The sequence below is a fragment of the Puma concolor genome, chromosome B3 (genome assembly GCF_028749965.1).
Source record: "Puma concolor isolate L17-30 chromosome B3, mPumCon1.1.hap2, whole genome shotgun sequence".
NCBI classification, from domain to species: domain Eukaryota; kingdom Metazoa; phylum Chordata; class Mammalia; order Carnivora; family Felidae; genus Puma; species Puma concolor.
In genome coordinates, this window is record NC_141672.1 from 113,301,908 (window position 1) to 113,443,778 (window position 141,871).

General features: G+C 51.9%; 3 long non-coding RNA genes across 9 annotated transcripts; 2 read left to right on the forward strand and 1 right to left on the reverse strand.

The window, feature by feature from the left end:
• Positions 1 to 4,023: 4,023 nt before the first annotated feature.
• LOC147580304 (uncharacterized) lies at positions 4,024 to 57,846 on the forward strand. Its single transcript, XR_015251915.1, has 4 exons — positions 4,024 to 4,115; positions 35,174 to 35,322; positions 50,391 to 50,535; positions 57,778 to 57,846. It is a non-coding gene; the product is annotated as an uncharacterized LOC147580304 (long non-coding RNA).
• Positions 57,847 to 59,628: 1,782 nt separating this feature from the next.
• LOC112856180 (uncharacterized) lies at positions 59,629 to 119,260 on the forward strand. Of its 7 annotated transcripts, none has more exons than XR_015252770.1 (5): positions 59,629 to 60,142; positions 61,146 to 61,291; positions 63,182 to 64,129; positions 108,785 to 108,972; positions 118,725 to 119,260. It is a non-coding gene; the product is annotated as an uncharacterized LOC112856180 (long non-coding RNA). The 7 variants fall into 7 exon arrangements; XR_015252773.1 differs by lacking the exons at positions 108,785 to 108,972; positions 118,725 to 119,260 and adding an exon at positions 86,164 to 86,498 and having other exon boundaries at positions 59,648 to 60,142; positions 63,182 to 63,345; positions 63,959 to 64,129; XR_015252772.1 differs by lacking the exon at positions 118,725 to 119,260 and having other exon boundaries at positions 59,630 to 60,142; positions 108,785 to 108,973.
• Positions 85,890 to 91,974, reverse strand: LOC147580305 (uncharacterized). Its single transcript, XR_015252775.1, has 2 exons — positions 91,358 to 91,974; positions 85,890 to 86,467 (listed from the first exon to the last, which is right to left on the reverse strand). It is a non-coding gene; the product is annotated as an uncharacterized LOC147580305 (long non-coding RNA).
• Positions 119,261 to 141,871: the final 22,611 nt, after the last annotated feature.

The window sequence follows — 141,871 nt, forward strand, 5'->3', positions numbered from 1 at the left end:
GCCACCCCACTACTCCAGGTAGCTACAGCTTCTAAATGTACCTTCTGCTCCCCAAGCCCCTCCCCCCCCGCCCCGCCTTTCTCTGATTCCTTCTGCTTTCCCTTTCCTCTTTTTAAGCACTCCCCAGTTTCCTTCCTCATTTCCTGCAGGGTGGGTCAGCCTTTGCCTTAGAGACCTTGGAATGGGCACACCCCCATGCCTTCAGACCTCCCCATCCGCTCCTTAAGGTGTCTCCCCAAACAGAGACCTTTTGCTCTGTAGAGGGGTTCCCGTATCAGCGGTAGGTAATAAAGCTTCATTCATTGCCTGTATGCGGAGTACAGAAGTTGGAAGGGATCCCGGAGATCATGAGTCAAACTCAAGTCAGACAGTCATTGGCCCAAGGTCCCTGGCAAGTGACAGGAAGGTCAGATGCTGGAACCCCGGCCCCTGGCTCTCCTTCTCCCATGGATTAATTGATTCCATGAGTCACTCAGGAACTCCTGCACAGTCTTGCAAGTGTTGTGATCAGGAACAGGTTTTGGGGCAAGCCCGCTTTGTCCAAGTAGACTTCCTGATGACCCCTACTGGTGCTTCTTCATCACTCCCTGAGTCGGAAGTTCAATTCCATGACCATGACCCCGTTGTCTCTGCACCGGTCTTGGGCTGGCAGACATAGCCAGGATTCTAGCCCTACATCTACCATTAAGATGCTGCTTGATTGACCCAGGGTTATCTTCCCTTTGGGCCTCAGTTTGCCCACCCTTAAAAAGAGAGTTGTGTCTGGCATGGTCCTAGCAATTTGTAGAAATGTGTCAAGTGCCTTAAAAGGATGGCACACTTCAAGTGTGTGTGTGTGTGTGTGTGTGTGTGCGCGCGCGCGCGTGTAGGAGCATTCAAGGCGTTTTACCCCAATCCAACTGAAGACAGTTCCACTTATATCTGTTCTGAAGACTGGGGTTTCATGAGGGTTTCTAATTAGAAAAAGATTTCCATTGCTTAAAAAGCGCTTGAAAACCTGTGGTGTAGCTGACATCTGGGATCCAAGTCTCTGTCGAAATATGAGCCTTTATGGCTGCAGTAAGAGGGGCTGTTCCACAGGGCTCCCCGTGGCTGTGCCTTCCATGTGGCCACCATTAGCAAACTGGGACGTCCATCACAAGGCAGCTGGGGAAGCTGGGGGGGGGGGTTGGGTAGATCCCCATCACGGGGGCTGTTTTGGGGACTTTCTGAGTATTGGTAAGTGTGAATCAGGCCCCAAGTTTTCCACTTCCTCTGCCCAATAGACTCTTTCATCAGAGTGTATAAATGTGCGCTTCAGCAAAATGCAGATGCAAAAGTTCCACTGTCCAAAGGGGGTGTGGGCGGGAGCGGAGGGCTGGGCCCAGGTAGGCACCCAACATTTCCACCGCAGGTAGTGCACAAGGGTGGAAGCCTTTCCTGCCTGCAGCCCTTCCCAGGAGCAAGTCTCTGGCCGGCCCACCACGCATTCCATGATCCTTGTCTCTCCTTGTTCTCAGCGTGTGTGGTTTGAGGGCAGCCAGGGAGGGATACAGGCAGCCTCAGTGTGGATATGGGCTCTGCTGGCCAGCAGCGTGGCCTTGGTCCCTGCTCACACATAGACAGAGCCTGATCCACCAGCAGCTTCTTTTGGCCTCCCGCCAAGGTTAAAAGGCAGAATAAGGTGTGCATACAGCACTTTACAGTTTGCTGGAAGACCTGAGAGCCAGGCCTCCCTGTGCCTGTGGGTCGTCCCCACACCCACAGTGAGGGATGGACTGAGTCCCTGGAGATCACGGCTCTTCTTCTGCTCTTACCAATGTTCCTGTGAATAATCCCTGGGAACGTTGCTACTGAGTATATTCTCCTCCCTGATACACAGGATAAATACACAAAACTCAATTCCTCACATACCCGCCATGACCAGGTTGAAGATAGAAGCAAACAAAACCATGATCTACCTCTGAATGACTCTCACCGAGAATTATGTGAAACTTTCACGAAGAAAGCCACAAAACTTTATTAGTTCGGCGTAAGAAAACTTTTGAGTAAGTGGAGAATGCACCCGGGTTTTGATTGGGAAAAAGGAACAACGAAAAGACATTCTTCTTCCCTGAATTAGTACGTGGATCTGGCAAAACCCCAATAAGAATCGCAATGGAAACTTTTGGTAATTTGAAAAGACAACTCTGAAATGAGTCTGAAAGAATGGCAACCTCAAAATAGCTGAAGTCTTCTTAAGAACCTGAGAAACGATTTGCTTTAACAATATTCAATCATATTTTAAAGGTACACCGGTTGTACAGCATGATGTTGGCTCCTGGACCAGCCGGCATCAATAGCACATAACTGATAACTGTAAAACCAACTTGACTATGGGTATAAAAGCAACATGAGATAGAAGGAAGCATTACAAATGAATAGGAAAGGGTCAGATCAACAACTGGTGTTGAGGAAATGGGCTACTTGGGAGATAATCATTGTAGATCTTAACCTTTTTCTAAAGGAAATTTCAGGTCATTCTAGCATTAGACAAAAGAAGCCCCATAACGATAGAGGAAAACATAAGTGGACATTTAACTTAGTATGGGGGCGGGGCGCCTGGGTGGCTCAGTCGGTTGAGCATCCGACTTCGGCTCAGGTCATGATCTCGAGGTCCGTGAGCTCGATCGAGTCCCGCATTGGGCTCTGCGTTGACAGCTCAGAGCCTGGAGTTTGCTTCGGATTCTGTGTCTCCTTCTCTCTCTGCCCCTCTCCTGCTCACACACTCTCTCTCTCTCTTTCAAAAATAAATAAACATTAAAAAAAACCCTTAAATTAGTGTGGGGGTGACACCTATTTAAGCTTAGAAACAATTGGAGAAATGACTCAAGCAATTGCCTACCCCAAACTCCACCTATATATTAAAAAAGAAAGTACAAAAATAAAAAAAGGAAATGACAAACTGAGAAAAATATTTGGAAAAACAGATATGGCAAAAGGTTAATGGCCTTAGTATACAAAGAGCTTTCAGAAAGCCTAAAAAAAAAAAAAAAAAAAAAAATAGGCCTAACATCCCAGTAGAAAAATTGGCGAAGAACATTCACAAAATAAGACATACAAAGGGCTAACGTATGAAAAAATGTTTAATTTTACTATTGGGCAAAGAAATGCATAATAAGACAAGATTCCATTTTTTTTTACCTGTCCAATTGTTAAGATTGCTGCTGCTGCTGAGGGCAGTTGCAGAAATGTTAGTGACCATGTGACGAAATGGGAACATAAATTGGCAGCAATCTGTGTGGAAGAATTTCAACAGTTTTCGTAGTTTTGACTCACCGGTGTTATTTCTCGCAATCTATTGGAAGGAAACCGTGGAGACAGTATCAGAATATTCATCACGATATTATTTATCAGATCTGAATATTAGAAATAATTACGACGCATGGCAACAAAGCCTTGATAAAATAGTGTGTATTTCTGTTGGAGAATACATTAAAAAAATTTTTTTTACATTTATTTATTTTTGAGAGACAGAGAGAGACAGAGCACAAGTGGGGGAGGGGCAGAGAGAGGGAGAGACACAGAACTCGAAGCAGGCTCCAGGCTCTGAGCTGTCAGCACAGAGCCCGATGCGGGGCTCGAACCCACAAACTGCGAGATCATGACGTGAGCCGAAGTGGGACGCTCAACCGACTGAGCCACCCGGGTGCCCCAGGAGAATACATTTTTAAAGGCATATATCAAAAAGTATTTAATAATACGGGAATATGCTTACCATGGAATGTTAAAGCTGTGTGTGTGTGTGTGTGTGTGTGCGCGCGCGCGCACGTGTGTGTGTGTGTGTGTGTGTGTGTAGCGAATCTCAGGTTTCTACTCCTCTGTATGCGGTGTGGGGAAGAGGCAGGAGTGACACGGTCTGTTACTGGATTTCCTGCCCTCAGTCCTCCCACCTATAAAATGGGATCACAATGCTTGCCTCTCGGGGCCCTGTGAGGATGAAGGAAGTACCCCATGCAAACGTGATGTAAGTTCTAATTCTTCATGCACCCGTATCTTCTCTCTCCAGGGAGGCTGAATTTTCCTAAGAGTACGAATCAAGCGGCTCCTCTACCTGTAAAACGGGGAATTCGCCTGGTGTGCATTGGGATCTAAAGGTAAGCTTTAAAATTCTTTTTTTTTTTTAAGCTTATTTATTTATTTTGAGAGAGAGAGAGAGCATGCAAGTGTGAGCAGGGTGGGTGGGGACGGAGAGACGAGGGAGAGAGAATCGCAAGCAGGCCCCACACTGCCAGTGCGGAGGCCGACTCGGGTCTCGAACCTGCAGACCGTGAGATCAAGAGCTGAGCTGAAATCAAGAGTCAGCTGCTTAACCGACCGAGCCGCCCAGGCGCCCCAAACTTGAAAGTTCTGAGATGGTTGAGTTCCAACCTTGATTCACCCTCATGCTCCTTGTGTGACCTTAGGTAACTCACCATCCACGTCTGGGCTTCAGCCACTTAGGACCCGCTGAGGGAATAGCTATGGTCCCCTCGAAAGCTGTCATGAGGGCACCATTCTCTTTGCACAGGTAAAAGTCACAGTCATCTAGTCTGTATGGGTCAAGGCCGGGCTCCCAGGGCCTTCCGGCAAGGCTACTGCCCCTACACAGACGGGTTACCTGATGGAAGGACTTGATGATACTGACACGTGATGGCAGGTGTTTTCATCTGTTTCATTCACTCTGTGTCCCCCGTGCCCAGAACAGGGTCTGGTGCCTAGTGCGTGCTCAACGCCTATTGACTGAATGGAGAATGAATGGGGAGAGGATGGGTGGGCAATCCTGAAACACGGGCTGGGTGGCTGACTTGAGCGGGGGTCCTCAGGACCTCCTCCATGGGCTGCGGAGCCATCAGGGAGGGAGGTGAAGGTAAAAGGTAAAAGGTGAAGGAAGAGAATATGTGGGAGGCTGCGGCTTGCGGCTCCTGCTGTGTGCCCACTGGACAGGTCCGGGTGGTGTTCCCGGGGCCCGGAACCTGGCTCTGTGCTGCGTGTTTTACCTGTATTATTTAATTTGAGCTTCCCTTAAATCCTGGGAGGATAGTATTATGACCTCCATGTTATACACAAGGCAATGACCTCAGGGAGGGAGGGAAACGGGCCCGAAGGTCCCACAGCTTTTCGGTGGAGGAGGCGGGATTTGAACCCGGGTCTGTCTGGTTCTCAAACCCTTGACCTTGGAGCTACACTCTACAAGTGTTTCTCTCCCTGACCTTCTCTCGGTACAAAGAAAAGAGTCCACTTTTGCTGTGTGTGCATCTTGGGAGGTATCCCAGCGCTGCCCCTAAATCACCTCTGGATATGAGTGTTGTTCTGGGAATGGCCGGCCGGCCGGTGATGGATCCCCACCGTCCATCACGCCCCCGCGGCGCTCTGACATGCGGTGCTGGAGTGCAATCAGAGCGATGGTGTCCTGATCTATGGGGGACGTACATCATCCCAGGGCTGCTACCTTGACATAGCACCTTAGCTTGCTGTCAGCGGGACGGCCCCTTAATGTATTTCTGTAATATATCACCCGCCGAAGGTGGCCAAGGAGGCCCGCGGACGCCAGTCAGGTAGGGCCCTTTCCATGAGTCTCCCTGAGTTAGTTCTTGGTCTCTTAAGATTCACGTGTGCTGGTTTGTGTGAGCACAGAGAGAGCAGAAGGGGAGGACGGGCAGGAGCAGAGAGCCGCTGAAAGGCGAGAACAGAGATGGGGGTGAGGCGGGAGGGTGCAGGCAGCAGAGAGGAGAGAGGACAACGGAGGAGGGGGAGAACCCAGGGAGGGAAAGGAGTGGGGAAGGGTGGCGGTGGACGGCTGGGGTATCCAGGTGCAGGAGAGTCAGGAAGCTTGGCAGTTGGGCACAGATGTCATCGTGAGGAACATTTGTATTTGGCCTCCTGGGTGCCTTGTTCCCCTGGGGAGAGGAGGGGCTGAAAGAGGGGGTATGAGTGTTAGAAGGACATGGGTCCAGGACTAGAAACTTCTCCTTCACAGAGAGCAAAGGGGGCTGTGTGGTTTACCAGCCCCTTTCTCATTCTGCTTCCATTGCTCCAGAGGTCACCTTGGTGGGAAGGATCCCCCCCCACCGTGCTGCATCTTGGACCCCAGAATGCCATGTTCACTACCCGCTGGACAGCTTTATTCGGACAGCTGAACAGCGCCACATGCTCAGAGGATCCCACCCTGTGGTCATCCGTCCACTCCTGGTCTCCCCCCTTATTGCTGTCCAAGGTCTCTCCGGTCTCCAGTGCCTGAGATCTCACGGTCATTGTCCCCTCCAAGGGCCCCACATTCGGTTCTGTCAATTCTTTTCCGTTTCTGTCGCCTTCATTCTAGCCCACGTTAGGTGACTCTTGGGCCAATCAAATATTTACTGAGAACATACTCTGTGCCAGGGTGACAGCTTGGACAGGCACTTGAGCTCTTCCCTCATCAACATATTCTGCACATCACTACCCAACTGGCCTGCCTAAAGCACTCTTTGGTCGCTTTTTAATCCCTAACATTTTTTAAAGTTTAAAAAATTTTTTAAATGCTTACTTACTTTTGAGAGAGAGAGAGAAAGAGAGAGTGAGAGTGGAGGAGATGCAGAGAGAGAAGAAGACACAGAATTGGAAGCAGACTCCCGGCTCTGTGCTGACAGCTCAGAGCCCGACATGGGGCTCGAACTCACAGACCGCATGATCATGACCTGAGCTGAAGTCGGATGCTTAACTGACTGAGCCACCCAGGCGCCCCTAAAATTTTTACATTTTGTTTATTTATTTTTGAGAGAGAGACAGAGAGAGTGAGAGGGGGAGGGACAGAGAGAGAGGGAGAGAGAGAATCCCAAGCAGGCTCTGAGCCGTCAGCACGGAGCCCCACGTGGGGCTTGAACTCACAAACTGTGAGATCATGACCTGAGCCGAAACAGAGTCAGACGCTTAACTGACTGAGCCACCCAGGGGCCCTATTTACTTATTTTTGAGGGAGAGAGAGAGAGAGAGAGAGAGCGAGAGCAAATGAGTAGGGGGAGGGGCAGAGAAAAAGGGAGAGAGTATCCCAAGCAGGCTCTGTCAGCACAGAGTCTGATACGGGGCTTGAATCCATGAACTGTGAGATCATGACCTGAGCCCAAACCAAATGTCGGATGCTTAACTGACTCAGCCACACCCAGGCACCCCTTTCCCTAATATTTCAAAGAAAGGGCTCCCCACTGCCGACTGGATGTCTATGTGCCGCCCTAATGGACCGTAAACAGGTGAATGGGAGCGTGATTTGCAGGTGGGTGGGTGTGAGGGTCTAGTCCAGCCTGGAGGGGTGTTGCCCATATTGTCCATGGCTCCTCGACTGAAGGAGAAAGAAACGTGAAGAGCGTGTAACTCTAGTAGAAGGTCGAGCCCCACAGGGTCCTGTCTCACCGTGCCGTCACATTACAAATACAGCCTAGAAAACAAAAATAAAACGGACTTCAATCTTTACCGGATCTCTTACAGGGCATTAAAGGAGAGCCACTTTATGAGTCTCCTTAAAATCCTGTTGTGTCTCCATCCATCCTCGTAGCCCTGTAGCGGCTCCATGGCCTCTCCCCATCTAAACACATTTCGCGGTGTTCCATCGACACTCTTCTTCAACACCAGGCTTTTCTGTGTCTCTCTCCTTCATCCCGCTCCTTCCTTCTGCCCCTTAATGTTGTAGGGCAACTTAATCCTCTTGGACTTCTTACATTCTTTTTGCTCCGTGCATTATCTAGATTCTGTAAATATCCCGGAGAATCTAGAGGCTACTCCAGCAAGCCTATGGGCGACCAGCTGCTCCAACACCAGCTCTCGAAAAGGCTACCGTTACTGCATCGAACTGCTTTTGCTTTCTTATCAAAATCGGTTGCGCATAGCCGTGTGGGTCTGTTTCTGGATTCTCTGATCTGTTCTATGGATCTGTGTGGCTCTCCCTCCACCATAACTATTCAGTGTTGATTACAGTGGCCATATACATCTGAAGTCTGATTCCTTCCACTTTATTCTTTTTAAAAAACTGCCTCAGCTACTCTTGTGGGGTTTTTTTGTTTTTTTTGGTCTTTCCCTATAAATTTTAGAATAATGTTGTCTACAAAAAATCTTGCCGTGATTTCGAATTAGGAATTATGTTAAATCTGTAATCAGTTTGGAAGAATTGGCGATATTTCTATGGTGAGCCTTCCTGTTCATGAATACCGTATGTTTCTCCATTTATTTAGATCTTTGATTGCTTTCACTCACAGTGTACAGCTTTTTCAGCACATAACTCCCGTGTATGTTTTATTATGTTTGCACTCCAAGTATCCCATTTTGGGAGAGCAACTGTAAGTGGTATTGTTTTTCTAATTCTGGTGTCTATGTGTTCATTGCCAGTACATAGACGTATAATAGTTTTTGTATATTTATCTTGTATCCTGTGACACTAGGGCACTGATTAGCTCTGGAAGGTTTTCTTGTGTGTTGGTTTTATAGAGTCCTCGAGACTTTCTATGTAAACAATCATGTTGTTTGCACAGAGAGGCAGTTTTTATTTGTCTGCTTTTTATTTCCTTTTTCTTGTGTTATTGCACTGGCTAAAACTTTCAGAGCTGTGTCGAATAAGAGTGGTGAGCACAGATAACCTTGCCTGTTCTCAGTCTTACAGGGAAAGGATTCAATCTTTCACCATTAGGTATGTTAACCAAAGGTGTTTTGTAAATGCTTTTCATCAAACTGAGGAAGTTACCGTTCTATTCTTATTTTTCACTGTTGTTGAATTTCATCAAATCCTTTTTCTGCATCAAATTATATGATCATGTAACTTTTCTTATTCATCTGTTAATAAGGTTGATTACATTGATTCACTTTCAAATACTGAACCAGTGTGCACTCTGGAATAAACCACATTTGATCATGGTGTATAATTCCTTTTACTTGTTGCTGAATTCTGTTTGACTAATATTTTGTTTGCGATGTTTACATCTGTATTCATAAGGGGTAATTGTATCTTTGTCTATTTTGGTATTTTGGAAGTGTTTCATAAAAGAATCGGGAAGTTCCCTCCTCTTTCTTTTTTTTTTTTTTTCTGGAAGAAATTGTGTAGAATTCGTGTCACTTCTTCTTTGAACATTTACTAAAATTCTCCTGTAAACCCATCTGGGTCTGGAGATTTCTTTTTTGGAATTTTTAAAATCATGAATTCAGTTTTCTCAAATAATTACAGATTGTAGGACTATTCAAATGATCTATTAAATATTGAGTGAATTATGGTAGTTTGTATTGTTAAAGGCATTAGCCCATTTCATCTAAGTTGTCAAATTTATGTGTGTAGACTTGTCGTGTTCCTTACTATGCTTTTGATGTCTGCAGGGTCTGTAGTGATATCCTTTTTTTCATTTCTGATATTGGTGATTTATGTTTTTTTCTCTCTTTTTCTTCTTTGTAAGCTTTTCTAGAAATTTGTCAATTCTATTGATCTTTTTAAAGAACCACCTCCGTGTTTCATCAATTTTCTCCATTTTTCTGTTTTCATTTTCATCAGGTTTACTCCTATCTTTCTTGTTTCCTTTGTTCTGCTTTGGGTTTATTTTGCTCTTCTTTCTTGAGGTTCTAAGGCGGGAGCTTAGATGAGTGATTTGAAATTTTTCCTCTTTTCTAATGTGTGCACTTAGTGCTATAAATTTCCCTTTTCAGCATGGCATTAGCTGTGTTCCACGAATCGTGATACATTCTATTTTCATTTTCATTCAGTTCACCGTGCTTTTAAATTTCCCTTGAGACTTCCTCTTTGACCCATGGGTTGGTTTAAAGTGTTTGGAGATCTTTCTGTTACTAATTTCTCATTTGATTCCATTGTGGTTGGAGAACACACTCTGTCCGATTTCAATTGTTTTTCGACTTGAGGATTGTTCTATACCCTGGGAAATCGTCTGTTTTAGTATTGGTGTATGTTCTGTGGGCACTTGAAAATAGTGTATAATTTACTATTGTTGGGTGGAATGTTCTATAAAAGTTGATGAGAACCTGATGGTTGATGTGGTGAGTTCTTTTATATCCTTGCTTATTTTCTGTCTAGTTGTGTAAAAATTGTTGAGAGGGATATTTAAACCTCTAATTATCATTGTGGAGATGACTATTTCTCCTTTTAGTTCTAGCAGCTTCTGCTTCCCATATTTTGCATCATTGTCGCTTGATGAAGTCACATTTAGGATTTCCAGGTCTTCTTGGTGGATTGATTCTTTTATCATTATACAATGTCCCTCTCTGTCTCTGGTAATTTTCTTTACTCTGAAGCCTGCTTTAACTGACTGCTCATATATCTATTCTTGCTTTCCTTTGATTAATGTTTGCATAATTATCTTTTTCCTTTCTGTTGCTTTCAACCTGCCTACACCACATTTGGAGTGAATGTGTTGTAGCCACGTTTGGTCGGGTGATAATTCTTAGTTCACTCTGCTAATCGTTGTCCTTTAACTGATGTACCCAGACCATTTGCATTTAATTGAATTATCGCTCTGTCAAAGTTTAAGTTTGTAATTTAGCCTTTTGTCTTCTGTTTCTGGTCTCTGTTTTTTGTTTCTCTGTTCACCTTTTATTGCCTTTCTGTGGGCTACTTTAACATTTTTTGCAAAGAAAAGGGAGCAGGCACCGGGGCTGAGGGACCCCTACCCTACCTGGCCCTGTCCCTAATGTTTGTCAAACCAAACCCTGCCGAGCTCTATTCCCAATATGTGCATAGTGAGTAGTGATTTGCTTCTGTGTCCCCTGGGTGAGTGGCAGACAGAACCCTGAGTCTTCTGAGTTTCATTTCAGCTCTTAATCTGTGACATCACTTCAGGCACCGGGCAAGCTGGCCTGCAGGAGGTGATCCAGAGGACCTTCAAATCCTGTCGATAAAGAGCAAGCGAAGACTTCAGTCAGGAGGGGCTTGACCTGAAGACACAGGGGACAAGAGAATGCTTTTCCCTGAGTCCAGCAGAAAGGCATTCGGGAAGGGTTGTGTTCTGGCTGAGGAGGCTTCAAATCCGGGGTGTGGGCAAACGAGAAGAACTCGAACTGTTTCGTTACTAAGCCCTGTGTTCCATTTGACCAGTCGGGACAAAACAGTACAGCTCATCACTTGGAAGACAAAGAGTGGGAAGTCGGAGGATCTGTGTCTGCTCTGTGGCCAGCTAACAAGGGGGCATAGTGAGTCTCGTCTAAGTCATATGGGGAAAGGATGCTGGGGAACTGCAATGGCCTTTTCTGGAACAAAAAGGAGGCGAAGGTGGGGTTTCCTTAACCCTCGCTGCTTTCCAGGATCACAGATGTAGGAAACATTCGACGTTGTCCGTCCCATCCTAGAAATTGAGTTGGATCCTTGGGAAACCTGGAACAATCCCAGTGTTTCTCCATGAGGACAATCGCGGCTCTCGGCAGAGCGGGGTCCCCACGTGAGCTGCTCTCAGCGGGGCGGAAGGTCCCCCCTGAGCTCGGTGGGCAGGGCCAGGGCTGGGCCAGGGGTTTTCCCAGCAGGCGGCAGGGTTCCTGGGTGGGTGGCTGCTCCTAGCTCTGGGCTTAGCTTCCCTCCTTCCCCCTCCCCTCCCCTCCCTACTCCTGGCCACCCCCTTCCCTGCCTGCCACACAGCTGTTTTGCCAACACTGCTGCCTGATTATCTTTCAAGTGGCTTCTTGGAGCAGATGTTCTGGCTCCTTCCTGCATCGAAAACAAACAGGCGCTGTGTTGTCATTTGCTCTCCTGGGGAAAATCCCTCTGCTGCTGTAGATTCTTCTTGAGAGGTTCAGGGACTTGTGTGAAGTCTCTCCCGGCTGCTCCTTGCCAAGAATTTGCCTCCAGATGGATGACGGGGGCTCCTCAGGTCTTCCGAGGTGTGTGTGGCCCCTCACGGGCGTGGGCTGGAAGAGTGCATTCATAACAGAATCAAATTCTGACCTGGGGGAAAGCGAGGGTGGGCCTCACTCGGTCACTGCCTTCCACTATCATTTAACCTTTTGAAAAACATAAACATCTCACCCACTTTGATTCTGAAAGACTCCCCCCCGCCCCCCCCCCGCCAGGGGTTTCTCCCCAGTTGGAACATCTCTGTTTTGTTTCCAGAAGCCTCACCAACAAGGAAATGTTGTTGGCTTGCTTTTTGAGGCTTGCGTTATGAAAGCACTGGGTTTTCAGTTTCTGTTGTATGAATATGAAAGTTGAATGTGTCTTTCCAAAGGTGCCCATGTCATCACCCTACCCTATTGAGAATCGGGGCTCTGGGTCCACCGGGCAGCTGCTGGGAGAGTGGCTGGGATGCCCTGTGGGAGGCCAGGAAGGTCCTCTGGCCACAAAGTGGCTGCCTTCCCAACCTGCCGTGTGCGGGGAAATTGTAGCCTTAGCAATTCGCTCCTGGAGGCGAGGCCTGGGGACACAGGTGGCTGTGCGTCCTTTAACACCTCTGTCAGTGGCTACAGCCTGGGAACTGCTCTGGGAGAAGAGGAGAGAGGTTGGGGGTGGGGGGCATGCCTAGGGAAGGAGATGGGGCATCAAGGTGGTTCCTCGGGGGTGGGAGAGGGATAACAGATCTTGCTGTCATCCATTCCGCTCCCCCACTTTGCTGTCAAAGTGTCCTCCTCTGGCCCGCTCAGTTCCTGCCCTGTTCCACCCTGGCTGGGCCCGGCATGGCCTGGAGGGGTGTGTGTGGCCCCATCTCACGTGCACGTCCTGTGCTCCCCCTGCGTGACCGAGTCGGGCTCCATGGACCCCCTGGGCCTGACACTGCCTCCTCTCTCGGCCTCCGAGACACCCATTCTCTCCCGATTTTCCTCCTGTTTCTCCGGCTGCTCCTTTTCTGTTGCCTTTGCTGGGCTTCTGCCTGACGTGCAAATGCCCGCGTTTCTCCGTGGCAGACGCTCCGCCCTCTGTTGTCTCCCTAGGCCAGTGTCTCGCATAAGCTAGCAGCATGCAAACACTCCGGGGTGGTTGCCAAACGTGAGGACTTCTGAGCCCCACCCCTAGAGATCCGTCTGTGTGGCCCGGGGGCCCGGAGATTTGTACGTTCAACAAGCGCCCTGAGGGATGCTGATGCCGGTAATCCACGGAGCGCACTTCGATGAAGTTCTGCGTCGCACTATTGCATGTATGATTTTATCTAATCCCAAGGCATTGCACGGCATTTATATGCTGACACCTCCTCAATTGATATCTCCAGCTCGGATCCTCCTCGGAGCTCCAGGCCTGTATTTCCACATCTACTTGTCATCTTTATTTGGACGCGACCCAAGCCTCTGAACCTTAGGATTCCCGCAAGGAAACGTGATTTTTCCTTCCCAGAACATCTCTCCTGCACTTCATCTCAGGAAGCAGAAGGACCAAACCGGGAGCCCCAGGGCTTCCTTGTGATTCCCCTTTCTGCCAGACCCATGTCCCAGACGTCAGCAACTCCTGCATCCGTGTTTGCCTTCAGAATATTTGGCCAGCCGGCCGCGTCTCTCCCGCTCTGGTGCCACTGTCCCTCTGTGCCAAGCCACCATCACCACTGCGTGGACGACCATGGTAGATGCCCTAATCCGTTCCTCTACACCAGCCAAGGAGGAAGTATGAAACATACCACAGATCCTGTGGCTCCCTTGCGAGGTTTCTTGTTATACTTAGGATGAAATCCAAACTGCCCTTCCCACTCTGGCCCTGTGCCATCGACCCCTGCCTGTCTCTCCCCTGCCTCTCCCATCACCCTATGCCTGTCACCCTGATCTCTGTTCACACCGAACGCTCAGTTCCCGGAACAGGCCAAACACTTTCCGGTCTCAGGGCCTCCGTACATACTGTTCCCTCTGCCCAGAATGCTTTTCCTTGGTTCTTCAAATGTCTCTGTCTCCTCCTCATTTTGAGGTCTCCGTTTTCCTGACCTCCTCCTTATTAATATTATTGCTTTCATATTAATGTTATTCTTCAGCATGGCCACCTGCCCTTTCTTTTCATGGTGTTTCGTGGAAGCTCGTGATTTGTAATTATGTATTTATTACTGCTTACTTATGTCTCTTTTTTTGGGTCCTTTTCTCCAGACAGTGTGTTCTGTGAGGGTAGGGACCACGTCTACTTGTTACCTAGCATAGATCAACCCTCGATAAATATGTGTTAAATGAACGGAATAAACTTTATTTCATCCAGTTAACATAACATTTGGCTATAGCCCTGTTACTGGCTACTGTGCTCTAGTCTGTCCAGACCTATTTGAGTCTGTTCCATTCCGTTTTAGGCTGGTGAACACTATTCTCTCCTGTCCTATTCTTTTCTACCTTGTTCCAATCTGTCCTGACCTAGTCTGTTCCATCCTGGCTGATTCTGTTCCAACCTGTCCTGGTCTAGTTCAATGTGTTTTGTCTGCTTCCTCTTTTTATTCTGTTCCATGCTCTTCTAGTCTATTCTGGTTTGTTTTTTTTTTTTCTTCCCCTTTCTACTTCTTTCTATCCATACCATAGTACTCTTCCTGGTTCTATTCTATTACATTCTGTTCCAGTTCATTCCATGTGCTCCATTCTGAGAGATTTATTCTCATTTTGCCCCAGTGCTTTCCTTAAGAGTTTGGAATATCTGCTCCGTGCTCTGTCTTTTGGTAAGGATCTGTGAGATTACAGGAGAAGGAAATGCCACCCTGGGCGTGAGGTATCCCCTCTGGAGGGTGAGTAAGTGGTGGTGACGAAAGAGATTGTCACATGGATCTAAGATGACCTATGACAGAGAGGGTTGAGAATAGAGGATGACAATATAACAGAAGGACAGTATGGGTCTAAGTGCTGATGACAAACTGAGGACACCAGCCTGAGAAATTTAAGAGGGAGCCTAGGGTTAGGGCAGGCAGGAGGTAGTGAGGAAGGTAAATTAGTCCCCTGCTGTCTGGCTTGTTGCTTTGAGGTGTTTAAACACGGGCACTCTGGGATTTGCAGGTGTCTGTTGGGACACCATCTGGCCTCGTGACATCAGGAGAGGCAATGTGGGCCAGTAGAATGAGAATCCTTGGGTGAGTTGCTTATCTCTCCTGAGCCTCAGTTTCCACATCTGTAAAATGGGGATAATAACGCCTACCTTGAGTTTTGTGAGGAGACAGAGCTTAGGCCCCTGCCTAAGAGGGTTGGACGGGCATTGTTGGATCCCAGTAAATGTTCACTTCTGTCTCTCATCCTGCCCCGTCTATTGACTAGTCTAGTCTGATTTTACTGGGTTAGCTGTGAGCCTCAGTTTTCCCGACAATGAAATGGAGATAGTATGAAACAAGCGTGAAGTATTGGAGAGGCATCGGAGAGTTCATGTTGTTGCTTTGAGCTTGAAGAGACTATCTGCGCCACGAATATTCGCTGACGGAACGGTTGATTGTAGCTTCCCTACAACCACCGCACTAACGCCACAGGGCTGGGAACACAGGAGGTGCTTAATAATATCCATTGACTTGAAGCAAATGTCAGAGAAGCTGAAAAAGTGGCAGGTGGGTTACAGCCTTTCCAGTGTGCACCAGACAGGTGGATGCTGGGGCTGAGCTGATGAAATTTACACCAGACTTCCAAATATATTCAGAATCAGGGAATTAGGAGACAACGGAGGAGGCTGCCAAAAAGAATTTATCTCGGAAGTGGAGCTTGGGGAATAGCACTAATATTTTCGGAAATTGAAACTCCAACCATGAAATTGCCTATCATTTATCATACATGGTCTCTCAAAGGGGAAACGGAAAAGCATTTAGTCTTATTGCTTTTTAAACACATGATTGCTGAGCACAGCCATCCAGGCTGCGGTTTTAAGAGATGATGTGTCTGAGAGGGCCCTGCCAGCGCGTCCCTCCAACCCGATGCAAGGCCGCTCTCTGCAGACCGTCCTCTGTCAAGCGCCCCAGGCCACACACAGTAAGGGTCCCACCCAGGCCTGGCCTGGGCAGCTGGGTGCAGTGCGAATTCTGGAACGTGTGGGAACCCCCAGATCTTCTCAGATCTTCCCTGGCCCCTTCTCAATGCCCAGCGGCCATCTCGCTGTGAAAGGCTCTAATCGTTTTAGTTTCAAGTTTCCCTTTGAAAGGGTTCCACCTACCTGCTGCCTATCGTCAAGCTTCTCTGTCTCCCTAACCTACTTTGTGGGGGGGGGGGGGGAGCGGAGCCTGTCTACATGCAACTGACTTCTGGTCCTCTTGGCGTGAGATGTTCACAGCATGTAGCAGCTTCCCATGCTCCTGCCCAACCTCCCGGCCTCCCCTGCTTGGTGTAGGGTCTCCCCGTTGCCTCGATAGCTACAATCGGCTTCAAGGCCCAGAAACGCCATCACCCACGTGTATCAGTGGTTTACCAGTGCCGTTCTGCTATCGTGTGGCTCATCATAGCGGATATCCTAGCCAGGGGCAGGTCCTGACTATCCAGGTAGGCGACCCGTGGCAGCAGGAAGCCACGAAGGAGACTTTCTGGAGCACCTTTGCCTAGGGGCTCCTCTGTTTCTATGTGGACTGGTATCTATGTGGGATGGTGGGGGGGGGGGAGAGAAAATGGGGTAGGCACAGGCAAAAGCCCTCTCCAGCCCCCCTTTTGCTCCCAATAACCTCGCGAGGGAGACGGGGCGGCCCTGAGAAATTTTTGTGACCATTTACAGCTGGGGGTCCTGAGGCTGCAAGAAGGTGTGTAAGTTGTCCACGACCGCAACGCCAGAAGTGCTGACGTGAGACTCTGACCCAAGGCTTCTGATGTCCAGCACTGTGTTCCTTCTCCTGAGCGGAGAAGTACCCTGGGGCAGTGGCGTAGGCTGACAGAAAGTCAGAGGGCATGAGTTCTTGCTCCCGCGCTGAGAACTCCAGACTTGGGTGGGCCCTGGGGAAATGGGGGTGATCACGAGGCAGCATTTCCTGCCCTCCATGACCCCCCTGACCATTGCACTCCTGCCCGTGGCTTTGGACACCCTCTCTGTGCTGGTGATGCTCGGACCCCCACCTGCACCGAGCGGACCTCTCCACCGAGCTGGGCAGCAAATTACCAGCTACCTCCTGAGGCCCCTCCCCCTGGAGATCCTATAGCCACTACTAAGTCCTGTCTTGGGAATCTTCACATCTAGACCTTATGAACTTCATTCCCACCGGAGAGGCTTTTCTCGAATGAAGTCTTATTGGTGTTCTTCTCACGTTTCTTCAAGACTCACCGCTGGAAATGGTCGGGTAACGAATATGTCTCCGGACATCGTCAGCATTCGTCATTGCCTTTTATGCTATCGATGGCTCTCGTAAGGCTCTCTGAGGCAGATGCCTGCTACGATCCAGTCCTGGCCAGGGATGGGGGCGGGCGGACTTGAAATCTCTTGTGGTAGTCATTTTTTCTGTGGACTAAACATCAAGACTCAAAAGTTTCCCTTTATGCCTTGGTTACCAGGAAGCTCAGAACATAATGAAATGCTCACTCCTAGTCATTTTATGAGCCCACACTGTCATATACGTTTTTCTCCTCCTTGTGCGTTTTTTTTTTTTTATTGTGGTAAAATATACACAACATAAAACTTGCCATTTTAACCATTTTTTTTAACTTTTATTTATTTTTGAGACAGAGAGAGACAGAGCATGAATGGGGGGAGGGTCAGAGACAGGGAGACACAGAATCTGAAACAGGCTCCAGGCTCTGAGCTGTCAGCACAGAGCCCGACACGGGGCTTGAACTCACGGACCGCGAGATCACGACCTGAGCCGAAGTCGGCCGCTCAACCGACTGAGCCACCCCGTTTTAACCATTTTTAAGCGTGCAGTTTAGTGGCGGAGTTTGGTACACTCATTGTGTGCAACCATCCGTCTCTAGAACTCTTTTCATCTTCCCCAGCCGAAACTCTGTCGCCATTAAACACCAGCTCCCCGCTCCCCCCACCCCTGGCTCCGGCCACCCTACTCTCTGTCTCTATGAATTTGACCAGTCGTGGTACCTCGTGTGAGTGGAATCAGACACCATTTGCTCTCTAGCGACTGACTTTGTTTCACTTAGCGTGATGCCTTCCAGATTCTTCTGCGTTGCAGCACGTGTCAGAATAGCCTTCCTTTTAAGGGCTGGATAAAATTCCACTGTAGGTGCGTACCGCATGTCGTTTCTCCCTTCATCTGTCGGCGGCCGCTTGTGTTGTTTCTGTTTTTCGGGGGCCGTTGTGAACAGTGCTGTATGGACTTGGATGTACAGATATCTATTCAAGTCCCAGCTTTCAATTATTGTTTTTTTTTTTTAGTTTTTTTTTAATGTTTATTTATTTTTGAGAGAGAGTGCGAGCAGGGGAGGAGCAGAGGGAGAAGGAGGCACAGAATGTGAAGCAGGCTCCGGCCTCCGAGCTGTCAGCACGGAGCCTGAAGCGGGGCTCGAACCCATGCACTGTGCGATCATGACCTGAGCCGGAGTCGGATGCTTAACGGACTGAGCCCCCCAGGCGCCCCAACCAGCTTTCGATTCTTTTGTGTATGTATCTGCACAGGAATTTTAGTTTCCTATTTTAACAGCTTGCTGGCTATACAAGAGGCAAGTATACCTAACTTGTTTTGACCAGCACAGGACATCTGCCCCAGTTCTAGGTCCTTTACGCTGTATCTTTTTTTTTTTTTTTTTCAACGTTTATTTATTTTTGGGACAGAGAGAGACAGAGCATGAACGGGGGAGGGGCAGAGAGAGAGGGAGACAGAGAATCGGAAACAGGCTCCAGGCTCTGAGCCATCAGCCCAGAGCCTGACGCAGGGCTCGAACCCACGGACTGCGAGATCGTGACCTGGCTGAAGTCGGACGCTTAACCGACTGTGCCACCCAGGCGCCCCTACGCTGTATCTTTTGATTTATTGTGTTCATTGTACTTTATAGTTGAGAAGTTTCTCCTTTCTGGAAGAAGGAGGTGTAACAATGATAACAAAACATGTAACTAACGAACTGAGCGGACTCCATATTCCTCAGGCCAGAGCATTGTGACTCCCTCCATGTCCCCAATTCGATGGGAATGCTTTGGGCGAAGGTCACCAGGCCCTCCCCACCCCCCCCCCCACCCCCAGACAGCCAAACCCATGAAGGCCAGACCTGTTGCTGCTACTGACCTCATGACCCCCAGTCCTTCCTGAACCTTCTTCCTTGGCGTCTGGGATACCACTCTCTCCTGGTTTTCCCTGATTCCTTTCCTCATCTGCCTCTTTGTAGGTCCTTTCCCTCTGCTGACCTTCAAAGGTCGGCAGTCTCCATGGCTCTGTCCTGGAGCCACTGTTCTTTTCCCTCAACGTGACCTTTCCAGGTGACTCCCCGACCTTCACGCCATTGTGGTCACTGCCTCTCCTGGCAGATGGTTCCCCAATTTCTACCTCTAGTCCCGGGCCCCATCCTGAGCATCACACTTGAGTATCCAGCTACCCATCTAGTGCATTTCTCCCCAGAATGCTCCACAGTGACCTTAAACTCAACATGTCCAATGTGGAGTTCATTACAGCCCACCCCACCCACGGCCCCATCTACCCAGCTACCTAAGTCACCACTTAGCTGTTCCACCTTATCCACCTGCCTCGCCACTCTTCCCTCCTTGGTATTTCTAAGGCTGGCCTTTCTTCTCTCTTCTTTCCAAGATCAGGCCTCACCCCTCTTGCCTGGAGTATCAGAGCTGGCCCGGGACAGGTCCTCTCCTCTAGTCTCGCCCTATTCAGATTCATCTCCCACAGCTGCCAGATGGGCTTATCTCACACACACAGCTGGCTGTGCCACTTCTGTACCCAGAACCCTCCGGGGTCTCCCTGGTACCGAGGGCGTAAGGTCTGAGCTTGGCACCTAAACCTCCGCAGTCTGACCCTTTGCTCCCCTCCAGCTGGCCTCACCTCTGTGTGGTCCACCCTTTCCTTGAACGTGCACTGAGCACCTACCTCATGCTGGCAGTGAGGCCCAGGTGATGGCGGGGCTGAGGGTAAGGTGCCCCCAGCCGGTGGAGGAGAGAGATGGTCACCAGTCCAGGGTCACCCGGTGCAGTCAGTTTCGTGATGGGAAAGCACTAGTGATAAGGAGCACGTGGCGGGTATTGGGGAGCATTCCAGACCGAGGGAAATCTGTACGTGACCCTGGACATGCTTTGCTGTTAGCCCTGACAATGATTCTCCACTCCTCCTCTGTCTCCCCAGTCTGGCTAACTCAGGCCTTCCTGATTTCTCACCCGGACCCTCCCGTGACCTCCTAACTGGTCTCCTCTCTTGGCCTCCAGCCCACCCCACCCAGTGCCACCAGAACATCCTTTCCAAGACACAAATCTGAAGACTGCTCCAGGAAATGGCCAACTTTGATTGAGCCCGAGGCCCATCACAGTTAGGGTCTTTTCTGTGCCCCCCGAGCTGTCCTTCCTCCTGCTCTAGGCCGCTAGCCACATTCCACTGCCCATCCCTTCCCAGCCGGGGGGGCACTCAGGCGGGGGTCTAGCTGTGGGCCCCGAATGCCCAGTGAGAAAAGGAGGCAGGAGCCGCAGACCATTCTTTAGCACGTTCTGCAGTGAAGGGGAGCCGGAAAACCAGAATGGGAGCCGGGGAGAGGCGTGGCGGTGAATGGAGCTTGGTGTTCATCATAGGAGATTCTAGGGCATGCGCATCCTGCTGGGGGTGACCCGGTGGACAGGGACAAGGTGGGGTGCGGAAAGAGGGGACACCCAGGTCTTGGAGCAGGCGAGGGAGGTGGGATCCTGGCCCCAGGTGGAACAGGTGGCCTTGGGCAGAGCAGTGGCCTTCGTCCGCTCATCGGGAGGGAGGAAGGAGAGAGCCGGTGTCAATTTCCCGATGGGACGATGAGGGAGTTCTCTCTGACTGCTGCTATCTTCAGAGCAAAGCATGAGGCCACCGAGGGTGGGAGTGGCGAGGGGCACGTGGAGAGGAGAAAGGATAAGACATTTGTTTGGGAGAACGGGGTCGTACTCGCCAAGGTGGTTGTGCCACGGTAGTGACTGAGACTTGAGGCCATGAGGAAAGGCCATTTGCTTTCTCTCCGGCCGTGTTCGGCGTGGGCACAGGCATCATGCAGGTGCATGGATGGACGGAGCTGAGGCTGGGCATGGCTTCGAAGTGTAAAGAAGGAAGAGAGGAGAAGGATTTGTGAAGGGTGGACAGGAGGGCAGCAGATGGGCATTGGTCCTGGGACGGCGGTGGTTGGTGGCCTGGGGGCCCCGTGAGGCTGGGGGGAGTGGGATCTGGAAGGTTAGCCAGTGGCAGGTGGTGACCAGGTGGGGTGCTTGAGGCGGAGATTGTGTAGATGGTAAGGTCAGGGTGTGATGCCCATGGCCGTGGGGTGGGTCAGATGGTTGGAGCCGGCCAGGTGGAGGAACAGAGAGGCCTCAGTGTTGGATGGATCCTCCAAGTGGACGTGAGGTCTCCCAGTGGGGCTGGAGAGGAAGCCAGTGGGCCAGGGTGGCGGGTAAGCCTGCAGTGAATGAGGGGAGCGACCCAGGGGGCAGCGGATGGCCCTGCCGCTAAGATAGTGGTGACAGGTAAAGTCACTTGGCATAGGATTCAGAGGAGCTGGGGCTTTTGGAGGGAGAGGGCGGATAAGAGGACACCCACCTCACCTCCGGGCCCCAGGCGGTGTGGCCCCAGGCGGGCCCCAGGCGGGCCCCAGGCGGTGTGGGACACGGAAGAGAAAACAGTCTCCCCTGGGGAGGCGCCGGGGCAGGGGTGTGTGTGGGGACAACCAGGTATCTGTCAGGGCAAGACGTTCAGAAGAGACGTCGAGGAAACGGAGTGTCAGCGATGACAGGCCCTGCCTCCCTGGCGCTAAGGGAGGGGGGCTGGAAACCCCTGTTTCTATGTGATGCTTAGAGCCCGCCCCGTGAAGGATACACCAGCCCCACGCCTCTCTTGCTTCTGGTTCCTCAGCAGCAAAGCGGCGTCACAGTTGCTTGCTAGTGGACGATAAGGATGCTTTGGGATGGGGGTGTGGGCCCAGCCCCAGGCCTGGTCCGGTGGCCCTCGGGTCTGGCGGGGGGCGGTTGGGGGGGGAGCATCCAGCCAGGCGAACCCACCAGGTGGTGGTGGGAGGCTGATGGCCCTGCTTCCCCGGGCAGGCCCCGCCCTCCGCTCTGTCCAAGTTTTCCTGGTAAGAGATGCGACGCATGTCGAGGGCGATTGAACATTGGCAGCGCCCCGTCTTGGCAGGCGCTAGCGGCACAGGTGCGTGGGTAATAGTGAGGTGCGGGGAGAGGGGTGGAGGTGCGGCCCAGTGCTGGCCTGTGGCGGGAGTAGGGGGCACCGGCCAGAGATGGGGGCGGGGGGCGTGGGCCCAGCAGCAGGTGATTCCTCTTGGCCCCGGGAAGGGACCTCAGTGCCCCAGCCTACGTGGGAGAGAATCTTGCATTTTTTTCCTCATCCTATCAAGAGGGGGTGGAATTCAACCCAGGGGAGCTGGTTTCCAGGGAGATGCCCACTGCCCCCTGGTCCTAGCCCTGTGGTGACTGGGGACACCAAGGGCACCCGAAGCCACCTTTGCCTGTCCATTTTGCAGATGAGCAGTGGAGACCCACAGAGGCTGCTTAGCCCACAGAGGCTGCTTAGCTCACCTCCCCACGACATCTTTCTTTTCTGGGGCCGGATCACCAAGGGACCTGCCGTCAGGAAGGGTGGGGCTGCGGGCAGGGGCAGCCATTCCTGACGCTCAGGAGGGACAAAGGGCTTTTTGGAGGAAGCAGGATGTGACTAGGACCTGGGAGGACGGGCTGGCCCTGCCGGTGTGAGAAGGAAGGGCCTTCCTGGGGGGAGGAAACAGCATGGCATGATTCCAGATCACAGACCGTTTATCCTGCGGCTTGGGGGTCACTGGACTTATGTGATCCCCTCTTTAGACCCTCCGCTTGTTGATCGGAGGGAAAAGGGTCCTCATCTGGCCCTCGCAGGTGCACACTTGGGCTCACTTAATCTCCTCGTCCGCCCTGAGGGGCAGAGGCTATTGGCTCCGTTGTGCAAATAAGGAAACTGGGATCAGCCAGAGGCCTTTGAGTTCAATCTTGTGCCTCCCACTGCTCACAGCCATGTGGGGAGCTCATGTTGTGCGCCCCTAACTAAGCACCACACAGAGGGGAGAGGATCCCCGTCATCCCACAGGCAGCCCCTGGGAGACGGACGGTCATTTGTCCTCAGAGGCAGCGGGCAGAGCTATAAAAGCACAAGGCCAACTGGGACCCCAGCTCACTGCCTGGACCCCCTTGGGCCTATCAGGTTCCATTCTGCCTTCCGTTCCCCATTGCTAGTAGGCGGGGTCTGGGTGGCCCATCTCATGTCCCGTCACCTCTATTTTCTGGGACTGCTTATGCTTCATTTGTTGCCTCCAGCCTGTGTTGCTCCACTCCTGCCCCCATGACCCTCCCCAGCCGTGGATCGAATCTTCTTCAGCTTCAACATTTCAGGATCTGGGAAGTGTCACAACCCAACCCCCTGCAAGTGGGGTCTGTCTCCAAATGGGCTTACCCATTGGTGCCAGCCCCGTCCTTTAGGAAACTTTTGGGTCTGGATTCCCCACTTGAAAGTGCACGTACATCCAACGACACATGTGACGGACCCACTAGGGCTCTGATAATGGGAGCTGTCGTTGGTCGAGCGCCTGCTATGTGTGGACACACCAGGAACCATATCCATATTATACTCTCCCTGCCGGGATTGGAGTTGCCTCTCCATCCGGCCCAGAGAGAGGTCACGTGACTTGACGAAGCTCTCACAGCTTGCAAGAGGCAGCGCTGGGAGATTCGAACCCAGAACTCTGTGACTTCAGTGCCTGGGCTCATGCTATGTGACCCCCCCCCCCTCCCTGGCTGGGCCCCAGGACACAGAGACATTCTACGTTCGTGCCCCTGTCCGCGGAGCACCCCCCCCCCCCCATAAACTTCTCCTCCGCGAGGCGAGGGGATCTATGATCTGGAAGCATCGACTGCTGGGGACCACTACCCAGAAAGGACAGTCAGACCCACCGTGTGGCCTCTCCGTGCTGTTCGTGGGTGGGGGCCTCCCTCCCTGGTGCAGGCGGGCAGGCGCGCACAGCGGCCGTCTCCAGGCAGCCGTAGGATGAATAACTGATGGTGATTAGCTAAATCATAACATCGCTCATGCCATGCATAAGTGATGAACCAACTGGTGCCAGGCGGCGCTGAGCAGCAGCGGGCACCCCCGCCCCACCCCCCAGCCCAGAGAAGCCACCACAGCGCTGCCTCCCTGTGTTATCTGGCACATCAAGTTCTGCGACAATGAATATAGATTGACCTTATTATAGCAGCCGGCTGCTGATGCCAGGCGCAGCCAGGCATACTTTGCACAAATTAAAGGTGTCAGCATGTAATTTACGGTTCATGGCGAAAAGGGGTGGTCGGGGGGGGGGGAGGCACCGAGGCAGGTAGAAGGGAAGGTGGGCTGGCTCCCGGGTTTGCACCAGGAGCCCACACGCTAATGACAGGAGGTGCAGCCGAGGCGTCAGTTTCGTCCCGGTTTGCACATTTGTAGCTCTTCCCTGCTCAAGGGGAGCAGCCCCCCTCCCCCCAGCTCCCCCCTCTCCCGCCCGCCCCCCTGTGCGTGCGTGTGTGTGTTTCAGCTAAATTACTGGTTTTACCTGAAGAGCGTAAAGTAGGTGTGCTAATTTACGGCTGGGCAGATAAAGCTGCAGTGTGGGGCGCTGTCTGGGAAGCCTGTAATACAACATCATTTTACTAACACACCCGAGAGCAGCTTGACATCTCGAGTTGGGCCTGTGATTAAAGTTGTAGTCTTCCTCCCCCTCCCTCTCCCCGCTCCAACAGATTCAACTCCAAGCAATAGATCTCGGTTTTCTTGCCATCCCACTGATATTCACAGTACACAGTTTGACACAAAGAGTAAGTTATACATCACAAACAACAGCCTCTGCTCTTTACCGCCCAGAATTAATTTTCCATTTGCTAAGCTCCCTGCTTCTCCAAGCCCGTTTTCCTGTCGAGCGGGCCTGTATTCTAGAAAAGGGCAGGGGAGGAAAACATCAGGTCAGGACTGGAAGGGGATGGCTCGTTTAGCCCCCCTGGGTTACAGATGAGGAGGCCGGGGCCTGACGCGGGGACCAACACATCCTCCTGTGTGTTGGTGGCAGAGAAGGGGCTGAAGCCCCGTCTTTGGATGGCTGTGTCAGCCACGTCCCCCCGGACCCTGCAGAGTGGAGAGGGTGGGTGGGGGTGTGGAGGAGCTGGGAGATCACCAGGCTGCCCGAGTTGTCTCCCACCCGCCCTGTGTAACCTGCAAGACTCTCTCTGCCCTTCTCTGAGCCCCAGGAGGGGGACCTCTAGGGGCTGCCTGTGCCTCTGGCTTGGCAATGGAAGGCACCAGAATGAGAAGGGAAAGTGGGAGGAGAAAGATTGATCTCTATGTCATTTGCTTCTCTCTGCTGTGATGCTGCGGCTCCGGGAATGACCACCTCCCTCTGTGACTGTGCTCTAGCGGGGTGGCCCCTCTTCCACATCTCCAACTTTCCCTCTGGGTTCTGGCAATGCCGTCTGCCCCAGCCTCTTTAGGTCTGGGGCACGAGCACCGCCTGCTATCACAGACGCTCATGACCCTTTCCGATCCCCTTAACCCTGGCCGCCTCTGTCAGCAGCCCCGCCGCTCCTGTCTCTTCTATTGAACTGTTTGCGGGGAATTCTGTCTTCTGCAGTACAGCTCCGAGGGTCATTTGAAAGGTTCTTTGAGGACTCTGAACCTCACCTGTTCTTTGTGGAGGACCCACGCTTGCCTGAGTCCTCTGTCTACAGGCACACGCTGGGTGGCAGGTGTCCAAATCTCCCATATGGCAACCCATCAAGTCAGGGGCCCTCTGGGGCCCTTCAGGGGCCTCTGACTGCCCCCTCCCACCAAGCCCTGTGCTAAGGGCTTACACGCTTCAGCTCAGGGGGGCCCATGGCGGCCCCCCGAGGTCACGTCTGTTTAGGCTCATCTAAGAGATGTGGAGCTGGAGGCTTGGAGAGGTTGAGGCGCTTCCCCCGGTCACCCAACCCAACCTCGGGCAGCCGAGCGCAGCTTCGAACTGGCTCCAGTGCTGAGCGCCTTCCTCTACGCCGCATGGGAGGTTCACCTCGCTGAATTCACAGAGGACACACACACGCACACACACGCACACACATGCACAAATGACTAAACGCCTTTTGCGAGCGGTAGATGAGCGTGGGCGAGGAGGCAGGGCCAAGAGTGATGAGCACTGGAGGTGGCAGATGGGGCGGGTAAATCTGGGAGGGCCTTCCGGAGGAGGTAAAGAAGTACTGAAGAAAATGATGTCTGACGGAAGCATGTCGCTGGGAGCTTTCTAAGCACCCCTCTGTGGACCCGTTGTGCCCGAACCACCAGGTTGGCCAGGGGTTAGCGAATAGGGATTATGGACTTACCTCTGACTTACTGAATTGGAATCTCTAGGGGTGCGGCCCAAGAATCGGTTTTGTTTTGTTTTGTTTTGAGGCAAATCCGATATGCAGCCGGTCTGGGTCTGGGGCAGCCCAGGCCTTCCACGTTTTGCATAAGGAAGGTATACAAAGGAAGTGGGACAGGCTGACTGTCCCACAGCTGCCGATTCCAGGGCCTGGTCTTGAACCCGGGCTCCCTGTGCAGCGCCCTCCCCTCCGCTCACCCAGGGGGCACGGTCTCACAGCACCCCCGCCTCCCCTGGCCGCTCTACAGCCCTTCTTCAAGATGGCAAGCGGGGGGTGGATGAAGGTGGTGGCAAAGTGAGAATGCTCCTAGAATAACATGACATTTCGAAATATGAATCAGCTGGCACTTTCTGTGTTCTCCTCTGCACCAATCCCCCTCCGTCCCCCACCCTCCCCTTCCCAGGCACTGGCTCCAAGCTGCAGGAACACCAGGACTGGACATCCAGTCCGGGAGTGGAACCAGGAGGGGGCCACCCACTTGGAGGAGTCCGTGAGGTCTGAGATGACTGTGGGGACCTGGGCTCCCCGCCAGGGGCTGCCCCGTCTTGCTGTGTGACTTTGGGCAAGGTGGGGCACCTCTCTGGGCCTTAGCACCGGGACGCTCACCGCCACTCCTGTCAGTGCCCTTGGGCTGCCGTGTGAAGGATGACCCTCTAAGGCTCGCTCTTTTTTTTTTTTTTTTTTTTAAGGGAGCCTGGGCTTCTGTCTCACACCCTCCCCAGTCCCCTGCAGCAGCCCGCTGTGAGTCAGCTCAGTGTGTGTTTGCACCCCCTACCCCCAGATCAGGCCTGACCCCCCCCCCCCCGCAGTCCGCCACGGTGCTGCGTGCACAGCAGGTGCCCCAGCAGGTGCTTGGAGTCCGTGCACCCACACTGGGCCCTCTCGGGCCTGGAAGGCACAAGGCTTGGTCTCAAGAGGGGCGCCCTTGACCCCCTTCCCCGACCACATCTGTGAAATGGGGCCGGTGGTGAGGCTCACAGGCTGAGGACCCCTTTCTGCTCTTGGCCTCCAGGTCCCTCCGCTTCCGGAGAGCCGGCGGGAGCGTGGAGTTAGAACCCCAGACAGCGGTGTTTCATGCGCCACATGTATGTAGTCACTCAGCAGGGCTGCGTATATTAGGTGCTTAGTTAATGCACCTTAAGAAAGGGGGAGAGGGAGAGAGAAAGGTGGGGTCAGGCTGGGGTGTTGCAGCCCTATCAGCTGGCTCCCGCCCATCCCTCCTCTAGTTTCACCTCTTCCCGATGAAGGTCACCCCGGCAAGGATGGCGGGGAAGGACATTGGAGGAAGCTTCCTGCAAAGCGGAGCTCCATTCTCGAGACTAGGGAAATTCCCCTGCAGTTCCCCAGCCCCCTACTCGAAGGAGCCCTCTGGGTGGCAGCGGGGACTCAAAGCTGAAATGGCAAACCACCCCACCCCAAAGTTCCACTGAAGGAATGCGAGTTGTGGACCCCTGTCTAGGAAGGATGGGATTTCGGTCGCAACGGAGCGAGGGTGTGGGTGCGGGTAAGTCGTTGAGAATAATGTACCCCAGCAGCGGGAAACCTAAGAGCAGGGAGACTTTCTACGTCCAGGGGCCCGGGGCCCATTTGTGGTTCCTCACCTGGCTTTGTCACCTGCCACTAGCCCTTAACCGTCGGTCACAAGTAGATGTTTTGCTCCCCTGTGTGTGACCTGGCATGTGGTCAGAGCACCCTGCCTTACCTGGGGCTTGTCTCCACCAACGTCCTGGTCGGCCTTGCCCCTCGCCCAGGCAGGAAGTGCCCTTCGTCCCCTCTCTAGGTGACAGGGCTGCCCTGCCATCAGCCATCAGCCAGCTGGAAGAGTTTATGTCCTGTGATCTTTTTTCAAGGCGAATTTCTTCTTCTTTGCTCTTTGTCCCTTCTTTGTTTGTTTGTTTCTCTCAAACAGGATATGGCCCAGAAGCATCACTTTTCCCACCCTGGACCTGAATGCCATTCCCCAGGGGTGCAGGGTCTTTGATGGCACGTTGGGTGGGGAGGCTGTTGGGACAGCGTGGGCCCTCGCCTGGTAATGAGGCCTCAGGGAGCTTTAAAGTCAAGAGGAAACCCTGAAGAGCTGCAACCAGGCCAGTTAACTCCTGAGGAAGCAGGAGCCCCAGAGAGGCTACGCGACTCACCCAGTGACTTAACATTCTTTTTTTAAAAAAAAAAAATTTTTTTTTACATTTATTTATTTTTGAGAGACAGAGTGAGACAGTGCATGAGTGGGGGAGGGGCAGAGAGAGAAGGCGACGCAGAATCGGAAGCAGGCTCCAGGCTCTGAGCCATCAGCACAGAGCCCGACGCGGGGCTCGAACCCACGAACTGTGAGATCATGACCTGTGCCGAAGTCGGACGCTCAGCCCACTGAGCCACCCAGGCGCCCCAACATTCTTATTTGGTAGAAGAATGAGGAAAGGAAGTCGGCCCCGGGTGGTGCCACAGCTCTGCCAGGAACACCAATCTCTGGGCTCCAGGTTCTCTCCCAGGAGGCTCTGCTGGCGCCTTTACGTGCACGATTATTTATAAAGTGGCTGTGATTATCCCAGTTCTGCCGATGAGGAAGCCGAGGCCCAGAACCGTGACGTGCTGGGTGAATAATTACACCTTCATCTCTACTGAGATCAGATGCCGCAGGTCTGGGGGGGGGGGTGTGTGGGGGGGTCCACGTGTCAGCAACTCCAGGAAGCCCACGGGGAGTGCTCCCTGCTTCAGGATCTTAATGAACTGCTTTCGAGGGACAGAAAAAGAGAAGAAGGAAGCAAGGAAGCATTCGTGAGGCACCCACTCATGGCGGGGGACAGTGCAGGTGCTCACGGGTCCTTCTGGGCCACCCTGCAGAGGGCTCGTTTTATAGATGAGGAGGCTGAGGTTCGGAAGGCTCAGGTTCAAACCCAGGGCTGGCTAACTCCCAAGCTCAATGCGCCTTTCTCCCTTAGTCACCCCTTTAGTTTGTCATTCTAGAATTGATTCCTGGGTGCCGTCTTGTCTCTGCGACTCAGCCCATTGACTCCAGAGATTCTGTCCTCATGTGTACATCCTGTGGCGGCCCTGGGGCTCAGCTCAGGTTGATGGTCGGCGAAGATTCAAGACCCTGAGAAGGCAGAGGGGGCATGGGCCCCCCTGGAGCAGGCTGGCAGGGCTCAAATTGCTCATCTGTCGCTTCTGAGCACAGGGACCTTGGGTGCTCAATTCTTCCCTGGGGGCCTCAGCTTCCTCATCTGTAACGTGGTGGTGGTAATAACCCCGAGTCTCAGGCTCACCGTCGGGGGGTGGGGCGGTGATGAGCTGTGTGTCAAGCACCCCGCCTGACACAGAATGGGGGCACCAGGCCGAGCACGTGCCATTCTCATCAGCTCAAGGGGTTCCCCGGGTGCCCCCACTCCCCCCTAGGACCTGGCCCTCCCATCCTGGGGGAGGCCTGCCTCTCCTGTGCCCTGTGTGCATGGGGGCCTGCGTCCAGCTATGGGTACACAGGGACCTGTTGGCCCTTGTGTCACTGGCTGTGGGTGGCAGCCAAGTGTGCCCAGCCCTGCAGACTGTCAACCCTGGGAGCCAGGCTGGGTTCCTTGGTGCCTCCAGCCGCCCTGGGGGAAGGCAGGGAACTCAGTGAAGGGGCCGGCTTCCCCCTGGTCTGCCCACAGCTGGGGAGGAGCCCTGGAGACGGACTCCTGGCCTCACAGCTAGGGAGGTGGTGGGTGGTTGCCAAGGGGACCAGAGCACCGTCATGTGGACTAGCTGTAGACGGAGGCCAGTCACGTCTCAATCACCAGCGTGGCAGTTGCCGAGGCCCCAGTCACGGTGGAGGAGGAGGCCGGGGGCGGGAGACGGAGCCACTCAGGAGGTGTGATGGGCAGGACCTGTCTACACCATCTAGGCTTCCGGCCGGGTCCCCCAGGCCTTGGTCGTAGGTGGCAGGGGCTCCTTTGGGTGCTTAAACCAAACCGACCCCTCAAAGGGGAGGTTGGGGCTGTCTGAGGCAGGGGTGCTGCTAACTGCGGGCTTTCTTCTTTGTACTGAACTGTTCCCTGGAGGGAGGTGAGGAGGGGGTCCGAGATTCTGCGTGAAACCGCAGCTTGTATGTCTACATCTATATAATGCACCCCCTCCCCCACCCCGGCTCTGAGACTCATCTTTATGGAGGAGATACTTTTCCATCGCGACCACCCAGCTCCTGGGGGACTTCCGATCCCCAGGCGGGAGGTCCTCTTTTATGATCTTTATGATCATCGGAGGTCACTCTGCTGTTTAGGAGTGGTCTTTGGATTTCACATCCATCAGTTTCTTTGTTTGCTAGGCAGGCTGGGCAGGCTGGAGAAGTGAAGCTCGCAGGTGTCTTTGTGATGCGAATGGGGGTCTCAGAAAGGGTCCTCAGGTGCTGAGGGTCTCAGAAAGGGTCCGGAGGAGAGAGGGCCAGCAGGGCTGCCTGGAGTTTGGTTTTGGAGCCTCTGGGCAGGGGTCAGTGCAGGAAGGAGCCTATGAAGGGAAAAAAAAAAAACAAAACCAGTTACCAATATATGCATAGGTATTTGTTTATTCATTAGGCACATTCAAATGTCATACTATGTTATGTACACAACGAAAATGTACAAGTATCGATGTTTTTAAATGGGATTTTCATATGCAAAAAATCATTCCTGTTATTTTCTTCCCATGGGCCAGTTGCTCTGAGGAGCCCTGGGGTTTCTGTGCCCGCCGTGCAGAGCACAGACGAAGAACGTAGGCTTTAGAGTCCAACAGACCTGTGTCTGAATCCAGGCTTTTCTTGTCATTATCTGTGTGGCTTTAGGCCAGCCTCTGGACCTGAGATGTTTCTTCCTTTGTCAAATGGGACAGAAAGTCCTACTTTGCTGTGTGGCTCAAAGGAGATGATGGGTCCAGGGCCTGGCAGGCTGGAGGAGCTCGCGTTCAGTAACTATGGCGACGATGATGTGCCTGGGCTTGCCCTTTCTTGTTGAAATTAACGAAATTCAACTCCAAATACCACGGGCCCCACAGGCCGGTTTTCTGGGCTGCCCGTTATCACGAGGGACGGCAGGTGCTGAGCCAGCGTAAGTTGGGAGTAAGTCTCCCTTCGCCGAATCCCGTGGCCCCGGAGTCCGTGTGGACTTGAGACTTGGCTCACGTGATGACTGCTCAGGATCCCTGTCGGCTGGGGCTGAGAGGTGGGTCAGGTGTCTGCTTTCTCTGTGTTCTTTTTCAAATAATGGACGTGTCAGCTTGAGTTCACGGGCTGGTCACGGTTTCGATCCCTCCCGAACTTCAGAAGGCAAGTCCATGAATTATACAGTGCTGAAGCAGACGGCGCAAAGTACGGATGCATCACAAGCCGGGCTTAATAAGGACACTCCAGCTATTCTTGGAAGGCATTTGCAAGTCAAAAATATGGTGCACGGGGATCTGATGTCGACTTCAAATTCTGAAGATTTCAGCTGGGTCAGCAGTATTTTATGTTAAATCCCATCAACAAAAAATAAAGCCGTGACGAGGGGGCACTGTACTTTGTTTTGCTTTTAATTTTAATTCCTTGATGATTGCACACATGGTCCAACGGGCCTGCCTCCTCCCACCCCCCTCACCGGCCTACCCCCACCAAGCGATGTCAACCTACATCTGTGTACGTCCACGGCCTCAGGGTGGGGATGGAACGTTCCCTTGTCGCGGAATTCGAAAGTATTCCAGCCATTGTGGTTTTGTGCTAAGTAGGGAGAAGATCAAAGCTTCCCCATTTTCTTGCCTTTCTTTCACCAAGATTTTACAGGACCGATACCTGCTATTCGCTATAATGGGTGCGTATGGGTCGTTTGAAGCTCCGTCGAGAAGAAAGAGAAGAGAAACCGGGATCTTCCCATTGACCAAAAAATGGGAACTGAGGCTTGTTTTTTTTTTTTTTTTTTTTAAAGAAATTGCGGTGAAGGCAGGAGAACCACAGTGAATATCTCTGTCTCGGAGGGCAGACTTTCCTAAAAACGCAGATGCTGGGGCCCTGGCAATGCAGGGCTCCGGCCCTGACTTCCCTTGATAGGTTCACACGTGGGTTTGTTTACAAACACAGTACTTAAGGGCAAAGGCAAGCAGTCATCAAGTGTCAGGAGAGGAGGGAGAAACAGAAGCAGGAACATCCAAGGTGCCTCTGTGGCCCTCCTTTTCTGGTCCTTCGTGACAGCAAAGGACCATGACTTTTCTCACTCCCCTCCTTGGAAACTGGAGAGCCAGTAACATCTGTATGTGCACAAGGGCCCGGTGTACCTGCGAACCCTCAAGCGTAGACGCATCGGAGGCAGTAACGAGGGTATTTATGGCAGCAGCAAAGTGCAGGAACAGCCTGTGGATTGGAAACCTTTGAGGCTGGGAAACGTCCCGGTGCTCAGAGCGAGCACTTCCCAAATTTAGGTATGCGGAAGAATCCCCTGGGGATCTGGTCAAAGTAAAGACCCTGATTCTGGGGAGGACCTGAGAAAGTCTCCGGTCATGTTACTGCTGCTGGTTCGCAGAACACGCTTAGGATATCAAGGATGCAGACCGGGTTCGTTCTTCCAAAGCAGAAGTACGTTCAGACTGTTGTGGAATCCCTGGGATCTGGCACCGTGAGGGGGACGTAGAAAGGCCAACACCTGGCTTGTGGCTTCATGTCTCCTTCTAGACCTGTACCCTAGATGGTTGGCCCACTGGAGATGGAGGTCCAGGGATGCCGGACAAGCTGTGGGCAGAGGAGGAGCACCAGGCCATGCGGGAGAAGCACTGGGTTCTCCCGGGACCACCTGGCTCTATTACTCAGCCGTGTGGCACCGGGCGGCCCGCCATAGCTTCCTTTTCCTCACCTGCGTGGGGTGAGGGGGGCTTCCCTACAGCATTCCATAAAATCGAGTAGGGTCGAGATTCAGGGGCTGGATGATGCCCCAGGCAATAGCAGCTGTGGGAAGAGAACCTCATAACTCTGGGTTTAAATCATGGTTCTAGTAACACTGATAGGTCCTTGGGCAATTTTGCTCATTTCCCTGAGCCTCAATGGTTAGGACACTGGCTAGGCGACCCGTGAGCGTGAGCCCAAGCAGTCTTGAGAGAGAGAGAGAGATGTGGGCTCTGCCCCACTGCCCTTTCTCTTTCCTTTTGGGGTCACACAGCTGGATCCCCCAAGATCAGACCATGACAGCTTCAGCCCTGCCTGAAACAGGCCTCCAGTCCTGGTCTCCCAACCCAAGCCTTTCCGTGTGAAGTTCTGGAAGGTTGGTGTCAGAGCCCACCTTCCCCCACGATAAGTCTGTCCCGCTCCGGCTTGTCTTAAAAGGGAAGTCAGCCAGTGGAGGGATATAACAGCTCATCTGGGCAAATCTGACAAATAGATAACTTTGCCCATGTTTATATGTCAGTGTTCCAGTGGAAAATGGAGCAGAGCACCTGCTTCCCTCAGGAATACTGCGAGCCCAGGGAGGACACTGAGAGCACAGGTTTGCTAAGCAGCTGTAATGTTTGCATCCCCCTGAGACGTTTCCCCTTCTTTTGTGGAAACTCATTCATCTCTCTAGGACCCGTTTCTCCATCTAATAACAGCCCCCATTTTATGGAGGGTTCTGCCCTTCCTCACTCTGGTCCACAAGGTCTGGTCGAGATTGCAGTCCTTGGAGTGGACCTACAACGCAAGCCTTGTCTAATCAGAACGTGCCCTCCTCTGGCTACGGTGATTGGTTCAGTGGGCTTGGGCATGTGACCCTGGCCGGTCCAATGAGAAGGAGTCTCTGGATATTTGCTGGCCATGTTGTTCTCCATCCCCGCTCTCATCCTTCACTGCATCCTCGCACTGGTAAGGCACCCTTGTCACCATCTGTTTCCCCTGGTGTCTACTGAGATTTGCCATCTAGTCTGGTCTTTGGACAGTTGCTCCCTTCCTTGTCGACATGAGCCTTGCTTTCCTCTCCGCCTCCTCTCCATCCCCACCCATCTTGCCTATCCATAGACAACCTCTGACCTTACGGCAGTCTAGCTTCGTCTATCCTTTTTCCAATCTACAATGTATGCCCGATTTCCTTCAGAGCTTTGCTTCTGATGCTAAAAATTAGGCATTTAGAACTTAAAAAGCAGTTCCTGCAAATCAAAAGCCTTAGCTTTCAAGAACTTGTCTCTGCTCTGAGTACCAAAAATGTACTTTGAAATGAAAAGAGTTGACTGTTTCTTTTCTCTTCACATCTCACATTCCTGATAGAACAATCCTAATCTTTCTTGAGGCAAAGGCACCTTTAAAGAAGCGCACAGGGGCCTGGGAAGCACGATCATCCTGCTGTGGCAACAGGAATATTCTCAGCTCCCTGAGGCCCTTCCAAAGCTCTTGCAGGGGACCAGGAAGAGACAATTGTGGAGTCAGGCACCCAAATTCTAATCCCAGTTCTGCCACTTAATAATTGCACAGTGTAGAGGGGCACCTCGGTGGCTCGGTCAGCTACGCGTCTGATTTCAGGTCAGGTCATGATCTCGCAGTTTGTGAGTTTGAGCCCCTCGTCGGGCTCTGTGCTGGCAGCTCAGAGCCTGGAGCCTGCTTCTGATTCTGTGTCCCCCTCTCTCTTGGCACCTCCCCCGCTTGCACTCTGTCTGCCTGTCTCTCTCCAAAACAAATTAAAAAAAAACATTAAAAAAATAATTGCACAGTATGGAGAAGTCACTGAATTTTCCTAAGTCTCACTTGCCACATCTGTTAAATGGGTATTTGTTACTGCACCATAGCCTTGCCTATCCTGACTAATATACTGGATTTGGGATGATTTTGAAAGTGACCTTGTGCAATGGGGGATTTACTGGACTTCAGCCTGTCTTCTTTTCTCTTTGAACTCGTTTGCACAGGGATCTCTGGGATGTTGTGGCTGGAGAGAGACACATGTGGATGGTGTTGGGCACTGGATTTGTCCATCAGAGCTCAAGGAGTCAGAAGTCACTGTGGAAGGACCATGGGGGATAATTTAAGGAGCTCCAAGACCCCATCTCACGGCCGGGTAAGGCCAATGCCAACTTTACAGAAAGATAGAAGATGCTTATATTTATTTAATCACCGCAAATGTCACTATTATCACAGATGACATTAATTTTTAAGAGAAAAGGAAGAAAATATGTTACATTTCTGTTTTGTGCATATGCTGATTGAATGAAAAGTTTATGCCAGATGCCAACTTAAAATAAGGACATATAAATATTTAATTGTTTGTATGTATATGTACATTTCTGTATACACAATATGTGTCACACGGCACACTGGCTCCCAACTAGGGGCCGATGTTGCTTCCCAGGGGACATCTGGCAATGTCTGGAGACATTTTTGGCCGTTCCAGCGGGGGGAGAGAGAATGCTACTAATATCAAGTGGGTAGAGGCCGGGAACGCTGCTAAACACCTTGCGATACACGGGGCAGCCCGAATCTGGCTCAGACGTCAGTATTGCTGAGGCTGAGATCCCAGCGTGGGGAGCGTGGAGTACAGGGACCTTTCTTCAGTGTATCATTGACACATCTCCTTGACTTATTTAACATCCCCGTCTCGACGGACTTATCTAGAAAAAAAACCCCACAAATCACAAGCCGGGGGGGGGGGGTTCCTCATGGCCCCTGTGAGACACAGCCTCTGTACTCTTAGGAATACACTTGGAGGCAGGCGCCTCCGTCCTGCTGGTTTCTCCTGATGACAACTGTTGACTGGCACCTAACGTCGTGTGTGGCTCACCTGGCTGGAAGCCCCACCTGTAGAAAGGGAAAGGGAGAGGCAAGGCGGGGAACTGGAGAGGAGGGGGCAAGTCATTTTAGAGCTTTATGAAGCCCTGAGTATTAGCGCGTCCTTTCAATCACTGACCCCCCAAAAACCGCGTAGGCACGGTTCGTCTCCATCCGAAGACATCAAGACATTTATAGCTACATGTAAAATGTCTATATACATAAATTTGTGCGCACATGTAAGGAGGCAAAACACTGACTGCCCTCACAGTGGGCACCGAACTCCCACAGGGCATAGGCAGTCCCTGAGAAATTTCCTTGATAAGCCACCGGACCGGAGAGAGACTCTGAAGGCAACGTTGTCATCTGGACCGTCGAATAACAAGCTGGCCTGCTACCGAAAATGGAAAAAAAATCTAACTTTTGCTTCTGGGGGGCGGGGGGGGGGGGGTGGTTAAGAAAAAAGAAGACAAAAAAAAAAAAAAACAAAAACCAACCCAGAAAGGGAGAGACAGAGTCGACGATAAGATAGTGAGATGCTGGATACTTTTTGGGGTGACAGAGGCCACTGGGAATGTATGGGGGGGTGGTGTCAAAGGGGGCTTTTAGCAGTCAGAGTATGGCTCTGTACCACTTTGCCACTTTTCTAAATAAAAAAAAGAAAAGAAAAAAAAAAAAAGAAAGAAAAAAGAAAAAAAAGAAAAAAAAGAAAGATGGGCGTGAGCACGGCCCTGGGATGTTTGTCCTGCAGTGTGTGCTCAGAAATGTTAGGACCATATTAGGACATCTCTCCCATCTGCTGCTTTGGTGAGCTGCTTTGTGCGGGCCTGGGGAGAGGCTGGGCTTCCCGGAGGCGGTGTCTACAGCAGCAGGCAGCAGAGGGGCAGTGGGAGGGAGGCCTGCGGGCAGAGGCAGGCCGCGGCCCGGGGAATGGGGGCAAATCTAGGGGAGAGCTTGCACACCCATAAGGCACGGATTCATGGTTTCAGCCACACTGAGCAGGACTTGAAGGGGGCCGGGGAGCTGCAGCTGACAGCTGGGATGCCACACAGATTCCACCAAGTGATTAGTCCAGATGCCACTTTATTTCCAAATCTCGGTGCCGGAGATATTGGAAAACCGCTTGGGTAAAACCAAGCGAAGGATCCGCGGCAGGCACAAATTCACTAAGAGATTCTAAACGCAGTCACGGGGACGGGACTAGCAGTTCAAGAAAGGCCTATTCCTGAGATTGATCACACGTTTGCACTTTCGGGCTCTTGACATTCCAGAGTGTGGGACAGGGGCAGAAGGAGGTGTGAGTCAGTCACACGCGGCGCTGGGCTGCCTAAGTCGGCTGGGGGTGCTGGAGGAACTGTAGGTGAGTCACCATAGCCTCGCTCGGCCGGGTGGGCAGCCTGTGGGGGCAGGGCTCCATCAGGCGGTCCCTGCCCGGGTCACCCGGCGCTGAGCACCGGATCCCTACCTCCCACAATCAGGTGAAGTCCTCCTAGCTTCTCTGGCCTCTGAGGGGCTTTTTAACTGGGAACTCAAGCCAGGCATTGTTTTCGGGCCCTCAGTGAGCACCCACCCTCCCCTTCTTCCAACGCGCCTTCCGCAGCTCCAAAGCTGGGCAGGATAAAAACACCATTTCTCAGACTCCCTTGCAGCTAGAGTTCTGATCGTGAGTCCGGTGCTGCTTGTCAGATGCCGTCGGGCCGAGCTGTGAAAGCAAGAGTGAGGCCAGCTTCCCGTCAGTTAGCTGATGTCTGTGGGCAAACAAGGTGGGGACGTGTGGGGACCTGCTACAGGTGTCTCCGTGTCTGAGTGCCTGCCTTGTTGGAGCCACGCCAAGCAGAGGTGACGGCTTTGCGACCCTGGCTGCTGATTCCAGGCATCTGAACACAGAGTCCCTGATTCTCCACCTTCCCGGCTGGGTCAGAGGCAGCCGCTCCCCTTGTGGACTGTTCTATGGTGTCCACAGACATTCTTGGAGGTCCCAGGCAGAAGCCTGCTGCCCTCCAGCCCTCCCTGGGTTTGGTACAGTTTGGTTTTTAACCTGCTACTAAATCCCTTTCTGTTTCAAATAGCTACACTGATTTCCGCTTCCCACTGATTGACTCAGGACATTATAAAGACATCACAGGACTTGCTGAGAATGACGGGACCAATGTGTGGGTCTAGAAAGCCACAGAGGAGGAAGAGTGGCTCCCGTCAGCACTTCTTCCTCCGATTCTCACCGACCAGGGGACTGTCCCTTCTGCTCTGGGCCCCAGGCTGGCAAACAGAGGCCCCTGGCTGTGAACTTGAAGGAGGCGTTCTCTCCCTGGGTCGTGCAAAGGCAGGGCAGCCCCTGAGGGAGAGCCCTTCCTTAAAGTGGACACCCCAAGTGCCTCGCTTGCCTCATTCTCGTCCTGGCCCTGCTCACAGGTCAGACCTGGGTGCCTGGTTGACGTCAGTGCTGAGTTTGGAGAATTCTTAGCCTGTGCACATGCTGTGGCTCAAAGAACAGCCTGTGGGTGCCTCCTCTGAGGGTCTCAAGCCTGCCCTGCGCTGTGCACTGTGCCTGTGTGAGGCTACAGCTCCCAGAGGCTCCTCCCTCTGCTGTCTCATCCTTGTCCCGACCTGCTGTGTGATGGAGGACGCTTGGCCCCGAACGTAAAATTGGTCTCATTAGCCAAGCCGCCATGCTGTCGCCCCATAACATCATCCGATGCCTTGGGGGAATGGCAGCTTGTGGCATTACTCTGCAAGCACCTCGTGCCCAGTGCCCAGTCAGTAGGTTGGATGAACAGAAGCATGGTATGCAAAACAAGGGAGGGGACTGCTCTGCTCCAGCTGGTCAGATATGCCTGGAGAGCTGCCCTTCCACAGGGAAACGAAGGGACCGGGGCCCCTGAACCCGGGGGAGCCTTTGGCAAAGGGCTGAGCAATACACAGATTTCTGACAGATGCTCAACTTGAACAGAAGACCCGGAAGTGTGAACTAAAGCATCAGGGGCAAGGAAGTGCTTTTTCTCACCTGCTGGATGGACGATCCCAGTAGCTGGGGACCAGAGCCGGGTGTCCTCACTCCTCTCAGCACCCGTGAAGCTGTTGGCTACACCAACAGCTAGTGGGAGGACAAGGCCAAGAGCCTAGCCAGGATTTTTTTTTTTTTAAGTTTATTTATTTATTTTTGAGAGAGAAAGAGAAAGCGTGAGCGGGGGAGGGGCAGCAGAGAGAGGGAAAGAGAGAATCCCAAGCAGGCTCCACACTGTCAGTGCAGAGCCCGAAGCGGGTCTCGAACCCACGAGCTGTGAGATCATGACCTGAGCTGAAGTCGGATGCTTAACCGACTGAGCCACCCAAGCTCACCCCCCCCCCCCGCCCCTCCCCGCAGTGGTATCTTTTGGAGGGAAATGCAAGTGGGTTCTTCTCTCTCAGGTTCATAATGACTGCGGAGCTAGTGAGAGGCAGATAGTGGAGGAGCGATTGTCTGGCTAGCCCCTCTTCTGCTTCTAAGGCTTGCTGTGGGGCTCGAGGGACTGGTTGCTGAGGCCGACCTTCCAGGGCAGGGGTGCCGGACCAGCTTAGCTCAGAGATACCAGCCTTAGAACCTGTTGAGAGGGGTGCACTGTTCCCCTTGCCCAGGGGCAGAAGAGATCCCACACCGGGTGTCCAGGCAGCCCTGGGAACTCCTGGATCCTGGGAACTCCACATCCGCAGTGGAGACAGAGGAAGTCATTCTGGAAGAGACTGCAGCCATTGACGGTGCACTGGCCTTACCTTTGTTACCAGATGAAAAGGGGTGCTGGTGGGGGCTCTATCTTGTTCAGTGCTCTGACAGCCTGATGAAGTGTGTGCTCGTTCAGGTCCTCGATCCTTGACCCCCTAGTTCCCAAACTCCAAATCGCCCCGACAGCCAAAGACTTTTATAACTCACTTGGTGGCAGGTCCTGGGCCAAGGCGATATGAGGTTATTTATGGTCTCAATTATCCCATTTACTGTAAATATTTGTATCCCTACAGAAATACTCGTGTGTTTGTTCGATTACAGAGTTCCTCGGAACTCGCTGGTGTTCCATCATCGGCTGTCAGGGGCCATATAACTTTTCTAACATCCCACATTTCTGAATGTTGAGGTGTCTGGCCCTGAGATAAACTAGAGTGAGCCTACATTGTTTCCGTTTTACATACAATGGAAACCCACGTTCGGGAAAGAACCAGCCATCCTGCCCGACACCACGAAACTCCTAAGCGACAGGCAGTCTTGAACCCAGGGTTCTCTGACTGTCCGTCCCGCGCTCTCCGATTCCGGGAACAGGGACTGTGCTTCTTAAATGCATGTGAATTCCGAGGTTAGAACAGCTGTGTTTTCTAACTGCACTGTCACAGCCTTTCAAACCCTCTTGTTCTGAGAATCAGGGAATAATACCGAGACTCCGTAGCGCCCCTCCACTCAACCCCAAGCCCCTGATGGGATCCGGCATGTGAAGATCTCTGTAGAGCCTTTTCAGTTATTTTTATAGCAAACTTCTAAAAGCTTTCTGTGCTTTGGGTATTTATTGTTTCTGGACATCGTGGCAAGCAGAGATTTAGCCACAGAAAGCCTAGCGTTTAATGGAACCTTTTGTACCACAAATGTGTTCACGTGACCAAAAACAGCGTCAACTCGTGGTGGTTCTCCTCCTTGTCCCCCTCTGTGTCATCCCTCCCTCGCTCCAAACCCTTGCTGATCCGGGGCCCCTGCCAGCACTCCCCTCTGATCTAATTCATGTTCAGTAATGAAGTCATTCAACAAACACTTATTGAGTCCCCATTGCTGCCAACAGTGCGGTATAAGAGGTTTTTTGGTTTATTAGAAGCACACTGGTCTGACGGACAAAAGATTGAGGTCCTGGTGCTACAAGAGTTTGAATAAGGCCTTTCCCTGCTCTTCCCAGTTTAACCATGGATGAAACAAGGTCTGACCAGGGATCTTAATTCAGCCCTCCTTTGGGTATCTTTTTTAATCTTCAGGATAGCTAGCCTCATGATCACAAAAGAGCTGCCAGCAGCAACCGTAGTCACATGTTTCACAACCAGGGAGGGGGAGGCAGGGCTATTTAAAGGCATTAAGCACGGTGAGCAGACAGATTGCTTGGATCCGGTTTTGTTCTCGTTGAGCCCCTGTTGGTTCCAGTGGGTCAGAAACTGACCTGGACGCTATTAAATATTTTGGGCATCACACCAGGAAAAAGTGCCATTTCTTACAGTCATTAAGCCAAAGTCTGGGATTTCCAGCTGATAGGTTTAAGTCTTAAGTTACCAGAACCAATCCCCATGGCAGGGGTTTAGGAGTGCCTCAGCTGGTTTGGAGCCATCAGGCCCACCGCTAGAGCTGGGGGTCAGGTTAGTTCTGCTCATATGGCATGGTCACTATGGGAGGGGCGGGAGTGAAGAGGTTTTCAGGTTGCACACGGGGCTGCTGTGTCTACCAGCCCTGGGGCCCCTTCCTACTCGAACCTTTCTTACGTCCTTTTCCACCCCATGCACGTGGCATTGCAAAGACACCTCCCACTTGCCTGTTTCCTTGCTGCACCCTTAGTTCAGTCGTGTGGTGGGGGAGCTGCTTCCCCTGCTGGGGATTCTGCGATCCACTTTCCATCTTCCCAGAATGTTCCTCTGGCTCTGTCGACGAGAAGGGAAAACCCAGATACGGGGCAGTGCTGGTTTGCGGTGTCGGCCTGGGCTGAGCAGGGAGAGTCGCGGAGGGTAAACACATCTGGCTATCTGCAGGGCCTCCCCCCATGCCTGGCACTCAGATGGCACTGAACGCATGAGCGCTCATCAGTTTTTCAAATAGAAGAGTGGCTTGTTTCTAAAAGGCTCAGAAGGTCCTGTGGAAAGTCCTCTTTCCCGTCTAATACCCTCCAGTCCCCAGAGTGAATGAATTGTAGCCATTCTGTGTGGCTTCCTGGGTTATGTTCGACGCATATCCCGAAGATATAAACGGTATTTACATCTGTGTGTGTACGAAATGAAATCCTGCATCATATATACACCAACAGGGGTTATGGTGCAAACCAGTGTTTGTTGACTGAATAAACGAGTCCCTAAAACGAAACGTGAGACCTATGCCATCCAGGGTGACCAGCCAGGAAGCAGAGACCACACAAGTGACTGTATCGGGGAATCTTACCATAGACGATCGCGGGATCGCATAGATGATAACAAGGATCGCGGGACTGGAGAGGCAGAGAGTGGTCTTTGAGGATGCACAAAAAGGCAGCTACTGCCCTGAGTGGGGGGAACAAAGAAGGAGATGGGGGTTGTTAGCTCGCCCTGGAGTGGGGCCTCGGATGCAGAGCAGGGGGCGCTGGCTGACTGGTACCTCTGTCCCTGAGGGGGACAGGCTGTGGCTGGTTCTGAGACTGTGACGGAAAGGCGGTGATTGATCTGAAATGATCTGTGGCTACTGGGGTGACGCTACCTGGAAGCGGAAGCCCATGAGATAGACCAAGTCCCTCCGCCTGCCTTGCTGCTTCTTACCCCCCACCCCCACCCCTGCAGCGACAGTAAGGCGGCAGAGAGCACAGCAGGAGGCAGCCAGCAAAGGGGAGGGGTTTGCACAGTTCCGGCCCCAGCAACACCCAGTGGACTCGAAGCGTGGGTCTGCCGCAGAGACAAGGGTATCGTAACCAGGGCACCCTGCTTCTGTTTCCTCGTAGCCGCGAGGCAGATTAGGGACAATCACCTGCTCTGGGCAGGCTGGCCCTGTGTCAGGGCGCGTGGTCTGGTGAGCGGAATTAGAAGAAGGTGCGTCCCGGAAGAAGCAAACCATCCCAGGGTGTGTGGCTGGGTAGAAAACCGCGGGCCGGATTTTAGCTCCTGACCCCCTTCTCATCAAGGCGCGCTTCCCCTCGTACAGGGTGCGACCTGTGCCGTCACGGCCGGTGGTCTCACGCAGCACCGTCTCCGGCATGTGGCGCATTCCGTTACAGATGGGCGTCGCACATGCACGCGCGTGTGCAGATGAAAACGGGTTTTCTGCCAACGCAGTATATGTGTGACGGCAGATGTACATGTAGAGACGGTTTGCCCGAGCAGGAAAGGGGGCTATCCTGTTGCCCACCCTCCGTGGGGGCTGGGAGTGAGGATGGGCTATCGAGAGACCCCCAGGGTCCCCGGGGTGTCCTGTGGGTAGCTCACCACGCACCTGCCCCGTCTCGACGCAGGACCCAGGGTCTGAACTAAACCAGTGTGCTTCTGCAGACAAAGGCATAGAAAATAGAAACAGTTTCTCAGCGAATCTAGGACAGGAAGCCGCTTCTGAGGGACAGTGTGGTGTTGGTGGTGAACCAAGATGTGGGGGCGGGAGTCTTCAGATAGTAGGCATTAGAGAAGTTTGAGAGGCTATTTCAGCATTCCTCATAATAGAGTTTTCAAATTGGATGGGACCCTAGGAATGATCTAGTGATAATGATAATGACGGTAACACTAGTTGTCTTAGATTAGGTTTTCGGGAACTAGACTGAGACGGTTCTCGGAGAGGCCGGGGAGCACGTATCACAAATAAAGAGGGGAGGAGGCTGACCAGGCCAAGGGGGCAAGCAGACCCAAGGCGTGGCTGTGAACGAGGCCCCAGGACCCTACAGGGGGCTCTGGAGTGGGATGGGCCTTCAAAATGGCCTCCGACCGAGGTAAGAAGGCTGGCCCTTGCGTCCACACATCACCCGGTCATCGGCCACAGGCCCCCGTGAGAGAGCAGATCCCTGTGGTCTAAGGCAGGTTCTCATGAGGGATGAGCTTCCCATTAGCTGGAGATGTGTTGCTCCCAAGAAGGGATCTGGGCAGAGCTTCAAGGGAGCCACAAAAGTAGCAATGAGGTGACAATAACCTCCCACCTGTTGATCACCTACAGTGAGCTAGAAGCCTTGCCCACAGGCCTCCCCAAGTATTCCCCATCCCAGTAAACAGCACTGGCATCCAACCACGGCTCAACACTTTTTCATCCGCAGCCAGAATGACCCCCAACCGTTGCTCTCCTGTGTAGAGCCCTTGAATCGCTTCTTGTCGAACTGCAAGTCTAAACTCCCTAGCACAGGATGCAAGGACCCACGCCATGGGTCTCTGCGCCCTCGTCGACCGACGTCTGTTTTCCCCTAGCCCCCCATATTCTAGTCTCACTGGTCTTCACTTGATTCCTTCTGCATACCCAGCTCATTCTGGCCTCAAAGCCTTTATAGTAGCTGTTCCCCATGCCTGGAATGACCTTCCCCAGAACTGCCATGGCGTGGCCTTGTCATTCAAGCCTCAGCTCCAGTGTCACCTCCCTGGTGAGGCCTCTCCTGACCTCCCTAGTTAAATTCTTACTGGAGACATCAGTCTAGCCGGGTCTCAAGGACCAGTCCCCACCTCTTGCAGCCTGGGGGCAATTTGCAACTGATCAAAGCTTCCTTTGTACAACCTGACCTGGCTGGTGGGGGTGTCTCCTTGGGAAGAAAGTTCTCACGTGGTCTTTTTCAGGATCCCAGAGCTGTCTGGGACCTCCCTGGCCCTATTGTGGTAAGGCGAAACTCACTGCGGAATAGGAGGAGCTCGGGAACAGAGAGCCCGGCCTCTCTTCTCCAAGTGAGTCAGTTAACAAGTGGAAAAGAGAAACCCCTTCACCACTGAATTTTTAACCGCACCAGAAACTGCCCATCTGTTTGGTCCAACGTGGGAGGGGCAATTTGGTTACTCTGTCTACAGGCTTGGGGCAAGTAGGAACAGAGATGAGGTTGGAAGCATTGTTAACGTGTGTGTTTTCTTCAGTCATTAAAGGACAGCGGCAAACTTGGGACGTTTGAAGGGAACCGTCATCCGCTTCACAAGCAGTCGTTTGGTTCTGTGACTAAGACGTGGAAGGACTTGGACGAGGCATCGGGGCCACCGGAGTGTCACACGGTCGGTCCCTTTTGTCGTGGAGCTTACTTTTAGGAGAAGAGACAGGGCAGAGGAAGTGGGGGCATGGGACAACGCTCGCTGAGACCGCGTGCTGCGTCAGGCTGTGTCTGTGTTTCTCATGCACGCGGAGTCCCTAATAGACAGCAGGCAGGGTGCGCCCAGAATCGAGGGGCTGGGCAGGCACTGAGTCTGAATTCCCAGGAAGGCGGGTGAGCAAGCGAGCTCCGTGGGGCAGAGGCAGTGAGAGAGGACATCTGCGGGAGTGGCCTTGGACGTGGCTCCCACAGAGCGGTGGCCTCCAGGCCAGCATCACTGAAAGAATGACCCATCTGCCCCATGTCCCTAGCACACTTCTGCCTCTGCCTTCTCCCCTTCCCTCACCTCTTCCTCCCCTGGCTGGGGAGCACTCAGGAATGACTCTCTGAGCCCTGGCAGGCTCTGGTGGTGGTGGGGGTGGGGGGTACCCTACCTGGCCGATGTCTTACAATCTCCAGCAACCACACACCGAACAGAGTCTCTTGGCTGGAAAGCGCGGCGGTCCCTTGGAACCTCTTCTTGGAAAAAGCAAACGCTCGCTCAGTGTTTGAGCCTCCTGGCTGGTTCCTTTGGAAGGGGGGACGGGAGCCGCTGCCCAGGGGGATGGAGGGGTGAAGTGGAAAAGCATGGACTGGTTTCACAGCAGAGCACAGGGAGGCTGGGAACTGTTCTGCTCTGTGAACAAAGTCAGGCTAAAGGCGGCGGCGGGGGGGGGGGGGGAGGGGGGGACAGCGTGAGCCAGCGAGCGTGAGAGAGAAAGGCATGGAGGGAGTCGGCTCTTGGTAATTTGAAGTTAATTTGGAATTGCCTTGAAAATCACCACGCAGCATCCAGTTCTGCCTTTGATGGTCGAAAGAGACCAATGCTTTTATTCGTCTTCAGGATTTTTTTCCCACCTCCGCCCCCCCCCCCCAGCAGTGAAGCAAATTAGGCAAAGCAGCAGTGGAAGAGGAAAGGGTCAGGCTCATTGTTGGTTGGGAGCTCATAGAGAGGAGGCATATTGCCCCTGCCTGCTTTAACCTGCCCCCATCGTGTCCCGTTGGCATCTGCAAAGACGGGCACCCACGCGGGCTTTCATCACTAGCCGGGACCCCTTGTTCCAGCCACCAACACGCCTGCACCACGCGCGGTGTCTGGGGGCAGACGAGGCAGGTGGAACTCGGCCCCGTGTTGCCCAAGAAGGGCCTACAAGGGGCAGCAAACCTGAACGCCCACCCCAAGCCGCCTGATGACGCGGCTCTTAATTTGCAACGTCAGCAGTGCAGGGATTGGAGGGAAGGGTAGCTTCATTTTTTTTTTTTTTTCCTCTTTTTCCCCCGGTTGCTTCATTCTTATCAACTCCGCTGTAAAAATTAATATCATCGAGCTTCGTGGAAGGATACGCAATGTAGACTCATCTCTGGAGAGTCTAGAATGTACCTTTGTATACCATTTAAGCAGCCACCTGGGGAGCTCGCCGGTGCTGTTTGGGGCCCCTGGTAGAGCTGTCGTCTAATGAGCAGCGTGCTGGCGGGATGCCTGCTGCCGGGGAGGAGGACCCGGGAGGGGCCTGACCTTGGGAGAGGCAGATAATGGGAGAACTGTCTTCTCCAAACTGCTAGTGGTTCCTCTCTTGGTGGAGGCAGAAGCTTTCATCTTTAGGGCAGATGTTTCCTCTGGGCCGCTGAAATGATCAGGACGGACCTTTGAGTCCATAAAGTGAGCTCCTCCCGCAGCTGCGGGGAGACCGAAAAAGTAACCTGAATGTCAATGTTGTAAATGGGAACGCCAGAGATGCATTTGTTGCATGTGGCTATGCCCCGGCTGGGTCTCTTCTTTCGTCTCTCTCCCTCCCTCCCCGCTCCTTTCCTTGCTGACTGTGCCTCCCCTGGTCACTTTAGTCGGGCGGTGTGGATGCGGCTGACCCAGAAAGGAAGCCTCTTCCCTTGGCTGCCTCCTGAGTAATGATCCGGGTGGGAGTTTATTGAGATCTAGTTTGGGAGCTCCGGGATTCCATCCGGACCATTCCTGGGTGGGATGTATCTTTCCTTCCCACCAGCAACCCCCAAAAGCAAAGGGGGGACCTGCGGGGGTTCAAATTTAACTTTGGTTCGGTCACCTGGATTCTCTTGTTGGATTGCCATGAACTTGGAGCATCAGGGCGGTGACCACGTGGATGAGTACATGGCTCACCAAGTCCTCCTACGGTGGCCCCCATGGGCCAGAGTGGGGGATGTAACGGGTCTCTATATGTTTTATGAAAACGCTTCTCACTGCTCTTGTACCCGAACCTTCTGGACAGAGTGTGAGTAGGAGATTATCGGGGGGAAAGGGTGATGTTCTAGCCACTGGGATGACAGCGGAAGGAGGCTAACAACCCAGCCCCTGCGGAGGAAATATCTTAGATTTGTGCTCGGTGGTCAGCTACTGGGAAGCTGGGGACATTCGTGGGATTGGTCTTTTGGAACCACTCCTGGGGACTTCCTCTTGAAAGAAGATGCTCTGCGCAGCTTCTCCCAAACTGTTGAAGTGCCTTAAATTTAACAAACTGCTGGGTCTGCCGTCCTCCACCAGGCAGCTCTGACCATCATTTGGTCCCTACTCCCCTTAACCTCACTGAGAACTCTGTACGAAAGGCAGGAATGGCCCCAGCTCCTTCATCTCCCGCACAAAATACCGTCAGCACCTCTGGGTGTCTGGATTCTCACAGCTGTTACTCAGTCATTCCATGGGGCAGGTGAATGTCACCCGGCTGGGGGAGTGGGCACCCGGCTGGGGGAGTGGACAGACAGAACCGGTTGGACAGTCTGCCCTCAGGTGATATCCCCCAAACCAAGGACTAGACAAGACTGATGGCAGCGGAATTGGGAACCCCATGGCTTATGACCCACTGAAAGGCCATGGGAGGTGCTGTCAACCCGTGTCCCCTGAGTGATGAAGTCCCCACTTGGGGGATCCCAATAGTTGTAAAAAAAAAAAAAAGTACTTTCTTTCTAGGGTCTCCATATGCACCCTTGGGACTGTACTTCTCGTGTGGAAGCCAGACATTAACTGTGTCCCTTCTGAATACATGGTGACTTACAGCTTAGAAGGCATCAAAGAGACCTTCAGGGGGCGCCTGGGTGGCGCAGTCGGTTAAGCGTCCGACTTCAGCCAGGTCATGATCTCGCGGTCCGTGAGTTCGAGCCCCGCGTCAGGCTCTGGGCTGATGGCTCAGACCCTGGAGCCTGTTTCCGGTTCTGTGTCTCCCTCTCTCTCTGCCCCTCCCCCGTTCATGCTCTGTCTCTCTCTGTCCCAAAAATAAATAAACGTTGAAAAAAAAATTAAAAAAAAAAAAAGAGACCTTCAGTATCTAAGTAGACATTGCTGGCACGTTGGGAACCCCCCGATGACTGAAGCCACTTGGCACCTGTGTGTGTTCCTGTGGTTAGTTATCCCTATCATGGGGGTCCCCCACTCAGAAAAGGCAGCAAAAAATCTGTCCCTGCCTTTAGCTGACCTCACCTTGCCCTGGGATCTGGAAGGCACTCATGTCAATCTCAGCTCACTGAGAGCCGAGGGTCGAGCCAGGGTTGTTTTGAATGATGGAACTGCCCCACACTTTCTCCTGGGAGGTCAAGGTGGAGCCTGTGCCGTCCCTAATACATTCTGTCTACTTGGATCACTGCCTTGGGCCAAACGGAAAGGTCAGTACAGAACCATAAGGCGGAATCCCCCTGGCTTTCTCAGGTAGACCCTGATTAATATGACCTTTGTTCAGACGGCCGGGTCCAGGACTCTGGGGAGGGCAAAGCTGAGGTCAGTACTGCAGGTTGGTCTCCTCTTGCTGCCTGGAGCCCTATTGATATTTGCCTCACTTAAATGCTGCATGACTCTAACAGAACAGATTTGGTCCCGCTCCCTGTTGGTCAGCTTAATCAGAGTGGCCAGTGGGGTGGGGTGCTCAAGGAAAAATTGGCCAGAAGCTGAGACTAAAAAGGGTGGATATGGTCGGGAGAAAATTCTCTGCAGGACTTTGGAGTTCCTGCCTGTTTTGTGAACAGAGGCACCACCTGCCTTTGTTCCGGGCTATGCTTTCAAGTCCCTGGTACAGCCAATAGCCTTGGAGGAGGGCGTCCCTCTGGAGAGCAGGGCAGGCAACCCCACTGTTCCTCGTATGAGATTCACCTTCCCTGGGGCGCCTGGGTGGCTCAGTCGATCGAACATCCGACTTCAGCTCAGGTCATGATCTCGCAGTTCACTAGTTCAAGCCCCGCTTCAGGCTCTATGCTGACAGCTCAGAGCCTGGAGTCTGCTTCTGATTGTGTCTCCCTCTCTCTCTGCCCCTCCCCTGCTCACATTCTGTCTCTCTCTTTCTCAAAAATAAATAAGACATTAAAAAAAAAGAGTTTATAAAAGATTCACCTTCCCTATGCTTGGGGTTTCTCTCCTATAATACGACCCATTGAATGCGCAGGCATCATTTGGCCCTTTCCATGTTGCCTTATGGGACTTGGGGCTTGGGGAACGGAGGCAAGAAAGGCTGCTATTCTGCCTCTTACTATTTCTGTGAGGATTGAAGTCTTTTGTGTCTGGCCCAGGAACCTTGACTGTAAGGTGCGCTAGCTTCTTAGCGAGTAGGGTAAACCTTGGACACCTCCCAGTCCTCGACAGCCATGATTTGGCCTGGACCACCCTTAAGTGGGGTGGGCACATGAGCGTTATCCGTCGTGGGCATCACGGGAGGACAGAAGTCCACATCACGTGGACTGTGCCGGACTGGGCTGGCTGGTGTGTGCGGGGCCACCATCCAACGCTGTCCTTTGTCCAGCCCACAGAGTCCTTTCTGCCTATGATCCGGGAGGCTGGCGGGAGAGCTCGAGCAGGGGCCTCCGGGGTCGAACCACAGGGGCTTCCACCGTGGCCCTCCACGCAGCCCAGCCTCCGTTTGCCCATCTGTCAAGCTGGGCTGACGAAAGCACCTACCTCAGAGGGGGTTTGTGGGGACTAACTAGGCAGGCTGTCGCCACTGTGGTCGTTATTCTCCTTGATAACGTTATCGCCTCGACCTTGACTCATTCTTTGTAAGCCTTGCCTCTCCCTCTTAACAGCCTGTCTGTAATCTGACTTTATCTCTTCTACACTGAAATTGGCCAATTTACATGGCACCCCTCACCACAGCCACTGGATGTGCCTCTAATCTAATTAGACTAATTTCAATTTCCTGGATTTAATGACTTTTAATTTAATTAATTTAGAATGCAGTACACAGGGTGATTAATTAGGAAACGTTACTGCGGGATTTGGAAGGTGAGTCGCAGGATGTGTTTAAATATCGTGGCCGTGGCCGTCAGTCGCTTTACACGGGGGCCCCCCCGCCCCCAGGAGGCACAGAATCCGGAAAACCCCGGGCGGAGCCGGGACCTGAATGGAGATCACCCGACGCCAAGCTTGGATCCTTCGTCTCTGTGCTTTCAGTGACAAGGAGCAACTCCCAGGGGAAGCGAGGGGGCGGCGGATTCCAGCGAACGTCGAGCGGGAACGAGGCAAGTGTCGCGAGCGGTGAGGACGGGCCTTGTCTTTCTGCAGAGCCATATCCTTCGCCGTGTTCTCCGTGCGCCAGGTAAATGGGCAAACCCGCTGCGATTTTGTTTGATATATATTGCGTGCTATGTTCCCTTCTTGAGTACTCGGGAGAAGAAGAAGAATGTTAACACATACGTAACGCTATGCACCGGGTGCTATTCTGAGTGCTTTTATATTGATCCGCTCATCCTGTTGTCATAGGAGGGGGGCACACCGAGCGATTTCCATCGTCTGAAGGAGGAATCTGAGACGCTGAGTCGGCTCTGCTGGGGAAATCTGTTCTTGTGTTGCACGAAAGGGACAGCCCCCGGTGGAGTCCCGTCTGTGGCAGGCGGGTAGGGAGACGGGTTAGGGCTGGGCATTGTCTTGAGCCCCGCTTGTCACACGCCCTCCGTCTCTGAGGGGAAGAAGTAGCAATGACACCACTCGGAGAGCCCTCTACGGGGCCGGGCTGGCCTCCTAGTGCTTGTCGTGTGTTGACTCCACACATGGCTGGCCCACCCGCTGCTCACTGAGGGGAGGATGCCTGGGGTCTCCTCACAGCCCAGTGGGGCGCTGGACCCTGGGGGTCAGGGTGAGCCACCCACCCTCACTGCCCCTCTTCCTCTTGGCCATCGACTTCAAGAAGCCATAGGCTCTGTCCGCTGGTCGGGGCTTCTGATTGCATTTGGGTTGGGCCCTCGGAAGCAGAGCTGAGCCAGACCCTCTACCCGGAGCTGGGCCCTCTCCCCTAAAGTTCAGCTCCAATCCCAGGGTCACTTATTTTCCAGATGGGTTCGTTGAGCATCTTTGGGGCTCTGACCCCTGTTCTTCTGGAATGTTGGGCCGTGACCCAAGTAAGGAAAACAGGGTGCAGACTCTACTTCCTGACGCAAGCAATGCCTGATAGGGCTAGACCCTGTTACCCAAGGAGGGAAAGACACAAGAGCTGCCTTCCATAAATGCCCTGTAGGGAATAAGGCCAATCAGTGGAAGCCAGAGAGAGAGAGACTCTCTGAAAGAAAGGATTTCCTTAACTAGAACGGGTTCTTCAGTAGGCTGTTGAAGTACTGAAAGGGTTCAAACAGAGGCTGGTTGTCAATAATTCGCTCACCTAGTCTTCTTTTTCTGGAATGTTCTTTCCTTTCCTTTTCCGCTGGTTCCCTCTCATTCAACCTTTAAGACAGCTCAGGAGTTACTTTCTGACAGACCAGGTGTTCTCTATGCTCCTGTAATGCCCTGGGCAGAACTTAGTCATGGCACTCAACGTACATCGCAATGATCTGCGTATGAGTTTGTCTCGTTCACGTCGCGTCCATATTGCCCTTCAATAACCCTGCAAAGTGCCTGTGGTTTCCCCTAGCTGGAGGGTGGAGACCTCAGCATGACTGAAGGTCTTGCCCATGAAGCCAGAAGGAGCCAGAGATGGTTGGGGATCTGGTTCCCAGACCTAATGTCTGCAATCTTTCCACCATGAAATACTGCTCTCCCAGCAGGGGCCCCGATTCTGTGATTCGTGAGGTCGTGGTCTTGTGTGCAAGCTGTGTGTCTGAGGCACCAGGGGCAATCTATCAAGCGGTGGCTCCTGGGCCATCTCTGGAGGTATGTTGACCCTTGTGGACAGCCACGTAAGTACACAAACCCACCTCATCAGCTCACAGGCGCACTCTCTGAGCCCTTCGGAGGTCACAGAAAGGCCAGGAAAAAATGAGAACCAGGGCCGCCAAAGCCTGTGTTTCTCCTGGACCTGTGGGGCTTGTTTGAGCCTGAGCCAAAGCCCCTCTTAGCGCCTGCATTCCTTGACTTAACAAAGGTGAGGAGAGCCCTACCCTGTGGTTTTAAGGCTGGATTCCATTTCTATTAAGATCGCTGAAGGCCTTGTAAGATTAACTCACGGTCACCCCTGTGAAAGCCGATCCGAGTGGAAAATCGAGTTAGAAAATTCTGCCTTCCCTTTCCCTCACACCGCAGCAGATTAAGGGAAGGCCTGATGCTGAGTTTTGGGGATTTATGGGAATGTGCAGTTGCTGGCTGTTAAACGCGCACTCTTTGGGATGTTGGCAACCTTGCTTCCTATAAATCGTTGCTGGTATTTCTTAGCCTTTCCTTGCCAGCAACGCGGAGGCCTGCAACACCTTTTCCGTGCAGTAGCCTGTGAAAATATTGAAGCTGGGCCCAGAAAAACACCAGCATAGAAAGGGGAAACTTTGATGTTTGCTAGTTATTTTCAGACAACCCTTGCCAAATCTTAATTTTTCTAGTTTACAAGTGAGGGATTCTGACCATCTGCCTGCTGTCAACCGATGTTTGTTTGGGTGAAGATTTTATTTTTTTCTCCCAATCTAGCACTCCTGTTCTTACAAGTAGTTTATTGGACTTCATAAATGTCAGCGTTTTGCAGGCATTTTGTAAGCAGCTTATGATTTAGTATTTAATCAAAATTGAGCAGTCAGCGTCTGTAATCAATCTGAAGCGGGAGTAACAATGAGATCGCAGCTCAACATCCACCAGGACCACGATTGGTGCGTCCCAACTATCCCTGTGAGAATTATGTTTGCGTCTGAAGGGAGGGCGGTGAGTAGAACGGTGGAGGAAATACCCACCCTTCGGGCACCGATTATGCACTATCTTGTGTTTGTGTCAGCTATCGAGTGCCAATACTGCGTAACAAGCCATCCCAAACTCAGTGGCTTAAGTCAATAAACAGTTTCTTAGCTCCTTAATTTAAGGAGTCAGCTGGGAGCTCCTTCTAGCCTCAGCTGAGCTCCTGAAAGGTGTGGGAATGAGTCGGGCCGTTGGTTGATCTTACCTGGCCTCATCTGGGACAACTGAGGCAGCTCAGCTCTACTCCACAGATTTCTCGTCCTCCACCAGGTTAGCTCAGGCATAGTCATGTGGTGATGGGGGAGTGCAGAAGCAAAGAAACCAATCATTCAAGTGCTCTCCTAAGCTTCTGCTTGCCTGACATGTGCCAACATCCCATGAGCCAAAAGATGGCATGGCCTAACCCTGAATCAAAGAGGGGGACAGACTCCATGTCCTTGCTGTGAGAGGTTTTTACAAAGTCACAGGCAGAGGCAGCGGGCACAGGGCGGGGCGGAGAACCGGGGCCCCTTGATGTGATCTAGCCCAGTGATTCTGGAAATCCCACAAAGGAGGTGATGTTTCAACCCCAACGTCCAGAGGAAGAAAGAACGCTAAGTGCCGAAGGCCTCTTCTGATGTCGTTACTAAATTCCTTCCTTGGTTGGTGCTACAGACTGAATTGTATCCGTCCAGATTTATATGTTAAAGCCCAACCTCCCGAAAGGGACACAGGGAGAAGGGAGGTTGTTCTTTTTCTCCTTTGCCACCAGCTTCCCCGCCTCCAAGGATCAGCTCCGTGTTCTAGTCAAGTTGGTAAAAATGGTCAGGAGGAAAGAGAAGCTCGAGGGGGACATCGAGGTGCTCCTAAGAATCGGGCTCACCAGTCCCCCCGCCTCAGCCCTCTGGCTTCTCCCCTGCCCATCTCCTCCCTCCTTCTGGTTGACCCTGCTTTAGCTTCCGCTGCCTTCTCTCCAGCCCCTCCAGCCCGCCGTCCCTCACCCATTCTGACTGCTCTGGGGGCAGCACGGCACCAATGAGAGTCAGCCTGACCTGAGCTGGACTCCACTCAATGGCTGTTTGTCCCTGGAAGTCAATAAACCCCTCTGAGCCTCTGTAAAATGAGAGGACTCGGCTTAGTGTGACGTCATTGTACAACCGCACAGCTACACCCCCAGAGAACGTCTAGCTCATGGGCACTCAATTCATATTCTTTTATCGCCCCTTTCCTCCCTACTCCTGTTGACCTGAATCTTCATGGCACTTTCCTATTCCTTCGATAATTTAACATGGATGGCTTATTAAACAGGGGCTTCCTGATGGGCTGTTACTGACCTGGCAAAGAACAGATGTGCCCTGTGAGGGTGCCCAGGCCCTGAAGGAAGAGTAAGCAGTGGGCGAGCCTGCAGGGATGGTGTCCTCTTGCCAGAGGGGAGTGGCTGGCGGGGGGGGGGGGCAGACCCCGACACTGTCACCTTCATGCCTTGGGCCACCTCTTGGCCTCCTGAAACGGTGGTTTGGAAGATGGGGTTTCCCCATCTTTCCCCGCGAGGTTTCTATGGAAACTGAAACAAAGCAGGTGAAATTCTCAGTGCTTCACCCCTGCTTGTTCTGCACATAGGGCTCAGGCCAGCTTCCAATCTGGGGAAGGAGGTTGGTTACCCACCTGGTCTAGCTTCGGTGCTGCGACAGCCAGGTATTTCTTCAGAACTGGTCATGTGGCTTAAAGCATGACTATCCTAGATTCATTCCTTTGGGTCCTAAGGAGTCAATTTCTTCTTTCTTCTAAGAAAGAAGTTTCTATGATGAAAGACATGTCTTTGGGGTGGAGACGTTCGTGGACCCCTGATGGCTGACGTTTAGGAGGAGGGCACTTGAGGATCCCAGTGCTAGTTCTGGCTGTGACACTGCAAAGTGTCCCGATGTGACCGTGGATAAGTCACGTCCTGTGTCTGGACTTCAATGTTCTCAAATATAAAACTAAGGGCTTAGGTTGTGTGGACTCTAGGATTTTGATGAGCTCAAAAGGTTAACTTTGAGGTTACTCGTGGGGTTCCAAAAGGAGTAGGTTTGATGAAGGTGTGGTTAAAAGGGCGGAAGCAGGGCAGCCGGGGTGGGGGCGGGCAGAGGCAGCCTGCCTGGGTGTGGCACCCGGGCTCACGCAAACCTGTTAAACTTGGAGGTTTAAATCAAGGCCTACTCGTGGATTGATTGGCTCATCAATTGATTCATTCTCTTCATAAGACTTCCTCTGACCTTTCCCAGCCCAAAGTGCTTATTCCCTTCCCTGACCTTCCATGGCCCCTCCATGCAGCGTCACTGTCGTCTCTTGCAACATCTCCCCGCTATCTCTTGCTGGCCTGGATGTTTTCCAGACGGCCCCTTGCCTCCTGTTCCATGTCCCGGCTCCCTCGCTGCCTGATCGCGTGGGAGGCTTTCCTTTCTGTCTCCACCTCTCAAAGTTCTGGCTATGGCTTCAGGGGCTGCTCAAAAGCCACCTCTTCCAGGAAGTCTTCCCAGGCAGGTAATTCAAAACTCTCTTTCCAGGTGCTCCTTATTAGCACCCTTCAGTGTCTGTCCATTGACATAAGACAAGGCCAGAACTTTTAGCTTAAGTCCCGAGCCTTGTCTCTCATCCCTGCCTTCCCCATCCCCCCAGAGAGGCCAGGGTGTCTCTTACCTCCACACAGGACCGAAGCTGTTTCTCTTGCCTGGAAAACTTTTCTCCCCCCTGTCCCCATGATGACGACACTTTAGGATTCTAAGACTCCGCTTGTGTCCCCTGTACTGGTAAAGAGTTTCTTGGACTTCTCTTTTGGTCTGTATTCTGTGTTGTGCCATGCGCTAGTCTCATCCATAAGTCTGGTGACCCTGACTTATTTGCCTCTAAAGTCACAGTGCCTGGCACATAGCAAGTGCTCAATGAACATGGCATTGAAGAGTATTCTTCTATGTGTCCATCACAGCACCCAGCAGAGGCTGGGGCCCAGGCAAGTATATGGATGGGACAATTGATTCAAAGGTCTATTTGTAGCAGTCTTGGGTTCTGGGATGGAGCCTTGAAGCTGGTGGAGCTGAGAATATGGCTCCTGCAGTGTGTGTGTGTGTGTGTGTGTGTTCTCCGTGGGCATGCTTGTTGGGGTCTTGGTAGCCTGCCATGGGTGGGGGGAAAGCCTTAGTGCCCCAGAGGCTGATGCCTCTCCCTGGACACCAGGCTACCAGCCTACCAACTCCAGAGTCAACACCGGAGACGCTCCTGGAGGACACTCCACAGTCACGGTCACGCACAGACTGCGTTCTGCAGTGGACCAGGGCACGGTCTTGAGCTGCGTGGTCTTGCACCGGGTACCTTAGACAGGTTTCTGACACCTCACATCCTCTGGGAAACTAGCCATGCTGGGCTGCCCGTGTGCCAGGCCTTGGGTGAGGCCTCTGGGTGCAGGATCCGATTTAATTTTCATGACCACCCTTGTTGGCAGAGGGGAAACTGAGGCACGGAGCGGTTGAGTTACTTGTCTTAGACCATGAAGCAGCCAAAGGGAGAGCAGGGGGATGGGGTGGAGCAGCCTTAGCCACAGCCTATGCTCATGGGTGCTATGCCTGCTCCTTCTCACATAATAATGCCTCCTTGAGCCACTGGATTAATGTAAACAGGTGACATTTATGGCATGACTGCCACACAGCAGGCGTGCAACCAGCAGAAGCTGACATTATCAATCTCTCACTCAGGCCTCTCAATGTAAAGGTGAGGAAACCGAGGCACGGTTCACGTAAGTGACTTGAAGGTCACGTCGTGAGTCGGGTGAGGTCTCCTGATGGCCGGCTCTTTTCCTTATGTAAAAATGAGAAGGAAAGAGAATCTCACATTTGGGAAGAATTGAGGCAGAGAGGGAGGTGGTGGGGGACGGCGGTTGAAGACAGATGGGGAGCCAGTCCTTCCTCGTAACTTTCCCAACCACCAGTGAGGACGGTCCTGTTATCCCAATTTGCAGTCCTGCCAATCTGATCGCGGGGGGTGGGTGACTTTCCTGAGTCTGTCAGCTGGTGAAAGAGAGCAGAATTTGAACGTGGGCTTGTCTTTCTCCAAGTCCCGTGCTTTCTTCTGCATCGCTAGCCTAGGAGTGAGGTTGAAGATCAAGGTCAGAGTAGCCACAATTTGGACCGTCGCTTGTGGCAGGGAGTGGACCAGCTGCTGAGGTTGTTCCTTCTGAGTATCCGGAGAGCTCCCGGAGCTGGGGAGAGAGCAGCGTGGGGAGGAGTGGGCCCCAGGGGAAGAGGCAGCTCTTGAAAGTAGAGAGCTGCATTTCTTTTTTAAAAAATATTTACTTACTTTCGAGAGACAGAGAGAGCACGAGCAGGGAAAGGGCAGAGAGGGAGAGAGGGAGACACAAAATCTGAAGCAGGTTCCAGGCCCCAAGCTGCCAGCACAGAGCCCCACGCGGGGCTTAAACTCACGAACCGTGAGATCATGACCTGAGCGGAAGTCAGATGCTTAACCGACTGAGCCACCCAGGTGCCCTAGAGATCTAGACTTCTTCCTTGCAGTACTAAGGGAGCCAAGAGGTGCCATTTTGTCTCTGTGCATCCAAATAGCCTGGCTGGTGGGGTGACTTTCAAAGGGCAGAGAGTGACTTTGGACCCTCAGGTTGGAGGAAACATCTCATAAATCTTAAGTTTTATTTTGAAAATTCATGCAGAATTTGCCTTGTTTCCCACAGTATACCCACATGTGCAAGAGGAATGGCTGAATCTAACTACATGAGCCCAGCTGAGCAGCCCAGATGAGGTATGCCAAGGGACACTGTCTTGGGCCACATCCTGTTCAACACTTACCAATGGCTAGAATGGACTTACTATTCATGGTGTCCCTGTAAGATAGGTTGTGTTACCCCTTTTACAGGCCAGGTGATTCCCCCATGGGGCTGAACCGCCTTGTCCCCGAGGGGCGTGTGGGAAAGTGGGAAGGGTGGACGTTTCAGGGAAGGTGAGAGGCAGGGTTTGAAAAGGCCTTGGCCAGGCTGAAATGGGCTCAAATTCATGCATAGCAAGATGAAAGGCAAGAGAGACCTTTGCTTGGGGTTCAGAATACCCACCAGACACACACAGGATGTGGGATACCTAGGTCAACAGCATAAGTGAAAGAGGCTGGGTTTTTAGTTGACAGGAAGTCTCGTATGAGTCAACAGGGGGGAGGTGGCAGCCAGCAAAGCTAATGTCACTGTAGCATCCACCAAGTGGAGGTACCACGAGTGGGGGAGGGAGGAGATACTCCCGAGTCAGTCTGCATCCAGGAAATGGAGCTCAGGTCTGGGAACCTGAGTCAGGGAAAGGGGCAGAGAGCTCACCAGGCTCTCTGACCCAGAGGCTGGGGGTGGACACTCCTGGCTGCTGCTGGACACTCTCCTCGTCCTCTGGCATCCCCAAAGCGTATTAGTCTATTTCTGAACAATTACAGCCCCTTCTTGCTCTTATCCGATTGCCTTGCCTGCCTCCAGAATACGCTATTCATTCAACTTCGGGTTTTATTCACGTAACCTGAGTACCTGTGGGGATTCCTTGTGACCTCGTTTCTACGTGAAGTCACGTTCAAAGAAGCCCAATCCAGCAAGCAAAAGAGAGAGCTTTCCATCTTCAGGCACACCTCTCAAAGAGATGAAAAAGAATGAGGTCCCTGTTTCCTTTTCTCTCTTGCTATCTTGGGCTTCAAGTCTTCTTTAGAAACTTTGACTCTTCCAAGGCACCCCAAACCCCCCGGGCATCCATAATCGACCTGACACGCCATGACTCTCGAGTTTCTGCATCCCCATTATACACAAAGGACTCAACACCTATGTCTTTTTTTTTTTCTTCTGGTCCCTCCTTCCCTACGCCCTCTATGTTCTTCTTGAGTTTTCTTTCCACTTCACTGCTGACCCAAATTCCTCCCTCCGACAGGGTGGGGGGGCTCAGAGACTGATCTGGCAAGCCAGGATGCTCCCCCGCGACCTGGGTCTCTCCAGCACTGTCTGTCCCTTCCTATCCTCCCCGGAACTGCGCTGGCCAAGATGGAGCTCTGAGGGAGCTGAATGAGAAGAAACAGAGCAGGCCGAGACCGCATTTTTGGAGAGTGGGGTGTGTGGGGCAAATATGGCGACGGGAGGGATGGTGGGGACGTCGGGAACACTCCGCATGCAAAGTTTGTCCTCGGTGTTTGTCAGCACATGGTCGCTGTGGGTGGAAGAGCCTGGCCACCCGTGCGTACAGATCCTACCTCAGATTGCCGTGTGATGGCTACTTGTAGTGAACAGCAGCAGACAGAGGGCCTTCCCCAGAAGTTCCCCATCACCTTGCATGGTTCATTTCCATGGCCATGGGCTCCTCTTCTCCACAGGGTTGACTCTCGTTTCTTTAATGGCATACCCTGAGATGTCCTGGGGGAAGGCTGGCCGGAGAGACAGCACTCACCACAGATTCCATGTGCTGGGCCACACTTCCCTGCTTCCTCTGCAGCTAGATTGGGGCCCCATGGCTTGTTCTGCCCAATGGGCTGAGACCAAGGCAATCGCGGGTTAATGTGCCTCCTCATTCTGCCATAGGGACTTTGGACGCCCCGTGTTCCAGACGGCATGCCAAAAGGGGGAGGGTCTCGCAACTCACAGGGCACCTGATATGCGCAAGAAATAAACTTCCATCTCAAGATTGCGATTTCAGTCTTGTCACTGCCACATGGCCTGGCCTGGCCCCGTGAATGGTCAGAGCGTCAGAATTAACGGAGTAATTGCTATTCTTGAGCTCTTTAATGTGCGGAAGGAAGAAGCTGTCTCTGGAGCCACGCGGGGCAGCTGATTGACGCTTTCCCTGACTGTCATCATCCAGCACAGATGGCACTTCCTGTTTGGTAACACCTCACGTGGGCTTCTTCATCCCCCACTGACTCTGCCAGTCACCATCCTACACAGTCAAATGTGCACAGTATTAGAAGTTTGCCAAGAGCACATCCTTGTGTCTGCCAAGGAGTGTCTGTTAGAGGAAGAGTATTCTAGCAGACGATGTTCAGAGGAGAAATGGACCACCCCAGGAGGCAGCAAACCCCTTGTCTCTGAGGTGAGCACGTGGAGGTTCGATGCCCGTCGGGGATTTGGGGGGAGGGGGCATGAAGATGAGACGCCATCCCAGAAAGGGGAGGGCTCGGTGTGGGAGGACAGGCTGGACCAGATGATTTTTAAGTCCCGTGCAACCCTGAGAGTCTCCAGCCCAGAGTCTATTTCTTTTTTTGGAAAGTGGATGAATGGATAAGCTTTGGTCACTAAGAAAGTAAAGACCTTAGGAGATCAAATAGCCTGGCTTAACGAGCAAGTAAGTATCATAACACTAACATTATCCTTGCTTAAAGGTAAATGCTCATGAGATCAACGTTCTCGGCTCCCCTGAGGTCGACAAATGGTGACGAGTAGTCACGAAGGCATGTGAAGCATATCTGTAATTTACATGTCAACCGCAAGGAGGGCTGAGCTGAGGGAGGAGTCACAGCCTTGAGACAGACCCAAGTCATCATGATAACAGCCCCGTAATAAGGGCATCGGTGCTTTATCATGTGCAAAGTGTTCTCCGTGACATCCTGAGTGCTTCGAGATTACTATCTCCGAGCTTATTGTCATACATCATACATTATCATATATCTCTGAATTTATTATCATAGCTTCTGGAGGAGAACGCCTGCCATTCTCACTGTATGGATGGGCAGGGAGATTTTCAGAGATTGTTCCCACCCAGGAACACATAGCAAGTTAAGGGGGGATATCCCAAGACTTGAACCCAGATCCTTTGATTGGAAGTGATGGATTTTAAAATAAAAAAGCATGTCTACTCCTGGCACTAGAAGGTGGGACCAAGCTCCATTCGCATGCTCCGTGGTTCCTGAGGGATTTCTGCTTTCTGTGTGCAAGATTGTGTGGGGCAAGGTAGAGTGAGGATAAGGATAGCCCTGAACTGCTTATAGGAAGAAGGATTTTTTTGGGGGGGGGGGAAGCGATGAACTGAGGCACAGAGTGCTGGAGTTCAGACCCTAACTCTTTGTTTGACCCATTTCACATCCATGGCACCCCAGTTTCCTCATTTGAGAATGGGAAGAAAGATACTGACCCACCTTGAAGAATTTCCATGAGGACCCAGTAAGAAGACGGGCTGAAAACATTTCGAAAACCCTACGAAGACCAAAGTTGTCATTTCAAGAAGGAATTCATTCAGCGGCAGGTAACAGGGGCACCGGCTACAGATGGTTTTAACAGATGCGGCGTTATTTTTCCCTGGACACAAGAGTAGCACAGGGCAGAGTGGCAGGTGATGGGATTATGCCGCGGAGGGCCTGGCCTTTCTGTTTTCCTGTTCTCCCTTTATCCTCTTGCTGCTACCTTATAAACACAAGATGGGTGTCCTATCTCCAGGGTTGCATGCCAGCTCCAGGCAGGACAAAGAAGGGAGACAGAGGAAGAACCGGAATGAAGAATGGGAAAGTCTACTTAGGAATGCAACAGCTCATTGGCCAGAAGTGCAATCAAATGGCCAGGTTCTAGATACGCGGGAGGCTGGAGGCGTGAGCACTTTGTGGAGGTGTGACCCGGAACAAATCCAAGGTTTTGATGGAAACGAGGGAGAGGCTGGGACCCACAGCGGGTGGCGGCCCGCAGTGCCTGCCATGGCTCCAGTACTGAGACGGGCGCTCAATTCACAGGGATCATTTGACCTCGGTCTCTGGACAGAGTGAAGGCAAATTGGGTTGCCTCATGCCTTGAAGAAAAAAATAGATCTACAGGATCCCGCTGTCAAGATGGGAAAGGGAGGTGGGCCGCGGATAGAGGAAGGCTGTGTGCGGCTGCGGGTCTGGGCATCTCCACGGTGTCTCTCCCCCCACCTTCCCCTGCTCCAGGCTCTGTTTCCTTAGCCTCCTTCCATGGGGCTGGGCCCGGGCGGGCTGAATTCGAGGAGCTCATTTCTAGCCTCTGTGTTTGTGTACGTCTCCACCCGAAGATGTCTAACCACAGACTTCCTCTTGACTCCTGGCAACAGAGAGAAAACAAAACCGCAGCAGCTTTCATTGCTGAAAACACAAAACTGCCTCCTTTGCCTAATAAGCCCAGACGGAGGAGCTTTACTTCTGCTCGCGACTCCAGGCCAAGGAGTCTCGGGTGGGCAGTCACATCGCCAGACTGTGCGGTGGGAGCAAGCCACCTGCTGGGGGCCGGGACCCCGAGCTCCAGGAGCCTGCATTACTGGCCGGCGGGGCTCCAGGGAGACCCTCACAGATCAGGGGGCCCCAAGATACCATTGGCCTCTCCCTCCCACCAACTCTGGTTTCAAAGCACTTGTTTAGTGTATATATATATATATTTTTTATCCCCTTAGTTTCTGGGCTATTAATTTCAGCTATTGGTCAATTCCCATTTTGTGCTTTCCTTTTTTGTTGGCTTATTTTTCTAATTCCTTATGATGTGTATTCAGCTCCTTTATTTTTAGTCTTTCTTCTTTAATAAGGAAGGCGTTTCAGGCCATAATTTCCCCCTGAGTTGAGCTTTTTTGGGGGTCCCGTAGGTTTTGAAATCAAATGTTCCTCTTTTCATCTGTTTCTAGATGGTTTTTGAGTTTCGTTTTAATATTTCTTTTGATCCATGGGTTATCTAGACCTCTGTTTGTTAATTCCCAAGCACTTAAGAATATTTTCACCCCCTGGGGCGCCTGGGTGGCGCAGTCGGTTAAGCGTCCGACTTCAGCCAGGTCACGATCTCTCGGTCCGTGAGTTCGAGCCCCGCGTCGGGCTCTGGGGTGATGGCTCAGAGCCTGGAGCCTGTTTCCGATTCTGTGTCTCCCTCTCTCTCTGCCCCTCCCCCGTTCATGCTCTGTCTCTCTCTGTCCCAAAAATAAATAAAACGTTGAAGAATATTTTCAGCCCCATTATTTTTTTATTTAAAAATTTTGGATTACGGTCAGAGAATGCGACCTATAGACTCTCCAGTTTTAAATGAAAAGATTTTTTTCTCTGTGTCCAAGTATGTGGTCGAACTTTATAAATGTTCTATGGGGAAGGACAAGCTGAGCTGGTGAGACCAGCAGAAAAGAATGATGTTCTAAAATGTTCTTGTTCCGCAGATAAGTCGCCCAGTTTCGAATCTTGCTTCTACCTGTCTCCAGCTGCGTTCCAAGGATGAAATGGAGTATTTTTTTTTTTTTTGAGAATTTGTTTTCCATCTTTAAAATGGGAGCAAAAGGAATATCCACCTCTTAACATTTCTGCGAAGATGGTGTGAAATTGTGTAAGTAAACAGTATATATGCCCTATTGCTATTTTTATTGTTGGTTTGTTATTTTTGCAGAAAGGGAGGAAACTTTACTGTTAGTGCCCTAAACTTTCTCCCTGCCCCAGAACCGTGGCTTCTGGTTATCGAGAGGCTTGGCAGGAAAGAGGAAATGGATGGCTCAGGGAAGCCACCACCGTCCTTGTGAAGAGAGCCACCTGAGGTGGGGGCCACTTGCCCAAGCAAAAACAGAGATTTGGTGGCAAGGCCAGGTTTCAACCTCAGGTCTCAACTGACCAGTCCCTCTCTCTCTGCTGGCGGTCACTCTGTGGTTTCTCTCTTGAAAGAAGAGACTGTTGACCAAAGGTTGGCCTCTGGGATGAGGGAGGGGCTGGAAGCTTCTGATGGGTGGCCACCTCTGAGCGTTGCCTTATTACAGCTTTGCCATCTGGGAAGGGCGACTCTGAGGTCAGCAAGCTCCAGGAGAAGCTAGAGAAAGAGGGTTGGTTGGGAGCGGTTGGCTGCTTCGGGCACTGCTGTTTCACGGCTCGGTGGGGGGCAGAGGGAATCACAGAACAGAATTACGAGTCAGGGGGGGTCTGGGCTCTCTGATTTGGGCCATTGATCTTAGGAGCAAGACCATTCATTCGCTGAGGATTCCCTGTTTCTATCAGCAATCATGTAACCATGCTGTGTTTGGACCATGCGTGGACAAGGATGCCTGTAACATATATGGATTTGTCTAGGCAGCGGGACTCTGACTTCAGATAGGAGTGTGTGCCGTGGGCTAGGCTGCCGGCAGGTAAGGCCTGGGATTGGCTCCTCCATATAAAATCTAAAAAAAAAAAAAAAAAAATGATAAGACCTCTAATGATTATTATGAAAATTAAGTAAGTCAATGTTTGCAAAAGTGCCTTGTAAATCGCAGCACAAATACCGAAGAAAGTCATGGTGTGTAGAATTTGGTCTGAAAATGCTAGCTGACGCTTGACTGTGTCCCCAGCTCTTCGCTGGAAGCTGCAGAGAAACCAAATGGGGTTAAGCCTTGTTTGCCCATCGTGGGGCTGGTGGGCTTTCTCAGCGTGAAAGCCTTTCCCTGCCCCTTCCTTCGAACACGCTTCGATTAAGCACCTATTAATAGGCCAGGTTCTGGGCTAGAAGCTGAATAGTATGGTGATCACCGTCTCCTAGGGGACAGACGCTGAGCAAACGGGTAGGTTGCAAAGCCCTGCTGGGGAGCCAGGGATTGTCACAGAGAAACGGATGGGTTCAAAGGGCACAAGGCAAGCCTCTGAGCCTCCGTTGCATCATCTCTAAGATCCCGACGGGTGGCCTGAATGTTCTCTTGGAAATTGGTAGCTTGGTTGGAGAGAGTAACCACGAGGTGGGGTGGGCGAGTGGACAGAGGCCAATTTACGCCGGACCTACCACTGGGGAAGAGGGAAGCAGTGGTGATCTTGGCCCTTGGAGAGTCCATAGTGCAGTGGAAAGACAAGAAAGCAGCCAGTGACAGCGTAGTCTGGTCTGAGTTTTGGCAGGCTAAGTGAGGCCAAGAGGTGCGGGAGCCCAGAGGAGGAACCCTTTTCCCCAGCCTGGGAAGTTGGAGTGGAAGTTAGCAAAGCAGAGACGCAAGCTAAGGGAATTCTAGGCAGAGGGAACCGAATGAGCAAAGGCATGGAGTTCTATCCAGCTAAGACACAGAATCTGAAATGGGGTGCGATAAGGCTGCAGGAGGTACACAGTGAACTTGAACGCCGTGGTGGGGAACTTGAACTTTACCCTGTATGTAGCGGGGAGCTACTTTAGACGCAGAAGCATGAGATAAAGGATTAATCAGGCTTTGCCACCAGGATGGCAACTGCGAGTGGGTCCAGGGGGGGCAGGCTGCAGAAGTCCTAGAGGCCAACGTGAAAGGCACTTGTCTGGGGTTGAGCCCATCGTACAGCAAGTCTAGAGTGCCATTGAACTTCCACGGACTCAGCGGCAACCTTCCCCACACAGTGCCCCTGGTCCGGGGAGGATGGGGCCCCGAGCTGAGAACTCTCCTGCAGGGCCCAGGCCTTCAGAACAGCCCTCCGGGGGGATGGCCCCCTCCAGCTTCGATGGGCTAGTTCAGGCTGCTTTAGCTGGGGCCCATTTGGCTGCAAGGGACATTTTGCTCAAGCCAAATGATGACCTTGTGGAAGGGAGATGGCGAAGTTTCACAAAACCCAGGGGTGAAAGCTTCAGCCCCGCTTCTGAGGAACTAAGAGTCCAAAACTGCAGAGTCCTGCCTAAGGCTCTTTTCCCACACTCGCGGCTCTCCTTCCTCCTTCTTCCCTCCATCTGAGGGCCAGCTCTCTCTGGTAGAGGAGAGCCCCACTGCCCGGCTTCTCCTCCTCACCGCCAAATGCCCCGTAGTGGCGGAGGAGAGGACCTCCCTCCGGGCGCTGGGATCCGGGCAGTCTGAGGGGCTGCGCCTCGGGTCAGGGGGCCTGGGGCCAAGAAAGGGGGTGTGTCCTAGACAGCAGGGCTCCAGAGCCTGCTCCTCTGGGTCTGTTGGGGGGTGGGCTTGTGGGTGGGAGGGGTGCCGGCGCTGGATTGGCCCCCAAGGGCTGTCCATTCTATTAGACCCGGTGAGCCTGCCCTCCAGGTGCACAGTAGTCAGAATCCACAGAGACCTCCACTCACCTTTTCGGGAAGGGAGGCAGACCAGAAAAATCCCCATGTTTGCTACTGTGGACAGTGAAAGCAGATAAGTAAAGGGTCCGAGAAGAGCTTGCCTTGGGGGTGGTGGGCAGGGGTGCAGGAGGGCTGGGCCCTTTTGCTACGGGCTTGGGGAGCCGGTTCAGAGCCCGGCGACCTGGTAGGAGGTGGCCGATCTTAGAGGAAGAGGCTGAGGCCCCTTGGGCTGGAGGCTAACGGGGGCAGAGCCAGCATCTTGGGGCTGAGGAGGGGCCCAAGACTTCTGGGGTGGGCATGCGAGGTTCCTTTGTTTCAGATGCCCCGTGGACTTCACACGGCACCAGCTGGAGGAACCAGAGACCATTGGGTGGTTTTCCCCAAATGTGGAGGAATCTCTCCCCTCCCCCACCTCTGGTGTTGCTAGACGCTGGGCTTCCTGGGGGTTCTCATAAACTCAGGAGGCTCTGTAATCGTTTCCATATAGAATGGTTTCCCTGAATAGCGAAGGAGGCCAGCTGTAGCTGATGGAACACAAAACAGCATGCGCTCGTGGGGGATAAACTTGAACGCCTATCCCTGTGCCTGGCACGCCGCACCCCCCCCCCCCCAACTCCAGGAGGGAGGAGGTTGCCCAGTGGTTAAGCACGTGGCCTCCGGTCTCTGCACCACACGCTTCAACTCCGGCACGATTGCTCACCGGTCGAAACCCCAGGCACATTACTTAAATCTTGCCGGGTCTCAGTTTTCTCTCCTGTGAAATGGGCATGATGATAGCCCGAAGAAAGGTTGTGGTCCTCAGGATTTAATGAGACACCTGGAATAGCACGCAGCACGGGTGTCTGGATGGGCTCACTAACACTAGCGGTTTCGACGGTCACTGTCCCTGCTTTGGCACGTGCTGCAGGGCTCAGCCCAGTCCCTTGTGGTTTCTCTATTGGTTTCCAGTGCTGTTACAACATACCTGATGCGCTAACCATCCCCACGTCCTCCGTGCTTGCTAAAGTCTCCCCACAACTTGCTTGGGCTCTTTCCTCCTCTGTGAACCTTCCTTGTGAGAGTCGCCTGGCCACAACCTCACCGCTGCTTGGGGTGCTGCCCGACCCGCCCTCCTTCCTGAAAGCGTGCCGCAGACCCGGGAAGGAATTCGCCACTTCGCCTCCAACTCCCCAGGCTCAGAATTTCCACGAATCTCTGTGAGAGGGAGGCAGCAGCACGCAGCACGTCACGTCACGGTGCAGCTCTAGGGTGGCACAGCTGTAGCCCTAGCTGTGTGACCTTGGCTTGCCTGGGCCTCGGTGTCCTTGCGTGTCACATGGAGACAATGCAAGCAGAGCTTTGTTCACAGGGCTGTGGTAAGACACGTAAAGCAGAGACAATGCCTCCTGGCACCTATGAAGGGCTCACAAAAGATTGGATATTTCTATAAAAATAATCTCCAAAAGCCTGGCTTTTAATGGCTGTGATATCTACTGTGTGGGTAGATCATAATTTCATTAACCAGCCCCTTGTCGTTGGGCATTTAGACCGCTTCCACTCTTTCGCTATTATAAATAATGCTGCGGTGAACATCTTGTATATAAATCTTTCTGTTTATCTCTGCTTCTTAAAAAAATTTTTTTTTCCAACGTTTTATTTATTTTTGGGACAGAGAGAGACCGAGCATGAACGGGGGAGGGGCAGAGAGAGAGGGAGACACAGAATCGGAAACAGGCTCCAGGCTCCGAGCCATCAGCCCAGAGCCCGACGCGGGGCTCGAACTCACGGACCGCGAGATCGTGACCTGGCTGAAGTCGGAATCTCTGCTTCTTTAAAAGAGCTCCCCAAAGATTGCTTGTCTTAGGACAAAGCCCCTGCCCCCCAGACTTTCCAGTGATGCCCTTTGAAATAAAAGCAAAGCCTATTTTCCACCAGGGAAAGGAACATATGGAACATGTTAACCAAGAGGTGGTTCAGGAGGAAGGTAGAAATAGGTTCAAGATGGGTTTGGATCCATTTCAGGATGTCTGACACAAAGCCAGTGATACAGCTCCCCTCGAGCCTCCTTCCCGGAGCGAGGCAGAGGCTGATCCTCGGGGACCACTGACTTCTTTCTTTGAGAGAATTCCAAAGGGCTTTGATGTTCTTGGTGTGGGAGAAGCAACAATGACAGGTCAATAAACGAAGCCAGAATGTGTGGACAATCCGGGACTCCTCCAGCCGGTAGGGGGCGATATCGCCTGCTTCTGTCTTCTAGTTGGGCCTAGGGTTTCTCCCTAACAAGGACTTCCTTTGTTGTTGTCTTAAAACTTTGGCTTACGCTTTATATATTTCTCTCGCCTGTTTTCCTTCCTCTCCTCCCACCTACGCACTTTTCAGAATCACTTTGGGTTGCCATTCATTCATCCCCTGCCTTTGGGAGAAATGTACTGCGTGCTTCCCCTAGGCCAGACATCAAGATTGTGTTCAGACTTTCTAAGACCTAGACGCGCTTGCTCTGGAAGTGCCGACTCACACGGATCAAATGTATTGCAATTCACCCATATTCCGTATGAGGTATATTTTTCCTGTGAAGAAAAATAAGGATTATGTTTTATAACGTCAACTTTTGAAATTATTTGGCTACAAGTAATTCGTTCCATCTACGGCCAGCTTTGATTTCCCAGCAGTTATGGGGGTGCTCGAGAGTTCTTGCAAAGTGAGAAACATCTAACCTGCACGTCGTCCTCAAAGATAGTGAAATGTTTACGAATTTTTAGGAATGCTAAATGAAACCATTAATGCGGTTGATGTAATATTCTGTTTTGTGGACGTTTCAGTAAAATTTTATTCATTTCCATTGCAAAGCTTTTCCTTCGTGTTTGGGATCCAATAATTTTGTTTTCAGGTCTACAGACAGTTTTTAGTGATCTCTGAAAAGTTCCCAGGCCCTGTAACCGTGCCCAGTGGTTAGCAGAGCCCTCTGTGAGGCTGGGGCACGGAGAAACAGAAGAGTTGGGACAGTTTTTACAGAGTTCCCAGGCCATCGAGTGGCAAACTAATTTAGGTAAGCGTTGCTATAATGGAGTGTGAGCGGGCCACAGTGAAAGTATCGTTTGCTCTAAGTTGAGACTCCAGGGGGAGTCAGTGAAGGCTTTCAGAGAGCAGGTGCGTCCGAGCCAGAATATGCGACTGGCGAACAGTTTTCGAAGCAGATACCAGTGGGGAGGGTGTTGCGGGAAGGCGGCACAGCACATACAAAGGGGGTGGCCGGGAAAAGAACCTCTGCCTATGAACAAGCCAGCTGACCTCTCAGTGCTGCCCACACCGATCGCTAGGGCATCGTTTTCCAGACCAGCGGCACTGGTGTTGGAAAGGCGGTCGTAGGCTCCCCCCCCACCCCGGACCTCCTCCGTGTTAATAGGATCCCTGGCAATTTGAATGAACCCCAAGATCTGAGAGGCAGGCTCTAGTTCCAGCTGGATCGGAGCTAGGCCTCCTCAGGGATTGGGGCTGTGGGAGATGGGGAAGGTGGTGGTCGGCCCGCGGAACTGCAGCCCCGACAGAGCGGCAGGCCAGCTGTTTCAAAAGTTGTTTTCAAGTTTGGCCTGCGAGCCCGTCTGGGGCGGGGGGCGGGCGGGGGGGGGGGGGCGGCCAGACAGTTTGACGATTGTTGGAGGGCTGGGCTTTTCTGTTTGGAGACTCCTCCATGCACTGGGCCCACACTGTCCCTTCTGCTGGCCTACACTCCAGACAGCCTGTCTTGCCTGTTGGCTCCCCTAGCCGGTGCATCACCGATTACCTAATAGACTGTAGGCTGTGTGCGTAATTTATTCCTGTGAGTAATTGATCACATTAGGATGAGCAGGGGAAGTACCAGGGAGAGAAGGGAGAAGAAGCATCAATAACCAGGGGACGGAAAACTGCTACAGTCAGCTAATTAGATATCTCTCTTGAGCAGCTCTTTCAACATGATGGCCCATCCCGCCGCTGCTGGCTGAGCACCCCCTCCCCCTGCCCCCACGCGTGGAGGGGCTTTCTGACGGGTGAGGACTAGAGCCAGGAAACTTGGCTCATAGGCCGGGTAATCTTAGGCAAATTACTTCTCTCTGGGCCCCAGTTTTATTGACTTACAACAGGGGGAAGGCTGGATCAGTGGTTTCCAAACATGGCTGATAGCGGAATCACCAGAGGTGTTTTAGAAAATATCAACCCCAAGGTCGCTGAGACAGGAGGTACAGAGCCAGGCCAGGAAGCTGCGCGGTCATGAGCACCTCCTCCGACTCTGACGCAGTTGGCCCAACAGAAATGCGGGAACCCCTGGGTTGGAAAGATAACCTCAGAGCTCCTGGCCTGCTCTGACGTTTCCGGGTCATTGGTAAGGATGGATGCCTCCACGACCCCTTCGGAGGGTGAGGACGGTGCTGTGGAAAAGAGACTAGAAGGGCCAGAGACCCTTTATCTACTCCTGGCTGTCAAGAATTCACTCTGTAATCACGGTTTCTCCCTGAGCCTCACACCGAACCCACCGCTAGGCTTTATCTGAGCGCCATGTCGCCGTGTGCCCGGGAAGATTTCAAAATACAGCGGACTGGCTCCCCTCGTCCCTAGAGTCTGCCGTAATACGTATGGGGTAGCTCAGGATGTTGCGTATTTTTTTTTTTAATTTTTGTAACGTTTTATTTATTTTTGAGACAGGGAGAGACAGAGCATGAACGGGGGAGGGGCAGAGAGAGAGGGAGACACAGAATCTGAAATAGGCTCCAGGCTCCAAGTTGTCAGCACAGAGCCCGACGCGGGGCTTGAACTCACGGACCGCGAGATCATGACCTGAGCCGAAGTCGGCCGCTTAACTGACTGAGCCACCCAGGCGCCCCAGGATTTTGTGTATTTAAAGGCTGCTGGGCGATTGTGAAGATCAGCTGGCTTCATAAGGCAGCGACCTGTCCGAAGGCATCGCGGAACGGGACACTGGAAGACCACGGGACTGGGCAGCATCCGGTTGGAGGAGGCCCCTGCCACGTTGGCAGGAAACACGGACCGTAAAGAGCCCCGGGCAGATCCTCATGCTCCTGTCGGTCTCTGCGCGAGTGTAGGCAGAGCCCACCGGTCACGCACTCCGGCGCGAGCAGAAGACCTGTCTCCCAACCGGTGCTTTTACGAATAGGAGCAAGTCACAAGAGCAGCGTGAGTGCGTTCCTTTGTCTGTAAAATGGAGCGTCCACGGTAGGGCCTTCCATCCTCCCAGCCCAGTTGAGAGGATTCAGCGGACCCACTCGAAGCCTGTGCCCTATGAGCGGTCTCTGCAAGAACTGCCCGCTTCATCCCAGTTCCCCCCCAGCACTGGGACCGGCGGGAACTGGGCTGGTTGACTGTTAACCTCTCTCAACCCGCCGTGGAAGCAGGACCTGGAGGGTCTGCTGCCGCGATGGGCCAGAGGGCCCGCGAGGAGACAGACTCCCGGCTTTCGGTCCAGGTGGAAACTTCTGGAATTCCTCCTCTCCACACGGCCGGCTGCATGGCCCAGTGCTTTCATGTTTTCTCTCATCTCTTGGGGCCGCACATGACAGCCCCAGGTCGGCACACGCCTGCGTGCTGGCTAGCCAGTGAGACTGGAGCCAGTTTCCAGGGACTGAGGTCTCTGAAATCTGTCACATTCTCTTCATCCCCTTCCCCATCACCTAACCCAAGGTACCTTCGAGGGACCGTTATTGCCCTCTGCAGATGTGTTCTCCTCATAGCAGCCAGAGGGGTCCTCTTATGACATAACTTAGGTCATGTCATTAGTTTTGACTGGCTTCCATTCTCACTGGATTAGATCTAAACTGGCGTGTAAGGAATACCCTGGAATGGCTTCTCATTCTCTTTGCCTGAACCCCACACTTCTCCTTGTTTACATGGCCCTGTACAAACTGGCTTCCAAGTCTCATCTCACTCCAGGCTACCTACCCTTACTCGCCTTGGGAGGCAGAAACATCGCTATGTGTCTTCCCAAGCTGTTTGTTGCCTTGCTGTGCACATGGCCAGACACCGTCCCCCCCTCCTCGCGGTAAGGCGGGGCCGTATCTTGGAGTTCTTGTCAATGGAATATGAGTGCAAGTGAGATGCATCACCTCTGGTCTTGGCCCCCAGAGCTTTTTCTTTTTGCCGTTGACTGCATGCAGAGGCTATAATGGACCACTCCAAGGAGACCTCGGAGGATGGCAGGGAGCTTGGGTTTTGAGCAACCGAGCAAAAGACCTCCAACCAAACACCCGACTGGTTCTGAGGAGAAAAAGGGATACACTAATATTGTCTGAAATCACTGAGATTTGGGCTTGGGTGCTCTAATGGCCCGACTCATCGCCTGTTCTCTGTTCCTGGAATATGTTAAGGTACTTTGTGCTTCTCCGAGGCTGTGTCCTCTGCTTGCAATGCTTTTCCTGACCATTCCTCACATGCTTGCGTCTTTAGCCACTAGGTCTAAAACTCACCACCAGCTCTTAGCCTTCATCTGTGTTCTTGTCTTATTTTTTTTTTTTATAGAACTTTTTACAACTTGTGTGTTGTTTTTCTTAACTTTGGTTTTCATTGTGCTCCCCACTAGAAGAATGTGAGCCTCCAAGGGCATGAATCAAGTCTGTCTCACCCCCCAGCATATATCCCGTGCCGAACAAAGTGTCTGACAAAAAGTAGGCAGTTAACAACTATTAGCTGATGGATTGAATGAATGAATGAATGAACCAATTATGTGTGATTCAGCTCAGTTCATTTCGAATATTTCCGGGGCACCAACTTTGTGCAAGGCACTTTATACACATATAATGCGTTCTCTGCTCAATTCTCATTAAAGTCCTAGTGGGGAGGTAAGATCATGATCCCCACTTTACGTAAAGACATCAAGAGGCATTGGTAGCAACCATAACCCAGGTCCTTCACAATGGCATTCTCCAGCCACCATCTTATCTCTGAAAGGTAGGTCCTATGGTCTCCGTTTTACAAAAGGAAAAACTCATGCTCAGACAGACTGAGTCACTTTCCCAAGGTCATGCAGCTAATGAGGTCATGCAGCTGGGATTTAAACCCAGGTCCAGGGGGAGGGAATGGAAGAGAATGGGGACACGCCTCTCTTACAGTGCTATTCTTCCTGACAGCCTCATTAGAAATCCCCAAAGAATATCTGGAACATGGGTGGAAATGAAGACTGGATTTCTCCAAAGTCCCATGAGCTCGGTTTGCAACGGGATTTCGTTTTAAATGCAGGACCCTCTCTCTCCCATGGCGCCTGGGATGAGGGGGCGCCATTTTGTATCCTGGGAATACAGCTCCTGTGACCTTCTGTGAGCCAGGCTGGCCTGGCCACCACCGATAAGCTGGAGGCATGAGTGCCCAGGTTCATCTGGGGAGAGCAGCCGGAGCTGTTGATAGGCAGAGAAAATCTGTGATTAATTATGGCAGATGAAAGTATGAAGTAATGAATCCTTCTTGAGGGCTGGGCAAGCTGAGGAGCCTCGCTCTCTGGATGCATGTGGAGACTGCACAGCCCCTTCTGAAACCAGCAGTAAACTTTAATGGCTGCAAGTTCTGTGACTTGGCGGGCTGCGGATTGGATGGCGCATAGAACTCATGAATTCTCTGGGGTGGGAGCTAATTAGGGTGCAATTTTTCAATTATGGAACATCGAGCGAGCCTCTCCCCAGACCCCCCCACCATCCCTCGATGGATACACTCCATTTGTCTGTTTTCCTTTATTTCTTAATCATTTGATGATATGACAGCAATTATTTGTCATTTGGAAGAGAAAATCGTCACGGAGCTATTGTTTCCCTCCTGAAGCCCCAGCTCTTCTGTGGAGATGGTTACATTTGATAAATGGTCTGCGTTCCCGCCGCTCCTCCCCCAACCCCCACCCGGGGTTGGTGTGGCAACAGGAAAACATTAGCCTGTGACGCGCCTGCTCTGATTGAAACGCCATTTGTAGAAAGGCATGGAAAAGAGCAGGATCCGGTTGAAAAGAGCCGCAGCCCGGAGCTCTAGGCCCACCCACGTCACCTAGGTTGAGGCTGTGGGACATTTGCTTTGGGAAATTTGGTCACTTCTCTGAGCTAATAAGCCCAGCGTCAGGATCAGGAATGCAAAACAGAAATGGAGCAAAGAAGAAAAAAAAAAAAAAAGGCAAAGAAAAAAAGCAGCACTCCGCCAGAAATGGGAACACTTAAATGACTTTGTTTAAATGTCATGGTACTCTCAAAACCCTGTTCTCATATGTATGCAAGTTAATTAAATGGAAAAATGTCAAATTAGTTGCTTAAAATATTAATGGCAGGAATTATCCCAGATTCTAGAGCAGGCAGTGCAGAGGAAATGAACCTTTTAGGGCTTAACCCTTTTTTGGGTCACCCTTCTCGCACAAAATAGATCTTTCTTTTAACCATGGGAATCTCCGTGACTGCCAAAGAGTTCTGTGGGTTTCAGGATCCAAGCTTTCGGTGGGGGCGGGGGGGGGGGGGGGGAGAGGGTTGCCCTGCAAGTCCGCCTGGAGTACAGAACTCACTAATGGCATTTATTCCTGTAGCACTGGTTTTCTTCATGGGGGATTTGAGGTTTCCGGGAAGGCCCAATGATCCTGAACATGTCCCAATGGTCTGTTCTGGGGCCTGGGTAACTTGCCATTTTTTCTTTTGGTTTTTGAAGGGTATTTTGGTTTACAGAACCCAGTAAAATGCAAAATAGGAAAGGCTTGCACAAAGAGGGGCACCCCCGTTGGTACTGAATACCAATGGGGTCTAATGGCTGCGCTGACCAAAATGGTGGGAAGAGGGAGAGCCACAGACTCAAGGGCTTTGAATCCAGCAGGGAGAAGCCACAGGGCCCCGGATCTGGTCTCATGGTAGCCTGTGGGGAAACTTAAGCCTCAAGAAAACAAGAAACGTTCCAAATGCCACACAGCTATTGAGTGCTGATAAGGCTCATCTATTCATGCACACAGTTTCTGCCCACCTCCCCCAGGGACTTCCATATATTAGGGGACAGCAGGGCAAATAGATACAGGCCCGTGCAGGCCACATGCCTAACACCGTAGGAGGAAGGGCAGAGGATGGACGACAGGGACACGGTTATCAGGGAGACCTTGCCTCTATCAGCCAAAGAGCATTTACCACTGACCATGGCAGCCAGCTCTCCATTCTGGCAAAGGCAGGCAGGGAAGGAAGGCAAGGCCTGTCTGTTGAGAAATTACGGCTGGTCACCGCCTCGACATGCTCAGGAGCATCTTGTGGAATTCGATCGGTTCAAGCCTGACAGATGTTATCCCTCCTAAAAAGTTTAGGAAAGCAGGAGACCCTCTTGGCAAGGGGAAGTGGCCGAAATGAGTCCGCAGGAATTTGTAATCCTACAGTGGCCAGTGGGGTTTCGGTTTAATTGCAAATTAGCAGTAGAGATACCCAATAATAGAGGTAGGGCCCAGTTTCCAAAAGGGGTATCCTCAGAAGGAAGGAGATATTCTGAGTTGCCCTGTGAGAAAAAAATTCCAAAAAACGTAGGGAACCCCTATATATCTGTATTTTTATTTTTTTTTTAATGTTTATTTACTTTTGAGAGAGAGAGAGAGAGAACGCACGCACTTGAGCGGAGGAGGGACAGAGAGAGAGGGAGACACAGAATCCGAAGCAGGTTCCAGCCTCTGAGCTGTCGGCACAGAGCCAGATGCGGGGCTCAAACTCATGAGCCATGAGATCATGACCTGAGTTGAAGTCGGACGCTTCACTGACTGAGTCACCCAGGTGCCCCAAGAACCCCTACATATGTTTATCCTCTTTTGTATCATCCAGTGTAGCAAGTTGTATCATGGACCCCAAATACATTTCCATCTTAATCTCCAGAACCTATAAATGCTGCCTTATATGGCAACAAGGACTTTGCAGATGTGATTGAATTAAGCATATTGAGGTGGGAAGATTATTCTGGATAATTCACATGGGCCCAATGTCATCGCTAGGGTCCCTATGAGAAGGAGGCAGGAAGGTCAAAGTGAGGAGTAAGAGATATCATGATTGGAGTGAGGCACTTTGAAGACAGAGAGAGGAGCCCTGAACCAATGAATACAGATGGCCACTGGAAGCTGCAGAAGACAAGGCAACAGGTTCTCCCCTGGAGTTTCCAGAAGGAACCGGCCCTGTCAATACCTTGACTTCACCCCAGTGAGACCAGATTTTGGAACTGTAAGGGAATGAATGCACGCCGCTCTAAGCCACTCAGTTTGTGGTAGTTTGGTACGGCCTCAGTGAGACACTAATACAGTCAGTTACCGCTGAGTAACAAACCGGCTCGATGCTACTTTGTCATTCTTTGGCGGGAAGGGGTTGGGGGGAGCCGCTCGGTCTCAGATGACAGGTTGGTGTTCAGGCTCTTCACCAGCTGTGTTCTGGGAGAAGGGCTGTGCTCTTTTTGTGGCAATGACAAAAATGGGAGAGAAAATGAGCAGACGCTTGCCATGTCTGTTACCGATTCAGCTCTGAGACACCCCACTTCTGCTCATTTTCCATTGGTCAAAGAAGTCACGTGGCCAAACAACACCAGTGAGGACCCTAGAACTGTACACAGCCCGGTTTAGTGGGAAGAACTGCAAAATGACACAGCAAAGGGCAGGGATATACGATTCTAACACTGGGGAGGGGTAGGAAACAGTTGGGTCCTGCCACACTTTCCTTGAAGATTCATAATGCGCGTTGACATGTGGAGAGCTCCGAGAGGTCCTGCATAAATAAGTCTGTGTAACTCTGTTCACATGATGTTCTCCAAGCCTCTCGGCATGCAGAGCCCTCCTATTAGCCTACAGGGTTAGTATTTTGAGGCATGCTCCTGAAGGTGGTTCGTCTTGAGAAGTTCAAGGGAGGAGAAGACTGCGGGCTTGCCTGGGCCTTGAAGAGTGGATTCAAGCAGTTGATGAGGCTTTTCCCACGGGGGGAGCAAAACTGAAAATTGTTCGTGTGAGCTAATGTCCCTATCCTCAAGGGACTCTTCCTCATGAGAATCTGATCAAATACTCCGTTCCCTCATGGACAAGAAGAGCCCAGGATGAGATCCTTGTCTAAAAGAGCAAACACCGCTGTCTGGGAGTCCGGTCTTCATTAACCCAAGGACCTGTTGGAAATTCCTCAAAAGGCAGACCCTCACCTCTCACCCAAGAGCTGGGGTGCCTCCTGCTGACCGGGCTTCCTGCGAACAAGCACGGACTTGGGAAGTGTTGCTGGATGGGAAACAGAGGTGGGTAAAACAGGTTTCCCACCAAAGTTGCTCATCAGGCCTGCTACTAGAAGTGTCCCTGGACTGGAGACCTGAACTCTTTCCCCCTTCCTGTGTGGACCCAGACTAGGAACAGGCAGAGGAACAGGAAGCAAGTTTCCCAACGTGGGAGCTGTCAACTCCAACTTATGCAGGTGGACATGACTCCATGAGGCCCCCGGAGCAAAGCCGTGAGCCTCTGACGTGTGGGCCTCCACTGCTCTGAGAAACAGGGTTGAGGACACGCTGTCCCTGTGCCCTGCCTGCTTCCCTCCACTGTGAGTCACCACAGCACTGCCCAGGGAGGGCTGGCCACTCTGTGGGATGGTGACTTATTTGACACACTTAATTAGCCTATTTCCATGTAACATGTTTTAACGGAGGCCATTACAGCCTAATAAAAGGAAACAATAGCGCCATAAATCCCAGGATCAATAGAAGGGAAAGCAGTGAGGCTGAGAGTGGCTTCCTCTGAAAGATCCAGAGGGGTTTCAAGAATGCAATTCCCCTTGAAACTGAAGGATGAGGGGAAAGAATGTTTGCCGGCTCGCTCGCTCGCTCCCTCTCTTATGCATTCAGCAAATATTTAGAGGGTACAGACTATGGGCCAATCTCTCCCGTAAACTCCTAGGACGTAGACAAAAGGCAAGGTCTAGTGGAGGAGAAAGATGCACAATTCAGTGTGGCCAATCCAATGAACAAGAGCTGGAGGGAGAGACTTCCTGGAGGAAGAGTATTTGAATAGGTTTTGAAGGATAAGCAGGAGTTTTCTGGGCGGAGAAGGGAGTGGGGGAGGACGATGGTAGGGGCAGGAGGAGCACATGGAGAGCGCAGAGGCAGGAAAGGAGCACGGTAAGTTTGGGGAACAGAGTATGAGACAAGCAGAGAGCAGAGACACAGAGACATGGGAGAGGGTGTGGCCGGAGAGGTATGTTGAGGCACCGTGGGAGAGAACCCTCTCTGCCAAGCTAGAGTTTGGATTCTTTTGAGATCCAGTGGAGTTGAAAGAGATCGGAGGGCGCAGTTACCGGAGACAAGTGCTGCAGAGAAAACTCCTTGTCTCGGTTCATTCCGTATCCCGGGCCTGGCACCCTGTAGCTTTGCAGTCTCCCAGGCAAACTTGGTAGGGACACCACAGCCACTTTTGCTTTGTGCCCGAGCAAGACGTATACCCCAGCACAGACATGAGCTCACAGCTTTGGGGGCAGGACTGGAGGGATCGAGGAAGACAGCAGAGGAGCAACCTACCTCTTTAGTTGGAAGGAAGGGGCTGGATCAAGAGAAGCCTGCAAAGGTGTTTGGAGGGACACATGAGACATTCACACTCCAGGAGGCTCCAGGAGACACTGTCAGCTCTTGTTGAGACAACGTGCCAGCGCAGGATACACGTTTTTGGCTGATTAGCCATGTGGCGAAAGCGTCGTATAGCGAGGTCACGGCCACCAGCTTAGTCTGCTTTCCCGAAATCTCACGAGTCCATGGGTTGTACTCAAGAGGAGAGCTGGATTCTTAGCTTATCTTTGCCATCAGCCATGATTTCACTGTGGACTGCCCGCTCTGTCTGAAGTTCAGCTTCTCTTATGGTAAATGAATTTTCCTCAATAGTTCTCTCCTTCACCAAAGCATCCAATCAAGTCCGGTTGATTTTACCACTCAATATGGCATCCTTCCCTCTAGTTGAAGCCACCATCAGATGTCACTTGAGGACTGTTGGAATCCCTGACCTGGACTTCTGACTTCCAGTCTTGCTATGCAGGGTGTTCATCAAGTCTGTGAAAAGATGGAGGTATTTAGGCTGTGTGAGCCACATATGTCTATGCTCTTCTTTGGTGGAAACAACCCAATGTCCACCAACTAATGAATGGAGAAACAAATGTGGTATGTCCATTCAATGGAATATTACTTAGCCACGAAAACATTATACTAAGCGAAAGACGCCAGACACAAAGGGCCATATGTTATAGGTTCCATTTATAGGAAATATCCAGAATAGGCAAATTTATAGAGACAGAAAGTAGGGCTGAGGTGAGATGGGGAAATGGGGCGGGTGATAGCTAAAGGATATAGGGTTTCTTTTTGAAGAGATGAAAGTATTCTGACATTGACCGAGTAAAGGTTGCAACTGCATTGCATTGACCGAGTAAAGGACTCTGAGTATGCTAAAAGCCATTAAGTTGTATATTATAAATAAGTGAATTATATGGTATGCACCTCATTTCTCAGTAAAGTCGTAGTAAAAAAAAAATATCTGTAGCTCACAGGCCATATGAAAATAAGCTGCGGACCACATTTGGCTCATGGACTATTGTTTGCTGATCCAGAGGCTCTATGTTCCTGCCAAATGAATGGCCTAAAATGCAGATCTGGTTTTGTCACTCCCCTGCCAGGAAATCTTCGATGGCTCCCCATTACCCATAGGATAAAGAACTAATTCTTTGGCTCTCATACATGCCCTTCCACACTCTGTCTCCCGCTAGTCTTTCTAGTTTCATGCCTTTCCATCCCTCTCCATGCTACAGCTGCACGGATGAATATTCGTATCCATTGACACTCCTCCTTGGATTTGGTTTCTGTCGTACCCTCTGCCTTCGGTATTTTGGAAAGTTCTTACTTATCTCTCAAACTTTCACTCAGGTATCCCTTTCCTTTATGGAACCTTCTGTAGCCTCCCCAGGAAAGGGGATCGCTGCTACCTTATGTGTTGTCTTGAATTATATTTATTTGATTAAAGATAGGCTTGCCTTCATAAGACTGTGAGCTCCTTGGCGGCAGCAAAACAGGAACCCTGTCTTTTCTTCTTGGCCCAACCAGCGCTCAGCACAAGCCCCTGGCATGCAATCAACATTTAGTAACTGCTTTCTTGAAATGAATTGAAGCCCAGTGAGAAGCTGACTAGCTAAATGGCATCAGAGGAATTCAGCAAAATCTCACTGCAGAAAAGGCTCTTGGAGGATATCTAGTGACCTAAGGCCCTCATTTTCTGGGATAAAACTTGCCTGGCTATGATAGAACTTGCCCGGAATCATCCAGCAATTAGAGGCTGAGACATATCTAGAGTCTGAGTCTCCGCCCCCCACCCCGGGGCTCCTGTGTGCACACCTCCGTGTCTTTCTGCAGTCCCTTCCAACGTTAACACTCTGGCAATCAGGGCAGTTTGCCACAGCCAGGCTTTATAGCCATCTCCTTGGCTCAGCTAAGCCAAACATCCCCATGGCCACCAGCCCACTTCTCTCTCCCTCCCACTCCGGGCACTCTTGAGCTCCCTAGAAGGGGTCAACTACCTCAGGAGTGGCCAGAAGAGTGGGCCAGAAGCTCCGGGCAGTGCTGGCTGTAGGAACGGAGAGTACAGCCCACCCTCTGATGCGGCTGGAGCTGGAGGTTGGACCCCGGCTCAGATTCGGATCCCACAGTTTGATTTATTGCATTGGGTACTTGTTCCACACATGTTTTTCCTATGCCTGGGAACACCCCAGGCTGACTGTGGTTTTCTCTTTCTTTTATTGTGTGTGTGTGTGTGTGTGTGTGTGTGTGTGTGTGTGTGTCTGAGAGTGACAGACAGAGACAGAGAGAGACGCACAGAAACAGAGACAGAGAAAGAGAGGTATTTCTGAGTCAGATACAGGATCAAGGTCCTTGGAGACTGCTAAAGAATTAAAGAAGATTCTGGATTTTACTAAGGCTTATTCCTCTCCTGCAGGCACGTGTATAGCCAGCTACAACCTCTGTAGCCTGCACGGCGCCTACTATGTGCCAGGCACCTGGTCCTGTTGAGCCTCATGCCAACTCCATGCCATAGGAGGGATTGCCCTTGTGTTCAGGACAAGGGAACCATGGCTGGGAGGGCCAGGCCATGCTCACGGCCCTGGTTAGCAACGGTGGAGCCTAGACCCAGAGTCGAGCCTTTGTTTCTGCCACCTGAGCCCTTGAACCTTCTCCTCTATAGGAAGGGCCTCCTCTGGCCAGACACCAAGCTTTCACCATGACAGACATGTACCCACCCCACCCCCCCCTTCTTAGAGCTTCATTGGTATTTATATGATGCCACTGCCACCAGCCTTGTGGACAGCTTTACTAAAACTGATCAAACTCCAAGCTATTGTGGGGGTCCACCTCTATGTTTCGTATCGATGCTCTGACTTATTAAGGCGCTGATCAGCCATTCCAATGTCTCCCATTAGCAGAGGAAGAAATCAAGGACTGGGGAGGTCAAGCGACATGCCCAGGGCCAGCTAGCTAGTTGATGACTGAGCCGCGATGCGGGGGTCCTTGTCTCTTGTGTCTCAGCTCAAGGTCTTTGTGTCCTGCTGTGTCGCTTTCATGCTACAAGCTCTCTCTTTCCACGGAAGTGTTTTGGACCCCATCTCGTCATTTCTACTTTAGCTGTGCATAGTACCCCTCCTCATATCCTTGCGATGCTCTCTTGTCTCCAAGGGTGGAAATAGCACAACAGCTGAGGAGCCAGGAAACGCAGGCTCTGTCCACGGTTTCCGTGGTGCTGGCTTCTTTGAGTCCTTGAGTCTAAGGCGCCCCCCGCCCGGACAAAAGCCCATATACTGAAAAGGCCTTCCCCGTTTTAGAGGTGAGACATGGAGGCCAGAAAGGATGGAAACGACTAACCCAAGAGCACACAGAGATGACAGTCAGTCTAAGACTGGAAATTGTTGCCCCCTGCTGCCAGGTGTAGCTGCGGCTTTGAGGAGCCATTTGTCTTTTCTGGTGGGTCCTCATGAGCAGAGAAGCAGATGCCAGCTTTTTTGAGGAAGTATGTCCTGATGCTCAGTGTTGCTTGAGTTGTGAGAAGATTCTCTGAGAGGTAGTGAGCTCCCTGTGGCCGGAGATGGCCAAGTAGAGGCTGCATAAGCCCCCGCCCAAGGGAGTGTGGAGCAGACCGAAGAGGGCTCTGTGACTTTGGGCTCAGTGCCTAACCCAAAGGGCCCATGACCCCAGGATCCAAGACTCCTGCCTTTCCTTCTGGGAGAGTGGGGGAGCAGGAAGGGGTGGGGTAGTAGCTTCAAAGACAGAAAAAGCCTTCTACCTAAAGAGGTCCCACTGTTGGTCGTCAACCAAAGGTTTTGTGGGACGTTCGCTGAAAAGTAAGTCTGAGCCTTGTAATTTAACCTTCGCTCCCGAGGGGGTGTCTAACTAGATGAAAGGGTACAGCACTTAGAGGAGGTTACAGAACCTCCTGGGGGGGTGGGGAGGGGGGGATGGGGGCGGAAAGGAGCCCAGGAAATGGGCGGGGATTGTCCCAGACACTCAGCTGGATTTGATGGGGCAGATGAAAGTGCAGGAAATGGCCCGGCATTCAATTCTGGGCAGCAGCCTGGACATCTTCACGGACCAGGGGCCAAGGGCCTCGGCATCCAGGGAGCCTTGAAAGCCGGCGTCCAGGGACGCCTCTTCCAGTAGGTGAAGCAGATCTGGAAGTTACATCTTCGAAGTTTCTTCCTCCGCTTGGGGCCAGCCCAGACCGAATGTGGTTTCCTGTCTTTGGGGGTGAGGCTGTGTGCGTGCGTGTTCGCTACCTGCCTTTTGCTGGCCGCAGGGTTTGTGTCCATCCCAGGAGCCCAGGACTCTCAGACCTCAGCCCGACGTGCTGAGATGTTCTGGGACCCAGCCAGATACCCGTGTACCTGGGTAGACCGCAGTGAGTGCTAATGGGGTGCGGCCCACAGACGGGTGAAAGTGGGGTGGGCTATTGCCCCTGGAAAATCAAATAATAGAAACCATAGAAAATAAAACCATGCAAGCCATAGAATTCTCATGTTAATTTTGCCTCCCCTAGATTTGCTGGAATCTTTGCTGCCTCATGTTACCTCCATGTTCGAATCTGGCGTAAGTCTGGGTCTGATTCGACACCAAATCAGCTAGTTAAAAATCTCCTTTGTCTCTAGGTCTTTCGGACAGCACCCTCGCTTCCAGACCGTGTGCCCCCATAAAGGTTCAAGAGTCACCGAGAGTCCCTGCTCAGAGAGACTTGGGGTCTAGATGTGGTTCTCCCCCAGCCCAGCTCTGCCAAGCTCACCTCACCTCGCCAAGCCTCCATTTGCCGGTTCTGTTTGGAGAACAGCAACGCCTGGCCCCATCTTACCTCACAGGGCAATCAAGCCTCCGGGGGGGGGGGGGGGTGGGGGTTGGAAAAGTTGTGAAATGCCAGGTCAGTCCCTTCCAGCGGATTCTCACCTGCGAGAATTTCGCAGTGACTTCTCCGGACTCCGCACACGTGTTGTGCTAGGCCCTGGGACCTAGCCATAGCAGGACCTACCCGCTGCCCCCACGAGCTCAGAGCCCGGCCTTGTTTCTAGAAGCGGACTCCCAGTCTGTGTGGTTTTGTGCCTAGGGAGCACAGAGTCTGTGTGCCTGTGATGTTTTGGCGATGGGAATTCTTACCATGCTTGCCTCCCTCCTCGAAATGTTCTCCCCCTTTCCCCGCCCCACATGCTCTCTCTGCAGGAATGTAGAGCGGGGGTGGGGGGGGGGGTTGTATGCCCTCTTGTCCCTGTGGCAGTTGAGGCCAGTGAGGCTCAGAGTGAATGACTCGGCAAGACCCCATAGCAAGATGGCGGCTGATGGGAGACCAGGTCTCCTACTTTTTTTTTTTTTTTTTTTAAATAGCTTATCAAGATTTACTATACCTTTGCTTTCAACGCATGGGACATCGAGTGTAGAGAGTTCATACTGAACAAATGATATTCATGAGGCCAAAAGAGGAAACGACATGGAAGAATTTGCATTGTTTCGCCTACATTGTTCGAAATACAAATATGCAGATTTTGACGCCGGAAAAAAAAAATCTGAGTTGTGTTTATCAGGGACTTAAACTGAACCTAAGACTTTTTCACCCCTCCATTAGAAAGAACACACAACAACAACAACAACAACAACAACAACAAATCCCAGAAAAAGAAATAGGCTAAAAGTTCTTTGGCTGCCGAGGCAGTCAGGACTCTTGCCTTGTGCCAAAAGAGGTGACATCTGGCCGGAGATGAAATGGCCGTGTTTCACTTTGTGCAGGTTCCCGGCTTGCTGACTTGTGATACTATAAAAAGGTGGCTGGGAAGGGACCAGACTGTGGGGACCTGGGAATGTATGTCACAGGAGCATCAGATGTACGCATCGCTTTCCCGGCGGCGAGTTGCAAAGCAAAGAGACCGGGGAAGCTCAGGGTTGGAGTGGCCGGGCAGAGCCTGTGTCACTAAGGGCCAGGAAGGAGGGGTGACCCAGCACCGGAATTTCACCACCACCCCTGGGGCTCAGGATTAGTAAAGGGAGGACCTCTTAGGGAGGACCCTTCCCAGCTCCTGTGGACTGAGCCTGGAGGAGTCAGTGCCTTGGAGATACCTCCATGTCGTCTGAGGCCCGTGTAGACAAGGGAAGGATCAATGTGCCCGGACTAGCCTTTCTGCCCTTCATCAAGGGAAGATGTGGTCTTTGTTCCAGACTTTTCCAAGACTGTCTCCTTGAGTTTTTCCCACGGAGGTCACCCATTGGACACCTGTGGGCTTTATGTGGGCTGGAGACGGCTTTTATTTGCCGGGATTGTCTTTCAGGAGCTGTAATTGCTGCCAGCATTGAAACACTGGGCGTTTTCACGTAAAAAAAAAAAAAAAAAATCTGGCCTTTCTTGAGAACCTGGGAAATCTGGCCACGCGGGGCCGAGTCCCCACGTGACCACCATCGCTAGAGCTGGTTCAGTCCCCGCCACCCTTTGGCCCCAATCCTGTTTGCCTTGGTCCCCACCCAGCCACTCGCTCAGTTTCATTACCTTCCTGGCCCCGGGGCACGTGCATTGGTGACCCATGCCCGAGTCCGTCTTCGTTTTCTAGACAAGGATGCCAAAGACCTGGTGTAAGAGGCGTGGAAATTGATGCTCTGAGGGTACCTCCCCTAGCTTAATATTTGTTGTCCCCGTCCCCCCCCCCATCCCCTTCCCTGGGGATATCCCCACTCTTTTCAAGCAGCTCCAGGCTCTGCTGGCTAAAAACAGCTGGGCCAACAGGAGGCTCAGAGACGTCGGCCCTCGCCCCACGCCCACCGTGGAATGTGCCCCAACCCCCCAAGAGCCATCGCAATTTCCAGATTAAAGATTCCAGGCAGGCTGGGGCATATTTCCCACCCAGTGTCTGGGGCTTATTTTCTCCTTCAAGTCATTACAAGTTCGAAGTCTCTAGCAACCCAGGGTCTTGAAGGCGTAGCTGCCTTTCCTGACAGCCCGGGCTGTTCAGACACCAGGTTTTCTCTGTTCCTTTTCCATATGCCCCGCTCTAGCCTTTGGTCTGGGTGCAGCTTGTCAACATTAAATAAGCACTTCTTGTGGTTCACTCATAACAATTCTTTAGATCTTGGAAGCCAGGCTGTGGAGCTCTGCATATGTATAGATCTCATTTTCGCACAACAGTCTGCTTAGCAGATGGGGACCCAGACCAGCCTCCAACATTTAGCTGAGAGTTAAGATGTGGGAAACTAGGTGGCTTTTAACCAGCCCGGACTGCTGTCAGTGTTCAACCTTAGAGAATTTTCACAGGGAAAAGAAAAAAAAAAAAAAACAACAAAACCCAACAACAACAACAACAACAACACACACACAGGCACACACACGCGCGCACACACACAAAACCAACAAAACCACAGTTTTCCTTGCTCCCCCAAACCAGATGGCAGATGGTATGGAACCAATAAAACACAGACTCGAACGTTTGTTTATTTAACTTTGAATGTAATATGGCTTTGTGGTCTCGCAAGGAAACACCAACCTTCCAACCAAAGAGATGACGGGTTAGTCGAACTTCAGAGCGGCACTTGGAGGTGCTCCTGAGGAGGCCATAGAGAGGGGCCAGGGGCAATTAATGGCCAGACCCCAAGCCCCGTGGCCTGTTTGCCTCTCTGGGTAAAGACGTAGGAGGTCCTCACGCACGCTGACTGACGCTTGGTTTCTGTTGCTGGTCTTTTGTCAAGGTTCAGTCCAAGAGGCAGCCTGCCACATGAGGAATGTTTCTGCGTCATTTCCAAAACAGCTGTGGAAGATGTCGCTCCGGGCCACCAGTGCGAAAGACCATGAGAAAACGGCCCGAGCCCTTGAGGAAAGGCGCTCTTTCATGGTGCATTGGGGTTTGTGATGTCAGAGCACAAGAGTTGTGTGGTTCACTTTTTGCTTTGGCTTTCCAGAGACCTCGGGCGAAATTATACGCTCAGTTGAAATAACTATCGCCATTAATTAAGATTCTTTGGGTTACAAGTGGCAGAAACCCAGCCCAGACACCTTCAAATAAAAAGATAATTTATCAGGTTAAGTAAGTGCAGATGGCTTCAGAGATGGCTGGGTTCAAGGGCTTCATGTTACCAGGGCTCCCTTGTAGATAGGCTTTTCTACAAGGCAGTCCCATACCTTAAACTGCCCGCAAAATCACATCCTACAAGGTTAGCAACGCCAGCAGAAAGAATCTTTTCCACCAGCCCTGTTGGCAAATCCTGCTTGGCAGATATGCTCGTTTTTGAACTAATAGAGGGGCCAGAGACTTGGGGGTACTCTGACTGGTTAAATCTGGGCCATGGTGACCCTCCCTGTAGATGGGAAGGGGGCCCAACTTAGCACCACCCTAAGCACATGGAATATATTCCCTATTGGAAATATGGGGTGAGGGAAACTAGGCCAGTAGACGTCTACTTTAGCCTGGGATTCTGGCATAGCTTTCTGTTCTCTCCACTAATTCATTCTCTCTCTCTCTCTCTCTCTCTCTCTCTCTCTCTCTTTTGAAATGAGGTTAGTAAATATGCATCTTTCATGGTAAGCAATCCTAAAATTATGGAAAGTGGAAGTAACTTATTCTGCACGAGTGAACAGTGAAAGATTGAACATACTCTAAAATATAGAGTTCTTTGGTAAAACGGAACCATCGTTGGTTCAGAATGCCAAAGCCAAGGGAGGTGGAGAGTTCATAGCATGGGTTGTGGATGAGCTCACAGAGGCCCCGGGGCTGGGGGTGGGGGCGTGGGGCTGCCTTGTTCGAAGTCTGGTTGCAAATCAACCGCAGAGCCTGGAACTCGGAACCGGATTTCAGATCCAGGGCTCTCCCCGTTCCATGTCCGACTATGGTTTCTCATCTTCCTATGTTGCTCTCCCAAGGCCTGACCCATGTTCCTTTTTCAGACCCTTGTTCTGGAATCTTCTATGAAATGGGTGGCAAAAGTTTCTTGCCAAGGTAAGAACTTACAACTGATAGGAGTAACACTTAACAGAACTCTCCCCTGCACTATTTGGGTCTTCAATACCCAAAAGAATGCATGCTTTAGGAATTATTTCTGCATCAGTTTGTTAACTGCCAAGTAACAAGTTATTACAAATGGAGCAACTTAAAACAACACACCCATTTATCACCTCACAGCCTCCATTGATCCGGACACCAGGTGTGGCTCAGCTGGGTCCTCTGCACAAGAGCTCACAAAACTGCAACCAAGGTCTAGGCTGGGTTGCAGTCTCATCAGGAGGCTCAACTGGGGAAAGATGCACTTCCAGGCTCGCTCGGGTTGTGGCCAAAGTCATTCCCTTGTGTCTGTATGACCAAGGTCCCTGGCTTTTTGCTGCCTGTGAGCTGGAGGCCTAGGACCCTTAGATCCTAGAAGCCAGCCCCCCAGTTTCTGGCCACATGGACTTTCTCGACACGGCTGATACCTTCATCAGGCCAGTGAGGAGAAATGCTCACTCGGGTCTGGAGTTTTATATAAAGCTCCATAATCATGTGGTTGAAAGCCCATCATCCTGGCCCTATAACATAACCTAATCATGGAAGTGCTGTCCTTTGCCATAGACTGTTGGGCAGAAGCAAGTCACAGATTCTTCCAGGGTGGGAATTATTCGGGTGACCTTGGGGTCTTCCTCCACGAGCCCTCACACCTTGGTGAATCACCCTGCGTGTACCCACGTCTATGTAACTGGGAGCACCTGCCCCATGCCAGGCAGTACCCTGGTCTCTGCAGACTGCCAAGTGGATATGTCGGACCCATGAGCAGATAGTGGCCCTATGGCAAGGCAACATGCCAAAGGCTGCATATTTGAAGGGTCTGGGGTCACAGAGGATAGGGTCTCTCCTTGGGCTGGGAGAGCAGGGCAGAGGGCCAGAGAGGGCTTCCCAAAGGGGCTGACGCTGGCACAGCCTTGACGGTTTAGTAGGACATCAAGGAAGAACAGAAAGGATAGCAGAGGAGGCCAAGATGTGGAGGCAAAAAGGCAAGGGGGATCTGGGGAACCACAAGTGATCCGGTGTGACCGATACAAGTGCACTGGGGAGATGGGGGTGGGGCCAAGTCACCAGGGACTTAGACACCAAGATTAGAAGTGTCTTCCTTCTGTGGTCCGTCGAGGGCTGCCATGCGGCTATAGTTGGGGTATTGGGGGCAATGGCACGATCAGGTTGGGGCTGCAGAGAAAGAGGTCTGCTAGCAGGAGGCTGAGCAGGGAAAGTCACTGTGGGTACTAAGGAGGGGCCTCCTCCCCCCCACTCCCCGACATAAACCCCAGGGAAGGCAAACCTTCTTAGAGCCGTTTCAGGCAGCCAAGTTGTCAGAATGATGAGTACTGCAGCCCCGCAGCTGAACCAAAGAAGAAAAAAGTCCCAACAAGCCCCATTTCACTGCCCTTGACCTTGCAGTAGAGCTCTAAGTGCAAAATCTGTCATCTATTAATCTGTTAGAAGTTGACAAAAGGGACTTTGATCAGAGGTTGTTTTTTCCCCCCTTCTTAAGTTTCCTGATGACACATAATAGCCCATTTCAGCCGGAGGGCCGGAAGCGCGGCCCTCATTCTGTTCACTTCAACCCCAGTGGCCTCCCGCCCCGTGGCTCTCTCCCCGCCCCGATATTAATTGGCCTGTAAGTGGTTACATGTGTTCCTTTTTATGTGTCAGTTGGAGTCTGTTATTTGAACTTCACAGCTATTTGGGAACACAGAAGTGATGCTCTGGGACCAAGTGGGGGAATGGAACAGTCCAGAATATGTTGCACTGGCTCCCACCTCCTGATTCTTTCCTTCCTCTATCCCCGGAGGTCTTAATGCCTCCCACTGCCACCCCCACCCCCACCCCCTCCCCATCGCCCCTCTGAGTTAGGCACCCCCCCAACACTGCAGCCCAGCTCTTGGAACCATGAAGTTCACAGCCAAGAAAAGCCTCGGGGAGTCCCAAACTGTAGCTTCTGGTTTTAAAGAAATGAAAAGCCCCAGAGAGGGGGAAGGGTTTTTAATGAAAATAACATTTGCTGAGGGGCTATCATGTACGTATTTCTTACATGTGTTCTCTTGTTTCATCCTTAAAATAACTCCATGCGTTCGGAACCACATTGCCACTTTCAGATGGGGGAATTGGAGACTCAGACTCTAAGCAAGAAGGCTCTAGGGCCAGATTGCCAAGATTAGGTCCTGCCTCTAACTCTTACCAGCTGTGTGATCTTGGGCGACTTGTCTAGCTTCTCTGTGTCGCAGATTGCTCGTCAATAATGGATCTACTAATAGCACCTACTTCAAAGGGCTGTTGGGAGAATTAAATTGATTGAGGGTTTTCAGGGGCTTAGGGCAGGGCCTGGGGTACAGAAAGCACTTAATATGGGTCAGCTGATGCTGCTCTGCAAGGCAGTGTGGCCCAGTGGTGCAGAACACTGCTTCCGGAGGGAGAAGCCCTGGGTTTGAATTTCAGCTACCCCAGTTTGCAGCGTGAGCGTGGGTGACTCACTTATTCACTCAATTTTCCCATCTACATAATGGGGATATTCCCGATGGTTGGCGTGGGGGGGGGGGGGGAGTCCCTCAATGAAATGCTTAGTTCCCCACATAATTACCTTGGAATGAATTTCACTGACTGATAAACACCATTCAACCTCACAGAGATTTTCACCTGATATTTGGTGACTCATTTTATTTTTGAGAATTTTACGTTTTTAAAAGTAATCTCAGCGCCCAACATGAAGCTTGAACCCATGACCCTGAGATAAAGACTGGTGTGCTCTACGGACCGAGCCAGCCAGGCACCCCTAGTGATCCATGAATGTGAATGGACTTCAAAAAATTATGTGTCGTATCATCAGCGAGTAGAGAAGACTTTTGCATTTAAAAAAACAATGGAAAAAGCAAAGGGGGGAATCAAACCAAGAATAAACTAGGGTTCTTGAAAAGTAACATTAACAGACCAAAAAACATGTTAAATAACACAACATTTGGAACATGAGGAGAACTCTCAGAAAGTAAAACCAAGAGATAACCAGATTGAAGAGAGGAAAGATAAGAAAATTGGAGGGTATATCTAGGATATCCAGCATCCAAATAGTCAGAGTTCCAAAGAGAGGAAAACGGAGAAAACACAGGGGAGGCAATATTTAAGGAAATAACACAAAAATAAAAATTCTCGGAACTGAAATCATGAGTTTCCTTGACTGAATTCACCACATGCTCAACACAGCCAATGATGAAAAGACCCACATCAAGGCAAATTATTGTGAAATTTCATAATACCATGGATAAAGGGAAGATATTGAAAGCTTCCAGAAAGGAAAAAATGAAAAACAAAAACAAAAACAAGACGTGTAAGGGATCAGGTTATAGGATGGCACTGGATTTCTCAACACTCAGTTCTGGAAGCTGATTTACACCCTAGAATTCTATACCCAGCCAAACTATTAACCAAGTGTGGGCTTTCCAGCAGCAACACTGAAAACTAGAAGCCAAAGAAGCAATGTTTTCAACATTCTGACCAAAATACTGATTTGCAATGTAGAGTTTATGTCCAGCCAAATCACAATCTATCAGAGGCTCTAAGGGCGTTTTTAAAACACAGATTTCTTCCACATTTGCTTTCCATCTTTCCCGTCTCAGGATGCTACAACAGGGAGTGTTCTGCTAAAAGGAGGGAGTCAACCAGGGAAGAGGCAGACCCGGATCCACAAAGAAGATAATCCTGTGGTGGAAAAAGAGAAGGGATCCCCAAGAGCGTGGATGGCAGTCGTGGCCTGGATACCTCGCTCCCTCTCATCCTGCCGTCAAGGCCCCACCTTACGGTGGCTGGCACTGTGGCTCCCCTGACAGCTGACTGACTCTCCATCAAGCCCCATCTGCTTCCTGAGCCTCCCCACCGCAGCTCCTGAGCCCGCTTCCTCCCAGACCCCTCACCGGGCAATGGAAACTTCTGGAGCCGTCTGGTGCTGCCTTCTGCCATCCAGGCGTGAACGCCCCGCCCCGGTCACCTCTTCTTTCAAACAGGATAATAATCACGGCGCTGAAGTCACAAGGTCACGGTGAGGACGGAGCGAGTGGATGTTTCCGAAGCAAGAAGCACGTAGAACGGCACCTGACGCGGGGTGACGCAACACTGGCGTCTGTTAAGTGAAATACGTTACGGAACGACGTGAAGGTCAACCTGTAGTAGATTGGAAACACATCAGTTTAAACTTCAGCCGCGGCTGAGGTGAATTCGTCCTCCCCTCGTGGTCACGTACACCTGAACGCTCCCAAACTGGAGGCTTTTGCACTCACGATGCCAGTACAAGTCTGACCACATCGCTTCCTGCTGATCGCGACTGAGCGACGCCTCACCCGAAGGGAGGAAGAAGCTGGAGTCTTGTCCTCAGCCCACGAGCCTGGCTCGGCTGTCCTCTGTAGAGTCACCTGGACTCAGCCCTCCCTTGCCAACCATCCTCCCGCTGCCTCAGCCAGCAACTCGTGAGCTGTGCTCCCTCCCGCCTCCAGACCTTCAACCATGCTGTTCCCTCTGCCTGGACTGCTCTTCCCCATACCTCCCCTTTCTCCTTTAGCTGCTTCCTACTTAACCCCTTGGATCTTAACCGGGTCATCCTTTCTGCTGAGAAGCCTTCCCGGGACCCAAAGGCGGTTAGATATCCCAGGGTACGTTCTCCTGGTGCCTGGGGTATGTTTAATTCTTCTTCTTCTTTTTTTTTTAATTTATTGTTGAGAGAGAGAGAGAGAGAGAGAGAGAGCGAGCGCAAGTGGGGGAGGGGCAGAGAGAGAGAGGGAGAGAAAGAGAATCCCGAGCAGGCTCCGCACTGTCAGCGCGGAGCCAGAGGCGGGGCTCGATCCCACCAACTGTGAGATCATGACCTGAGCCCAGATCAAGAGTCAGATGCTTAACCGTCGGAACCACCCAGGCCCAGAAGTCCTTCATTCATTCAACGTATACTTCCCGAGCGCCTCCACTGACTAACATGCCATCCTCGAAGATACGGCAACGACCCACATAAACAGAAGCCCCCACCCTCGGTGAGGTGAGTGTGCTATTTGACGTCTTTGCCTTAATGACCCTCAGCTCCAGTACGTGGCGGGAAACAGGCTTTGGTAACTATTTGCGGAGAAATGAACCACGGGAACATTGCTGCCCTCTCTGGGAGTAGAGCTGGGGCTGGGGGACCTTCCCCGTCCTATTAAACTTGAAAAGAGCTGCTAGTAGCACCGGCAGGAAGCAGGGGTGCTGACAGGCAGTTTAGAGCAGTTTAGTGGCAAGTTAAGAGAACAGAAGCCCCACCCAGGCAGAAGGGCGCTGTGGTTTCTTTGGCGAATGTGCCTCCCCCCTGCTCCCCCTCTTCACCTCCTGTTCCTCTGGCCATGCTTGTAACCAGGCCAGCCTTCCAGATTAACTGGGGCTGGAGGGGGGGGGGGGCGGGGGAGGGGCCTTCACGAGTGGGTAACCCTGTGACTAATCCAGAGAAACAGCTCTGGCCCAGCGGTTCACCCCAGGCTTGTTTGTGTCTAATTTCCCCGGGGCAAATCAGCCCCTTATAATTTCACTCTGAGGTTTAGGGTTTCCCCTAGAGCTCGCGGGGAGTCAGGCCAGGATGTTTTGCGTAAGTGTGGGAAGTCTTGGAGTCGGAAGTGAGAGATGGGGGTCGAGGTGAAGGTGACACAGGGTGGGGGGGGAGCACCCTCCCCCTCCCTCCGAAGGACCTTGGCCCCGACCCCCACGCGCTGGGTTGTTCCTTTCCAGGCCTTGTTGCAGAAGAGTCTAACAGTGACACCTAAGGAGAGAGAGGATTCAGCCTTTTTCCCCTGGCGCAGGGGGAAGGTGGGGAGAGGAGTTAAGAATTAGGAAGCAGGAAGCTCTGAACGGGTGAGAAGCAGGGGGGCTGTGTCTTTGGTACCCGAGCCAGGCATGGAGCACGCTTCCCACTGGCTTTGTTGGTGAGCGGGAGGAACTCGCAATCTCAGAGCGGATCCTCTGGGTTTGGAGCCCAGCTGTATCACTTCTGTCCCATAAACCATGCATTTCTCTTCCACGGGTCCCCTCTGTCCTGGGCTCCAGCAGTACAGACACAAAGGAGATGGTTACTTGGCGTTTATTCTTGAGAAAGTCCCTTTCTGTCCCCGATCCTCACTAGGTGCGAAAGCCTCCTCTGCCTGCCTCAGAGGGTCGTGAGGCTTCTGCAGGGCAGCCCTCTGCACGTGACAATGGGCTGCAACATATGTGCTTAAATAGCAGAACCCTCTTAACCAACCTTCAATTAAGTGGCCGGAGGCTGTCCATGCCCCTCAGCAAGCGCTTTACCCCGCGCCCAGGACACAACCAACCCTTGAAGCCAGCAGGGAACCCTCTGATCTTTCCCGGGCTCATTCTGAGCTGGGGTGTGCTTCTCAAGTGCTACGTGTGTTCATTCTCAATCTGTACCCGTCACTCGAGTTCAATAATGCAATAATTATTCCATAACGCAATGAAGTACCAGTGCAAAAAATTAGAGTTGTTTCTTTGCAAGCGAAGTGGAGTGCTTTGGAGAGAATCAACGCATGCGGTAACCCAACAGCGCTCTGGTGAATTAAATGGAAGTGAGATAACAGTAAAGGTGAAAGGGGAAAAAAAAAAACAAAAAACAAAACCCAAAACCTGTGAAAGTGGAGTCTTCGGCGCTCAGCTTCATGTCTTCGCTCCGCTTTAAAGAAACAGACTGGACACCGTCGATGGCACTTCGTGGGTGTGGCTTCTTGGGGGGAAGATAACAGAGGCATCTAATAAGCTAACACAAATGACTCCCCACTCTCTGTGACTATTTGGGCCAAGTGACCCCGAGAAAGCTGGATCTTCTCAGGTTCAAGAGGGCTAGTCCTGTAGAGAACCTCTGAATTGGGAGAGGCTTTGTGGTCATTAGGAGAGGCCCTCCCTGGGGTGGGCACGTCACCACAGACCCGTGGCTAGGTGGCTATGCAGGCTTTCTGTGAATGCCCCCGTGACTCAGTATGCCTGAGTCCATAGCCTGGCTCATTTTGAATTGTATTCTGGTAAGCATGCTTGGCTCATTTCATCTCCCCTTACTGTGCTCCTTGATGGGCCCTCCTTCACCTACAGGTGAAAAATCTCTGTTCAGTTAAGAAGAAAGCGGGTCCAGAGAGAGGCTCACGCTGTAGGATAAATTCGCTTACTATAATCTCAAGATATCAATTTTCCCAGCAGGACAGGGTCATCTTATCCCTTCAGATGAGCCTCTGTTCTTTCCTTACCATCTCTCCCAACCCCACGACCCAGCCCTTCTTGTAAAAGATCTACCGTTGACTCCGTTCATACAGATTTCTCTCAAGATTCTACCTGATCCCTTCTTCGAGTCGGTAGGAAAATGCTGTACTGTGGATCGAGACGACTTCTAATTCTAGCACTTTCTAACTCAGAGACCTTTGACTGTATACTTAACCTCTTCTAAAAGCTGTGGTTTTTTCCATTTGTATAATGGGAATTAAAATAACCTATTGTGATGGTTCATTCAGTCAACAATTTTTTTTTTTTTAGTACCCACGATGTGCCAAGCACAGTGCTGCCAGGTGCTCTGGGTACAGAAGTGGGAGAACCAGAGACCTTCTGGAATACCCTCAGGAATGAAGCTGCACTGCTTGATTGATGGGCTAACTCAGGGGTTGGCAAACCTTTTCAGTAAATGACCAGAGAGCAAATGTTTTAGCCTCTACCTGCCGCGGTGGCACAAAAGCAGCCATAAACAGCACATCCACAAGTGGGATGTGGCTACCTTCCAATACAACTTTACAAAAACAGGCAGGGGGCCAGATCTGACCTGCAGGCAGTCGTTTGCCCACTTCCGGGATGAAGTGTTCATACCCTTGGACTGAAAGCCAGTTCCAGGTCACTCAAAGAAGGCGACTTCCGATCGTCTGCCTGTGGTGTATTTAGCCCTGAATGCAGGGAGTGCTTCTGGAGGGTCTCCAGATGTCTTTCTCACTCTCCACAAGCGTCATTCCCTTCGCTTATGTGGAGCTGGGTGTCATGGATCCCTCATTGGCTTCCCTAATGGCAAAGTTGAACCCAATAGCATTCGGTGGTCTCTTTCAGCAGATTCAACAAGCATGCCAAAGAGGTAAGAGATCTGTACGGGTAGGGAGGGAGGTGACGTCACTTCTCCCCTCTGGGAACCAGTTTGTCTCTTTTAAATGGTGAGACCAGTGGTTTCTCAAACTTGAATGCTCATCAAATGACTAAGTGTGCCTGTTAAAAAAATGCAGATTCCTAGACCTCTCCTTTGGAGCCAGTGTGTTCGATTCTAGGGACGGCTCGGGGATTCTGGACTATTAACAAGTGCCCCCGGAGGATTCTGAAGGAGGGCGCTTCAAGGAGCATAGAATTCGACCTCAGCTAGCTCTGACATTCAGTGGTTACCGACAGAATAAAGGAAGTCTGTCTGCCTTCGCCAGGCTGGGCTGGGCTGTGGTGGAACAGAGAATGGTAGTGGTGGGGATCGTTGTCTTGTCTGCAAGGACGTGGCAGGATGTGGTCGACCCAAGCTTCCTGTGAATGGGGGAACCAGAGAGCAGGGGGAGAGATTCACACCCCAGCACCGGGCTCAGCCCACGTGCTCAGAATGTGCTCAGCAGGTACTGGGAAATGGGGGCTTGGTTCCCCCTCCTCTCTTAGGCAGGCCATTTCACCTCTTAGAGCTTCAGTTTCCTCGTGTATAAAAGGGGAATGATGACAGGTCGTTTCAAGGACAGCATGAGGAGTAAACTGAGTAATGCTTATGAAATCTCCCTCTTCATTGGTGGTAGGAAATTCTCTTCCGGTGGGATGAGCATCCTCCTAAAAAGACCCAGGGCCGAGAGTCAGCAGCCTGCTTCACAGGCTGGGCTGTTTTCAATGACTCACTGTTCCACCTCGGAGTGAGTGAGACCCTTGGCCTTGCTGGGCCTCATTTTGTTCGGCTGTAGAATGGGATGCTAATGCACCTGTGTTTCCCACCTCCTTTCCCAGGACTCTCTTGAAGGCTGGCTGAGACCGTGGGGTGGAAAGTGCCCTGGTGCTATCAGGGACCATGGCAAAAAATGTCTGAGACCATCCTTGTCAAGTAGGGAGGTTGCTGTCTTTTACAATGTCCTTGCTTTCCTTTTTTTTCTTTTCTGTTTTAGACAGAGGAAGTAAGAAAACAGGATCTCTGAAGACATCCTTGTTGAATACAACCTTCTCCCTTTGACTTATTATTATTTTTTCCCTGAACTTACCAGTTGATTAGGAAACAGTCATGGATTGAAGAAGACACACAAAAAATGGAGAGACACTCCATGCTCATGGATTTGAAGAACAAATATCATTAAAATGTCTACGCTACCCAAAGCAATCTACACATTTAATGCAATTCCTATCAAAATACCAAGAGCATTCTTCACAGAGCTAGAACAAACGATTCTAAAATTTGTATGGAACCCCAAAAGACTCTGAGTAGCTAAAACAATCTTGAAAAAGCAAAGCGAAGCTGGAGGCATCACAATTCTAGACTTCAAGTTCTGTTACGCAACGGTGGCAATCAAAAGGGTATGACACTGGGGCGCCTGGGTGGCGCAGTCGGTTAAGCGTCCGACTTCAGCCAGGTCACGATCTCGCGCTCCGTGAGTTCGAGCCCCGTGTCAGGCTCTGGGCTGATGGCTCAGAACCTGGAGCCTGTTTCCGATTCTGTGTCTCCCTCTCTCTCTCTGCCCCTCCCCCATTCATGCTCTGTCTCTCTCTGTCCCAAAAATAAATAAACGTTGAAAAAAAAAATTAAAAAAAAAAAAAAAGGGTATGACACTGGCACAAAAAGAGACACATAGATCAACAGAACAGAATAGAAAATCCAGAAATAAAAACCCACAACTATATGGTTAAGTAATCCTGGGAAAAGCGAGAAAGAATATTCAATGGGAAAAAGACGGTCTCTTCAACAAATGATGTTGGGAAAACTGGACAGCAACATGCAGAAGAGTGAAATTGGACCATTTTCTTTCACCATACACAAAAATAAATTCAAAATGGATGAGAGACCTAAATATTGGACCTGAAATGATAAAAATCCTCAAGGAGAACACAGGCAGTAATCTCTTTGACATCGTCCATCGCAACTTTTTTTTTTTTTTGCTATGTCTCCTAAAGCAAGGGAAACAAAAGCAAAAATGAAGTCTTGGGACTTCATCCAAGTAAAACCTTCTGCACAGTGAAGGAAACCATCAACAAGACTAAAAGATCTTTGCAAATGATCGATCTGATAAAGGGTTAGTACCCCAAATATATAAAGAACTTATAAACTCAACATCCAAAACCACAAATAATCCAATTTAAAAAAAAATGAGAAGACATAAACAGACATTTCTCCAAAGAAGACATCCAGATGGCCAACAGACACATGAAATAATGCTCAGCATCACTCATCATCAGGGAAATACAAATCAAAACTACAATGAGATATCACCTCGCACCTGTCAGAATGGCTAACATCAACAAGACAAGAAACAACAGGTGTTGGTGAGGATGTCAAGAAAGGGGGAACCCCCTTGCACTGTTGGTGGGAATGCAAACTGGTGCAGCCACTGTGGAAAGCAGTATGGAGGTTCGTCAAAATGTTAAAAATAGAACTACCTTATGATCCAGCAATCACACTCCTGGGTATTTACCCAAAGAATACAAAAACGCGAATTCAAAGGGATACCTGCACCCCTATGTTTATAGCAGCATTATTTACAATAGCCAAGATATGGAAGCAGCCCAAGTGTCCATGGACAGATGAGTGGATAAAGAAGATGTGGTGGGTATATACAACAGGGCATCATTCAGCCAGACAAAAGAGTGAAGTCTTGCCAGTTGCAACAACATGGATGGAGCTGGCGAGTATAATGGTAAGTGAAATAAGTCAGTCATAATATATACTATATGATTTCACTCATATGTGGAATTTAAGAAACAAAACAAGTGACCACAGGGAAGAGAGAGAGAGAGAATCCATGAAACAGACTCTTGAACGATAGAGAACGAACAGATGGTTACCAGAGGGGAGGCGGTGGGGGGATGGGTGAAATAGGTGATGGGGATCAAGGCGTGCACTTGTGATGAGCACTGGGTGATGTAGGGAAGTGCTGAATTGCTCTATTGTATGCCTGGAATGAATACAACACTGTAGGTCGACTAATTGAAATTAAAATACGAACTTAAAAAAAAGTACAGCTAAAGCAAAAACAAAACAAAGGAAAAAAGAAACATTCATGGGCTACCAGCTGTGAACGTAGCCCTGTGCTAGGTGCAGAAGGGGGGGGTGGGGTCCCACACTACGGAGGCTTACAGTCCGGCTGGGAAGATAACACCGGCATGCGTGGGAGGTGAAGCAGCATTGTAACGCTCCTGCTGGAAATAATGGCGAGAACGAAGAAGATGAAGGTACTGATCAGTCTTCATACAGGTGCACCATCCTGCAGTTCACAGAGCATATCAATGGTGTTATCTTGTTTGATACTCAAAACTATCAAAACCAGCCCACCAGTTCTACTAATGAGCAAACTGAGAGTCATAACTTCTCTGAGATCAGATAGGAAGAAAAGTAGCTGAGTTGGATGACTTTCGTTTGGCCCCAAGAATGCCACTGTCACCAAGACACCACAACTGTCTTCCTTTACGTTGCCACGGAACATTGCAAAATGCACATTAGCATTACGTAGTAACATAGGTAACTGCCGTGTGGGGAGTGGATGTAACCGGCGATCAGAGAGCAGGCAGGTCATGAGGCTGGTGGCCGTGGAGAAACAGGTAACTGGGCGGAGCTCAGAGGCTGTGCAGTACTTGGACATGTGAGCCGTGGAGACGAGAGGAGGGCTGCCTCTCTGGCAAGAAGACGTGTGTAGGTAAGAAGAGAAGTGAGAGGGGCGCCTGGGTGGCTCAGTCGGTTAGGCGTCCGACTTGACTTCACTTCAGGTCACAATCTCACGGTTCATGAGTTTGAGCCCCACATAGGGCTCTGCACTGACAGCACGGAGCCCGCTTGGGATTGATTCTGTCTCCCTCTCTCTCTGCCCCTTCCCCTCCCCCACATTCTCTCTCTCTCTCTCTCTCTTTCTCTCTTTCTCTCTCAACGTAAATAATTTTTTTTTTTTTTAAAGAACGGAAATGAGAGTTCAGCCAGATGCCAGAATGATCAGAATGGGGCTCCATAGTGGATCTCCTGGAGGAAAGGAGGAGCCGGGGAGGTTTCTTCCCAAGTCCTGGAGCGTTTTTTCTTGTGCCATAAATAGGAGGGTCCTGCCATTTTCACCCAGACATCCTGGCCTCCTTCAACCCCAGTTCCGTTTATAATCAAATCAAAGGGCTGTCTGCAGTCTTAGCCCAAAGACAGAGTCTGCCTCTTCCGATTTTTTTCTTTTAAAAATGTCAGCGTGCTGCTGAAACAGCAACAGTAGTGAGGCAATAGCAGCTCTCTGACTCACAAAGAGCACATCAAAGAAACAGCCATGATAAGGGGCCGTAGGAATTGTGCGTGAGTTGAGTTTTCCTGACAGTCTTTGAGGCTTAGAGGCCCCTCTGGGCAGCCTCGGGGTGGAAAGAGGCATGTGGTTTTCAGAAATTAGGTGACTCACCACACAGGCGAGGTTTGGGAACAGAGATAGGGTCCTGGTCTTCTGTAACTCCCAGCCCAGAGCCCAGGCCTGGGGCCCTGCGTCACTGCACATCTCGGGTCTCCATTAAGCTGAGACTCAGCTGTCCGTCCTCCCAGGCTTCTAGGCATCCATCCAGACATCCTCATATCCACATATCAATCTGTCCACCGTTTCATCTAGTTGTTCAACAGATACCGCGAGCACAGACTTTGTGCAGGTCCTGGGCTAGGTCTAGGAGGATACAGGGGTGGCTGAAACAGACAGAGTCCTGCCTCATGAGGCTGCTTGTGTATTGAGGGAGAGACTTTATTGAACAAAATAATACTATGTGGAACCAAATCGCTGCTGTGGTACGTACTGTGAAGGAAAATACAGGGTTTTTGGGGAGCAGGTGCACGATAGCAGAGCCTGACCTGGCCTGGGAAGATGGTCAGTGAAAGCAGGGCTAACCAAAAGATGTGGCTGAGAAGTGGACAATCAGCTCTTTAGTACCATCCCTGTCACCATCTCAATCTCTCTATTCCCCACTCCCCAAACACGCGGGCGCGCGCACACACACACACAGCCCATGATGAATTAATGGAACCATCGTGGTCTTCTGAGTCTCATAGACGTGGTTTCAAATCCCATAATCTCAACTTCCTATCTCTGTGACTGAATGAATTCTTTACCCTCTCTGGCCCTCCGTTAGAATTCCAGAAGTCTTTCATGAAAACAGCAAAACCCTACACTGGGAGTGATACATCTTGCTCTAATCCCAGTCCTGCCACTGATAGCCATGGCATCTCTTTTGCCACTGTGAGCCTCGTTTTCCCCATCCACCCAGTGGTGGAGTTGAATGCAAGAGTCCTTCCAAGCTTTGAGTCTAGGATTCTGTAATTCCCCAGGAGGTGTGGCCCTGAGCAGAGCTGGTGCACCCTGTCCTTCTTCAGCCATACTCTTTCTGCTGGCTGGTTCCACGTGCCATGACTCCCACCTGCCCAGGTTCCTCCAGACAGAGCAGGGAGCAGAAACAAGAGCTCAGGCTATTCCCACTGTGATCCCTGGGCATTAACATGGGGAATGTGCCTTTGGAAAGATGCAGCTGGAGAAGGTAATGCTTGCCTCCACTGGGTCCCTCAATAACAGGGATCTCCGGGGCTTGGGAGGGAGAAATGTATGACTTCACCTCATTCTACACCCAAGAGGGAGCTGCTGATTCTGTGCATAGGCAGGGCACCAACACTTGGGCTGGGGGAGGAGGGATGGGATATGGTGTTGGAGAGGGAAGGGGTTGAGGGTGCCTTCTGCCTAGTAGAGCCTTCCACTGAGAGTGAGTAGACGGGCGGAGGTCCAAGCCTCTGTTTCCTGGTCCAGTGTCTGGGGATCAGCCAGTGTGGCCCAGATATATGGTCATCTTGTCCTAAATTCCCTCTGAGCTTTATTCAATTCCTTAACAGTTAAAGGCCTATTCAGATTTTCTATTTCTTTGTGATTCAGACTTGATACATCATGTGTTTCTGGGAATTTGTTTATTTCATCTAGGTTATGTGTTTGTGTGTAATTGCTCTGAGCCCTTTTTATTTCTATAGAATTGGGTGTAATGTTGCCACTTCCATTTATGGTTTTGGTCATTTGAATCTCCTGTCTTTTTTTTCTTTGTCTACCGAAATGTTTGTTAATCTTGATCTTTCGGAAGAATCAACTTTTGGTTTTGTTGATTTTCTCTATTGTTTCTTTATTCTGTATTTTGTTGATCTCTGTTCTCATCTTTATTATTTCTTTCCTTCTGCTGGCTTTGGGTTTAGTTCTTTTTCTAGTTCCTTTCATTGTAGATTAGGTTGTTGATGGGATAGCTTTATTGTTTTTTAGTGTAAGCATTTATAGCTATAAATATCCCTCTTAGCACTGCTTCTGCCGTCTCCAATGTTTGGGTGTGTTGTGTTTTCCATTTCATTTGTCTCTAAATATTTTCTAATTTTCCTTGTGATGTCTTCTTTGATCCATCAGTTGTATAAAAGTGTGTTGTTGAGTTTCCATAAGTTTGTGAATTTTCCAGTTTTTCTTCTGTTCTTCAGCCCATTATGAAGATATGTGGTATTGATGTCTGTCTTTATAAATCTATTGAGAATAATTTGTGGCCTAACATATGGTCTATCCTGGAACATGTTTCATGTGCACTTGAGGAAAACATGTGTTCTTGTTCAGTAGAGTGTTCTTTATGTCTGTTAGAGCTAATTGGTTTATTGTGTTGTTCACGTCCTGTTTCCTTATTTCTGTCTGGCTGTTCTATCTATTATTGAGAGTGGAGTATTGATGTGTCCAGTTATTGTTGTAGAACTGTCTATTTCTTAAAGTCTGTCCATTTTTTGGCTTCATATATTTTGATGGCTTATTATCAGGTCAATAAATATTTCTGATTGTTATATCTTCTTGATATATTGAAGATTTTATTAATATAGTCACTTTGTTCTCTTTTGGTTTGTTTGCATGGAATATATTTTTTCCATCTTTTCACTTTCAACCTATTTGTGTCTTTGGACATAAAGTGAAACTCCTGTAGACAGCATACTTTTGGACCATGTTTTTTAAATTCCTTCTTCCAATCCCTGTATTTTCATTGGCAAATTTAATCCATTTACATTTAATGGTATTACTAACAAGGAGACTTCTGTCATTTTGCTATTTGCTTTCTATGCAGTTTATAGCTTTTTGTCCCCCCATTTCCTTCATTACTGTCTCGTGTTTATTTACTTTTTCTGTAGTGAAATGTTTTAATTGCTTTCTTATTTCCTTTTGTATATATGCTATACCTATTTTCCTTGTGATTACCCAAGAGATTAATTAACATTCTAATGTTATAATATCCTAATTTTAATTGATGCAAGATTAACTTCAATAACATAACTTTACTTCTTTATAGCTCCATTCCTACTCCTTTCAGTTATTGATATCACAAAATTACATATTTATACTTTGTGTATCCCAAACAATAAACTAAAAGTTGTTTCTTCAGTGCATTAGTCTCTAAGCATAATATGGAGTTTTTAACCAAAATTATGAAACATTTGCCTTTATTTATTTTATTTTTATTTATTTTAATTTTTTATTTGAGAGAGTGAGCACAAGTAGGGGAGAGGAGCACAAGGAGAGAGAGAGAGAATCCCAAGCAGGCTCTGAGAGTCCAACACAGGGCTCTATCCCACAACCCTGGGATCATGACCTGAGCTGAAATCAAGAGTCAGATGCTCAACCGACTGAGCCACCCAGGTGCCCCTAATATTTGCTTTTAGGCTATAATGTTTACAAAATGTTTTATTCTCTTAAATCATGTAGAAAACAAAAAGTTGTGTCACAAACTGTTGTTACAATAATACTTTTAAATTGTCTATGTAGTTATCTTTATTGAGATCTTTATTTCTTCACCCAGTTTAGGATTATTATCTAGAGCCCTTTCATTTCAATCTGTAGGACTCCCTTGAGCATTTCTTGCAGGGCAGGTCTGATAATAACAAACTCTATCAACTTTTGTTTATCTGAGAATGAAGATGTCTTAATTTCTCCCTCACTTTAAATTTTTTTCTTTATTTTTTAGAGGCAGAAAGAGACAGGGCACAAGTGGGGGAGGGGCAGAGAGAGAGCGAGACATAGAATCCAAAGCAGGCTCTAGGCTCTGAGCTGTCAGCACAGAGCCTGATGCGGGGCCTGAACCCACAATCCGTGAGATCATGACCTGAGCTGAAGTTGGACGCTCAACTGACTGAGCCACCCAGGCGCCCCTCTCCCTCACTTTTAAAGGACAGTTTTGCTGGGTATAAGATTTTGGGTTGATAGGCTTTTTCTTTTAGCACTTTGAATATATCATCCCACTGCCTCTGGCCTCCAAAGTCTCTGATAAAACTTATGCTGACAATCTTATTGAGGATCCTTTGTATGTGAGGAGTAGCTTCTCTTGCTGCTTTCTCTCTTTGTATTGGTATTTTTGAGGATCCTTTGTATTTGTATTTGTATTTTCTCTCTTTGTATTTGTCTTTCAATATTTTTATTACAGTATGTATTTGTGTGGGTCTCTTTGGGTTCATCTCACTTTGAGTGTGTTAAGCTTCTTAGATGTTTATATTCATGTCTTTCATCAGACTCAGCAGTTTCGAGCTTTTTTTCTTCAAATATTTCTGCCCCCTTTTTTCTCTCTTCTCCTTCTGGCATCTCCACACTGCATATGTTGGTGTGCTTAAAAATGCTCAAAGTGCTTAAAAGCTTAAGGTACCTATAGGTACTTAACCTCTGTTAAGTTTACTTAAATATTTTTTCTCTCTGTTACATAGACTCAATAATTTCAATCATTCTGTCTTTGAGTTCATTGATTCTTTCTTCTACCTGCTCAAATATGCCTTTGGATCCTTCTAGTGAATTTTTGCATTTCAGTTAATGTACTTTTTAGCTCTACAATTTCTTTTTGGTTTATTTTTAGGTTTTCTCTTTATTGATATTTCCGTTTTGTTCATACAGTTTTCTTGACTTTCTCCGTGTCTTCCTTTGGTTCTTTGAACATCGTTAAGACATTTGTTTTAAAGTCTTTGTCTAGTAGGCCAGCCATCTGGCCTTTCTCAGTGACCATTCCGTTGGCTTATTCTTTTTCCTTTTACCAAGCCATACTTTCCTACTTCTTTGCATGTTGTGTGATTTTGTTGTTGTTGCTGTTGTTGTTGAAAACTGGACATTTAAATATAATAATGTTGTGGGGTGCCTGGGTGGCTCAGTCAGTTAAGCATCTGACTTTGGCTCAGGTCATGATCTTGCAGTTTGTGAGTTCAAGCCCTGCATTGGGGTCTGTGCTGACAGCTTGGAGCCTGGAGCCTGCTTTGGATTCTGTGTCTCCCTCTCTTTGTGCCCCTCCCCCTCTCACACTCTGTCTGTCTCCCTCAAAAAATAAATAAACATTGGGGTAACTGGGTGGCTCAGTTGGTTAAGCGACCGACTCTTGATTTCGGCTCATGTCATGATCTCACTGTTCGTGAGTTCAAGCCCCGCATTGGACTCCGTGCTGACAGCACAGAGCCTGCTTGGGATTCTCTCTCTCCTTCTTTGCCCCTCTGCTCGTGCTCGCTCTCTCTCTCTCTCTCTCTCTCTCAAAATAAATAAATAAACTTAAAAAACAAATACATAAACATTAAAAAAATTTTAAATATAGTAATGTTGTAACTCTGGAAGTCAGATCCCAGCCCTCTCCCCACCCCAGATTTACCATTTTTTTTTGTTTTTTGTTTTGATTGTTAGGTTATTGTGTGTATGGAGGATCAGTCCGAGGTACAAACTTAAGGTTTTCTCAGGTCTTTTCTGAGCCTTTTCCTGGGTATGCTCAGTGAGCTTCTACCCTCCCCCATAAATGCAGTTGCTTTTGAATGTCCTAGTCTTTAAAGTCTGGGAGTCTGCCGTCCTTAGTTTTTACCAAAAGGGGGAGAAAGAAAAATAAAGGGCAGAGAAAAAAAGAGCTGGGCCCTTTAAATCCCCTAGAAGCTGCTTCAGCTGGAAGGGAAGGGCAAAAAGGCCAGTTTTGTAGGATATGGGATTTTTGGTTGAGGACGGGGTACTTATGGGCCATCCTGACTCCCACAAGCTGTGTGCGGGCTGCTTCTGGAACATGTGCACAGCTGCCTGCCATGGGGCTGGGCATGGGCAAAGGGTAGCTGCTACTAAGTTAAGAGCTGAAATTGACCCAAATTACCATCCAAGCCTTCTCCTGGAACTTGAAAGCCTTCAATGGGCCTCCCTCCAAGTTCTAAAATAGTTACATTATACAGATTCTGCAATTGTTGTCTAAGGTGGGGGAGACAGATTCCTGGGGCTCACTACTGCATCATCTTCCCAGAATCCTCGTTGTATAACATATTTTTAAAAAATAAAATCATCTATGCTGTTTTTAACTTTCTTTCAACTAATCGAGTCAATAGCCATTTGTATCCTCAATATTTTATGGCAGGGTGATCTTGCATTATATGACTATATCCTAATTTATTTAACTATTATTTATTTAGCTATTATTGGACATTTTAGCTGATTTCCACTTTTTCATCACTACAAACCACATTGCAATGAAATATATACATTTTATTTTCACCATGCATGCGTACATAAATTTATACATGCTTTTGCTCACTTGTCTGATTATTTCATGAGCAAAGAAGAGAGGAGACTTTGAGTTACTCCTGGAAGAGTAAGGACAGTAAGTACACAAAGGAGATAGGGCTTTCTAGGCAGAAGGGAGAGCTTCAGCAAAGAGCCAAGGGGCTGAAAGTGCATCTCATATTCAGAAGATGTTGAGAACTGTAAAGATATCCAGGCTTTGCTGTTTTCCAAGGTTCTCCCTGACCGCTCGAGCCCACAGTACAATATCCATACTCTTGGATGTCTTGGGCCATGCTACTCAGGCTTCCTCCTCATGGTCCAGTGGACTGCCCCAGAATCCTAGGCTACGTCCCACACAGTTGGCAACACATGGGCCAACTCCCCTAAAATACGAGGCAGCCACAAAAGGGTGGGAAATATTTTAAGGACAACCTCCTTATGTCTAATTCAGCGTGTAACAAAATACAAGGGTCGGAGGTCTCCCTTTCCCCTTTCTTTCTTTTTAATTTTTAAAGGAGCTATTTGAAGTCCCGGAAACCCTTTGAGGGTTTTTATTGCCCTTGTAGACCTAACAATAAAAGACTCTAAGAAGCAGAGCTCTTGGTAGTTCTGGGTGAAAAACCCAAGAACCAGAAAGAATCTAGTTATATGGAGGTTGAAAATCTCAGGATTTTGCAAATGGTTCAGCCTGGGGTTCCAGGTTAATGTTCTCGGGGGACACGTGGAAAAGTAGAGATTGTCTCTGTGCTGTGATTTATAGGGGGCACCAAGCCAACAGCTGCCTGCCTTCCCTACAAGACCAAAAATTCCCCATTATGATGTTGGGTAAAGACCGATAATAGAGAGGCACCGATGCCTTCCCCCACTCGAGCACACAGTCCTGTACTGGGGAGGACATGAAATTACAGCAGTGGCTCTCACTAAGGCCATATTGCCACCCAGGAGACACTTGGCAAAGTCGGGGGGCATTTTTGTCTGTCTGGAGGGGGTGGGGCTACTGGAGTCTAGTGGATAGAGGCCACGGGTGCTGCTAAACATCCTACAATGCACACGGCAGACCCCACAACAAAGACTCATCTAGCCCCAAATGTCAATAGTGCCGAGGTTGAGAAACCCTATGGGACAAAAGGATCCGTTTGGGGCATCTCCAGGAGCATCTGTCTTACTCCACGGCAAATAGAGTAAAACCTTGGATTGCGAGTAACTTGTTCTGCGGGTGTTCTGCGAGACCAGCGAACATTTCTACTACATTTCAACTTGATAAAGGAGCGCTGGCTTGCAGTCTGAGTAGGACGTGATGCCGAACTTCACGTCATCACAACCGAGCCAATGGGTCTTGAAATTCGCTCCGATTGCGCAGGTGCTTTGGATTTTAAGCATGTTTCCCGAACGAAATATGCCCGTGGCCCGAGGTTTTACTGTAATTTAAAACGATTTCGTATTAAAATAAGTACGCCTATGAAGGTGTAATAAGGCAGGACAGGTTTATTTCCTTCCCCTCCAACCCCACTCTCCCTCCACTCTCCCACCCCCCTCCCCTCTTCCTGGGGCATAAGACCCATCATAAACCTCATTGGGAGCCTGGCTGAGCCAGGGTGAGGAGAAAGGCCATCTGTAATCTGTCTCACAGGGCTCCCTCTGGGGTGGTACCAGGAAGAGGGGAGCAGGTGTGCATGTGAGGGGAAGGGGGCAGTGCGGGCTGAGACAGGAGAGCCAGGTAACGGAGCATAGAGGCTGTGTGTGGGGCGAGAGCAGGCTCCATCTGGGCGGGAGCACAGGGAATGAATGAGAGGAAGGACAAGGGACTCTAACCCAGCAGACGGAAGTAGAGTGGTGCTTGAGAGACCATGGTTAAGAAAGAAACTATCTGCCCCGACAAAAGATGGAGTTATTCCATAGCTCGCCTGGGAAACTTGTGAGGCGTAACGGGTCGGGAACAGGGAGAATCATCCAGAGAGAGGCGGATAAAAAGAGGCTCCCCATGGAGTAACCCTTCTCTGCCCGCCCACCCTCACCCCTGGGGGCAGCCCGCCTGCCCGGTGACTTTCATGCCTCAGACTGGCCCAGCTTCCCAGCTCCTCTCCCTGCCAAATACCACTTAGAAGCTGCGCTGCCCTACTCGAGAACCATCGACGGCTCCCTATGGCTCGTCTCCTCACCCCCAAATGCCTCTCTCTCTGGCTTCCTAGCCCGACGGTTAATTCAAAGAGTATTTATTTTCAAATTCTGTGTTGAAATTGAAAAGGTAACACATGAACGTAATCGAATCACACCCAGTACCGAAGTATAAACGACGAATTCCAGCTCGAGCTCACACCCTCATTCCCCCGGTCTCTCTCCCCAGGGACACCAGAAATAGACTATCGTATCCAACGATATCTGTGCATGTGTTTTTTCTTCTTACCAGGATAGGATATTATGTAGTTTGCCCTTGACCTTGACTTCGGTGCTTAAAAATACATCTTTGAGATGATTCCTTTTCAGCAAGTAATCCGTCCTATGGATACCCCACCGTCTAGGCAGACCCTTACTGAAGACCCAGCTTCTGATCTTTGGTAAGATAAACACCAATGCCATAAACACCCCTGTGTGTTCCCTCTTTTGCAGATGAGCAACGCACAACTCTACCTGGGTATAAACTCCCAGGAGCAGAGCAGCCGGATCAAAGGGCGCACACATTTCCCTCTCTGAGAGATGTTACAAATCCCCCTCAGGGCCGGGCACAGCCCACAACCAGGAGTCTAGTCGGGCACCTCCCCCGGTTCTCAGCAAACGTTGTGATCTCTGCCAATCTGGTAAGTGAAAATCGCTCGGGTTTTAGTTTGCATTTCTTTGATTCTGATTAAGGCTGCGTACCTTTTCATCCATTTCCAAGTCGTCTGTATTCCTTTTGCTGTGAACTGGCTGCTTTCAAGCCCTTTGACGATTTCTTCGTATGGGTACAGAACAAATGTTTATAGACATCCCCTTACATGCCAGATAAGTGCGAGATGGCCTCTGCCCACCCTGTACACTTGGTCCTTGTCCCTCTCTTATCGACTCTTGTCACTTAGTCCCGCTCCTCCCTCCACCCTGATTCCAGTCCTGTCCTTGTCGCCGGCCGCGCCTGCACAAGGCAAGGCCGCCACTACCTCGTTTTGTTTATGTCATCGTTCAATCTCGAAAACAATTCGTTATAAGAAGCGATACGTGTTCTTGGAAGAGCGCGTAGATGATCTAGCAAAGTGTAAACAAGAAAATAAAAAAATCCCATGTGATTTCCGGACAAACACCTTCAGGTACTTCCTTCGATAACGTGCGTGTATGTGCCCTGCTTGTAAAACTGCGATCACACTCTGCATAGTTTGGTTGCTGCCTTTTCTCCTTAATACTATGTCATTGCAAAATTATTCAAAATTTCTGAATAATTTATATTTATTGGTCAAAAATTTTTCTCCTATGACAATTCCAAAATTTATCTAACCAACCCCCTGTTTATGGATTTTTCCCCTCCCTCCTTCCCTCCATTCCTTCCTTCCTTCCTTCCTTCCTTCCTTCCTTCCTTCCTTCCTTCTCATTCCTTCTCTCATTCCTTCTCTCCTTCCTTCCTTCGTCCCTTCTTTCCTTCTTTCCTTCCTTCCTTCCTTCTCATTTCTTCTCTCTTTCCTTCCTTCTCCTTCCTTCCTTCCTTCCTTCCTCCCTCTTTACAAAAAATACTGTTTATGTCAATTTCCTTCTGATGAATTCCTAGAAAATTCGGAATTCTGATGAATTCCTAGAAAAGCAATGACAATTACTAGAGGTGACCATTTTCATGGTTCTTGATTTGGTGGATCGGCTCGTTCAAAACATATTTCACCTCCTTCTAGTGTGTCTAGATAATGGACGGCTAAAAGCCAAGACTCCATTACAGTGTGCATTCTAGGTGCGATTTGGGCTCTGCTAATGAGATGAACTTCTAGGAGTGTGATTCAAGGCTGAGTCACGAGGCGGGACGGCCAGTGGTATGGAGCATCTTTGCCACCACAGATCAGGACGCAGGTGACCCAGTTCTGGAATCGTGAGTTATGGTGACCGTTCCCTTCTGATCAAGGCAGAAGCAGCCGCTCCGGTGACAGCCAGTTCTGGTCTGTGCTTCTGGGACATGTCCCTGGACGCCCAGCCCGGGGTGTGTTACTTCGACTTCCAGATGATTCTGGGAGGTATCTATTCTCCTTAATAAATCCATTTCTGCTTAAGCTAGCTGAATGGCTTCTAAGAACAACTAAGAACACTGACCAACAAAATCCCCGTTTGGCAAAATGTCCTCCAGGAAGAAATTGTACCAATTTCTGGTCCTGCTAGGTGTGAGATGACACAACCCCAAGAGTGTTTAGGGAAAGTTTGATTCTCTCCTCAGGGGGTGTGGTCAGGGAAGGCATTTTTTTTTTAATGTTTGCTTATTTTGAGAGAGAGAGAGAGACAGAGAAAGCACGAGCAGGGGAGAGGAGCAGAGGGAGCGAGAGCATCCCAAGCAGGCTCTACACTGTCAACACAGAGCTCCATGTGGGGCTCGATCTCATGAACCGTGAGATGATGGTGACCTGAGCAGAAATCAGGAGCCGGATGCCCAAGCGACCGAACCCCCCGGGCACTCCAGGGAAGTCGTTTCTAAAGAAGGAAGCTGAGGACTGGGATCCTGGCCCGGAAGATCAGTGTCTGTACTTTGTATGCCGGGAACCGGGCCATGCTGTTGGCATCCATTAATCTCACCATCCTTACAACTTCACGAGAGATGTGGAATCACCCCCGTTTCACAGAGGGAGACACGGAAACTCAGAGAGGTTGTTTGACTTGCCCAAGGACAGCTAATTCACACAGATCATGGGCTACAACCGTAGATGGGCTGGACCCCAGAGTCCACACTTGGCTCGTGGCCATGGGTCTACCTTGCTAGTCCATTCCTATGCCCAGGGTTATCTGTCGTGAGTAGACACTTGCTCCCGTCCCTGGCACCTCTCTGAGCCCGGGGCATCAGGACAGCACCAGTGACACCGGATTCCTCTGCTGCTGTTTCCTGGGACCCCTTCTTCCATCAGTCCCCTCCGGAGCCTCGGGCAGATGCCCAGCCGACTGATGTCCACCAGGCACCCCCGATGTGCCAGGCACCGGTGCCCACTGCCCAGCGCTTCACCTGGTCCCATCTGCTCCTGCAAACATCCCTGAGAGGTAGCAGCACAATCGTTGTTTCACACGTTCAGAGAGCTTAGGTAATTCAACCAAGGCCACGTAGCTGGCAATAAATGTTGAAGTGCAGACACGAGCCAGCTCCGTTGGATTTGAGAGCCTGGGCTTAAAACGGGACCGCGTTCCCCAAAGAACGGGAAAAATGTCACCTGCGTCACCCTAACCCCAAATCAATCAGCGGGAACGTCCCCGTCGACGGGCGAATCGATGTCACTTTTTCCTGACGAGTTGCCCTGGGAAGGACTCGGCATCTCTTCCGTGATGTTTCTGCTCAAAGCGCAGGGCCTGGGTCTGATCACAAGGAAGCATCATAAGGCAAGGCCAAGGTGAGGGGCATTCTACAAAATACACGGCCTGCGCTCCTCCCAAATGTCAGGGTCACAAAAGACATATAAAAGCACGGTAGCCGTTCCAGACTAAGGAGACCTGACCATCGCGTGTGAGAGCTGATTGGATCTCGGGCCAGAAAAACATTGCTCTAAAGGCCATGATAGGTGGTTGTATGAGGAAATGTCCTTGTTGCTCGAAAATGCATGCTGAGGTAGCTAAGGGGGAGGAGAATGGTGATGACATAGGAAGAGCGGTGTGTATAAATAGGTTAAGTCAGTGTCTGCCATGTCACAGGTCCTCAATGAGTGGGAATCAGACACGCACACCCGTAGCCTGAAAAATCACAGTTTCATAAGACCTCACGCCACCCAGAGCAGTCTCCTTCCCCAGTCTGAAACTGGAATCCACGTAAAGTATCCCCACCAGTGGTCATCTGGTTTGATTGCCTCGAGCGTCAGGGAGCTCATTACCTCATGAGGCAGTTTATTCCATCTTGGACAGCTGCTGGCTAGCTTCATTGCATAATAGCTAGCATGATCCATTTTTTTCCAGGACTCCAGCTGGTCTCTCTGACGGTGGCTGGCTGGGGCTGACTGTGTTCCAGCTGGAACAGGTGTGCCCTTCTCCCTGTGACAGCACAGAATCAGTCAGCGTTCCTCACACCCGAGGTCAAACATTTGTCGCCTCTCCATGGCAGCAGCAGTCGGCCTGCCTTATTTTTCCACATCGGAAGAATCCGATTATAGCAGTCCTCTTCTGGGGTTACATGTCATAGACTTCTCTGACATCAGGTTGTATTTAAAGGCTCGGCGCCGGGACTGTCCCCTGCCACACCCCACCAGCCTTGGCTGCTTCCTTTTCCTATCGGTTCCTTTTGGTGACACGTAGGTCAAGCCCCCGAGTCTCAGTTGAGTGTTACACGCCGGGAATGGTGGCGACAGAGGTCTGTGACCCGGCCCTGCCCTGCAGAGGCTTACGGCGCTGTCTGGAAGGCACTGTGCCCACGAAAGAGACACCAAGCTAAGCACTCCTGATCTGCCTCACTCTACACGGGAGTGAATAACATGAAATACGATAGGGTCTGGTGCATCAACATTTGGCTCTGACAATGCCTTCTGGGATGGGGGAGGCGAGGCCGGCTATCACTGGCATGATCGGGGCATACTTCCTGGGGTTGGTGGCCTCCGGGTACGTTTTGAAGAATGGTTGGAAAGGGCTTTGCAAAGCGATGGGGTCCAGCCGCCATAACTAAAGAACGAGGGCTTAACCTCAATGGAAGTGCATTTCTCCTTCACGGAACCGTGGTGATATCTGAAGCAGTCCAGGGCCAGGATGGCAGTTTCAAGGGTTTGGAGACCCGAGATTCATCCGTTGTATTGCTCTGCTCTTGTCCATTGGCAACTTTTATCATATGGTCCAAGATGACCCAGCCCCTGCCATCATAGGGGTTCAGCCGACGGAAAGAAAAGAAGAAAAGTGGACGTTGAAGAAACACCAGTCCCCTTAAGGCCAGACATGACCCAGACCTGGCACACACTATTTCCCTCATGTGTCACTGGTAGAGCATGGGCTCCGGGCCACACGGCCTCCGGCAAGGGGGCCTGGGGACCAGGGCCTTTAGTTCTATTACTAAAGGCCATGGGAAGAGCGGGTCCTTGAAGGGAACCAACAGTCTCTGCCAGAGGAGGGTCCCAGGCAGCAGGAGATGGACGTGAACTTGGCCTGGGAGTGTGGGGAGGAAGAGTTGAGTCCTCGAGGCCCTCACACGGGGCGGCCCTGGGAGGAGAACTCTGGCGGATAGGTGGGAGGCGCGGGGCCTTACTTAGCAGGTAGGGTTCATCTGGCACCTCATCCTGAGGCCGCAGAGAATGTAAAGGGTCCTTGGTGAGCACGGGGATGAATTCACAGAATTCCACACCTGAGCTTTGTTTTATAAACAGACAAGTTCCTGATAAATCAGAGCATTTACAATCGCCCCCTGTTTTATCTATTTATTTATTTTTATTTTTTTAATGTTTCGTTTTTGAAGGAGGGAGAGAGACAGGGTGTGAGCAGGAGAGGGGCAGAGAGAGAGGGAGACACAGACTCCGAAGCAGGCTCCAGCCTCTGAGCTTGTCAGCACAGAGCCCAACGTGGGGTTCGAACCCACGAACCGCGAGATCATGACCTGAGCTGAAGTCAGACGCTTAACCGACTGCGCCACCCAGGCGCCCCTTTACTTATTTATTTTTAAATGTTTCCTTATTGGTTTTGAGAGAGCACTCGTGTATGTGTGAGCGTGCGCGAGACCAGGGGAGGGGCAGAGAGGGAGTGGGAGAATTCCAAGCAGGCTCCTCACCGCCAACGCAGAGACTGACGGGGGCTCGAACTCACAGACTGTGAGATCGTGACCTGAGCCGAAACCAAGAGTCTGATGCTTAACTGACTGAGCCCCCCAGGTGCCCCTGTCCCCTATTTTAAATTAGCCTAGAGGAGAGGGGCCAGCAGGGGGTTGCAACTTAAAGAAACCCAGTGGGTCATTTTGCAACTCGGAGAATCCTTGGGTCAAATGAAAGGTTACTTCTCCATTAACCTTTTCTCGGTAAATCCCTCATCGCATACACCTTTTTGGGTACAGGTTTGTATACCTGTGTAGTGACTTTGCCCGACAGGAAGGATCTGCTCACATCAACATCACGCGATCAGCAGACTATCCCCGTTTGAAAGATGCAGAGACTCAGGCTTTTGTCTCCCCCACCCCCACCCCCCCACCGTGCCCCCTCCCAGAAAACAGGTGGGTGTCTCCAGCAAGACTTGCCCACACCTGACCCACCAGGGTGCCTCTCCCGCGCCCCCTGTTCCTCTCTGGCAGTGTTCATCGGGCCGGAAAGGGTAGGAGGCTGAATGTCAGGGGACCTCCCCCCCCCAGGTAAAGTCTGGGATTCTCTGAACGAGTTGCTTCACGCCCCCTGTTGGGGTTTTGCAGAGACAACACTCCTCTCCCCCTCCTGGGGTTCAGAACATATCGAGGGATCCCTGCAGGGCCACTCAGATAGAAACCAAAATGGCGGCTTTATTCTGGTAAGTGCTGCACCTGCAGATGGTGCTCGGGTCTGCGGGCAGACTTTCCCACCCAGGTGCAGACCCAATGGTTGACCACAGACCCCCTCGAAGCAGCAGACCCGAAGGCACCCTCCCCGCAGGCAGGCAGGTCCCCAGGAAGCGGCACCAGGAAGGGCGGGGCCATGGTTTCCGTTTCTGTCCAAGGTCACCATTCAGGTAAGCCTCGGATCCCTCCTAACACGCTTCATGCCTCAGTTTCCCTACTTGTCGGACAGGATTGATGAAACCCACTGTCTGCCTCCAGTGGGGGCAGTGCCTTGAGAGGCAGATGGGGAAGTGCCTTGAAACACCGAACATGCGAAACGGGCTTATTTGGGGGTCGGTTCTCCTAGTTTTCTCACCGGCTTGGTGTCTGTGCTACACCACTCGCTCACCTGTTCTTTCAAGGAGTGCGTATGTTGGGTGTAAGCTGGGTGCTGAGAGAAGCAAGAGCAGATCTCCTGCTCAAGGAGGCAGAAGACTTGGGGCTCATCTGGCCCAATTCCCCGCCTGCGGGTGAGGAAGCAGAGCTCAGATCAGTGAGGGGCCTCGCCCAAGAGCTGGGACAGCAGGGCTGCCGCCGAGCCTCCACTCTGCCCCAACATGTCCCGCCCCTGGCGATGTCGCCGCCTGCCTGACGCTTGAATGCTCTCTCCCCTCCTCGCTAGCTCTCCACACCGATTCCGTCTTGTCTTCGAGAAAACTCCAGACCCGTTTTCTCGGCGGAGCCGTTGTTTATTCTGGCCACCCCTTCCTTGCAGCTCACCAAACCCTTATTATCCTCTGTGCTCATCTCTGCACTTGACTTTCTCCTATGGTTTTACGAGGCTGTGTGTCACCTCCTCACTTAACTGCCCCGGGCCCCTTGTCTTGGGCACAGGGCTGGACACGCAGGAGGGGTCAGGGAGGGCATGAGGACTGACGGCCCGCCGGTGGATCTAGCCGGCCAGGGAAGGTGGCAGGCTGGCCATGATCTCATTTTCCCCTTTTGCTGACATGCTCCTAATTCGGCTTTATGAGATTTTTCTGGAGTGTCAGCTGTGCTGTTTTGAGCTGGACCGCGAAGGGCAGAATGTCCAGAGGCAAGGGGAATGGTATGTGGGAAGGGCTTGGCACAGGGAAGGGAGTCTGCAGTCCTTCCCAGCCTCCGGCAGGGTCGCAGAATGTTCTGGCCCACTTTGGAGTCTTAAAGGGACATGTCCAGGAAAAAAACACGGAACGCTCAGAGAGATTTGGGGAATGTGGACCATAGGGAGCACTTCACAAAAGGCCAAGGGTTAGGCCCTTCAAGGCAAATCACCTACAGACGGAGGAGTCGGGGCGGGGGCCAGATACTGGCAGTGTGCTCTCGGGGGATGCCATCTTGTCAACGGTGCGGCCACGACCCGCATGGGGGATTCCCCACAAATGACTCAGCCACACTGGCCACTGGTCCCTGCGTGGTCTCCGGAGGGCCACCGCTCTGTGCCTCAGATTCCTCGTCTATCAAAACATGATGCAGTTGAATTCTACTGCCGGTCATAAGTTAGTCCCGGGTGTTTTATTTTTAACCTTGGATTGTTTCTATATTTAAGTGTTGGACTATTTTACATTAAAAACTGTATTTTATAGATGCTTTTAAAAAGCCAGAAGGTGCAGAAATCCTCGGCCTGCGGGACGATGATCGGTGTGGCAGTCACCCCCTCCCCCCGCCCAGGTCCTGGCTCTCCTCTTCTGACACGACGTTGCGGGCCCCCCTCCCCCTCCCCGCCACTGAGGCATTCGGGTTTGTCCCCAGCTCTTGCCCTGACCTGATCACAGTCTTCCTGTAGTCCTTTCTGGCGAGAGCACTGGGGATTTGGAGTGGAAAGTGGGAAGGGAGGTCAGACAGAGCCGCAGGGTCCGGGAGAGCCGGCCTGGGGTTCTAGCCCAGGCCCTGCCTACACTGACTCACTGGCCACCCCCGGGGGGAGCCACCCTCCCTCTCTGCCTTCATCTTCCTCATCTATTAAAAGAGGGAGTTGGTCATACCCATCAATAAGATCCTTTCAAGTTTTTGCGTTCTGTGACCCTATGAAAATGCCATTTACCAGAAGTGAAATGGGCTGTGACTTCCATGTTGAGGAATCTGGCTGTCCCGCCCGTGCAGGCGCCATGGGTGCGAGGGGGGAGAGAGAGAAGAAGGGACGGACGGGTGGCTCAGGGGATCCTCACTGTGATCTCCGAGCAAGTCTGTGGCTCAGGCAGGCCTTCTCCAGCGGCCGGTGGAGTGAGAGGCAGGCCGGTCTCCCGGAATTCCTTCCAGGTCGAGGTCCTGAAATTCCCCCAGCCCCACCCTTTCCAGAAGCCCGAGGCTCTGGGATAAAGCTGAGGGTGTACAAACCAAGCATTCACAAGAGTGGACCCACAGCCAAATTCTTGGCTACTCCGCGCCAACAGAGACTTCTAGACGGAGCCCTGGGGCGAGGGCAGAGTGCTGGGTCACAGCGCTCAGTAGGAGAAGCCCGCTCTGGGGTGGCGAGGCCTCTGTGTCCCCTCCAGCTCTTTCCTGACGGGCCATTACTTAGTTGTCTGGGCCTCAGTTTCTCTGTTTGTCAAACAGGCTGGAAACAAACAAACAAAAAGTAAGCCTGTTCTCTCTGTCTTCTAGAGAGAAAAACGTTAGAGAGCAGAGGCCAGATTCTTGGAGAAGAGATGAATGCTGTCCCCCCATCCCCCCGCCGCCGCCCCAGGGGACCCGTGGGGGTTTCTCAGGGTCCTCTCGGCGGTTTATGTGTCACAGTTTCTCTGGGATGTTCCCACTTGCCCGGTACCATCGGGGGCCTGCCTGGCTCAGCCCGGGGCAGGCAGGTGCCACACCGCTGAGCCCCTAGTCGGAATGGCTTCCCAGGAGGCACCATCCGGGGACCCGCACCCTTTCAGCTGCCAACTGCATGCCCTCTTTCACAGCCCTCTCTGCCTCAGGACTCCTCAGCAAGAGCGGCCCTTCCTCATCAGCAGGGCAAGGGGCCTCCTGGTTGGGGGAGGGCCCCGCAGGAGCGCAGAATCCTGGGAGGACTCAGCGTAAGGGCCCTCAGATGCAGGGACTCCTGGCCTCCGCTGTTCCCTCGCTAGCCTGCCTCGAGGCTGAGTGCCAGGGAGTTAGGGTCCAAGGGACTGAGTCCTCCAGCCTCAAAGGAATCAGAGGTGGCCCCTCTCCCCTACCACTCTGCACCCCCACCCCCCACCCCCCACCCCTCGTGGTTCAAGATCACCTCCTTGGTCCCCCAGCCCCGGAGATGACCAGGGATAAATCGTGCACACGTCATTCCTTCCCCACCCACGGTTATCTGGAGGCAGCATCCCTCTGCTAGGGAATCAGAGGTGCCGTGATACCCTTTCTCCAAGGTTCTGTGAAGCCATAGAGCAGTGCACAGGGGCTGGCCGGGCCTGAGCACTAGACCTGGGAGGAGTGAGGCCCTGGCGGCCGGCCGGCCTCAGGCCCACCTCCTGGGTGAATGCCCGGAGCCCTGTCAGGCAGCCGGACTAGCCCGTCCCACATGGGGCTGGGGGGCCACAGGTGACCGCGAGAAGCGGTTGGCCAGGAGACGTGAGTCCCACTGGGCAGGTTCTGGTCCCAGGCCCGGATTTCCCTGTAGGTGGACACTACCTCCCCGAGTCTCGGCCGCAGGGGGAGACAGCGGTCAGGGAGATGGGCTTTGCCAAGGGCTTGCATGAGCATTAGCGTAAGGAAACCTCGGAGCGCCCTGGGAAGGTGGGGGCTGCTCCCAGTTCACCTAGTTGCCCGCACACGGTCCGTAGGAGTGGAGCTGAGACTCACAGACCCGGCTCTCCTCTGGCCAAACCTGCGCTCTTCCCAAGACCCCATAATCAGAGAGGTTCAGCTTCCGTGTGCAGTGCGGGTGAAAAACAGAGTAACTTATTGATGAATGTCTTCATTACTTATTGATAGCCCGCCTACTTCCAAAGAATCGTCAACCAACTTGCAATATGGAGCTTCGATACGGTCTGAAAATAAGGTAACGCACGCTCAGAATCTTGGTAACAAGAAAGCGGAGGCCAGGGGTGGGAACTGAGGAAGGCCGAAAGGCGAGTTGCCACGGGGAGCCCTCCCGGGTGCCCGACGTCATAGAAGGTTCTTCGCGACGTGCGAAATAGTTTGATGCCCTCTCCGAGCTAATGAACAACTGGATGGTCCCAGTTACATAATAGTCACGATTCACCGAACGCTTACTTTGGCCGGACGTTATTCTGAGCACTTTGCTTTTGTTTTTTGTTTTTTGGTTTTCTTTTTTTTTTTAGATAAATTTTTATCTTGGAGTAATTTTAAGATTCACAGAAAAGTTGCAAAGAGAGGACAGGGTTCCCCTGGCCCTCACTCAATTTCTCATAACGCTAGCGTCTTCCGGAATCGAGACGTGTTGGTCGCAACCGAGATATTAACACCCAGTGTATTATTATCAGCTAAACGACAGACTTTATTGGGAGTTCCCGGTTTTTCCACCAATGTCTTCTTTTCTGTTTCAGGATAAAATCCAAGCTATCACATCGCATGCGAAAGCTTTTCGCCTCCTTTTCTTTTTTCCCTCCCTCCCTCCCTCCCTCCTTCCCTTCCTTCCTTAATTCTCCTGCTCCTTCCTCTTCTCCTCCCCCTCCCCCTCCTCCTCCTCCTGCTCCTTCTCCTTCTTTTAATCCTCACTGTAATGAGAAACTGAAGCATAAAAAGGCATTTTCTGCCCGTTCAAGGCCACACGGCTGGGAAGTAGCATTGCTGAGTTTATATCCAGTCAGGAGCGTTCCTGGGAAAGACGAAGGAGAGGAGACAGAGGGGGAGGGGAGGGAGAGGGGGAGGGAGGAGGGAGAGGAGATGGGGGAGGGGAGGAGGAGGGTTAACAGGTGGGGAAAGACCGGACACAGGAGGGTCTGGGAGAGAAAGCACTTCCTGGCCAGTGCTGGCGACACATTTTTTTTTTTTATAACACAGGGACAAGAGAAAGGTGCTGCCCCAGGATTTATGCCTCAATATTCACCCCTTCTCCCTCTCCCTCGCTGCCTCTCCCGCCAGCGGCGGGGGAAATTTTTGTGGGGAAGATCTAAAGTTCAACCTGTTCTCCCGACCACCCCTCTGCGTGGGACGAAGGCTCCTTTCTTCGGGCTGTTGCTTTCTTTTCGTCATGGGTAAGCCCCACCTGTTGGTTGGTTTGTTTGTTTTTAATATAGTTTATTGTCGGGGCGCCTGGGTGGCGCAGTCGGTTAAGCGTCCGACTTCGGCCAGGTCACGATCTCGCGGTCCGTGAGTTCGAGCCCCGCGTCGGGCTCTGGGCTGATGGCTCAGAGCCTGGAGCCTGTTTCCAATTCTGTGTCTCCCTCTCTCTCTGCCCCTCCCCCGTTCATGCTCTGTCTCTCTCTGTCCCAAAAATAAATAAACGTTGAAAAAAAAAAAAAAGACTTTAATATAGTTTATTGTCAAATTGGCTTCCATACAACACCCAGTGCTCATCCCAACAGGTGCCCTCCTCCATGCCCGTCGCCCGCTTTCCCCTCTCCCCCGCCCCCGAGTCCCCCTCAGTTTGTTCTCTGTGTTTAAGAGTCTCTCATGGTTTGCCTCCCTCCCTCCCCTTTTGTAACTTTGTTTGTTTGTTTGTTTGTTCCACTTAGGGAAAGAGCCTAAATGTCCATCAACGGATGAATGGAGAAAGAAGGCGTGGTTTGCATGGGATACTACGTGGCAATGAGAAAGAACGAAATCTGGCTTTTTGTGGCCGCGTGGACGGAACTGGAGAGGGTGATGCTAAGTGAAATAAGTCAGGCAGAGAAAGACAGGTATGTTTCCACTCCTACGTGGAAGTTGAGGAACAAGACAGAAGAACACGGGGGGAGGGAAGGGGGACAACGTGGTACCTGTTTATGCAGGAAAACGTGGCTAAAATATTCATAAATGATCCAGAAGGCTGTCTATGACCCATCATGCCGCATAGCATGCCTTTTCACAGAAAGGAAATGTCATTTTACTGCATGGACTCTGGCGTCCGCTAAGCGGCTTTTCCTCCCCAGCGATATACCCTGAACATCACTTTTATGCCCACGTGTAGGTTTTTGTGACATGAAGTCCAAAAGAATTCTGTTGTACAGACGGACCATAGGTGACGGAGCCAATCTCCCTTTGTTGGACAAGTATGTTCTTTCTAATTCCTAGGAGTATTCCTGAGTTCAGATATTTGTGTCCAGTCTTTATCATTCCACTGGGACGGACTCACAGACACAGAATTGCTGAGTTCGGAGGCCAGCACCCGGTCAGAGTTGTGCGGCCCCTGCCACCTTGCTCTCCAGAGAGGAGGTTCTCCGTGTCCGTCCCACACAGAGGGGCTGCTGGTCTACACAGCAGCCCGCTTCCCTACAGGCTCTCCCCACAGAATAGTCACCTTTTTTTTTTTTTAATTCTTTTTTAATGTTTATTTTTATTTTTGAGACAGAGGGAGACAGAGCGAGAGCAGGGGAGGGGCAGAGAGAGAGGGAGACGCAGAATCGGAAACAGGCTCCAGGCTCCGAGCGGTCAGCACAGAGCCCGACGCGGGGCTCGAACTCACGGACCGTGAGATCGTGACCTGAGCCGAAGTCGGACGCCCGACCGACTGAGCCACCCAGGCGCCCCTAGAATAGTCACCTTTGCCAAAGGCATACCACTGTTTGGTGTGCATTTGTCTTTATTATTTTTTATTTTCTCGTTTTTACTGGTTTTAGTTTTCACTGCGATTGAAACTACTTTCGTGCGTTTCTTAGCTGCTTCTGTTCCTTCTGTGAATTGCTTGTTCATTTAAGGCTGACCTTTCCGTGTTTGCTTTTGCTCTCTCTTGCCTGGAAGTAGTTCCTGGCTGAACTGATGGCTAAGGGGTGAGCCAGGATGTGGGCGTCCTGGCTTCCAGAGGTTTCTAAGATGGAAGGAAATGAGCCGGTTGGCCTGAAAAACCTGGGAATGCGCCAGCCTCCACTCCCTGCAGAAAGATGGGCGGGGCCAGCTTTCCATGGAGAATTTTCTGGGGAGAATTTTCCCTGGTCCCCAGACTCCATGGCAGAGTGGTAATCTGGAGGCCAAACTCAGGTACAGCCTGGCTTCCAGACCTGTCCTGGGGTGACTGTCGGAGTCAGGGGAGGAGGGCTAGAGAGGCAAAGGAAAAGCAAAGGCCTTACGCTCCCAGGGCGAGCAAGGACCACCCTCATGGTGCCTGGCTCCCCATCTTAGCATCACGCATAACTGGTCCTTGGTGCTGTTTGTTTTCCTTTCACCTCGCCCTGGGATTCTTCCAGCCCCGGAAATGTGGACCACCAGAGCCACAAAGGTCCCAAAAGCTCTTCCCGAGGGAGGACGGGACCCAACAAAAAGGAAAAGTAGAAACAAGGCTGGGCATACATGCCTATGGCTGCATTTATGCACGTATAAAACATTTCATGTATTTATGCAGTATACCTGAAAACGGGCAAAACACTTTTTTTCCCCAAAAATAATCCCCCCCCCTCACTGCCAATGATGGTTCCACAAAAGCTCTGCTAAAGAATGGTGACGGGGAGATGAGTTTCTTCTTACCCATCGTCTTATTTTACAGAAGGGGAAACTGAGGCCCAAGCATAGGCCCAGCAGGTGGCACTTGATCCCGAATCCAGGCTCCTCTGTGATGTCCGGTTCCGGTGAAGCTACGTTGAAGGGCTGCCTCTTGCCTATAGAAAATATTCCTTGGGACTGAAAAAATAAATCAGAGAACAGGCCGGGTTGGCAGAGGCACAGCGGAGGGAGATGCATCCCCTCGTTACCCCGACCTCTGTCAACAGGCCACCATTTTCAACCTGCTGAGAAATTGTCCGTTTTTCCCCCTCACGTCATATTTTGGGAGTTTCTTTCTGAGCCTCCTGTGCAGGCACTTCAAAGCTGATGACACACATCATACAGAGCAGAGGCGGAGAGACAGAGAGGGACTGGGGGGTGGCCCCAGAGCCAGCGTGAGAATCAGGACTCTAAGACGCTTTCTAGAATCTTTCCTTCTCACTAAGGAGCTGCGGAGACATATTTTTTCCTTATAAGTAGAATGTTGGCTTTTGGGCATTATGACCCCCCCCCCGGGCTTCTAGAACATTCTCTCTTAATTTCTCTCTCCGAATCCTCTCAACCTCCACCACTGGGTCACGTTCTCCTTTTCCAAGCACGTTCCCAGTGAATGTGTCAGTAGGATGGTCACGGTGCCCTGTAAGGAGACAGAGCCAGACCTAGGGGATCCCTTCTCTGCAGAGGCCATGCCCCGAGATGTTCAGGGACAGTCACTGGGCACGTCAAGGTCCGCATTTGAAGACCTCGGACTCCCAAATCAGTGCCCTCTCTCATTCTCCAGCAGGTGTGTGATCGGCATTTCGAGAAGGTAGAGCCGAGCCCTGGCTCAGCAAGCTTCCTTGGAGGGGCCCCACTGGGGCTGAGCTCTGGGCGACCCCAAGGCTGAGCTGGAAAAGCGGGGTGGGGGGGGCTGCTTCCAACCAATCAGATGGTCCCTCCTGTGTCAGCCGCTCTGCACTCCTCCCGAGCTCTGATTCCACGGCTTGCTGAATCCAGCCTCATTGGACCCGCCGGGGCTTCTGGGCTCGTGGGCCTTTATTTTCCCGAGTTGCCCTCAACGCATCACTCCGTTGACCACCACCATTTCTTCACGGGCTGTCGCTGACCCTGCAACCTGCTAAGCGTCCTCGCGGTGGCCCAGCGTCCCCCCAGCTGCCGGCAGCTTGTTAGCACCCCCAAACCCGGACAGCTGGTGACAGCCCGTGACACAGTGGATAAAGCCCAAACCCGCAGCGACACTGAGCCCTGAGCCTGCCACAGGTGACGCCAGACCGAGAACAGGACAGTTGCTGGAACTCTCAGCTCTCCTCGCGCACCGGGAACCCCGGGCCAACGGCTAGACCCCCTTTCTCCTTTCTTTCTTCCCGATTAGACTTGCCAACGATGCTCTGCTCCAGAACCAGGTCTAGCCTTTGTATCTCTACTCTTCTCCGTGCCCCGCCCCCGTCTGATTTCTCATGACTGTCACCTTTGTATGTGTCCCCTTTGCGTCCCAAGAGAGCCGGCCGCCTGCTTTCTCTCTGCGGGGCTGATTCGCTTTTCTGGGTCATCAATTGTATGTGTCACTACCTACTTCCAGAGTGGTTTTTTTTTTTTTTTTTTTAAATTTTTCAACGTTTATTTATTTTTGGGACAGAGAGAGACAGAGCATGAACGGGGGAGGGGCAGAGAAAGAGGGAGACACAGAATCGAAACAGGCTCCAGGCTCTGAGCCATCAGCCCAGGGCCTGACGCGGGGCTCAAACTCACGGACTGCGAGATCGTGACCTGGCTGAAGTCGGACGCTTAACCGACTGCGCCACCCAGGCGCCCCCAGAGTGGTTTTTTAATGCAGCCATTGCGTTTTTAGCTACTTTGTAACACTTCCATTTCTCACCTCCTTTTAATGTCGCCTCCTGAGTTCAGCTCGTCGCCAGATCTGTATCTTCTCCCTGCAGGTCTTTTCAGCGGGTCATGAGCTCCCTGAGAAGGCAGACAAATGTTCTGCTCGAATCTCCAGCAGGGTCGGGCACCCGGCTCGGTCCCTCCTTCCCGGTTGGTCTGTGCCGTGCTCCGTTGGGATCCGGAAAATCCCGCCTGGGTCTCTGGCGCTCTCAGCTGCTGTTGGGGGTGAAGGGGGTTCCCTGGGAGGGGGGAGGGGCTCTGCTCGATGAAGGCGTCCTGGGCAGGTCAGCGGCCACTGCTGGGAATTCTGCCCTTTGTCAACCTTCCAAGACGTACCTAGTGAGAACGTGTAAAGGCTAATCAGGGAGCCAGTCACTACGATGAGCTACACGTCTATCCAGTTCCTAAAGCACTCTTACTGTTTGATCCCTCCCCTGCACTGACTCCATCATTTTCCAACAACCTCCCCCGAGTTTTCACTTAGGCACCAGCCACCTTTTGGCCCCGGTGGCCTGAGAGGGTCCCTGGAGGTAGAGCACATGACCCTGACCTTAGCCAATCAGCCCTTCGCATTCCCCAGCCACGGCTACTGGTTCGGGGGCGGGCACGTGACCAGACGCTGGTGCGATCCGAGTGAGGTTCAGGCCTTTTGCGGAAAGTCCTAGGAAAGAAGCTCAGGTTTCCCCTCTAGACCTGAGCCTGAAGGTTGGTGAGCGGAGCCCCCCGTGGCATCCGGGAGCCTGGGCACGAAGCCGAGGACTGGAGAGAAGCTGCGTCCTGAGGACGGCAAGGAGCTCCGGATCCAGCTTTGCCTGAAGCTGGCCCTACTTCTGGATCTTCCCGCGATGAGAACCAATAAATTCTCTTTATATGTGGAAGCCTCATCTGAGCCACCTTATCAGCCATGGGAAGGCGAATGAGCCCTCATTTACGCAGGTTGCGATCAAAGGGTTAGGGAAAAAAAGAAGGAGCAAATATAAGGAGGACACATTCCCAAATGTTTACAGTATTCTCTTTGGGTGGCAGGGATGTGGGTGATCCTTATTTATCTCTTTGTATATGTTACTCCATTTTCCTACGTTTTTGGTAACAAGCACGTCTTGTAAAAAAGCACAAACAAGAAAGTCCCCCAATAGACACTATATTAAACATTTGCTTCTTCATTTTGGAAAGGCAAAGGGGCTAAGGGCGGATGCTCGTGTTCTTGCTGAACTTGTGGAATCAGAGCCAGGCGCTCCTGGAGGGGTGGGGCGGGGCGGGGGGTGGGGGGGTAGGCAGGCCCCCCCCCCCCCCCCGGCCCTGTAATTGCCGCGCGAGGAGCTCCCTTAAAGCTGAAGGAGGAAACCCTTCTGGAAGCGATAGGAGGCGAACCAGCTGTTCTCACCCGAGAGGATACACGTTGAAAATAGAAATGGTTTCAAGAGGTTTTGAAATGTCCCCGAATGGCAGTTCTGTCACAGAGGGGGAGAGGGGTGTGGTAGGGGTGGGGCCGTCTTGGGCCTTGGGGTGGGTGTCAGGGAGGCTCCCCAACCGTCCCCAGGGGCCAAGCCGGGGCCACCCGAGGGGCTGGTCAGGGGGCAGCCCACGCGGAGCTGGGCCGGGGGGGGGGGGGGGGGGGAGGGGGCAGTGGGCGGTGCTTGTCGTCAGCCTGCCCCTGAGTGTCCTCCCCACGGCGGGGACTCCGCGGGTGGCAGGCTGCCCCCGTGCCAGCGGAGCGCCCAGGGCTGGGAAAGCACACGTGTTTTAGCACTTGCCTTATCTTGAGTGGCACAGAGGACAAATGAGCCGCGTGGAGTGTGGAAACCCCAAATCCTGAGTCACTGCTGACTGTTGCCGCAGGCGTAGGACTCCAGCTGAAGGCGTTTAACGCTGCTTCTGTCTGTGCGTGCAGGAAGCAAAGTGGTGGCAAAGAGAGAGAGAAAAAGAGAGAAGGAAGGAAGGAAAAAATGGAATCAGGCTGGGCCAGGGAATTCCGATGTGTGCAAGTGTGTGTGTGTGTGTGTGTGTGTGTGTGTAAGAGAGAGAGAAAATTTTAGAAGTCATGCAAGATGTCTTTTCTCATGTGACATTTGATATCTATTTTTCTGCAGCATTGTTGTTTCCAAGTGTGTTCCATTGCATTCCAGCTCTTGAGACAAATCAGCAACAAGGAAATGTGTTTGTAGCAAAATTCATTTGGGAAATCAGGTGTGTGTACCATCATCCCGCCCTGGAAAATCACCAGTGTACCGTAGCCTATGAAAGGCTCTGACAAGTCCTGCAGTAGAGGACTGGTTGACTGAATGATCGCGGAACTCATTTCGGGTGGCTTACCCACCCGCTGGATGGAATGATGAGGCTCGAGGCCAACCGCGCAGAGGGTGACCGCTCCCGGGAGTGTGGACAGGGGTCACCTCGAGAATGGTGGCGCTTTGGGCATGGGTGCGTGAACCAGCCAAGTAAGCTGTGTGGTTCGGCCCCAGAATATTTAAAGCCTAAAGCAGATCGTGAGATCTCGGAGTGCATCTGGTTTCAACACCTCATGTAGTAGAGAAGGCCAGTGAGGTCCCTAGAGGGGAGCTGTGTTACGCATTATCACCGGTCCGGGTTCTTGGCTGTGCACCGTGACCAATGCTGGATAACCAAGGGGAGTGAGATGTGATGGTGGGGGGAAGGGGGGATATTAGGGAGCCCACCGAACCCACTGGAAGCCTGGAGATCCAGGTTCAGAAAACAAGCAGGAGTCCAGAGAAGGCGGGCTGCTGAGGGCATGGCCCGACCACGCTTCAGCTGGGGCCATGATGCACTAGAAATTGACCCAGGGCTCTTAGGGTCACTCCCGGGGGGAAACAGCCGATTGGCCATGGGCCCCCCGCAGTGGTCAGGGTCTGGGAGAACATGTCTGGCTGTTTTGGTGTCTGCATCTGAAGCCTGGAGCCTGCCTCTCACCAAGACTCATGAAGGAAGGAAGTGCCTCCATTTGGTGGGGGACAGAGTGAGGCTTCAGATCCTGTCTCCTATCTCCCAGTTGACATGATGCAGCCAAGGGTACTCTCTCCGATACACGTTTAAAGTCTTGATTTCACTTAGAAGTGAAATCAAGTTGGACCTTGACGAATTTCTACTTACCATGGAGGATAACATTTTGAAAATATTTAAAACATCCCCCTATACCGTTCTTGGTGGTTTCTACCTTTCCCCAGTCTTTACTCACGGACCCCATGGTACGGTCATCACAGCAGAACTACAGAGAAGCGGGGCGCCTGGGTGGCTCAGTCGGTTCAGCATCCGACTTCGGCTCAGGTCATGATCTCGCGGTCCGTGAGTTCGAGCCCCGTGTCGGGCTCTGTGCTGACAGCTCGGAGCCCGGAGCCTGCTTCGGAGCCTCTGTCCCCCTCTCTATTTCTCTTCCTCTCCCCTGCTCTCTCTGTCTCTCGAAAATAAACATTGAAAAAAGAGAAATACAGAGAAGGAGAAACGAGCGAGCATATAGCTTGTGAATCTCACAGTGGAGACAATAGCTTGGGAGTCTCAAAATCTTCCCTTTTGAGCATTCAAATCCTGGGCATCCAGCACTTGGGAGGACTGGTGTGTGGTTAGTTAAGCCACTTTTTTCCACTGATAACCCAGATTAGGTTAATGCTTCCCTGAGGGGGGTGCTAGGGGAGAAGCAGAGGCCTCCGAAGGAAAGAATGAGTTAGATGGGTCTCTGGGAGCGATGCAGGCTCCATGGTCCCACAGCCGGGAGCTGCAGGAGCAAAGGACCCCCTCACCAGCCCGTGACCGTGACCGTGACCGTGACGCCAGGGACTGGATGGGCAGGGCCCAGCTCACTGGAGGTGACCCCAGAGAACCAGCTGTGCGCCCCTGGGGGCCCTGATGCGATGTTTCCCCCACCCCACCGGGTACAGCGCCTGAAGGACAGATGGGGAAAAATCCCCGGATGAACCAAAACAGAGGTCCTGCTGAGAGCAGAATTGGGGATCGAGGGAGAAATCGACTTTCTCTTTCTTTCTCTTCCCCCCCCCCCATTTGAATTGGCGGCCTATGAAATTCGTTCTGATATGATACAGCGAAGACGAATCCGCAATCTTTAAAAGGCTTCAGGCGCCGTTGTCCTTGAATTACTATCAAACGCTATCTGACTTTGGTTTTCCTTACCACATCCTGGGGCAGAAAGTGAAAATGATAGACCGCACGTAGGGCAGTTATTTCCTTAACAAACGGCTGGTGCTAGTGGTCGCCTTCTGGGCCCTGCTGGTGGTTTCCACACTGCCCCTCCGTTCCCCCCCCCCCCCCCCCGGCAGCTGAGTGTCCAGAAGCAGGCCAAGCCCCCCCGTGGAGCCAAGAGGGAGTCCCTCTTGCTGCTGGTTGAGCGATCGTGGACACTGGTGACATAGGGGCTGTGACAGCGGCGTCTGCTGGGGCTGTGTGACTTCAGTCACGGCTCCCCTTGTGGGGCTCAGTTTCCCCATCTCGGAGGCCACGTGGCTTTGCAACTAACAGCCCCCGCCCACCCCCGCCCCAGCCCAGGCCTCACGCATTCAGGGCCTGCAACACGCAGGCGCCTCGTGTCGTCACCACAGCCCCGCCAACCGCTGCTGGCCCCAGGTGACGGGGACTGGAAACAGGTTCCCAGAGGAGAGGGAACTTGCCAAAGGCCAGACGCTCAGAAGTCCTTCGTCGAATCTCAGATTCCGTAGACCGTGGGACTGTTTTCTGAACAATATTTCAAAAGCCCCCAATATTTTATAAACAACAAGGAAAGGGAAAGAGCTGCCAAGCATTCACGGGTGATAAGACACCTTCTGATTTTAGAGAGGTTAAAGGCACAAAAAGCAGGCCTCGGGGCTGGGGGACGGCCGCGGTAGGCAGGCAGTGACGCGGCGCAACCCCAGGTCCGGGGGACCCAGAGCCCGTGTTCTTCATGTTCAAGCAGCCACGTGCCGATGTGGGGCTTGAAAGAACCACGGGACAAAGGAGGACTTCTAAGTGGGCAGCATGCCGTGCAGACCCGAGGAATCATCTCCGGGAGGGACGTGCCAACAGCCGGAATGAATAAGTCACCTGCTGACTCTTGTAGAAGCCGCCTCAGGCAGGCGGATTTTCAGCGAATCGGAGTTGGAATAGGACTTGGGTGGAAATCTGGCCCAACGCGGAAGACTGATCTTTGTCTTACGGGGTCTGATAAAACCTCAGAAGCCAACTCATCCAAACACCTCCCGGCTTAACACAGACCCCATTCACCCACGGAGAGTAAACTCCAAAACCAGGGTAGGCAGCCTTTTTGGCGCTCTAGGGGACTTCCAGCTGTTGGAATGGACGAGAACAGGGTCCGCAAGATGGCCTGGGCTCCACACGCCCGGAGGCTGGTGCGGGAGGCCCTGGGGCCTGCCTCTCTTCTGCCCCTCTCCTCGGGTGGTGTGGAACCTGCTTCCCTGGGGCCCCGTGCTTGACTGGGGGACGCGTCCCGGTGAAACGAGGTGTGAAGCACCCACAGGCCCCGGAAACTGACTTATCTGTGAAACCCTCCCCCTGCAAATCTGACCTGCCTTTCAGATGCGGTCCGAGTCCCCATGGCTTCCGAATTGGGATAGAGCCCTTTAACCATACCTTCTGGGATGGTGTACCCCCTTCTGGATCTGGACCTTTCCTTTTCTGGCCCCGTCGCCTGCCCTGCCCCCTTCCCAGATGGCCATCGGACACAAGTGAGCGTTGCCATCGCTGGCTAATACAGACTGAGCGCGAGCGGTCCCGGCACCGTAGGGGGCTTATTCCAAGTCTGCTCGATGTGACCCGAGCTAGCAATTATCACCCCTATTTTAGAGACGGCAAACTCGAGGCTCAGAGAGGCCAGTAGATAACACGTCCGAGGCCACACAGCCCAGAAATAAGAGAGGTCTTCGCCAAGTCTACACCATCTGGAACAGCGCCGGAGTCGGTGTGAACACTCAGTAAATCCCCGTTAGGTGACTGAATGAAAACCGCCTTAGGATGATGATGCGGAAAAGTTCACGTCTGAGCACCTGCATTTGTGCCCGGTGTGGACCTACCTACAGAGGAAGTGGGTTCCAGGCAACCAAGGCTGTAATACACACACACATACACACACACACACCTTTAATGACCCGCCTGCAATTGATATACTGCTAAGTAGCATTTCTTGTACTGGGGAGATTCTATTTCCACACTAGCAGCAAATTTGACCTTTGTGTCAGCTGCCAGCTGCTTATAATTCTGACAGATGCAAGCACATTTCTGGGAAGCTATAGCCACTCAGGACCTTGCAGATCAACAGGCAGTGCTGGCGGCTTTGGTGAGATTGATCAGCCCACGAGAACCCCATTTACAGCCCCAGCGGAGCCTCGGTTTACCGCGGCCAGGGCACTAATGACTTCGACAGCCCCCCTCGAAATCTGTCAGCTGGGGCCGGTGGCGATATTAAAGAACACTCTATACGAAGCAGCAATTAGAGGAATGCTTGCCAATGGGGCACCGCTTCCGAGTAAATCCCTGGCCTTCCAAATGGTGTCATGCTCATGGTTATTTTAATCCGCTTGGAATTTCAGGGATATTAATGTGACGGGCCATCGAGGAGGATTAGCCAGGTTTATTTCTGCTGACATTTCGGAGAGCACACTCAGGTTCCCAAGACGAGCCTGCGCCTCCCCCCCCCCCCCGCCCCCCGGCACATGGCTGGCGGGGGCAGCCCGGGAGGGAGAGACAGCTGCAGAGGGGGTGAGCTCTCCCTCCGGCTCCAACTGCCCATCGCTTCTCCTCCCCCGGCCTCCTCCCCCCACCTTCCCTGAGGCACCTCCGTCTTCTGCCCCCCTCCCTCTCATTTCCCTCTCTGCACTGTCCTCCTCTTGTTCTCTCCAGGAAACCAACCTGTGTCCGTGCTACGTGGTCTTATGGAAGGACGTGGAAGGGGCCCGTTTGGCAGTTAAAAGGGCACTGGTTATCGCCGGCAGAAATGGGGTTGCCAGGTAAGATACAGCATGCTCCCTTAAATGTGCATTTCAGACAAACAACCACAACCACAACAACAAAAAAAAATTTAGTATAAGTATAGCCCATGCAATATTTTGGGATATACTTACACTAAGAATGTTTTTTTTTTTTTTCCATTGCATACTTGAAATTCATATTTGACTGAGTGTCCTGAATTCTCATTTGCTAAATCTGGCAACCCTACACAGGGAGGGTGAGCATGAAGCAGACAGAGCACTCCTGGACAAAAGACTGTCACTTTGTCCTTTGTCTCAATCACCTTGTCGGAGACCCCGAGGGCTCTGTGCATCGTGTTACACAGCCCCTTACTTTCTGATGATCTTTTCCCCACTACACGGTGAGTCTCCTGAGGGTAGAGAGCAGGCCTATTTCTCTTCAAATCCTCAGGCCCTGGCATCCGTGACATCTGGAGGCGGCCAATACATATTTATTGAATGAACGGATGAACGGAGGCACGTTTGACTCCGACAATGGTGACGTTATCTCTCGAAGCATTTGGGGAATGCTTTTTAATTCAGTGATGAACCCAGTTAGCAGAGTGGGCCCCTCATACTAGCTACGAGCCCTTCAGTTGCCAGATTACGGGAACATCTGGGGGGGTCTTGAGTGGCCCTCAGGGACACGAACAGCTGACTGCCGCCAGCTGGCGTGGAAACATTTCGATATTTTAGCTGTAAGCACGGCTGCGTCGTTGTAGATAGCAGCTGAGTGTCGTGGCATGCCTGTTCTGGAAACAGGTAGAGTTATCATCACTCCCCTCTGACAGGTGAGCAAACAGAGAGGCTAAGGAGTTTGCCACCTGTGAACCCAGGCAGCCTGGCTGCTGGCTCTGTGCCATTATTTCCTTTCCCAGGGCTGGCTACCCTTTATTAAGTTCCTAGGGTTCCTCCGCGGCCAGGCGTTGTTCTAAGCACTTTCTTCTACGTGCACAGTCTGTCTGAGTCGCCCTGGGCCGCGGTGACAAAGTACCGCTGACCTAAAGCACAGAAATGTAGTTCTCACCCGTCTGAAGGCTGGAAGTCCAAGATTAAGGTGCCGGCTGATTTAGTTCCTGGGGAGAGCTCTCTTCCTCGCTCGCAGAATGACTTCTTGCTGTGTCCTCATGTGGCAGGGAGAGAGAGGGAGAGAGAGAGAGAGAAGGGGAGAGAGACAGAGAGGGAGAGGAAAAGACAGAGAGACAAGTCTCTCCTTGTAAGAAGGACACCCACCTCATCACATGGTTCAGCCCTGTGATCGCATCTAAACCCGATTGTCCCCTAAGGGCCCTGCCTCCAGGCACCCACGTTGGGGGTTAGGGCTTCAACCCAAGAACCTGGGGAAGGACACACCCCCTCAATCCCCGATGCCGTTCCCACCAGGACCCTGTGAAGTCAGCTCTTGTTTCCACTCTGTAGATAAGAAATGGAGGCAACCTGAGGTTAAGTTACTTGCCCAACTAGCGAGGAGAGGGGTTCGGATTGGCCCCTGAAAAGTCTGTGCCATTGCCCACTCTCCTGTGGGGACTCCGAATGGGGGTCAGGACCCTCTATCGCGGCTTTCCACAGGATTTCTATTTGAGGCTTGCAGGGCCCGGGCCCTTGTTCATTCCCCACCAGCAGGTGCTTCCAAAGCACTTGTGCCTTGCAAGGCACTGACCACAGGAGGCACCACGAAGGACACAGAGGGGCATGGACCGCCGTTCCCACCCGTGAGTAACTGAGCACAGGAAGTGCTTTCACTGCTGTGCTCCGGCCTTCTTCTACTTCTGGGATGCTGTCTCCTGCTCTCCGGTGACGGCTTTGAAAGGTGCACAACTCCGTGTGTCCGGCTGGCCTCTGCCTACGGCACAGAGCACGGATCCAGAGGATCTGCGGTCGCGATGGAACTCCAGGGTCACGGCCAGCGGCCTGCAGGTGCGAGGCGGCACCCCACAGCCTGGCGTCAAGGAAGGCCTTCCGTGGTTGGGTTTTAAACCGCGGGTTCCCTTGACTTAGCCGGCAAAGTTCTATGTCCCAGCCCGAACGAGCTGCTTCCTGCCCCCCCCTACGAGCTGACGGTTTCTGACCCGGGGGCCTGGCCTTGTATTTCCCAAGAGCCTAGCTCTCCTACTGGACTCTCGGCGGGGCCTGGGTTCACTATGGCGGACACTCCCAACTTCGGAGAGACAGAACGGAAGAGGCCTGCTGGGAGGCAAAGGTCCAGGGAGAAAGGGGGAAGCCAGGGACACGAGCAGTGGCTTTGGGGTGGCAGGAGGGGACACCATCTCGGCAGAGAGACCGAAACGGGGACGTGAGGAATGGCGGAGGAAGTCCCAAGACAGGGCGGTAGGTGGGGTTGGTGGTGCTGTAAAGTGAGCTAAAAACCCTCAAAATCCTCTAGAGGAGGGGCCATCTGAGTTATTGGCAAGATCTCAACTCACCCACCGGTGGCTGACATTGGGAGTAAGAAGGATTCGCTTTCAGCCCCTCCCAGATCACTTTGGCCACCGCCCAGGGGATGTGCCTGGGTGTCTCTGTTGTCGGCAGACTGCGGGGGACCCTCAAGAAACATCCCCCGGCCAGGAATGCTTTCTGTCCCACTCGGCGGCTGGAGGTGGGGAGTGTGCAGGGAAGGGCTGACTGAGCAGGGACACTGGAGGGCTATCGGGAAGCAGGGGGTGGGGGGCTGCCCAGGCCCCAAAGATGGACAGAACGCAGAGCGGGCCTGGGAGGGCAGCTCTGGGACTCACTCCAGCCCCTGGGCAGGCCCTTAGGCCTGAACCAGACTGACCTTGCAGGGCGGGGCCCTGTGCCTGTCGCCGAGCAGAAGGCGGGCAGAGCAGGGGCGAGGACGGGCTGACCCTGCGGCGTGCCAGGCCCCGTGTGCACACGGGCACGGGGTCGCCCGGAATCCTCGCTCCAGCCTGCCAGGTGGGCATTATTGTCCAGATGGACAGAGCTGACCATCGACGAGCAAAGGGGACCTTCGGGTCAGGAGAAGAACTCTGGGAGCCTGGTTTTGACTCCGGGCTCCCTGATTCTGGCTTCGGCTCTCCGTTTACCACCCCCTCCCCACATCTGCCCACCGCGCTGTGCTCCCACCTCACAGGAGTGTTTTCAACCCCCCGCCACCACGGCCTCCGCGGTGGTGGATTTTCTGTGCCAAGTCGATGGGCTAAGGGGTGTGTCTGTGAAGGCGTCTCTGGAAGAGATTCGCAATCGAATCGGCCAACAGTCTCCTCGCTGGCCTCCTCCATGCGGTGGGTGATGGCCTCCTGGGTATCATCCAACCCCCTGAGGGCCCCCGAAAATGGGGAGGGAGGGCAGATTTACTCTTAGGCCTTCGGACTTCGGCACTCGGACTAAATTCCGCCATTAGCTTTCCTGGTTTCCTTCCTATGTATCCATCCATCCATCCTGTTGGTTCTGTTTCTTTGGACAACCCTGACTGATACCCGCTCTCTGGCCTCCAAGCAGTTGCCCAGTCACCTCTCTGGTCTTCTCCACTCAGACGTCAGTTCCAGGACCCAGACTGACAGCTGCCCCCTCCCCCCGTGCTCCTGCGTGACTAGAACTGCTTGGTGACTTGTTGCCTCCCCCCCCCCCTGGATTTCAAGGTCTTCCCCCCTGCCGGGTCCCCAGATACCGTTCCTGGCACATAGTAGGTGTCCTGTCTGTGTCTCTCCAAGGGATGTGTCCAAAACGCAGGCCCCTCCTCTCTGTATGTTGAGGCCCCAGACAGCCTGGCAGACCAGTGAGGAGGAGCCTGCGGGCAGGGACGCAGGCCACCTCCGTGTAAAGTCTTTCCAGGGGAAGAATGGCTCTGTTATCTGTGACTTGGCCTGAGGCTAGGATGCCGGGAGGCCCAGGACCGTACATCTGGGCATGTGGAAACGTAAAAGAGTGCTTTATTGCTGTTTTAGGAGTCTTAGGACAATTCCTTCTGGAAATAATTTTGGACTGCCGCAAGAGCCCGGGGTTGTCCAGAACTCGGCAGGGGACCAAGAGGGCCGCAGGCGTGGCCTCTGTGACTAGCTGCTCCACCCAAGCGGCGGGCCAGAAGGGCGTTTATTGGGGCTTTGGCTCCCCATCCTGGAGACCCGCTCATAACTGTCCCTACCTTTGCGCCTCGGGCAGAGCCCCGTTCCTCCTGGGCGGGCCATGGAGGGAGGGACGAAGACGGCGCATTCCTCCTGAACCCAACCCCGGGTGCTTGTGCTTAGTTCTCTCATCTACGGAATGGGAGGCGTAGCACCAGAAGCCCACGGTGCAGATTGCTGAGAGAACGCCAATTTGGAAGTGCCCGGATACCTCAAACTTACCACCAAGAGAGTTATTGGCACTCTGTTTGGGGCGGGGGGTCTCGGTAAACCCAGACTTCCTCGGCCGCTTCGCGTGAAGAGTACACAGGACTGTGGACTCCAGTCCCGCCTTGGGAGGGAGCGGCCCTCACACAAGCTTCACAATCCCAGGAGCTTCCGGCCTGATGTGCGACGCTGAGTGTGCAGAGAGAGGAGGGGTGGGGGTGGGGCAGCTGGGACAGGGCAGGCCCAGGGCTCCCTGATGGAGGGGAGTGGGGACCCAGGGCATTGAGAGGCAGGGTGGGGGAAGCAGAGGGCTGAGGACCGACTCCGGGAGGGGGAACCGGGCGGCGGGGTTCCCTAGAATCTGGGTTTCCTAGAATTTGGCAGGGTGTGGGGGAGGGGGCCTGGAAGCCAAGCTGGGGCCCCCCAGGTCTCCACGGGCCCCGGGAGGCGAGCCGTGGGGTGGAAGCCTGTTCAGGCGGCCCCGAAGCCTGGTTCTCCACGTCTGTCAGCCCCTGCCTCCGTGCCCAGAAATCTCCCTTTCTCTGGAGTGATCGCCACGAGCCTGCTCGGGGCCATCTTACGCATCTCAGTCAACACCCGCCTGTTTTCCGTCCACGAGAACAAGGGAATGTTGGGGAGGGCAGCGCCCACCACTCCTCTCCAAGACCTTCCCGTCAGCTGGCTTAATGTCCACTGATACGTCCAGATCCGGATCCGTTTACTTGTGTACTCTTCGCACGAGAGGGGAGGCCTGCCCGCTCTTTTGCTTTTGGAGTTGACGCTTCCATCCAGAAAAAGAAGGTAGAGTGGGCCTCTCTTGTCCCCACCCTCCACCTGTGCCAAAGGCCGCGCGGCTGCGTCGTGTGGGGACAGACGCGCCATGCCCAGGGCAGAGCCACGTGGCGGGTACCTTGTGCACGGGGCCACAAGCCCTGGGGCTGGATCCCTCCACTCCTGGGCTGGAGAGAGCGGATGCGTCCCGGAGATCGTGGGGCTTGTGCGCGGAGAGGGGCAGGGCGTGCCTTGGTCTCTCTCCTTCTCCCTCGATTCCTGCTCCTCGACTTCCCCCTCGCCTCCCCCAAGCCCCTCAGGGGGTGTCCACGGCAGCGGCAGCCGGCTTTGCTCCGTGTGCTGGCCGGTGAGAAGGCGCCAGGCGCCAGGTTCAAGGGGTCGCTGGCCGCGGGGCTGGCTGCCCTTTGAAATTCCTCAGCTGGAGAACGTCCTCCATAAAACCAGACTGGGATCGTAGCGCAGACCTTAAGTAACACTTAGCTCATGAGTGGAACCAGACAGAGCGTAACACTACGGGTTCCACGTGGGGAATCTGGTTTTTCAATCAATCTGAAGTTCCCTTTGGTGGATTTCTTCTGGGTGGGAATTTGGGCCCCACCCCTGAGACAGTGAGGTCAGGTTGGCCGGCAAGGGCTGCGGGGGCCGGTTATGACAGAGCTGGGGAGCTACCGTAAGGACAGAAAAAGCTCGCGGGAGCTCATCGCAAGGCGGGAAAATAAATCGATAATGGGATCCAGCTTGGGCGATGGTATCACAGGGCTGAGCCAAACCGACTTGGGCTCAAGGCCCAGCAGAAACACCGAAAGGCAAGTTACTCACTGCCTCTGAGCTCAGCTTCCCGAGGGAGGGCGAACGAGAAGAAAAAACAAACAAAATACCAACCATGCACCCTTCTCTGACATCACATGCTCTTTTTATTTTTTTAAGTTTATTTATATATTTTCTGTGTGCGTGCGTGCGTGTGTGCGCGCGTGTGTGCATGAGCAGGGGAGGGGCAGAGAGAGAGAATCCCAGGCAGGCTCCGCACTGTCAGCACAGAACCCAACACAGGGCTCCAGCTCACGAACTGCGAGATCGTGACCTGAGCCGAAATCAAGGCTTGGACGCTCAACTGAGCCACCCGGGTGCCCCCACGTGTTCTTTTTCAAGTTGCATCGTTAATTCCCAGCGGGGCGTGTAAATGTGTGTGTGTGTGTGTGTGTGTGTGTGTGTGTGAGTGTGCTGGGGTCTTCCACTGTTCACGTGTACCCCATCTACTTATGAAGCTTCGCGTTAGTTAAATAGCCATTATCTCGACACCCCAGAATGAGCCTCTTCGCCTGCTGGGCTTCTGGGTCACCATCTGTCAAACGCCGATAAATAAAAATGGTTGCTTTCCCTCCAGGGCTCCCACGGCGGGGAGGGAGAGGGCAGGGGTGTTGGAACCTTTAGCCACAGATCAAATCTAGTGCTGACTCAAACGAGCTGTGTGAGCTATTGGCCCCCATCGTTCAGCAAATCCTCATCTACCTTTCTGGGTCTCAGTGTTCTCACAGGTAGAATGGGTTGAAACTAGACGTCTACCCTGAGGCTGGGGGACTGCCTGGGCCGCTGTCAGTGAAGGTGCACAGAGCAGTGGCTTCCCTCGGGGGTCGGGGAGGCAACCCCAGACGTGCTCAGAGCACTGCTGGGGGGGCCGAGGGGTCTGGGTGGAGTGCCTTTTCAGGAAGAAGGGAACCGGCTGTCTATCTCTCTCAAATATAAATAAACATTAAAAAAAAAAAAGACCGACTTCAGCCAGGTCACAATCTCGCGGTCCGTGAGTTCGAGCCCCGCGTCAGGCTCTGGGCTGATGGCTCAGAGCCTGGAGCCTGTTTCCGATTCTGTGTCTCCCTCTCTCTCTGCCCCTCCCCCTGTTCATGCTCTGTCTCTCTCTGTCCCAAAAATGAATTAAAAAAAAAAAAAGTTGAAAAAAAAAAAAAGAACGTCTAGAGCCCCACTTTGCCTCCGTGAGCACTTTGGGTAAGTCTCCGGATCGCTCCGGGCCTCAGTTTCCCCATCAGCAGGGTGGAACCAATGTTCAGAATGGGGCCAGGTGTGGAAGTCGCTAATGTCCCTATTCGACCAGGCTCTGCCATCTCTCTGAATCACGTGTCACCAGAAATACGGAGTCTCAACATAAGAGGCTAAAAGCCTGGGTCTCCTGCTTACTTTAACTTGTCTCTCGGCACCGCTTAGAGAACACGGCAAAATTTTAAATGAAGTTTGGCTAAAGGCAGCGTGAGTAACTGCTCACGCAGGTCCTTCTTTCTTTCCTCCTCGAAAGCCACGCACATCTAGCCAAATAGATTAAATTATCATTATGTCGCATTGACATCCAACGCGGTGCCCATTAAATGCATTCATTAGCGAGTAAAAGTTCAATAAAGCCCCTTTGATAGCTACTCACTTCTCGCCCCCTGCCTTGAGTTCCCTATCAAAAGATGCCCCCAAGTTTCATCAAAGACCTCCCCAAGATCCCCCCCAAACCATTACTTACGAGGCTGGAGCTTCTGCGGAGCGGGGAAAATGCCTTTAGAAGGATATAAATAGGGCCAATTTAGAGATCTTTATTGCCGTGGCTCCACCGAGGACCGAGGGACAAAATAAAGAGATTCCTGAGACTTTCTTTAAATGTTATTCCAACTCTTACCTTCCTCCTCTGTGAGAGCAAATGGATTTCAATTATGCCAAGCCCGTGAGCAGCAAACATGGAATTTATGCCCGAAATTTCCCCCCATTCACCAGTGATTCGGGTTTGTTTGTGCTGCTAACGAATCTTTGTGCTGGCGATATCAACGTGCAGTGAGCCATGGTTTGATTTCACATAGAAAAGCTCCCCTTTCAGCACGACTTTCCAGGTGTGCTAGAGTACAAAGGCCTTGATGTTCTGGTGATTTCTCATTGAAAGCTGGAGTCAATCACATGGCTTTTGAGGTCCTTCCCGCCTCGCCTGCGGTGTTCGGGCCCTACCCCACCTGAATGGCACATCGCTGCAGGGGAAGTGCGTGGAGGTCAACACCAGAACTCTTCTGGCCCTTGGCTAGGTGGGGTGGCCTTGGGTGAGGTGCCTCACCTGCCCGCAGGGTTGCTCTGGGGATGAAACGGAGGGCAGAATCGTCCTAGGAACTGTACAATTCCACACAAAGGGAAGGTGTCATCTGATGTCCCTGCTTTGTGCGTTCCTGTCTCCCTGCTTCTCTGATGTTTCAGTCTGGATCACAGCTAATGTTTGTGCCGGGCAAGAACTGAGGAGCTTCTAGAATGTTCTTTGTGTCCAAAGGACGGCGCATTCGTTTGTGTTACCTACGGGTTTTCCCAGAGGGTTTGCTTGTGCTTCCTTTGCTTCAGGGGAACCCTGAAGAGCTAAAGAAACTTCTGGCAAGGCTGGCAGCTGCTAGGGTCCCCGGGCGAAGCCCCTCCGTCTTCTGGGAAATGTGGAGAGACTCCCAAGCTGGCTTGAAGGCTATTACCCCGACGGAGAATTGGGCTGGTCGTATTAAACCTTAGAATTCTGCCGGGTTTTAGGAAGGGGTAAGCCTATGTCTGGTTTCTGTCACTGGAGCACTGATTCCATCTGCTGAGCCCCTGGTGATGAGAGCTCCGCATTTCCTGCTGAGACTCGGACAGCGAGGGTGGAAAGCAAGCTTCACGTCCTTCTGGCATAAACGACCAGGACGTGGAGAAAACCCTGACCCTCTGAAGATGTGAAGCTGGCAGCCTCACGAGCCTGGTGAGCTGGTGTGTTGACAAGCTTTCGAGAACCTCTCTGGAGTGAGAACGAGGGTAGCGGGAGAAAAAAAAGCCCCCTGATGTTCAACATAACAAACGCGAAGGCATTTCGAATACGCGCGTCTTTTAATTTTCATATACGCCCTGTGAAATAATCACGTCTGCCCACACGGTGCCCGAGTGTGGAGGCCAGAGCAATGAAATGACTTTCTCTGGGTCACGTCGACCAGGACAGAAAGGATCCAGACCCGGAGCCCTCGCCAGGATTCCACACGGGCCATCTGATCCCACTGGTGCCTCTGTGGCCGGCCCGGCTGCCTTTTGGGCATCAAGGGACGGCCGAGAAGCCGGGCTGTGGTGTGGGATGTCACGGGAAGCCAGGGGAGAGCTTGGCGGGGCCCCCTCGGGCCCTACCACCAGCAGGCTTTGTTGCACCAGTGCTCTCGGCCCACCTTGCCCAGGGACAGACAGGGAGGGGTGCATGGATCCGGCCAGTCTCCCAGAGGAAAAGGCCGGAGCCTCTGGGAATGCACGCTCTTTAATCAAGGGCTTGAGGAGGAGGGTCAGGCTGGGAGGCCAAGAAACAGTTAGCTCTGTTTGCGTGCCCCTGATGTTAAGGTGGTTCATGAATGCGCTAATCTGGTTTTGCTGCTACCCTGACGTGGACCAACGGTCCATGCTAGGCCCTACGTCTGAGTCCCCTGGGAGGGAGACAGAAAGCGGGGGAAATGGGGTTGGCTCAGTAGGCCCGAGACCACACCGAGCATCTCAGGGGAACCGTAGGCTCACGCTTCCAGCGAGGTGGGGATGAGCAAATACCTCTTCCTCTCAAAAACCGTCAACGTTTTCCGTTGTCGGAAGTCCGCACATCTTAACAGTTTTTGAGGTGGACCCGATCCTTCCCTTATTCTTCCTTTCTGTTCACAGCTGTAGAAACTGGGGTCTGGAAAGCGAGGTACCAGGAGATTGGCAAAGGGGGCGCCGGGCTGGGTCTCCAGCCTCCCACACAGAGGATTTATGCGTTGCGTCACTCCTGCCTGGACAGTATACTTCCTCCTTCGGGGACAGGGATCGTGACTTGGAGTCCCCTAGCCCAAATGTGACAGCTTGGGCTCCATAAATGCTCCCGGGATGAGTCGGATTTGGGAGAGATTTCTCTTGCCTCGCGAGCCCGCCCCCCTTTAACACACAGTTCAGGTCCCCTCTCAGAAACGTGTCTGGGAGGCAGCTTCTGGCTGACGGTCCCTGAGGACTTGTGGGGGGAGGGGTGGTTAACGGAGCGGCAGGACACCGAAACATATTTGCAGGGCATCGACTCTATTTTCCGACTTAGATTAGAAGCTCTTTTTTTTTTTTTTAATTTTTTTTAACGTTTATTTATTTTTGAGACAGAGAGAGACAGAGCATGAGTCGGGGGGAGGGTCAGAGAGAGAGGGAGACACAGAATCGGAAGCAGGCTCCAGGCTCTGAGCTGTCAGCACAGAGCCCGACGCGGGGCTTGAACTCGTGAACCACGAGATCATGACCTGAGCCGAAGTCGGACACTTAACCGACTGAGCCACCCAGGCGCCCCAGATTAGAAGCTCTTTGAGGGCAGGGCTGGGGCCTCCTCACGCGCTCAGACACAAGGTTCGAACCCTGGAGAAGCTTCACAGGACCTGGTTGGGGAGCTGACTTCCAGAACACCCGTTTCCAGAGAGCCTGGGATCATTCCCCGGTGGTCGCAGAGGAAAGCAGTGGTGCTCCGTTTGAGTCAGATGGACCCAGATTTAAATCCCACTTGCGATGTTTTCTAGGTTTCTGGCCCGGGACACTCACTTGG